At 43.2% G+C, this 144,179-nt stretch overlaps 3 protein-coding genes across 15 annotated transcripts in view; 2 read left to right on the forward strand and 1 right to left on the reverse strand.

Annotated features, from left to right (window-relative positions):
- Positions 1–13,394: 13,394 nt before the first annotated feature.
- GRAMD4 (GRAM domain containing 4) lies at positions 13,395–93,234 on the reverse strand. 4 transcript variants are annotated; one of them, XM_032105372.1, is made up of 21 exons: positions 93,131–93,234; positions 85,804–85,886; positions 63,962–64,172; positions 55,556–55,677; positions 42,519–42,639; positions 36,131–36,192; positions 34,094–34,226; positions 33,599–33,624; positions 31,645–31,736; positions 30,007–30,098; positions 29,045–29,093; positions 28,149–28,220; positions 26,789–26,832; positions 26,581–26,690; positions 25,210–25,364; positions 22,011–22,028; positions 21,316–21,463; positions 20,763–20,856; positions 19,624–19,708; positions 17,863–17,931; positions 13,395–17,300 (listed from the first exon to the last, which is right to left on the reverse strand). In XM_032105372.1, exons 4-21 carry the CDS (start codon positions 55,653–55,655, stop codon positions 17,199–17,201), a joined length of 1,572 nt encoding a protein of 523 aa, XP_031961263.1. In that variant the 5' UTR covers positions 55,656–55,677; positions 63,962–64,172; positions 85,804–85,886; positions 93,131–93,234; the 3' UTR covers positions 13,395–17,198. The 4 variants fall into 4 exon arrangements, with proteins under 4 accessions (XP_031961263.1, XP_031961265.1, XP_031961262.1 ...); XM_032105374.1 differs by lacking the exon at positions 22,011–22,028 and adding an exon at positions 57,075–57,080 and having other exon boundaries at positions 55,556–55,666; positions 63,958–64,172; XM_032105371.1 differs by lacking the exon at positions 85,804–85,886 and having other exon boundaries at positions 93,131–93,227.
- Positions 92,653–112,887, forward strand: LOC116442427 (histone H2B 5-like). 6 transcript variants are annotated; one of them, XM_032105381.1, is made up of 3 exons: positions 93,559–93,721; positions 95,488–95,647; positions 107,912–112,887. In XM_032105381.1, the coding sequence occupies exon 3, from the start codon at positions 107,944–107,946 to the stop codon at positions 108,322–108,324; it is 381 nt and encodes a 126-aa protein (XP_031961272.1). In that variant the 5' UTR covers positions 93,559–93,721; positions 95,488–95,647; positions 107,912–107,943; the 3' UTR covers positions 108,325–112,887. The 6 variants fall into 6 exon arrangements, with proteins under 6 accessions (XP_031961271.1, XP_031961268.1, XP_031961272.1 ...); XM_032105375.1 differs by lacking the exon at positions 93,559–93,721 and adding an exon at positions 93,752–94,223; XM_032105378.1 differs by lacking the exon at positions 93,559–93,721 and adding an exon at positions 93,752–94,208.
- Positions 112,888–137,390: 24,503 nt separating this feature from the next.
- Positions 137,391–144,179, forward strand: part of CELSR1 (cadherin EGF LAG seven-pass G-type receptor 1) — a 168,427-nt gene continuing 161,638 nt past the window's right edge. For 3 of the 5 annotated variants that reach the window (XM_032105930.1, XM_032105932.1, XM_032105933.1), the window contains exon 1: positions 137,494–140,267. In XM_032105930.1, the coding sequence (XP_031961821.1) occupies positions 137,585–140,267 (2,683 nt within the window). In that variant the 5' untranslated portion in view covers positions 137,494–137,584. Of the gene's footprint in view, positions 140,268–144,179 lie in introns of all 5 variants that reach the window. The other 2 variants (XM_032105934.1, XM_032105935.1) reach the window with 1 other exon arrangement.

Consider the following 144,179-nt stretch of genomic DNA (forward strand, 5'->3'; position numbering starts at 1 on the left):
GATAACAGATGAACAGAAAACATCCTTGCTGCTGCTCTGAAACACACTCCGAGGCTCATTCCATTTGTGTGAATGGTTTCTAAATAGCCCACTTATTTACAAGTCCATTTTTGCTGTGCTGAATCTCCCTCCAAGAAAGAGAGCCACAGTTGCCAGTAATAGTAGTGCTGCATCCAGAGACCTCCTGCAAGCACAGAGCTCCTTCCTGCTGCATTCTGGCTTGCCATGAAGTTCATTCCACACTGATGCATTACTAGGGAGAAGATGCAATAGCAAATCCTTTCAGTCTTGTTCATCTGTTAGTCAAATAAACAGAGAGGGAAGCTGGTTAATTTGGTCACAGGAAGTCTTTCCTCATTGAAACATCATAGGAAATAAATAACCACTCAGTGGGTTTTTGTCTTCATTGCTCTGTGACTCTGACAAAAGAGAATTCATCTGGTGTAATGTTCAAATGAAGAAAAACATATATATATATAGTCATTTATACTAAGAAGTATAGAAGTATAGAAGCATAGAAGAAACCTAAGAAGTTTGCAAAGAAAGATCATAATGGAAAACAAACCACACACAATTTACAACTGACTTTAATCCTTTTTCTTCTTTCTTGTGGACAAGCTCATTACAGAAGGAGAACTGAATTTCTGCAGTAGCTGCCTTTGCTCACAGGCCTCTGATGAGCAATCAGCACTGTGCACTGAAGCATGAACCTTATATGTGTACAGAAATTCACAGTTCAACAAATTCCCCAGATCAGCCTGGAGATGGAATAACAACAGAATTAGATGTGTTATTAGAGATAGTGACCCAACACCTTCATTTTTTGCCTTTCATTTACCTTTCCATTTGCCTGCATCCAAAATGACAAGCTGAGTCTGCCTTCGCTCAGTCCCTTCTGTGACGAATTGTTTGATGAAATTTCTGCAGGACAAAAATATTATGGTTTTCTTTTTAATTTTGATGTTGTTTTTCTTGCATTTCTATTCACATAGAAGCCACATATGGATGGAGGAAATAAAGGAAAATGTCACATTGTACAGGCTTTGAATTAAAATAAAGTTCTTGCATCACAGTTTTTCATGAAGCAAAACACGTGAAAGATCCTGCATTTCTTCCAGTTTTCTAAGAGGGATTACTCAGTGAGTTCGTCTTTGCCAGTGAAGGCACCAAAAGGTTCAGTAATTTTAGTATCTCTTGTTGTCTACAAAGCAAACTTCTCATCCATATATACCCCCTCCACATGAGCCTCCACCATGGCCCTGGTTATGGCAATTTCCAAATGGCAGCTCCAGATCCTCTGTGGTGCACGCCACAGCAATGGGCATCTCCATGACACTGACAAGTGGGAGCCAAAACACTGATGTCTCTGGTTCATCAGGGTCATCAGCAGCCTGCTGGGGTAGGCAGATACTGGTATTACATTAAAAGGATTTATTAGGTTCAGCATTTTTAGTGTATCTTGGCTTACCTTCTTCAAACCAGTCAAACCAGGTATTATATATAAATATATGTGTGTTTATATATATATTCTGAGACAGAATAAGGAAAGCATGGCTGTCTCAATTTTGGATTTACTAAAATTTTGGGTTTACTTCAAGCATCTCTCCTACAGTAGGTGGACCAAGGAGCAAGTGTTGCAGTAGCAAGGCACTGCTGGGCCATGATGACACCTGAGGGTTTTTCAGGAATGTGCTGCCCAACTCCCAGCTTTTCAGAGCCTGTTTTCTGGAGTGGGACTTGTCACTACACATCACATGCTGACACAGGCTGTCAGCACTGTATGTGCATCAACAACTAACACATTTACCCCTAGGTAAAGGGAAGAAGGTCAGGCAAAAATATCATAAAATCAATACCTCGCTTTTTCTAAATTTAATTTTTTTTCTTTTTTTACAATTTATTGTAGCTGGAACCAGTGGCAGACAGACTCTAAAGCCAGGTGCTGAGACAAGTGTATTTCCAGTTGTGCATGTTGTGCCTCCTGCCATGGAAAGGCTGCTATAAGCACCAGCCTCTTGCCTCTGAAATGAGAGTTTCCTCACTTGTTGGTGACTCAGGATACAACAAGTTCCACATTTTCAGAAGTGAAAAAGAATTTGGCCTTGAACAGCAGGTGATATTTTTGTATTTCAGCTCAAACTTTTTTTCTTAACAGGGAAAGGAGAGGCTTTTAATTTTCCAGGAGCCTTATAAAAATAGTCACAGTAACTTTACTTTGATAACTCCTCTGTGTCATATCTAGGACTTCAGACTCCTCTTGCCTTATACAAGTCTTAAACCAAAGCAGCATCAGCGACACCAGCAGCATAGAGTCTGCCACTTCACCTATTTTATTATTTTACCTGAGGCTTTCTCCTCCTCCCTCCAGCTGGTCAATATTTTCCACATTTTCAGTCACTAAACTATCTTTTATGCAATGCATATTTCAATAAACAAGAGATTTTGGAGCCATACCCTTGATGTATAACCTTAGTGAGGACAAATATTTAAGGGACCCAGTTTGCAGGAGGGTGGCACTGCAGGGTGCCCCCATCCCTGGATCAGACCTTGCCACTGGCCAAGGGGTGATGGCTGTCCTTTGCCTGTGTCAGCTGTGCCTCTCTGGTACGGCATCCAGTGTCCTTTGTCCTCGTACAAGGCCTGTCAGCTGGGTGGGAGCATCCTTCTTAATGCTTCTTAACTCCTGCTGGCACCAATAACCAAAACTGCCCTGTACAATGATACTTAAGGATAAGAAACATATTTACTTTGCTCACTAAAGGGTTAAATACATGATCATATTTTGAAACAGTCTTCAAAAGACTAAAAGAAGTGCAGGTGTGCCTGGACAGCCTCAGCTTCCCTCATCAGTGCTGCTTGAAGGTTCCTTTCCTGCTTCTTGCCCCAGCCCCTGCACTGTGGACCGTTATCCGTGCCCGCTCCGTAGCCCCCGGCCAGTGAAGCTCGCCAGGCACTTCACACACCAGCACGTGTGATGCCTTCCATTCATTTAAAGTCCTCTAGCTAAAACATGTGTCCTGACAGGCAGAGAGGTGTCCTGTGGTGAGTGCTGGGGTTTCCTCCCTGTCTGTTACCTTCAGAGCACTTGCAGCAGCTGAGGTCTCCCTCAGCCCTCTGCAGATCCCCCAGTTAACCTCCAGCTCAAAGCTACTGGCCCACAAGCAGAGCATCACTGCTGCGGTTCTTCAGCTGAAGTGCTGAAGGTGGTGGCTCATGGAATCCCACCACTCATTTCTCTGGCTCTGAGGACTTGAGGGCCCAAAAAGTTTGGGAACTGCATTAACATTGGGTTTCCCTTCCCTGGTATGGCCGCAGCAGGACCAGATTCCTCACAGAGCATAAGTCTGATGTTGCACCAGTGGTGGAGGATGTCCCTGAAGGTATTTTAATTCGTTCAGGCTGGCTTATTCTACCACAGTGGATCACAAAGGCCCCATAGCTTTATCCTCTCAGAGCTCTGAGCTGATGTCTTTGATAGCAGCTTGCATCAGATCTGTTTGCCATTAAATCATTAGCAGCCCATAAAAATTGAAAATAAATCAGGCTACTATTCCCCAGACCTTGGTCATTTCCTAATCTCATGGAACACATGAAAATGTCTGTGCTAATAACATTGTTATGAATTTGGTTTTCTTGCTCATCATTACCATTTTAAAGTGGCTTAAATGGACTAGTAATCACCACAGCAACAAAGCAGCAGTCAGGGGGACTACTATCAAGAGAATTTGATGTCTTAAAAGGGAATGTGGTTTTTTACATCTTTTCAATGAAATCTGGACTTTTTTCTGACTTTGAACCAGATAACACCCCTGAAACAACCAGGAAGAAAATATGCACATTCTGATAATAGCACTGAATATCCTCAAATCTACACTTCTTATTTATTGATGCAAAGTTTAGGGGCGATGAATAGAGAAGCAAGTAGGAATTAGTCCATCAGGAAGGATTTAAGTATGTGTTGGGGTAAAAAATATATTCCAGTTGCAAAAAGAGAGTACCTGGGAAAGCAAATAACTGAGGTCTGCAAGAAGACCACAGAGTCTTGCTGTGCCTCAGTGTTCAGGGACTTTTTTAATAATAACCTTTCCTGTTTCTACCTCCTCCTTCCGTTGCTAAGCATTCAAAGACCCTTAAAATTACTTGTCACATTATACAGCACAGTCTACCATGGTTATTTTAGTTGTTCCTTAGGTACTGACAGCCATAGCTAATTATATTAAAGAAGAGACACAATTTTTTTTTTAAATGTTTGCTACCACCTGGCTAAAAATGTTTAGATCAATAACAACATTGTCTGTTGTCTCTTTCCTATATTTGCCTGTTTTCTGGAAGATTTGATGGGTCTCAGGAAAAAGCAAATTGATTCAGAGATATTACAGAACTGTTACTTTATTTTTTTTAATATTGAATCAGATCTACATATATGGCTGACATACTCTCTGGACAAAAACCCCTTCTGTGAAAACCAAGCCACCTGCAACTGAGGCTGGAATGCTGAGATGTGCCATGAACCCTTCACCAGTGCACAGCAGTGGGACTGGGAGGCAGGAGGGAAGCCAGAGGCCAGTTTCTCCTTGGTCAGATATTTACCCTTACTTCCCTTATTTTGCTCTTCCTCCCCAAAATACCTGACATCAATAAATAAGCAATATAGACAGCAGGTACAGGCAAGACACCTGCCTAAATGCAGGTCTCATTTAGCAGCACTAGAGGACAGGGTTTCGCAGTGCACAGCTCCTTCCAGCCCTATAAAGGCAGTGTTGAGCATTTTCTGCTGCTCCTTGGCATGCCACAGTGCCACACAGCTCAGGAAACATGTCCTGACTGCCAGAGCACAAGGCAAGGGCACCCTGTGGGGTTCAGAGCCCAGGATGGAGCTGTGGGTGGAGGGTGGCTGGAGAAGCAGTAGGCAGCTACCCCCAGCCACGCTGGCCAGCCCCTGGGCTGATCAAGGTACCTATTAAAGACAACAGACATTGCACTCTTGAGGGCAAAGACTTTCTCCAAGCTATTTTCCATGTGTTTTCCTTGTTGCAGCCTAAGGCACCAGCACACATCCTGCTGGAGCTGAGGCCTCTCCAACCCTCCCTTGCCTATAGCTGCCAGACTGCTGTGTTGGGGGGGTGTGAGATGGTAGTTTTACTTCAGCCTTTAGCCTCCACCTTGGTACAAAAGCATTCCAGTATTACAGAGTACTTGGATTAACAACATTGCTTTTCTTCTTGGAATGTGCAAACAGAGCTTTCTTCTTATAAAGGACTTTATAAGCATGCCAAAAACTTGCATCTCAATGCCACTGCAATCACTAGGCGTGGGGACCTTTTCCCAGACCTGCACACTGATCCGTAGCCAGATGCTATTTTCACCTCATTGCTGATGAGCAAATAGAAACTGCCAATGAGATCTAAAGCAGCACAGTTACTCCAAGTTCCTTCCCTTCATTATTAAATACTAGCAAATGGAACCAGCCCAGGGCTCAGGGAGGACGCAGGTTGTCTTCAACTATGAGCTGAATGCAGCAGGATCCACCAGGAGAGAGCTCACAGGAAAACACATTGTTAAAAAACCCACCCCAGAGGTCTCAGAGGTGCCCAGGTGAGCAATATTCTGGGTGCTGGAGACTTCCAGCTTCAGCACAGTGCAGCAATCCTTGTACCCTGTGAGGATGAGCAGCTCTTCCCCCATCCTGTGCACAGAGCACATCACCCCCACAGCTCAGCAGGCTCCTGCATGTTACGCACCACGGCAGACAACACTGCCTCTGCTTATTAAAAACATATAAAATTAGATCACAATGTTGCTTTTCCTAAAGAGAGCATCAAAACCAACATCTGATAAATGCACTTCATTTCCCACAGGGGCTTCCCTTTAAATTGGTTAGAAGCCTCACTCAGCAGCTGTATTTCAGCAAAAATCTAACAAAGTGAAAGGGCATTTAGATTACCTCAACCACATCAATAGCAAGAGGAAATGGAGACCAAGGGTCCCCTGAGCCCAGGCTGGCTTGGCACGACACAGTTCCCCTCACTCTGATAGGCATATTTCTGATCTGCAGGCTTAGGCTCCAAAAGGAGGGTCTGGGTAGTTCCTGCACTTCAGGAACTATGCAAACCAGTATGAAACCAGACAGAAAGTTAACCTAATAGGAGAGGATGAAAGACACGGGATAGGTGAGACCCTCCTCGTAACGGTGTCCCTCTCTCTTCACCGTGGCTGCTCTCATGATCTTGACACAAGGCACAGTGCAAGCCATACAGTGCTTCCCACAGGGAGCTGGCTGGTTAAAACATAATGGACACCATAAATTGTGGAACAATGGGCGGGAATGAGGGTAACAGCCCAAAGAGGAACTCTGTTTTGCTAAGAGAAAAGCTCAGGCTTTGCCTGAATCTTTCTGGCTGTAGATGCCAGAGAGGATAGCAGGACCCCTTTCCACCTCTGCCCACCCATCAGTGCCTTGGGAATGGCACCAGCCCAACGTGTCCCCTGCCAGAGGAACAAAGCTCAGGCATTTCTGTCACTTCTCCCAGCTGGAACAGGCTCAAGCATGGGGTGTGATGACCCCCGGCCAAGAGAACAAAGCAATAACTTGTACCTAGCTGGGAGCTGCAGTGGGACAGTGCCTCGCTCCAATTGCTCACTGTGCAGGGCTATGGGAGCTGCTCTGTTCCACCTCCCCCTGCAGCTGTGTGCGAGCCGGGAGCTCAGAGCACTTCTAACCAGCTGCTGAGGCCAGCAGAGCAGCACAGACGGCTTGGAGGGGCCATCAAGCTTGTGGTCACTGTGAGGGTCCTTCAGGCCAAAAGATTTAAGCAGCTCTGTCCAGATGGACAACTGCAGGGCTGAGTGCCCACCATAAGCACTTTAAAGCACCTATATTTGGGATTTAATACCTCTTGGAGATACAGCTTTGTCAGAAATCAGAAGTCTGAGCAAGCCTGTCACCACCTTCACCCCTATCACAGTGAGAGTCTTCTCCTGCCAGGCGCTCAGGTCTTCTTTCACCCACCCTTGAGAAACCTGATGCGATCGCCAAAATAACACTGCTGAAAGCAGGGGGAAAATGTCTCTCATTGGGCTTTCTTGATAGTAACAAAGAAATCCAACCCCCTAATTCCTAAAATCAAGAACAAAGACTTAGAAGTAACTGAAACCTGGCACCTATATTTTGATAATATATTCTCCACCAAAAATGTTAGCAGCAAGGAGGATTACAATACAGTTATATATTATATATATATCATATTTTATATATTTTATATATTTATAGTTATATATTATTATATATAAGTTATAAAGTATCTCAGCCACAGAATAACATAAATAGCCTACAAAGGACTTAGTGTGATGTGTTTCCATGTGGAGCTCACAGATCAGGTTCCCAGAGCTGTCACAGGAGCTCCTCAACATCAGCAGCACTGAGAAAGAAGCCCACCCAACATTCCCCACCCTGGTCTGGTGCTGGTGGGCTCCACGACTCAGACAGCTCATGCTCTCAAGAAGCAAGGGAACAAAATCATAAAGACAGAGGTAAATACAGCAAATTCTGGGATCTCTGGCACTAGAGCAAGGACACAGATCTGGGGTGTTAAAGTGCAAGACAGTGCTCTTTGCAGGCTAAGGACATGGGTTGTAACAGGAGCAGGACATCCCCCATCTAATGCGAGTTAGTCCTATCTTGGTTTTAAAAATAGCAAGTGTTAGAAACTGTGTATTCCTGCAAAAAGTTTACACTCGGGCATTTGTTGACAGGGATCTGGGAACCCTGAGCTTTCTCCCAGCAGCTGCTGCTGCTGCTACAACCCACAGCACATCTTACAAGGATGAGACTTTTTGCAAAGATACAGGACACCAGCACTTTTTTCACATGGCTTAACAACCCAATCCTGTATCTACCTGCATTTTTACCACCTCAGCAGTGCCACCACATACCAAGCCACACAGTGGCCCTTGGCCCCTGCAGGAGCATGATGTTGCTAGAGGCAGCTTTGGAAGCTGAAGTGGGAAAGCTGCAGGAGCACCATGGCAGGGCAGGGCTAAGGGCCTGGAAGAGGAGATCCAACCTTCATATGAACTTACCTGCTGTGCACGGAGAGGTAAGGTCTTGGCCCATTTTGTCAGTGCACACAGCTACACATCCACACATGCAGAAAGAAGGTAAAACTGAAGAGTAACATGGGCTAAAACTGCAAATTAAATTAAAGCCTTTTAATTTAAATTTAACATCGTCCAAGATCCTTATTAATGATTTTTAGGATGAAAACATGCCACACATCAGATAACATGCCTTCTACTTCTTCTGCATGGAGGCTCTGAAACAGCCATCCCCACTTTGCTCCCGCTTTCAAGAGGGATGAGTCTACCCCAGCAGAGCCCTGAGACATCATGCTCAAACAAAAAGCCTGCGACCTCTCCTGGCTGTCCTTCCTGCCTTCTCTCTAACCATCCCTGCTCTGCTTGCAGTGGCCCCAAAAATGTGATGAGCAATGGCTACCCCCTCACCTTTTTTTTTCACCAGCTCTGGTTGAAATTTCAGGGAAGGAGCTGGGCACAAGTCAAGGAAGGAAGTGGATTTAGCAGATTAAACATATATCTAACAACAGCATTCCAACTCTTTAAATATTTGCACAATCAGGTTTTGTGCAGAGTTAACTTGCACACATGGACATTTTAGCTCAGTTTCTTTGCATTATTCTTTAATATTATATGCTCAGGATCAGCCTTTAACGTTTATTCAAGTTATATTCAAAAGTACCTCTGAAATCTGATGGACATTGCAAACCTGAAAAGGAGAACACAGAGGCAACTGTATGTCAGATTCCTCATGGTGACCAAAACCATACCTGGGCTGCAGATACAGGGGCAGCCAAGCCAGCCTGTAACAGCTTCCTGTGCTTTCTGGATAGGTGGATAATGCACTGCTCTTCTCACTGCTCTCGCATCCTCTGCCAGGCTCCTGTCATTTTAGGAAGGTCTGCTGAGCCCTAGCATTGGCATAACATAAGCAGGAGGTAGGGAGCTCTTAGTTTGGCATGAAACCAAGTCACCTTAAGATGTTTGCTTGAGCAGAGGCCAGAGCTCAGCCTTTTCAAGAAGGTGTTTACCCAGTTGGACCTGGAGCTTGGCACACCTGTAGAAGCAGGTGTTAACAGGCTCCTGTCATCTCCAAGTCAGGAGATGCACAATAAGTCTTCACTAAGCCATCCACCTTGTCAGGAATATAAAACAGTAAAATTACTCAAACAGTAGAAATAAATCTTAAGCATGAGTTAGTAGAGAAGCATGTTCAAGATGTTTGCTGAGGTTGTAGATGATTTTCTTTTGTATTTATTTTCCCCAGAAGTCAACAGATACAACTGGTATTTGCCACACAGTGACCTTGCATGATGACCATAGTGGTAATATTTGAAAATGGCTGTATTAGGGGAATACAATAAACCTACATTTTTCATACAGACATTCTTTATACACTTTTTGGCATATTTAAACAAAGAGTCTCAACATATTTATACAGCTTTGAAGACAGCATCTCCCATTTTTCCAAAAGCCCTCCTAAACCCTGCTCAGCCACAGATGGTGTGAGGAGCACCCACAGTCATCACAAGTCCAGTTTTGGACTAAAAAGTGCCTCTCCCTCATACCCCATCTGTCTTCCCTTCACCATTTCAGCCCTGCACCACATAGGTAAAGTTCAAGGCTTAGCTGTGCTTTGCTTTCCTTGGAAAGTGCCCAGAACCACTCATCTTGCAGAAGGATTTGAGAACAGACACAGCTGCCACCACTCCATGAGCTGTGCCATCAGGGCTGCTTATTTTGGGAAGTCGTAAGGGTCAACACACCATGAGAGCAACGTGAAGCTCCTTCTATGAGCAGGAAGATGGCTTTCCAAGGCATCTCCCCTGCCAGGCGAGTACTGAGAGTAATGATGACATCCTGTGTAGCTTTGGAAACTTCCTAGAGCCTGTCCACCAACCAATACCAATCACACACTTCCTGCAAGCATCCAAAACATAGAGTATTGCAAGAAAAAAACCACCTGCAACACAGGAAAGCCTTGTATTATGAGAGTAAAGAAAGGTGTGTATATACATATTATCTATATATATATATACACTTCACAAGAAACGTCTAATGGAGTTTAGCTCGCACTCCAGGACCCATCCAGTTTTTTCCCAAATAGCATCTAGAAGATTCAATCTATTTTCTTAACTTTTTTGGGGTTTTTTGGCAAAGGGCTTCTTTTGGCCCCAAATACTTGTACAAATCCCATTTCTACAAATACATAACTTGCATGATATTTTTAAGGATTGTTAGGTTTAGAATCAGTTCATGACTCTTATTCCTATCGTGTGGCTGGTTAGTATTTGTAACTGGCCAATGCCATTTCTGGTTAGGGGACACATTTTTTCACAAAGCAAAACCAACACGGAATATAGTTGCTTTGTTTACAGACTTTATACTAGGAGTCCTTCCCAAATACTTATCTGACATAAAAAACCTAGGGAGAGGATTTTCAGAAGTTCTTACTGACTTAGCCATGAGAGGTTAAAACCTCACGCCCTGTGCTCAAGAGACTGGCATGGAGATGTCTGAGCAAATAGCAGCTTAGGCTCAAACATGCCTTCCCAAACACCATTTTGCAGCAGGCAAAATCATCTGCATCTACATTTGCTCCTCTTCAGGTACATATTTTGCTCGACAAAGGCTTGCACCAGTAAAACTGGCTTTGTCAAGAAGAGATCGTTCACTTTAAAGAGTTCACTCAACAGGTTCAAGAAGCATCTTCTTCCCCAGTCATGCAGATGATCAGGAGCAGAGACATGACAAATTAGCTTGAGAAAATGGAAGCCACTGAGTAATCCAAACCAGAAGATACAGCAATTTAGCTCCAATTTATACAAAATGGAAGATATAACAGGTGAAGGCAGCTTCAGTGAACTTGTGACATGCTCATCAGGACATGGTCAGTCAGTATCTCTAAATAATCAGGACTGAAATTACAGGGTTATTTTTGTGAGAGGAAGAAAATGGAACAGTGCTGAAGGAGAAAAACTCAGGTAAGAGGAACCAGTGGAAAAGTTCTCAATTCAAAACTGTCAGAGACAGCAAAGGAGGAAAAAAAAGAGCAACTTCTCTTTGGACATAATTAATCTTGAACTTCCAGCTATACTGTAAGGTTAAAGCCAGCATCAAATTACTAAACAAAGTAAGGATGGAGAGAAATTTCTGCTCTAGGCATGCATATGCTAGTACATCCATTCACATGAGACCACCCTGATATGAAATAAAGGGCACAGGATAAGAAAAGGGATGAAATTAGTCAAATGGGACAAGGTTTGAGTTTGGTTTCTTGGGAAGGTTTGTATATGTACATGAGGAAAATCAAAGAAAAAAAAGCAAAACATACCATAATGGAGAGTGAAGCATAAGACAGAAGCTATAGAATACACAAATTTGGTATTTAATAGAGAAGCATAGTGAAAAAGGAAAGCTGAAGGCGATCATTATCCATATGCAACTATATTTCACAGAAATTGGCAAAGATGGAAGGAACTTCAGTAGAGAATGCAAAAGCAGAAATTTTGCCTAATGCACATTTCAGCTAGGTTGTGAAGCTCCCAAGGTATAGAAAAGTGCCAGCTATTTAAACATAGAGAAAGGTATTTATCTTCCCCTCATCTCTCTCTGCTTCCCAGTCAAATCCAACCTAACCAAGTATGACATCAGTTCAGGCTAAATCTAGTATTAAAGACATGTTCACAACTACATCCTTCAGGGACTGCATTACGCCCACCTAACTTCTAGAGCATCCACAGCCCCGTGAGGACACTGTTGCTGCAAGGGACCGATCCCTTTGCAATATCCCAACCTCTCTAAGACAGTAAATTAACTTCGCACATCTTTAGTATTTCTTACTTACCTTTGAAATAAAAATATTCAAAAGTCTAAGATGAGCCAATAACTAATGTACAAAATAACCTAAGGAGAGCAATTTAGTGAATCCAGGGATTCAACAGAAGAACTTGGACTAACTTGAAAATTACTTAAAACTAACAGCAAAAAGCCCCTCAGCTTTTCCAAGGTGAATGCTGTATCTGCCCTTTACCTTAATCCAGGACTGCACAAGGCTGCCTTGCTCACGTGCACTTAGCCAGCGTGTATGGGTGACACTGCAAACTGCCTGGAAAGCTTCCTTTATGCAGTAGGAGTTACAGGGAGAGCAGGTGAACAGCTTTTTCAACTCAATTCTACGCTTTTCATGGGCTGCTGAAGTGACCTTGAGACAGCAAGCACTGTTTTCAGGAAGATGGTGTCCCCACACACACACCATGGAGTCTACAGCCAAAACCAGACTTCCAGGCCCCACATTTCCCATCCACAAAGCTTCAAGCAGTTGGGATTGAACCCAGCCTCTGTGAGTACTGCTGCAGGTGCAACTCATCTTATACAAATATTAAACAAAAAACGCATTTAAGCAGTACAAGAGGGAAGTTTTCTCTGAACAAGTTAAGTATTGTCAGAACACAGAGAATACCAGTGTAAAACACCATAATATCACCAGCTGCATTGCTGCCACCATGAGAAAACGAAGTATTGAAATAAGGAGAGCAGCACACATTCCCATGTGGAGGATCCGTCCCAGACTGACCTATTTCAGCCAAGCCAAACACAGAAAGGAGCATTGTAGAGACAAACAAATGGGCCTGGATTAGATGACCAGGCAGCTCACTCCTGGGATGACATTCCTAAGGGCACACAAAGGCCTGAGAATGCTGCGAACGCGAGCGCAGGACAGCGGGACAGCTTCCCTGGAACACAGCGGGATGAGGGAGCGTGGCCATTCCTCCGCAGCAGGGTACAGGTTACACACAGGCACAGCACTGCAGGGTGGGCTGGTGTGACCAGAGAGCTGAGGTGACACAGAGGCTGCAGAACAGCCATTCCTGGTTATGGAATGCTGCTCCACCCACACACCCTGGGGATGGAAAAGGGCTTATCCCTACCTCCAATGCCCACCTGCAGCACAGTAGGGTGGAGCTCTGGCTCACAGGAGCTTGTATGCCAGAAAAAGTCTTGTGTTGCCCACACCCTCCAGCAGTGGCACCTTAGAAATCACTGCCTGCTTCTTCATTCCTTAAATTAACTGTGTACTACAAAGTGACTGACGTAATCACAGAAGAGACCTAACCAAAAACGTACATACACCACAATAAAGTAATGGAATTATTTAAAATATAATTCAAGTTCCTTGGGCTTCAAAAGCAATGAGACCCACCTGCCTCCCCCCAGCGATGGACCTGTGGCTATGAATCTGCCAAAATGTACTAACTCACTTCATTCCAAGAAATCAGGTGTAGTTTTGATAGATAAGTAATTGAAGTATGCAAGAAGCATTAGCACAAAGCATTTTTTGGTTTATTTAAATAAAAATTATAATTTATACAAGACTTTTTAAACAAACAAGATTTTCTTAAAAAATGTACAGGGCAAATAATTGCATTATTTCAATTATTCATACAGTATAAGTCTTTTGTCAAACAAAAGTTACACTGATAATGAATTATTTACAATTTCAAAATATAGACTCAAACTTCAGACATAAAAATTTTAACATCCATTATATTTCAATGATTAGTAGAAATTAAGCATCTGCCAAAATGTACAGAGTTCAATAAAAACTACCAATGTTTTCAAACAGGTTTAAGTAGCCAAAAAACAGGTACATCCTTTCATATCTTCACAGTTGGGGAAAATCCCTTTTCTCTTTGTCTGCAGAACGAGGGTAGAGTTTTGCTGCTGGCATCCTGTGTGATGTTGCTACTAATAAATAGCTTGTTTCATTCAATCTTGCCTAACAAAAGCTACAGTGCACAGAAAGGCATGATTTCATATTTCAGCTTGTTTTGCCTTTTGAATTTAAATGGTCACTGATAAAGAATTAGTCAGTTTTCATCTCCCTTTTTTTATCGTCTTTAAAAGGGACTCCAACTAACCAACAAACTTCTAAAGAAGTTAAATCCAATTATGCGTGAATGATCCAGACATCCACAGACATGAACAGAATTGCAAATATAAACAGCAATCAGACAGACAGAATGACAAAAACATCACTTTCGGCTATTTAGAAGCACTTTACATTAAGTGTTCCGACCCAGCCTGTTTCTGAAGTGCACCAGGCTGTACTGCAAAACTAACTAGGAAGATTGGAATTTAAGGTGAGAGCTTCAGTGTAATTACACAAGTCAAGTATGTATTTACTCATTGCCCATCCCCTCCTGCCCTCCAGACCTGGGAGGGTGCAGCAGGAGAAAAGTGTGAGTAAACACACGAAAGTTACCTTCAGTCTCGGAAGTCACGGACATCACGGGAGCAGTTGTGCAGCAGGGAAACCGGATAACCCAATGTAAAGTGAAATTTGCAAAATATGTACGCAGATGTCTGTCAATTATATTACAACTGTATTAAAAAAACCAAAATAAATCCAGTCTGTTTTCTCTGTACCAGAACCAATGTTGCATTGCAGTTTGCACTAGGTTTACTGCTTTAAGCATCACTAACTTTTAAGTTCACACTGTTAAAGTGTGGATTCATTTCAAACATCAGCACATTAGATTTTATAAGACGTTTCTCATTTCTTTGCTCAGAAAATAAATTTTAAGAACGTATTGTACACATGAGGCATTTCAGTCTGGGAAAAGGATAAAGACATCTTTTCTCCCTCTCCGAAGCCTAGGTATGGTTAATTGTCCTGGCACCATCAGTATAGATCCTATAGCTCCTCCAGGAACCAGAATCTAGGACAACCCTGTACACGAGGGTCAACCAGTGAAGGGTGGGAGGGGGAGGAGGTAATAAGTGCAAGTCAACTGATTCCCTACTGAAACTGCTGTTATGATCAGAGTGAAGGTATAAATTACACTTGAAAAATGATACAAAAATAAGAAAAAGAGCATGCTCTCTGTAAAAAATATAGTATTCTGTTTCTTCAAAAAAAAAAAAGGATAACCTTAAAACACACCCAAGGGACTTTTTTCTTAAGACAAGATGAATGAATCTGATCAAGATTTATGTAACATTAAGCCATTTTAATGCCTATTTGTTAGCCACACTTACTATTCAAGGAAGATTCTAGAAAGGAAAGCCAAATTATAATATGTAGCAGTTACAAAAAAGAAATTAACTGATTTTAAAGTAGTTTTGATGAGAAAGATTTAAGATCAAGAATTTTTACTTAAACACATAACCTGAATGTGTAAAGTTATGAAACCATACACTGTCAAGCTACATTCACTTTAAATGGTGGCAAAATTGATTTCCCACCAGCTTCACCTATATTTGAAGTTTCCAGGCCCTGAGTTACAGCATACCAAAGGTGGTGTTAGAAATGCACCCATTTTTCAGGTCATGTACAGACATGTTCAAGAGCTACTCTAAAGCGAGAACTTGAAATTGCATTTTAGCCATTACAGTGGTTTCTCCCCTGTTCTTGTTTACATTTCCACCCAGGGCACACCCTCATCAGTGTTTCACTTTACAATACTCAACCAAGTTAAGGTATTCACCAGTACTTCTTCATATCAAATTTATATAAAGTTCTCATATCCCACCTCTTTATGGCCAGACTAAAATAAGGTTTGTACAGTCTGACTGCCACCTTCTTCATTACTCCTGCATTTATTGACACACTTTAATTTAAATCTGTGCTAAGAGTTAAACACCCTTTGGTGTTTGCTACCCCTCTCCCTCCTTCATTTTACCCCTTTCCCTATAAAGAAAGGAAATTACCATTTAAAAAAAAACAGAGGAAAAAAAAATCCATGAAATTACGTCCCATTTTTACATAAGAATTTGCATCTCCATTGCTTTTTTTTAGGGCCATTCATACAACGTCTTACTACTCAACTCTAAAAGACACAGCAAAGGAAAAGACACTCTGGAAGGCTTGGCATAACTCCTACTGTGCTTTCACAAAAATGCAAGTAAAATTCTAAACCTCTCAGATGGGTGCTTTATATAGAGTATAAAAGCTTTCTAATATTAAAGACAAAGGTCAGTATGTGCTTTGCTGCTAGACAGGCCTGAGAGAGTTTAGAGGAGTGCGGCCTTCCTGTTTTACCTGGCAGTTGGGTTTAATTGTTACAAAAGTTTAATTCTGCAAGGGGGAAGACAGAAGCACACCAATGGTCCTCAAATTATGCTTTGAGAGGAATTAGTGCTTTCAGTTGCTATATTATAGCAGGTTTTTTTATTACAAGGTAACTCAAGAGAAGAGCCAAATTTAAAAAGGTCACATCTGAGTTGAGTTTAATTACTCTCACCTCCCTCAAAACAAAAAGCCTTCAAATCTTTAATGCATTAACATACAAACGCCTTGTACATGCAACATGTACAACAGCTGAGCCCTTCTAGGACAAGTACCTATAGAAATATAATTATATGATGCCTAACATTTTAGGAACAACATTTTGGTGCCCTCTTTTATAAAAAGTATCTGCCTGCCTTCCTTCCTCTTACTTTGGTTAATGAGGAAAGGAAAGTACAGTTACAAACTTTCTCCTCCAATTCACTGTACAAGTAATTTAAAACATCTCTATGCAGGAAAAATTGAAGTTAACCAAAACAGTAAAACATCCTTCCGCAATGCAAAAATTAGCAAGAAGTAGTTATTTTAAATGCAGTTGTAAATATGGAAATACTAAGATGCTAATACTTCCTTGGTGTTGCTATCGGTTTTAATAAAGGACCCAATTAAAAACTCCAGGCTGAAGAAGGAGACTTCAGGCTGCTGCTGTCATCATTCTCAGATCTCGGGGAAAAACAACTAAGATAAAGGGACAAATGTATCCCTAGTGACATCAGTGGAGATAAAGGGATCAATCTGTTATACAGTCGGGTCTCCAAGCATCTTCCCAGTTTTTAATGTCAGCAAATAAACATTAAAAGTGCTTAATGTGCAAGGCTAATAGTGATGATAGCACTTCCACTGTTTTGTTTCATTTGGTTTTTTTTGTCTTTTTTTTACAAAAACCTTAAAAACAAACATGAAGGCATATATAAAATACACTTGGTTTATGTAACAGATAGAATATAAACCACCAGACAAGAAAAATTATTGCAAAATAGATGAGGATGTTCATTTTTTCCACTACCAAGTCATACAGTAAGAAAGTTTCCTTTAGCTCTTCCAAGATAAGACACTAGCTTTCACTGCTGGATGGTGCAGATGTTATTTTCACGTATTGGTTGAAAATTGTCTCAAAAGCTTCATCTCTGTGTACCATGGCACCAAACACCAAAGGCTAAATGATAGAAAAAAACCACATCATGTCAATACACAAAGAAAAGAATTTCCTCCAGGTATATTTTTGTCAAGTCAATAGGAACAGTTTAATTGCACTAGAAATGCATTGATAAAGACAAGATAATCCTTTTCTCTACTAACGCCTTGACTATGTGGCATAGTTTCTAGTGTTTTTCACTTCCTTAAAAACTTCATCTGAGGGTCAGGCCCTCCCACCTCAAAGCCTCCTCCCCCATGGATACTCTCAAGCCAACAGCTTTTTGCTTCAGACTGCACAGCAGAGCAGCCCCCATGCTCCTGATGGAGGATGCTGGGGAAGATCTTTCTGAAGTGTTGGAGTAAAACACTCCAAATGTAGTAGAACAAGTGAATATTGAATTCATTAAAATTCTGAAGACAAACATACTGAATAATAGAGAAGTGAATTTTTTTTAAAAAAAAGAGAAAAAGCCAACCACTGGCATAAGGAGACAAAAAAGTCTTTATGCCACTGCTAACCAGAGGAGGAAAAGAAGGGTAAGAAGTCCAACACAGCAATACAGATGCCACCAGCTACTTACTTTCTGTGTAGATGGTGTCGATACAGCAATACCCATTCCTGATCCCGGGAGAACAGAGAGCACTTTATACTAAAAAAAACCACAAAGACGTAAGATATTTTCTGTACTGAACAACTGCAAGAGGTGCTGCAGAGGTTACACAATTCATCACTGGCATGTCCTGCCAGACACAACTAAGAGATCTCTACTAAAACCAGGATGAAACCAGCTGCCATTCTCAGATCCTGGACTCGGTGGCTACAGCCTCACCTGGACAGCCAGGATCCTTCTCTCCACTTCCTCCCATGGGCTGCAGCAACACTCGACCTGCTGGAACCAGCCCCAGCCCCAAAGTGAGCATCAGTCCCACTCCAGCACACAGGAGCTGACCCAGCCATGGTGCTGGGAACCGCAGGCAGCCGGATGGGGCGGGCAGGGCCCAGCCCAGCTCTGTGTGCAGGAGATGGGCCTGTGTGCGTCACCCACCGCTTCCCCTGCATCCTCTCTTCCTCTCATCCACTCTTCAGAGGAGCAGCAAGCAGACCAGAAAAAGCTTCTTTTTCAAAATTAGATAGAAAACAGGGTATCACAGAGTCATAGAACCATTAAGGTTGAAAAAGAGCTCCCACCTTTGACCGAACATCACCATGTGAACTAAACCACAGCACCCAGTGCCACGCACAGTTTGCTTGCTTTTTCTTTTAGAAAGAAAGTCCAAAAAGATAAGTAGGCTGAACTTGGGAGTATTCACAGGGAGAAAGAGACATCCAAGTCAGACCTGGGTTTCCCACCTCCAAATAAAACCAGGCACAGCACATTTTTATGCTTGACTGCATGATCCCTGTCTCATCTTCATTAAAAACACTACACAGATGCAAAAGGAGCTTTATGGCAGTAAAGACCTACTGAACAACAAACCAGCATTACTTGAAGTAAGATGTTTGAAATCCATTAATATGAATTATTAATTCCAGTAGGAATGTTCAATTTGAGCATAAGCTGTCTGCTTTATAGACATGTCACATAAATAGAAGGAATTAATTGAAAATCTGGAGATACTTATGCAGTAGTAGACACCAGGCTGAGGTGTTTCTTTGCTCAACATGATTTAATCTGCGGTACAGAATGCAGGAGAAAGCACGGGTGTCTGTGTTCAAGATAAGGACAAGTTCAGAAAGAGTAAAAGAAGTGATGTTGAAGGCCATAAAGAGGGACGCAAGGCACCAATAAAGCCTTTAGTAACCACAGGCTGATAAACTTCAACCAAAGGAAGGGTGACATTGCCCTTGCTATGCTTCCAATCTTCCACGCCTTGCCTCTGTTACTGGCTGGCTATTCTAATGACCTACCTTTCTCCACTGACAACAATCCTGCCTCCCTCTGAGGCACCTACTTTTGAGATGATGCATCTATCAATATCCACACCCAGACTGAAATTAGTAATGCACAGTTCCTGCTACCAATAAATCTTCTTAAGGCTTAGGCAGATCTGGTCAACACTGGAGTTAATAAACAACATAACTTTAATTAAAAAAAAAAAAAAAAAAAAAAAAAGCAGGAGTGTAAGGGTTTAGTAAACTAGCTTGACTTAATGCTCATAGCAAGTTTGCGTGTACTGAGTCCAAAAAAGCAGTTCTGGGAAACATTCATGACCACAGAATTACATTTCACTTATACATATTATCAATGCCATGCTTTTTCAAAATAACAAAGGCACAAATGCAAAACATGAGTAGATGAACAGAAAACCAGTCTTCTCCCCTATTTGCTGCCCAGACATACCTTCTGGATATCCGTTATATCCGACAGCTTTATAACTTTATTTCTTTTTGATGAGCCGGATTTTGAGCTTTCAAAGCACAAGTAACTGAAAAAAAGAAAAGAAAATGCTCATTTTGATACAGTGTTCTAAAATAAATCTCTCAAATATTCCTCTTGTCTTCTCTTCTGAAGTTTGAAATCTCACAGGTTAAAATAACTTCCAAGATAAAAGAAAGAGGTTCAGTTCAGCTATGGCTTCTAATTTAGCGCAAACATTTATAAATTCTAGCAACTGGCTGATGTGTCTGAAAGCCCAGAACATATGGTATGCATACACACACAAAAATTCTTGTATTTATATTACTGCACTGAATGGTTAAACCTGACAAGCATTTTAAAGACACACGAGGGACATATATCCTTAAACAGCTGAAATACCAAATCTCAAAAGGCTTATACATCTTTCACCATCCTAAACGAAGATTAATGAGAAACACTGTGTTAGTTTCATGTTATTGTGCTGCAGACAAAAGCTCAGATTTCTAAACACTGAAGAGTGGCCTCCATCACTAGCTGACATTGCATACAGATGAGCTTTACTTCCTTTCATTACACTCCAAAGGAACTTCAGTGCAAAACCCAAGCACTAATGACCACAGTTATGCAGTCCAGGGAGGCTGGAAGGTAAGGAAGGAAATTTAAAAAAACAACCACTTGCCCATAAAAATTTGAAACCAAGGCTTAATTTTCAGTTTTCTTTTTGTTGCTGTCATTTCAAGGAAGCTATACATTCAGCTTACTTAAAAAATCCCCAAACTAAGAGTATTTGTCAAATTGATCACAACTTTCAAAGTATACTTAGGTTTTAGTATATATATTTATGTACAGTTAGCATGCTATCCACATCAAGGACTGCAGCTACCAACAACTGTCTATACAGAGCATTCCTATGCAAGCCTTTCCAAGGCAAAATCTCATCTGTTAAGAGTAGCCACACACCAGGGTCACCACTCCCTCTCCTATGATCCTTTCTTGAGGTTGCACAGCACCTTGAAATGGTGTTTTTGTTTCAAAACATTGTTAAAGGATCCCTTTTAGATTCAAACTCTTCCATGTCTTGAATTTCCCCCCTAAAAAATGCGTGGAGTGCAATGACTCACTTTTCTGTGACATAAAGAACTCCATTCCTGATGTAGTCTGTAGGCATCTTCCGATCCCTGTTAATCAAGCAACAGCGCCAGCCATTTTCACACACTGAAAAAGTCATAACAAGAAATCTTAGCTTAAGAAAAAGAGACAGGCACTATCCCCAACAGTCTCCTTATACAATAGAAAACACTGAATATTATACTTTAGATACCTAAAGCTAAAAGTGCTTAGAAAGAAAAGCCTAAATCAGGTGTTTTAGACATCATAACATCTGTTTTAACACTCATTTTAAAAAAACAAAATAAAAACCACCCACACAATTATTTCCTTTAACTTGACTATTGGATTTGCATAACCACAAAAGGCACACCAGGCTGTGCACTCTTTCAAAGAGCTGCAAGGATATGGAATGAAAGAGACCATCTCCATTCATCCTAATTTAAAGCGAGACTTTGAAATCAAAAGGTTACACCTGTACAATGCACAGAAAAGGAATTCAACTTTAAACTATTCTAGGCTTTTTACAAAATATTCTACTAATGTGACCTTCCTGTGGCACCATACCTGGCAAAGGACGTTCATTCTCTGACAGGTTAAAAACTTCATGGAAATTTCCTCTCTTGGTGGTATGAAAACGACTTGTGTCTTCATCTTTGCTTATTCCAGTTGGAGCACTTGAGCCCACGTAACTCCTTGAGGCTGCTGTTTGAAGCTGCAGAAAAAGAAACACGATTCCAAAATCTGAGCAGCAACATTTAAACTACACTCTCAAAAATAATTTAGCTAACTACTCTTTCTTAAAAAAAAAAATCTATAATGCAACAATTTTCATGAACTACTTCCATATATTAACTTTGGACTACTGCACTATACTGCTGCTACAGCACAAGTCTCTAATATGGTACCTGAACATAACTTTTCAAAGTGCTGCCCTTTGACAGACACCCATTGCTGGGGTGAACCACATGGTGCTAAAGGCACCTATCTTAAAATACCACTTTTCTACAGTAAAGGCTATGCCTCATTAGATACAGCTAAGTCACTGCAAACAGCTCCAACGACGGTAACTAGTGGGACTACTAACAGACAATATAGTATCAGTACTTGGCCTGTCTTCAAGAGATAAACAAAGTATTGCTGCACAAAAGAAGTTTAGAAAGAAAAAAGAGCAATAAAAAAAAGCCACACAGAGCCGCATAAGCTCATTATGAATACAAATGCTGAAAATGAAAGGAAGTTTTCCACACTACGATCCATACCTTTTCATGCCCTGACAGCTAGCAGGAAAAGAAACAAACAACACAAATGTGACAGTGACAAAAGAAAAAGTGAAATCTACTTAACACTATAATACACAGAATAAAACATGAACTGAGTGACACTGCAAGATCTTGCTCACAAACCAAGAGACTACACACAATGAATGCAATTTAAAAAGTTATGATTGGTTAGAGCACACCAGTTCAATTTATTCAGGTTGCATTAGAACCATTGATCTTTCCTATGCTTTGAAGTTGCACTGAATTTTGACAGTGTTGACACATGAAACAGAATCTGAATGGTTGTCAGCATCCTTGGGAGGGAAAAAAGATAGTATGGAGTTCCCGAAAACAAAGTACTTGAGTAAAATCTACTTTTAAACAGAGCTCCTTAACCACTGGAGACTGCCCTGGCAACAAGCCTTGCTTGTGGAAGGATAGCAGGCAGTTTCTTTTGGAAAGCTCGCCTGCATTTTCAATTTCATCTTGGTGGCGCACCACATGATTCCAAAAGCTGGCACAAGCAGCTCTGTTCTTAGCCCTACCACACACATGCAGTTAAACAACTGGCAAACTGACAACATGGAAGCTCAGGACTAAGCTCTTCTTCTGTAAAGGCTCAATGCTGCTGAAGGCCAACCAGCCTTCAGCTGCTTTTTTAGTTACTTTGCACTAAATTGGCAGCACTCAACACTTTGCAGGATTTACACACTAAGAAAAGAAATCCAAAGCAAATGAAAAAATATGCACTGCAACTGCTAGCTAGAAACCAGACTGACAAAACAGGCACAGCAGAGGGCATTTGCCATCCACCTTTTTAGGTACCTGTAAGACAATGATACCTCAGGGGGAAAAAAATAAAGTAAGTTGACATGGAAAGCAAATGGCTGATGGTAACTAATATTGCCTCGCTTCTGCAGTGCTGAGTCCCTGGATTCAAGGAAAATAACAGCTTCTCCAACAATCTATGTGCAACTGAAGATGAAAAGAATTTTCTGAAGGCCTTCTTAGATGAGCTACTTGGCTGCACATGCACACAACCAGGTGAAGCACCATGGCCCAAAACAAAAATGGTCAGAGCCAGAGGTCTAATCCTTTTTGTGCTGGAATAAGGACTACTTCTGCTCTCTGCTACACTGCTTTCTACTTACCTGTTATATAAAGAGATTAAAAAAGTGGAGTTTAAACTTCAGTACCATGACTCATCTGGCCAAAAATGTGAGTAGCTCTGCCCTTACTTCTAGTCCTGCCTAACACACGCGAATGTTTCCTCTTACCACTCAGGCTTGAAACATCCAATGGTCAATTACTAAGAGAAAAGCATTGCATCCAATTTTGATAAGCCTTAAATCTAACTGGAAGTGATTGGATTTGTAATGCTGGAAGAGCCCTGATTGTCTAAAAACATCACCAACAACCTGAAGTATTCCTTTTCACTTTTCTGTCATCAGCTTTTGACATGCAACCTTTACCCATCAGATACTGTTGTCAGGACTGTTCTCTAAGGACACAAGGTCAGAGTGCTGGTACAGGCAATTAATATTGCTTTGTGTCTAAGTTTACTGTGTCTTGTACACTGTTTAATGAGAAGAAGTCGAAGCAAAAGCACGCATGCTGCCACTACATGTTTTTCTGCTCTGCCTTTTCTACGAATAAAATTAAAAACCCTCTTTGGCTTTAAACTTTTAGTACAAAAATCTATTTTTCACAATACGAGGTTTGCAGAAATCTCTCATGGAGTAAGAAAGTTTCTCTAAAATTTCTGAGATCAAGTTAATGTTTTCAGACACATTTGGAAGCAGGTAATGAAGTCCTGCACATCCCTTCCAGGAAGACAAGCCAAGTCCACCAAGCCAGACCTGGTAGTACAAAAACCCTGTCTCTACTTGCAAAACTGAAGCCATGAAGAAAAGCCCAAAGGAATAACTACTCTCTAAGTTTATGGACTCAAGTTCAGCAATTCAGAATCTTTCCACCTCTAAGGCAGATGAGAAAGACCTAGCAAGAGGATGTCACAACTACCACAGTATGTGAAAGATAACCTGTAAGTGTGAGAAGCACAGAAACTTCTAAGATCATCTTCTGCAAGCAAGAGAAATACAGGCCATGGATGGCTTCATCCAAGTGCTTATTTACCCATCTCATCCCTTGGAAAACAGGAACAGAAGACTCACTTTCTGTAAAAGACTGTCCTTCTTGTCCACTTCCTTCTGAAATACTCAATTATGCTGCAGTTATTTTACCACCCTCTGCTCCACCACCCTCCAAGCCCCAGATTTCCTCTTAACAACTGAGGGTTCATGTGCTTATCCCTTTTGCTCTCCAGTTGTATACCCAGGCTGAATTACTGCTCAGTACTGTGCATTTCAGACAGTACTCAGATACTCCATGAATGCAATCAGATATTGTGCTAAGAGGGATTAAGTGAATGCTAAAATGGGATTAGACTCAAGATTTACTACAACTATTTTAATTTTTAAACCAATAAACATTGACAAATTCAGGGATATGGAGAAGTCTGACTCAGTTACCATGTCAGGCCCTAGAACAATTTACCAAGATGCACAAAACACAATACTTGGTGATTTAACGATGACATTTTAACAAAAAGAAAATGTACTGATGGAGTACGAACATGGTGAAGTCATTTATCACCACTGTGCTAAAAGGTCACCTAATACAAATAACCATAAGACATAATGTCTAAACATGTAAACTACCTTATTACCTTTGTTAATGACTATCCCATCAGTAAGCTGCATATTATACTCAATTCCTTATTGATTTTTTTAACTAACTGTTCTTCAATTTACCTCAGCATGTGAATTTCCACTGAAAAGGAATGTCTAAGAATAGAGAAAGTAATCCAAAAAGACTACATTCGACAATAAAATCACACAGAATGTATGTTAAAGAAACATTGGTGCTATATTTGTGTGTTCAGCTTCATGATTCACAGTACATCCATACATATATAAACATTTTTGATAACTGATTCCTTTCATACAAGAAAGAGAATCTATAGAAGAACTGTGAATCTGGAAAATAAAAAAATTGATATTACAATCAACTAACATTGTAAGGATTTAATTAACCTTCTCTTTAATGTGCTCTAGTCACTGGAGAAAAGGAAAAAGGAGAAAGTGATTTGATTTTCAGAGGCTAAGAACGTAGGGACAAAAAGATTCATTACCCTTACCCGTCTTGACACTGTAGCATTGGATCTTTCTTTGAGCTGAGGATCTGTCAGGAGATTTATCCAGATGATATAAGGAGTATCATACTTAGCTCTTAGTCTGGGGCATCGTTTGAAGACAAAATCAATAAGGAAAAACTTGATTCCAGCATAGAGTCCTGAAAAAAAGGTCACTTCAGTTTGAGTGCTGAAGAGGCATTAAGAACATCACTGTTTTGATCATATTTTCAGAAGTTCACAAATGAAACCAAATTCTGTATATTCAGCCACAGTGTTAAACCATTCTCCTGGGTTTACTACTTTGATTCTTCTTCCAACACCAGAAAATTATTTTTCTTTCCTTCCTGTCCCCAGTTCTTTTAAACATTTACATAGCCACTATTATGCAGAAAAACAAATAATTCAAACATATGCTCCTTATTACCAGAAGCATTCTGAAAACATGATATACTACCAAAACAAAAAACACACCAGAGCATTCAACTACGCAGCTCCTGCAAGAATTTTAATGGCAACAGAGGGCTCTCATGTACTACATAAAACTCTATCTTCCAGTCCCAACTCTTATCTTACACAAGTTATTTCCTTGCATTCTGCCAGGTCAAAATGGGCTTAAAATACTCTCTCAAAACTTTACTGAGTGCAATTCAGATCTCCTAAAAGTCAGAGTAAAACAATCACTCCTCACACATCTAAATTCAATTGCCGTGTCAAGCAAACCTACATTTATCTTCAAGCTAACAAAATTTGAAGTTCAGTGTCACTACAAGTAATACTCATTTGATTATATCATTACTTTAAAGAAAAAATGAGAGTTCTTGGTTCACAGTACAGGGCTTCATACATTATTAGCAAAGAGAGTCTCATGCGGTAGTGAGAACCCTTTGCTCAGTTCCCAGTTGAGACTATTTGTAACAGACCCACAGTAGTCTGTTCATTTGTCCACCCAATCCTCCAAGTTTTACCAGGAGTCCCACTGACTCTTTTGTTTCTTTTCCTACATTGTCATTTTCATGCCTCCTGTGTCATGCCACATATTTCATTTACAAGGCTGTATGAGCAAAAAACCCTCAACATATAGGATTTTCCAGAAGCCTTATAGCTGACAGTCTGAAAAGTTCTGCTAACAGCTCATCATAGATTTCTCCTCTTCAAAAAGCAAAAACATTATCCAGTCTTTTTCTATTAAACACTGAGATGGTTTTCAAAATGGTCATGACAAATGATGCCAAGCACAATGAAAATACTCTAAAACACTGCATGATTTATTAGTGCATGTTTTCTCTCTTAAACTCTAAAATTCTCCCTCTAAAGATCATGTAAGTTTTAACCGTAAGTCTAGACTGTAACAGGTTAATCATTTATTGTGTTTACCCAATGCAAGCCCAAGAATCCTGTAGGGCAAAAAGCAGGATGCAATAAAAGCTGCCCATAGAGCAAAGTAGAGCTTCTGTGTTATTTCTGGCTGGACCCACATGAACAAGCTGAAAACAAAAAAGAAGCAAAATTTTATTACCAGTGTTACAGATATTGGTTAATTCTTGTTTTAAAAGGGAACAAAACCTTGTGTCAGATAACTTACTTTTTAAATTTTTCCAGTATGTCTGCCATCTTGCCAAAAAGGTTCTGCATAAGAAGCAAAAGAATTAAAACCAAGTATTGCATTGTTTTGGGGTTTTTTGTCCACATAATGGAAATAAACAGCTTTCTGACTTTGTTGCTAAGCAATTCCCGGAAGTGATTTTTTTTTAAATCAATTTTTAGCCATTTATATACTTCACAACTGAGTGAATACAGAACAGAATAGCAATACTTGATGACTTCCATCTCATTTAACCTTATTCCTGTGATTGTTACAAGTGAAGAAACTATTTGATCCCACTCTCAGGACTGGAAAGCATTGATATTACTGCAAATATTTTAAATTAAGCTGTCAATCTAAGAGTAAAGAGCTTCTGTTAGTAGGTAACAAAATGGAAGGTTCCTTCACACATTTTGGGTGCTGAAATTTCAGTAAGTGGTTACTGAGTTCATCAAAATTGCTGTTAGCTTCTTGGAAACACACCATTATCGGGTTTTATAATAAACCCTTGGAAACAGCAGATTTCAAGTAATTCCAACAACTGTTGATAGCAACTGACCCCTGCTCAGGACTAAGGGCCATATTCTCTGACCAATTCTTACTGTCAGAGCACCTGAAAATTTCACCTTCCCAATAAATTTCCAAAGGTGTTCATATAAACATGTGCACCACCCCCAGAAGAAGGAAGGAGCTGAGCATTCACCGTTAGCAAGAGAAGGTTAAACCCCTTTTGACAGCAGCACATCATCAGGTATGGCACAAGGCTCAGCTCAACTGGATGGTGCAGTCACTCAGTTGCTACCTCATCCAACTCATGAAGCTGGGAGAAAACCTTCCTTCAGCCTCGCCAACACCAGCAGATTTCAAGGCTTGGAGGGGGTGGAGTTTTTTAAAACATGCTATTTTAGAGATGCAGTGCAAACTGTTGAATTAACACAGCTAAACAGACAGCAGCCTTCAGCTAAATCTTAAAGGAACGGTGTCTCCTACATCAGTTTTATAACTTGCAGATTTGGGATATGGATCCACACTCCAGTACATTTAAGTAAGATTCACCACCCAATCTACATTATCAGAAGCTTATATTCATATATAAGGTAGAAAACCGTGAGATGTTGCTTCTGTTCCCCTCTGGAGCTTGCTCAGACTTGCAGTCAAAGAACCTCAACCAGTTCTCTGAAGCATCATGCCATTTCAGAAGCTCTAAGAATCTCCACTGCTCGTAGGTAAAGTTCCCTTTGCAAGAAAAATATTGCTTCTTTAAGCATTTGTTTTCATGTGCTGCATAACCACCTCCTTTGACCACTTAGACTATGAACCCCATTGTTTCTAAAGAGGCAGCTGGAGAGCAGCACAGTACCTGAGCCTTCTGAGCCACGTCTAGGACGAGCTGAAACTTTTCAGACACGGTCAGGTCCTCTTTTGGGTGCTCCTTAGGCAAGAAAGAGACAATCCATTAATTCCAGCTCAGATAAAACATATTTTACAAAACTCATCAGAACAAGGTGATCCCTCAACACTCTTGGCAATACTTCTCTCACTTTAAATAGTCTCTGTATTTACCATTTTCCTCCCTTGTTTAAGATCTACTTTTTATGTCTTTCATTGCTGGTTATTTTTAGTTTCCAATGCTTTGGGGGGCTCAGGGGAGATGGTATCACTCTCTACAACTATCTGAAAGGAGGCTGTAATGAGGTGGAGGTCAGTCTTTTCTCCCAGGTAACAAGTGAAAGGTCAAGAGGAAATGGCCTCAAACTGTGCCAGGGGAGATGTAGATCAGCTATTTAGAAAAATTTGTTAATGAAAAGGGTTGTCAAGCCTTGAAACAGGCTGTCCAGGGAAATGGAGTCACCACCCCTAGAAGTATTTAAATGACACTTAGATCTGTCACTTAGGGACATGTACCTGGACCCAGCAATGGAGCTGGCAATGCTACACTAACAGTTGGACCTGATGCTCTTAAAGAAAACAGAATGCAAGACTTCTCAAATATCCCACAGGACCTAACTTGTCCCAAGATGATAAGTTAAAATTCATTTCAGAAATGTGTTTTAAGTTTGGAATATTTTAGGGTGAAGCATCTGAACCTAAGAGTGCTGTTAGTAAAGACTTTTAAACTACAAGAGAGAAAAAAAAAAGTAGTGTCTTTACTTGAACCTTGCTCTTCCTTCCTGCCACAACTGCCCACACAGATACAGAGTTTAAAGGTGCAATTTTTTTCTGTAGGTGTACAGGTGAAGCTGATCAAAGACCTACCATCTGTTCAGAAACTTCAGGCACAATGCTCCACTGTATTCTCCAACCCCTAGAAATTATGGAAATAGTTAAAGAGAGCAAGAACTCCATCCACCAACACGGATTATTTGTAAAAGGTTGAAAAGCAGTTTTCTGCAATAAGCACTTATGGTTTAGAAGTAAGTAATATAATCCCCAAATGAATGAAGAATCCACAACATAACACAAGCACAAGTGGCCAACAACCGCTAGCTTTAAAAATATTAGTTAAGTAGATACTAAACAGAATCACTGCTTGTGTTTTACAACAGAAGTTGATGGTGTGCATGGAGTAAAGGATTAGGAATATTTTTCTCTTATTTTTTCATGTGAACAAAATTACATCAACTTATTCAGAAACCTTTTTGCTACCAGCATTTTCCAGGGAATACAATGTCAAACAGAAAGTATCAATTAAGAAGTCAGAAAATTATTTTACAATATGCACGTTAAGGCATAACGTTTTAAGGTGCATTAAACCCACCCCTCAGACTTAATTTTTAGAAGAGATTGAATCTGCAAATGGAAGATACTTTGAATAAAGTATGTGAAGAGCTATGGAAAAAGGCAAAACTGCCATTTTAGGCCTAGGTGAACATTCTCTGCCGGGAAAAACAGCAGGCTTCAATACTGATGTTCTCCAAGTACTCTAATTGCCACAGAATTTTATATGAGAATTTTAGTGTGCTGAGGGATTTGCCTGAAAGCATGCATCATTGTTTATGATAACCCAAGCCACAGGATACAAAGATAATTCCCAATAACAGTAAAAGATTATAGAAACTGAGCAATGACACTAAGGATATTTGAGTTTGAATTTCACTGTGTTAAATGTAACTCACAATATTAGAAAAGGTAACAGTTTACAACTCAGTGCAAGAATAACAAAACATCTTTCAAGCAAAGCATTACTTAAGAGAGTAAGCTAGTATTTATGCAAATACCTGGCTATGAGGTAATTTAGGGATAACCTCAAAATTGCTAAAAATAAGAACATAGGAATGGCCCAGCCATGCCATACAGCATTGATGTAAATCTGCAGATTAAGAAGAAAAAACAAACAAACAAAGAGAGATGCGGATTACAAACTGGGGTACAGTGAGTTGCATGAAATACCATTTCCCACTGTGCTGTTGGGCTCAGAATCATGCAATTCATATTAAAAAAATTAATAAATTTTAGCCACTCCACGACTAACAATGGCCCTGCACTCAGGAATGCAAAATCAAAACTAAGAATGAACCAAAACTCCAGAGATGACACTTAAATAGTTCTCAGCTGCCTCAGAGTACTGAGTATTTTCACACTACAATTACTTGAAGGGGTAGGAGGAAACAAAAAAAAAAAAAAAATAGGTAAACCCTCAAGTCTGTGAATCTGCTGCATGGTCAGCAATGACACAGAAGCCATGGTACAGAAGAGGAGTTAGAGCAATTAGCCCCATACTGGGCAACAGGATAAACTCTCACTCTATTATTTCAGGTCAATTAAATCCCAAATTTTTACCAAGACTAAAAAGATTGCAGGAAAACAGGTTTTATTTTATGTAACAAGTACAAACACAAAGAGCTTCAAAAGGCATTCTGTTCCCTTCCCAGCTTCTGAAAATGGAGACTACAGTCTCTCTGTGAGACACACTAGGGTTTTTACTGATAACCCCAAAGTGAAACATCGCTCTGGCTCCCAGGCCCCAGAGCTTTCAAAAAAACAGCTCAAGTTTCCTCTTTCAGCTTTTATCTGAAAAATGGGCTTACCAGGTGAGGCAAGAGAACATTCAGCAGATATGGAGAAGGGACAGACAGAGGGCACGGGGAGGGAAGTCTCCTCCTCAATATTCCTTCAGCTGTGCCATGCAAAATAGCATAGGGTCTATAATTTTCAGGGTGTGACATTTTCACACACAGGTTCATTCAGCTGCACCTATCAGTAATTCCTTTGACAGAAATACATTTCGTATACACTATGACCAAAAGAATTTATATCATTTAATTAACTACAGGAGGAAAGGAAACAAATCAAAACTCCACTAGATACTTATGCCTCTTTGCAGCATCGAACCTCATTAAGATAGCATAGAAATGCTTGAACGTAGCTCACAGACCTGATGTTTTCACATTGAGCTCCACTGAAATCAAGGCATTTTGCCTCTCATCAGTATGATCCTAAAGAATGGCAAAGAGCCCTGGGGACAATGAGGACAGTAACTTCTCATCAAATTTAACCACTATCAGCATTTCAGCCCCAGACAAGAGGAAACTTTGCAGAGGCTGAAGTAACCATCAAATTACCAGGACTGGGAGATGAGAAACAAGAAAGGAGAGAACAATACCCAGATAGTTGTAAATTATTTTAACAACTACAAAACTATGCTACAAGAAACCCAGGATAAACAATTTAAGTGGCTTTATATATAATTGAAGTGACAACTACTAGTATTTTGTGTTAAATGAAATTACACTATTTGATATAACTTGAACTGTAGCACAACCCCTACTCAGATATGGCAGTTTCAACAAATTTCAGCTAATAATGAATGTATTTTTTCAAGTTCTTACTACTCCCGGAGAAGTAGGATAACTTACAATAAAGGCAATAGCAGAAGTGTAGATAGAATACCAGTCTGATAAGGCAGAAAGATTCTTCACAAAATTTGTAACAGGTTTGGCACCTCTCTCTAAACAGAAGTGGAGAAAAAACACAACTGTTAGCATTAGCTGGCAGTGGTTAAATTACTTGTATATTATAAACAACCAAATTAGGAAATGATAGGAATACTCAAGACACGTAATGATAAAAAGTCTTATTCAAATGAAAAAAAAATTAAACCTACTAATGTAACTAACAATTAAAGAATGCATTTCCAAAAACTAAAGTATTATCCAAGACAAAGTTTATGTCTAAATTCTTAAGTATAGACAAAGAAAAAAAAAATCAACATCCTTTATAAGGGTATCCTGGATGCTAAAAGCAGTTTGTTCTCAAGCCATGTTCATATTACCCCAAAGACCACTGCGCAGGTCAGTTTGTCTCACTGAAAACCAATGTACATTAACCTGACTGAATTACAAGCCACCAAGGAACAACTTAGAATCACTGAATCATTTAGGTGGGAAAAGACCTTTAGGATCATCATTGGCTTCAACCATTAACGCAGCACTGCCAAATCCACCACAAAACCATGTCCCTAAATGATTGTCTCTTGCAGAGCCTTCCTACCCACCATCAGATCAATGCTCCTATTCAACTTGCTGTCATCTGCAAACTGACAGGGAGCACTCCATCCTGTTGTCCAGATCATTGATAAAGATATTAAACAGGACTGGCCCCAACACTGAGCCCTGGGGAGCACCACTTGTGACCAGGTGGATGTAGCTCCATTCCCCACAACTCTCTGGGCCTGGCCATCAGTCAGTTTTCTACCCAGCAAAGCATACACCTGTCCAAGCCATGAGCAGCCAGTTTCTTCAGGAGAATGCTGTGGAAAACAGCATCAAAGGCTTTACTATAGTGTAGGCAGACAACAGCCAGAGCCCTTCCCTCCCTTGCTGCTGTCCATCAGTTAAGCTTAAAGCCAGGCTAGATCTCTTGGCTGTATCTCTGCAGGACTCTACCCATTGGTAGCACCTTGCTGCTTACTCTCCCTAAGCCAAACAACACAGCACATGGCTCCCTGAAGAAGTCCGTCTCCCTCCTCTGTAGACCTTTGGTCTTGCTGTCACTGCATGGGAGACTGACCTGTGCTGGGAGAGGCTCACACACAGGCACACCCAGCCAGCAAGAGCAAGAGGAGCTCTTCCTCAGCTCCCTAAAACCCTCTCATCCTTTACCCTCTTCCTCCACACCCTTTTACTATTTGGGCAAACTGGCTAGGGAACACAAGGAAACAGAAGAGGGCTGCTGCAAGACCACCTCCGCTTTCTCTGTTGGATCACACCAGTTCTGCCTTTCCTGATGAGAAGAATGATCATACCTCCTGCACAGAGAGTCTCAGAAGCTCTCACTCTTTTGCAGTAGAACTCACAACTTTTCAAGTCTTTCTTCAAGAGAGCCTCTGACTTGCTGTCCTAGTTTGTTTGGCTTGAAACTCAGCTATCCTCAACACGCTTCCTATGTGAAGTAATTAAGCAACTAGGACTAGATTTCCTTAAGCATCAGCAGCACAACCAAAGCAGCAGATCAAGTAAGTGGAAGGGCACACCCAAGGCACTGGACTGGGTCATGGACTCAAGTGCTGCTTCCATCTGCTCTGCTCCAGTACCCTACACCAAGCCCATAGAGAAGAGCAAGACTTGGAAGTCACTGGGGACACCAAGGTTCTGGAGAGCTCTGAGTGACTGTCAGGCACCTCGGACAACAGGGATCTAGAATTTGTGGCTCACCTAGTGGAAGTTAGAACCACCCAAAGCTTAAGTTTAATACTGTTCTTTAAAAAGTATTCTGATGGCAATGCACATACACCACTGACAACAAGTCACAAGTATTCTCCCAGATGAAACTAAAACGAATACAACAAATAAAATACCACTAAGTACTTACTTAATCTTCTCATATTTTCAGTCAACCTGAAAAATAATGGATAAAAGCAACTTGTTAAAAAGACAATTAGTGCACACTTGTGTACATTTGATACCTGAAATACTGTTCAGAGTTATAAACTGCATGTGCATAAAGCTTCATTCTTGCCTGTTACAGAATTTGTTTCTAGTAATTAATACAGTCTACCTTGCATCAGACTGAAAACAGAAGTTTAAAAGCTCTCCAGCCTAACTACATTCATAGATTTTGGGAGACATATGACAAAACCTGGTAAGTAATATAAATCTTACTTTATTTCAGACAGCAGATAAAATTTCATGTTGTCCAAAGCATTCACAAAGCTTTTGAGGTAGCTCTGTATTTTTGGTCTTATTATTTGTTATTGAAACACTTGCTCAAACCATGTAAAAAGTTGGTTAAAAAAGAAGAAAGTGAGGTAAAAAAAGCAACTTGTAAAGGCACCAACAATTTCTCACAATGACATTGGGGATTTACCTTCTAGCACTAAGTGGCTCTTCTGTTTCCACTGTATTCTCTTCCGGCTGAAATCTGAAGTCCTCAAGATACTCCCCAAATTTGTCACAAAACCACTTTTGGAGTCTCGAGCAGACTGTGTGACTACGCTTATCTGTAAAAGAGAAGCACTAAGTATCAGGATAATGCTAAAAGACATCTTTATCCAATGGCAGCCCCTGTTCCCACACACCATGCTTTGCTGGCAAGCAGACTTTGTACAGCTTCCCTGTCCTTCACCAACAGCCTTTGTGGAAATTTGCAATTTACTTCTGCCACTGCACAGGATCCCCAACTGCATTAAGTTGGTAAAGTAAGACTAAAAGTGACTCCTGCATTGCTCTTAGGATAGTACATGGAAGCATCTTGTATTACCCAAAGTACAAAGAGTGAAACATCCTAAAAACAATCATTGTTAGCAAACACAGTAAAAACATTTTCTGGTTAAGAGACTTCTGTGAACAAAAGACTGACGTAAATCTCAGTGCTCCTGTTGTGCTGGAGGGTCACCTTGAGAAAAGCAAGTGCAAAGCAAAACACTCCAGCAGAGAGCTGGACAATCATCTCACAGCCACAGAGATTTGACAGGAAAAGGAGGCTGAAACACACGCAAGATTCTGCTAGAGGCAGTTTTACTTTCACTTTCCAATCACTGATAGTCTGTAAAAATTGTGTGTGTGTCACTATAGAATTATACAAAAAAACCTCCAGTTTCTTTTTTTCTAAAGTCAGGCCTCAGAAATTATGCTGCATGTGCCACTTTCTACATATGGAATATACAGTCATAATACTACCTGGGAAGTCTTACACCGCAAAATAATGAAGTGACACACACTTTCTGTATGTCAGTTTCAGTGGAAAAATACAATATAGGGGTAACATGGAAACAGTATCAGAGTAAAAGCCTTAAGGCACAGCACGTGAGAACAAAACAATCACCTGTAACTCAAAATTGTGGTCTAGAAGAAACAGACAGACTATTTGGAAACGTAGCTCAACACAGCAATGTCACAAAGAGGATACTGGTCATAATTATTCCAGGACCAAATTTAGTACAGAACTCCATGAAATTAATGTATGATTAAACAGAGGCATGGAAGATTAAACAGCCAATTACAACAGCCAAAATGATGCATTTAAGCTCTTGAGAAAAAGCCACTGGTGCTCAGAAAATAAATTCAACTATTTATTAATGATTTACAATCAAATCTAGAAAAAAAAAGACAGTTTACAGCTGAGACAACACTTCCATTCGAAAATAAAAATACGAGGTAGCTTCCCACATGCTAATACTTCAGAAAGTACTGAGAAAGAAGTTTTGAGTGTACAGGAGAAAAAAATGTCAGGTTGTAGTTCACATAACAGAAAGCACTGACAATATGGAAGTACAGGAGGAGAAATTTCAGGTTTAGTCCACAGATTTAAAAGCCTTAGTCTCAATCACAAGGTGTAGAGAGGAAAGTTAAAGTGTACTGAAATTTTGAGAATTAGACTGTTGCCCTTTCTTTCAGAAATCACTACATTATTGAATTCATAATAAGCATCAGCTTTAGAAATGTAGATGACTGCGTAGGTGCCCAAAAAATTAGTAACTCTTAAGCTTACTCCTTCTCCAGAATGTCTCCTCTTTTAGAGGAAGGAAGTAGTAATATGGCTAGTGGCATAACAAACTTCTGCAACTGAGAACAAAATAGAACATTTTTTCTATGTATTACACCTGGTTTTCTGGTAAGTCAAGGATCAGCAAGGCACGCAAGAATGATGAAGTGAGCCAACAGGTTTCATTACACACCTAAAGGCTTTACAATACACAATAAATTCCTAGCTCAGGTACGCAAAGTCAACTAAAAACAGTAAACGCAGAATCATGTCCAGAGAGAGAAGTTGCTTGAATGGTCACTCTTATTCAGCTTCTTCAGAAGCAAAGTTTGATCTCATAAGGATAAAAAAAAAAAAAAAAAAAAAAAAAAAATCCAGCTCAACCTTAGTTCTGCTAGAGATCCAACCAACCAAGCTCACCTGTTCCATTGGCTTGTGCCTGTGGCTTTGCAGGTTGCTGAGCTGCAGGCACCTCTTCCGCCCTACAAAGAAAACAGAAACAACGTGAAATGTTACAGAGGAAGAATTTTTTCCCTTTTAGGTAAAGCAAGCACCAGAACCTCCATGGTTTCCATAGCTGAGATTATACAATTATGACAAGAGAAAATCGAGCTTACGCTCTTTCACAAGATTTAAATTATTGACTGCACTTAGGATCCTGGGAAATGCCATCCTCTGTGAGGAGCGGTGGGGTTTAGCCATTCCTGTCACCAACAGCTCAATTTCATCTTACAACTACTCAACAATGTAGTATCAAATTTCTTGCATTATTTATGTCTTTGTGTGGTATATTCAGCCACGACTCTTCCCACAGTAATAAATTAAAAGGGATTCAGTTTCACAACTTGATAACCACTGAGTAGAGCAAAACCACTATTTAACATATGAATCTTGAATTCTGCCATTGGCTACTAGGGTCAAACACCACTCAACTTCACAAGAGGAACAGGTGTTAAGAATGATTTTAAATGTTAGTTGTAAGCTCTCAAAATCACAACCAATTTGAGAAATATCTTTAAGAACTTGAAAAATTGAAACAGCCAAAAAAACTGCAACAAAAATGTTTTTAAAATATATGTCAAAAAGCAGGCATCATTGGTCTCACCTTTCAAAATGAGTCAAGAATATTCTCATCCATTAAAGTGAACAGATTTTTTAAAATGCAAATGCTTTTGCCATTCTGTACACGTGCAAGGCTTCACAGTACATTTGTACACAGACTCCAACTGCCAACCTGTCTTGAGAATACTTCAGGCTTCAGTCCCAAAGTCTTCAGTCATCCATGTAGATGTCATACAGAAAGATTTTTCTAATGAAGCAGGAGCTTTGACAACATATCACCAGCCACAGCAAGCTTTACTTGACAGGGAGTTGTATGATTGAAAAGATTACTTCTTGAAATAAGAAAGTGTCAGTTGTGCAATTTCATGATCACCCATCAGGCAATAGAGGTACTTTCAAATGTTCCTTTCATATTTTGCTCCTCAGGAAGGGAATCAAGTGAAACATGGTCAGCAAATGAAGAGCAAGAAGAGGGATCCCACTGCACTGGGCAGATTGCAGCAATACAGACGGACATACCATCCTCTCTCCTGCTGTTCCTCTAGAAAGGACATTAGGAAAAGATCTCACCGTACTGTCTGCACATGGAAAAGGTCATTACTAATGTGTGCTGTCTCAACATCACCATACATCAATGAGTATGATGGAGAAACTACAGAACTTGTTACCTCCCTTCCTTCCTAAGCATTCCCGATTCTTAATGAGCTTTTCACACCCTTGTTCTTTTCTAAAAAGAACATTTAGAAGTAATTTACTGATTTATAAATTACACCTCGATTATTTATTGGATGAGCTGAATTCCATGTTTTTTGCTTTGAAAGACACTTGCTTTCATGACTCGTCAGGACTTTTCCCCATGGCTTCTGCATTTGCAGCAACTCTTCTTTTCAAACTCCACCTGGAATGTCACCAGTTTATTTTCTTTAGCTAAACTTTAACTTTGATTCCTGTGCCATTTTCCCCCAGTTTCTATATAAGCCACGGGTTCCTCACCTAAAAACTCCTCCTATCTTTGCTTCTTCTCCCACACCCTTGCATCTCCTCCATTTCCAGCTCTCAAAAGACAGCAATAAACATGATGAAATTTGCAGCAGCTATTAATTATACAGTGGTGTCTTGTTTTCCTCTATCAGCATATCAGATGGTTCCAACATATAGCTGGGCATTTTCATCTGAAATCTGTCACTGGAACTGTGTTTCATTGAAGCTGAAGACATATTTAGGTGGAAAGGAAGCTTGTAATTCACAAGCAGGCAGGAGCCAGTTACTCAACCCATTCCAGCTGTGTCTTCCTTTGGCATGCTGGGATGTGTTTTCAGAAACAGCACAGCACCATTACTCCCCATGTTTCTTGGGCAAAAAAATCAAGAAAACCTTATCAAGAAGTAGATCTGCACAGAAGCCTTACTGGGCTCCATGAGGAGCACATGACAGTCGGCTTTGGCCCTCCTTGCTGCTTTTGTTTCATTTTTTTGGCAATGTCATACTTGCCATCTGCCTGTTACTCCTTCCCCATGAAGAACCCGACCTTTACGAATCATCAGGTTAATGACAGCTCATTACTGCACCTGTGAACCAGGTTAAAATTAGCCACTTCAGACAGATCCCGGCCAGGAAGCTCAGAATTCATTGTTTGGGCTTGCACACCTACTGGGAAGTTCGATTCCAAAACCAGGTCATGTTGAACCGTCCAGCTCATCAGGACCACTGACAGAGGGAGAAATTATCTTTCCAACCGTTTCTGAACCACTCTTAATGCCAGAGATGATTTAAAAGGCTGAAAAACACAAATAGTCCCAGGAAACACTGTGTTCCTATGTGGGCTTCCTAACCGCAGCCTGAACCTAAGAAAACAAGCTGCTTTAATTCCTCTTGGACCATACTTTCCACCCAGAAGAAGGGTGTAACTGGTCACACCAACACATCCCCAACATGAAGCTAGGTCATCTTTATGCAACTAGAGATTGCAGCCATTTAAAGCACAGGCTATTTGAAACAGATAAGAGCAGCCTCAGACAGTGGGAGAGACAAACACAAACTGCTTTTTTTTGTTTCTCTCTCTTTTTTTTTAATATACTGAGGTCAGGGAAGCATCAATATTAATGAATATTAGAGCTGTTCATGACCAGGACACACAAACCACTCAAAAGCAACTAGCACACTCTGATGCAGTGTCCATTCAGTGCTGCCCCACAGAACAACACCAAAGTGTTATTTTTTTGATTGCAAGTATAACACAAAAGTTAAGGGAGCCTTGACACTGAAGACCACTGCATATTAGGCCCTGAATACAGCTGCAAGTTGAGATGTGTGTGAATCAACAAAGTCCCCCAAAAACTGGATGCAGACCAGAGTTGCTGCACACAACAGGTACAGTCACTGCCAGGATGTTCTCAGACATATTCAAAGCAATTTTCCCACAGGCTAACTCCAAGTTCACAAGCGACCAACCACCAGTTTTTCAACCACTGTTGTAGAAGACATTCAAGGCTGTTAACACCTTTCCTACTGCTCAAAGCAACCTAAAGGTGCATGCACTTCCATCAAAAACACATTCCAACCTCATACATGCAAAAATAAGCAGATATTTTCTTAGCCTAGTTTAAAGATGTATCTTTCAGATATGCATGGCTTCTTACTCTGAAGAGCTGATAAAAAACCAAGTTAAATAATTTTCATGTTTTCCATCTCCTTCCTGTTAAAATACATCAAAAATTTCAGAAGCCGTTTATATTCTCATCCACAATGAAGGAATAGTGACTTATGCAGAAGCATTGTCCAACTGGTCCTTGTAAAAATAGTTCACAATGATATTAATAACAAGGTTTGCTGCATAGGTCACAGGCTGCTGGTAAGTGTTGTTGCAAAACTTTTTGTTATTTTGTTTTTGTGTGACTGTAGCTCACAATTTGCAAAATACGGCAGCAACAGCTCATACAAACTATTCCAGGTTATTTATGCATCGTTCCATTAGCAAAATGTCATAAGCTTCAGCTGCCATACCAAATGCTCGGATGTTCTGAACTGTGGAAAACTTCAACTGAGGCCACTAGATTTCTGAATATTCAGATACACAAAGAATAAACACCATGACAAACAGAAACACCAATAATCCTCTTCTTCCACTCCACCCTCTTCCCTGTGCACAACTGCGACCTTAATGAAGGAAGCCCATGATCTTCACTAGAGGAAAAAAAAGTATCAATCTAGATTGTGAACTTGTTTTCTCATTGCCAAACATTTTGCACCATGTTTTATACTGCCACATGTATTGATCTGCCTCACAAATACTTTTGAATACTCAACTTTTAAAATAATTTCTTTCTTATACCACAGCATAGTTTGGTTTTCATTAGCAGTTGAATTCTGCAAGCAAAAAGAACAGTACATGCAAACCCCAGCCTTCAACTAAGTACCACAAAGCTGCTCCCTCCCCTACCATATGAATATCTATTTTTAAATTGCGCAAACAATTACCTTAGAAGCAGGGTGAATTTGACATAAGCGGATAGAACTTTCTGCAGTTACTTTGCTTAATAAAATTAAATTTCCATCAGGCATAAATTCAGCCTATTACATATTTGACTATGTAAGCCCACATTTCACCTATAGTTCTAATAAAAGTATTTTTAAATGTCCACAGTGAAGTGCAAAATGTAGTAAGCAGTGAAGAATTTCACACAACGAAGCACAAGTTAAGGAAAAATCATGGACAACCAAATTTTTCTCCTCCTGGGTAGAAACTGAAAAATTTTCAAAGTCTTATTTTGTTGTCACCTTACATATCCTGCCTGTCACAAAAGGGTTGAAATAGTAGTAAGACTAGTTAGAGAAACACTTGGGTAGAGAGGATAATTGGCTGAATGTAATCCCCAAGTGCAATACTCAAGATGACAGGACTAGTGTAATCCTTAGGATATCTAAATGGGAATACAACACCCAGGGAGCCATGTCATCCTACCTTAATTTAGCAATGTCACTCCTGCTAGAGATTTGCTGTTGTCCACAATCCAACAAGGCACAGTTGTTGACACATATATTGATAAACAAAGACATTCCATCTATTTTCTCTGTAAAACCTGTACTCATAAGCTCCAGGGGGCCAGATCAGACTCTGAGTCAGCCTTATTAGTCTGAAACAGAGAAGGACAATGAGTACCTTCCTGCAGAAGAAGATGGCTCCTCATCCTCCTCCAGGATGCCTAGCAATGAGAAGATCTCTTTCCCCCTCCTCTGTGCACAGCCTGGAGCCCAGGCACAGCTGCCCTCGGGACAAAGCCAAAGGCCTGTGCCAGCACTAAAGACAAGCATATGGAATTTGCATCCCAAGCAACTTCTTCAAGGCAGCAAGTCACAGACGTGAAAGTATCCTTTCCTTAAGCATCAGTTTCATCTACCAGCAGTAGGAAACAACGCTCGCTGCTTTGTACAGCTGCTACTGAGCTAACAGATACTCTCAGCATGCAATGGGTCCTCTTCAGCTGTCCACTCAAATAACAAGTTGCACCAGGGAGTTTTAGATTTGGTACTAGGAAAAACTCCTTCACCAAAAGGGGTCTCAAGCACTGGATGAGGCTACCAAGGGAACTGGTTGAGTCGCCACCCCTGGAGGTATTTAAGAGACATGTAGATGTGGCCCTTGACTGAATGGTTTAGTGGTGGACTTGGGAGTGCTGGCTTAATGGTTGGACTTGATGTTCTTAAAGGTCTTTTCCAAACTAAGTAGTTCTATGATTCCACAGGAGCAGGAGGTAAACAGACAACAGAAAGGAAGTAGGCTCATATGTTTCCTATAAATAGCTCCTACTTCCATCGCTACCAGTGGACATGGACTGCTGGCCTGAGCAGAAAGATATTTTTACACTTGAGTACAGAAGGAAGCAGGAGGCTGGGAAGAGTTTGCATGGCATTGGGAAGCCACATATCCAAGCAAAACCCTTTGCCTGTTTGCTCTTGCTTGTCACCTCTAAGTAACTGGCATGTGACCACCAATTCAGCCTGTGCTATCTCCTGATGACAGCACTTGGTGGTGAGCCACAGGTCCTGCAGCTCTGCTCAGTAATCTCAGCTATTGTCAGGGAAGATAACATGGGCAGCTACGTACACAAGTGGTCTAGACCAACCAGGCCACCAAGCAACTGCTGTGGCCTTAAGATCCATGTAGCTAAGCAGACTAAGGAGAGAAAACATCAAATTTGATGCTTTGCACCATCAAGATGGATGTCCTCGAGGCTGAAAGGACCTAGGGGCAGGTATTTCCATTTGTCATTTGCAGTGGCAAGGAAGGCTCAAATTCCAGTTACTCCCATGCATTTAGGGAATTGTGGCACTGAGACGTCATTGCTGCTGCTAGAACAGGAGTAACGAGGACTGGGCAGTCAGGAGAAGACACAGGTTTTGAAAAGGCAAAGCATATGCAATGGCATGGCAAAGGCTCTGGCATTCAGTAGCTCCAGGCAGGCAAGATCCCAGAGGAGGTGCATCAGAAGAGGTGTAATGAAGAGTATCTCAACTAGAAAGCGTCATGTAGCTACAGCATAGCTACAGCTATGGCCAACTAACTTACACGTACATGAATGTTAATGATGTAGTTTTACAGGAACACATAAACAGCAGCTTGCTCTGTGAACTACTAATTTATTTTAAGAGCACCTAGGCTGGAAATATATGCTTTCACCAGCACTTCCCAGAGACAGACAGAGATCTCAAGTGGCTTTCAGCTTTACAGTGAAGATATTTCTCTTACCTTGTTTTAAGTACTTCATTGACTCTTTGTTCTAGTTCTAATCTCCTCTGCCGTTCCTTTTCTAGCTCTTGCCTTAACGTTTCAGCATTTGTTTCTTCTCTCAGCTTCCTGAGCTCCTCCTCTGTTAATTAAAGAAGAAGAAGAAGATTTAGTTACCCTGAAGTATTTCTATAAGAAATTTAAAATCTAATTATGACAGATTAGGTGTGGGATATTTTTTTATCCATGCTATACCAAATACGTTCATCAGAATAAAACAAGTATTCAAGGGCTAGACAGATTTCATAAAAAGCACACAGCTGTATCAAGTACAAAATGTTTCATTACAATTGTTAAGCAAGGAGGAAAACAACTCTAAAGTTTTCTTTTCAAGATGCAAAACAAGCCCTTGGTACAAGCTATCTTTATTTAAACACAACATACTCTTCATTCCCCAAAGAAATAATCAGCAGGAAAGGCTGTCTATTACTAAATCCAGTGGTCATAACAGCAACCAAAAAAAAAAGTATCTGTTTCTTTCCCTCATGTCTATGGGCAGGCAAACACGAAACCATGAACTCACATGAAGTTGTATGATGCCATATAAACCCATGCCCATCAGTTTCTGGCACCAAGTCAGATGGTCCTTCTATGAGCCTCTTAAAATTTTAAGAAGGTGTTGTGGAACAAGAAGCTAAGTTAAAATTTTTACACTTTTCCAAGGTTATACTGTGCCCTACTAACTTCCATGTAATAATTAGATATACAAATATATTCATATATTTACTTATACAAACACATACACATTCTCACAACATAGTATCAACTATGCATAAGGCTTTTTTGTGGCTAATTAGCCTTGCTTTTTTGTCACTGGCAGTGTCCTTGCTCATGACCTTATTTCACTCTAGAGCTGAAATGGGGTCACTACCACTGAATTTTTCCCAGATAGGCATACATGACACATGACAAAAATAAGACTGGGAATCTCCTTTTTTTTTTTTTTAACCAAAATTTACTCTACACTTTGTTCTCTGAGCTGGTTTTTAAGCTCAATCATAACAATCAATAGTAGAACAGCAGGTGTATTTCAAGTTTACAACAAACCAGAACAGAAAATACTTGCTAATTCCACTATCATCACAGACACAGGGGTTCAGGCTTTTCCCATTGTTTTACAAGATTGGTATACTATGCTGTACCCTCCAGAGGGTTGTTATACAACCTCTTTTGTTTCTTTTCACATACTGCCATCTAAATCTTTGATAATCAGAGAATTTTGGTGTCTGAGCCTCTCTGACTCCAATCATTATGCTTCTTGAGAAGGTCTGAAGCTGTAGTGCAAATGTCCAGAGGAACTGATACACTCTCTGTGCCCTACAGGAGGCCCTTGTGCAATGTGTCCAATCACTTCATCTGCTGGTGGGAGATTGTCCTGCAGCAGTAAGAGCTTTAGAGCACAAAATTAGGAGAGATGGGAATAAGATACGTGAATCAAGGGGACAACACAACGGCTTCCACCGTGAGGCTGCAGACTGAACTCCACCAAAGAGGAAGGAGTGCTGTTACCCATCTCCCCACTGAGAGATGGTTAGTGACCCTGGGAAGAAAAGCTGGAGCACAGAAACCATGTTGTCCTCCAGCAACTAAAACTGAGAATCCCCAAGGGTAGGGTAGAGAAATGTCACTGTTGCAGCAGGTATTGTCTCTCCTGTAAAGAAATGCAAAGATATGGATATAAGGGCAGACTTATACATGGAGCTGTCCCTAATTATGTATCCACAAGGAATTTTAAATCCAACAAGAAAACTACATTTATAATTAGTTCACCCTACTTTCAAGGGCTTACCTTGTTCCAGAACAAGGGCCTGCACACAGCTGAGGGGAAACATCTGTTGCACTTCAAAAGCATTGGAGCTTGTGCAATATCATGAAGATATCACAGAAAGTTCCAAAGCTTGATAGAGATGTTATCTTCTCAAGACCATTAAAGGGAAAAAATTCTTCATTACGCATTTTTTGTTTTATTAAAGAGGAAGTGACTATGCATTTTGTGTACATAAGAAAACCACACACATTATAAATTAACCTCAATGTCCTTGAAAGTCAGATCTTCCAGCTTCCTTAATTCCTGTTGCTCTGACTGCACTACATTTTGTACTACTAAAACAAAACAAAAACTCCAGAAATTTGACCACTAAGAGGACAAGCAGTGCCAAATATTCTTTATGGAAAAAGGCGAGTGGAAGGGTGCACAGTGAATGAGACAGAACTCCTATAAAACAAACCAAAAAAAGGAACAACATCCAATCCTTAAGGACTGTCATAGCTTCACATTTCAGAGCATTTCCTAACTTTCCCATACATGACTGCAATTCAAATCCACCCCACTAAGTCCTTAAAGCAGTATTTGTTGCTACTTTGGCAGCAGTGTGGTCTGGCACTGTAAAACCTTCGTGTTCAGTTAGTTAAATACTCTTAGATCTGCTAAGCAACAGAAGCCACAGAGAGAGGAAGGGGGGGGAAGTTCTTCCTTGCTCTGTCCCCTGAAATAATCTACCATTTGGCCAAACTGAACTGCACTTTCAGAGCAAATTTCTCTATCCCTGAAGAGTCCTCCTGCAGAATGAGTGAAGGTGGCTACAAAGAGCAGAGGTCACGGACCCCTGAGAAGAATCCGTATGAACATTTCACCATGGTACCTATCTACTGAGTTTTACAGATGACTACCCTCCTTGATGATGAGAATGGAGTGCTCCTTGGATTTCATCTTCAGACAGTCAAAATTCAAACATCCTCCCCACTCCGCACGCACACAAAAGGGTAAAACATAAAAGGCCAAGCTTAGCTTCCAGATTAATCAGCTTCCATAATTTCCTTCCCAGGCATATTCATCACAGCCCACTATCTTCTCCGGGGCAAGAAACATTAAAGTATCACTAGAGGCTCAGGGCATGTCTTAGCTGGACATTCAGGTGAAGTGAGCAGCCATAAAGGTGACCTGGTTAGAGGGGGGAAATTACTAAAAGAAGAAAGTGTCTGCTGAAATACTGACAGAGAAAATGCTGGCAAGCCTGGGAACTAGGCCTGGGAACCAGAAGCATTGTTGAGAAGTGGAGCTGGCCTCTCTGAAATGCATAGCCAGGTACCTGGAAACCTGAGACACCCTGAGATAACGTTGACAAGCACAAAAACAAGGAACCACAACAGCCGCTTATCACCTGAAAAGGTGAAAAATAGTCTGAAAACAGGGAAAACATCCTGAGAAAGTAAGACTTGGTAACTGCCATTGGCTGTTATATCCGCGAGAAAAAGAAAACAGTCTAGAAAAATAATAATTGGCCTGAGAGAACAGAAAACAACATTTTTTTCTGGGTACAAAATAGAAATTAGCAGTATCTATTGGCTGCTGAAGTGGCAGTGTACTACATCTCTTTATTTCTCTATGATATGACTTAATTTTTATCCAAAATAAGACTTCTCCCTCCAAGAACTTCCCATGCTGCAGATGCTTTTCCTTTCCTGAACAGGTTGAACTCTTCACACAAACTTTCTAAGAGATCTTGGACCCTCACCCAGGACAGTTTGGTTTGTCCTTCCACATCTGGGATGGTTTGGCCCATTCTGACATCTGTCCAATAAGCGTGATACTGGTATTAATGTAAACATTTGCATAGCTGCATATAAATAAGCCACCATAATTACATTTTCTGTGGTTTTACTGGAAAGTTTGCTTCATTAGTGAGAAGTTTGTCGTAGCCTGTAACAGTATACACCTACTTGGTTGCTGCCATACTGTTGATTGCTCCAAAGAATCTTTAACAGCTCAATACATATATTTTTTTAATATCTATATATTTGAGCTATAAATCATAGGTATAGTTGCTAGCAGTGATTTTTGTGGCCATCTGTAATAAAGTTGAGAACTTAGAGCAAAAAGCCTCCATGCCCTTGAGTCCTACAGAAGCCTATGAACTCAGTCACAACCTCTAAATACCTACACACTGGGTAACCCTTTAAGTTGTGACAGCAGGTGTGACCCTGAAAAAATGCTTTAAAAGCTCTCTTGCAAAGTCGTGTAGAAAAGCAGGACAATATCTGGATGCTATTGCTCTTTTAAAATGAGCTATAATAGTCTGCAAGACAATGCAACAATGGTGTTTCAATGACAATAATAATTACATTTATTATTGCACTGTAAACCCTAGGAGAACTGACCCCATAGTAAAGACCATCATCAGTGATGCATCTCACAGGTTACCAAAAAAACCTTATCCATTTCAGTTTTTCTACGGCATTTTATCCTCTATGAGGTGTAATGGAACTGTGGCACCTGAACTCCAAGGATTTGACAATTCAAATTTAAAGATTTAACATTTCAAAAAGCTTAGCTGACACCATGTAACTGCTAAAAGACAAGCACTCAGTGTTGTGTTGCATCATTTTACAACATCAGCCACTAGAGCAAATGAAAAATTTCACTTTTCCTCAGAAGACTTGCCTGTAAGAAATGTTCTGATAAAAACCACTTAAATACCAAAGTATTTAGCTCTGGTGAGACTGAACAGAATGTGAGTAGTGTTTAGAAAAGGAGGATGATACATCAGGCTAGGAAGGCATGGCAGAAGGTTGGATTTCTAATTCAACACTGCATGTGCAGTAAAGCGGATGTTTCCCTTAATCCCAGGATTGGAGGTAGATTAGGGAGCAAATCGTAACTGTTTTATGTAACACCATTTCTTCCCTAGACCCACAGGTATGTTGCAAAATCCCCCTCTGGGACAAAGTGACCAAAAACTTCTTTCAGAGCAGAGCCAGAGACTGCCAATCACTGTTTCTAGCTACCAATTCAGTTTAGTGTTAAATCTAAGGAAACTGAGTTAAAAACTAGAAATAGCAAAAAAGCATGCATGCACCCTTTCATATTTACATGGGGAAACACCAGTACTCAACAGGACAAAAATAACCCTTCTACATGTATGTCAATCATGGTAAATCTCCCTACAACCCTTTGAACATTACTGGAGTTCAAGTCTGTTATTTAATTGTTACTAAACATACTAAATCCAATCACACACTTTCAATCTGGATCTCAACAGCGGTGCTGATACAGCCAGACACTGGGAGTTGTCTCCAGTGCAGGCAACTTCCACCCTTACCAGACTCCCAATTCCCATGGAAAGCTAGTACGTCAACTTTGTCCCAAGTAAACCGACTGTATGACGCTGCTAGCAAAATGTCAGGAGTCTGAGAACAGATCAGCTTTTATCATCATAGACACTGAGGAGCTTTTAATCTTCACCTTAAAAACCAGCAGCAAATGGCAGTGCTGTGAAAGACATGGAACGGCTCCATCACTTGTGATAAAGCAAAGACAAACAAAGAACATTGTCCGACCAACACGCAGTGATGGAGGAAGGAAGCAATGGAATTCCCTAACCTGTTTTTTTCCTGCTTACACTTACTCTGCAATTTACATACTCCTCTGAAGACATGTACACAATTCATAGCTATAACTACATACAGCTTAATTGTGCACTATTTGTTACCTGTTCTTCTTCTAATCCGTGATTCTCCTCCTCCAGGGCATATGTTTTTTCCATCAGTGACTTGAGAACCATGGAGATTGCCAAAGAACTTATCATAAATCTACCCGAAAGATTTCAGATAAAACATTATCCTTCGATCCCAGACATTGTGAGATATTCTACTTCTTTGCATGCCTGATACTTGGCAAAGTGCTTATTTAAGCCATCACTCTTGCAGCTCCACTTTATTAACTGTCCTTTCTTCTTTAAGTCACCCCTTAATTCATGTCGTCTTTCACGCTTGGGACTTCCACACTTCACTTGGGAATCCCAAAGCTCCCTGCTTAGGAGGATTACTCTTGGGATTTTATGAAGGAAGAACCTAGAAATGTTCTTTGTCAAAATGGATACCAGCATTCTTGTTCTCCACAGCTCTTCTAGAGCTGGACAACCAGCGGTCTGGAAGAATTCTGCCTTTTTTTTTTTTTTCCCCCCTCTTTTGCATTTGTGAACACCTTGATTTGTCAATTTAATAGCTTTCCCTTGTGGTCAGGCTTCTTGCTTGTTTGCATTAATTGTTCATACAGAAAACATAGCAAAAAAGATTTTCTAATAGGGATATTGGTGTCATAAAAAGCCAAAAGGCAGACAGAATCATTAAAGATTAGTATCTTTACTGAGTGCACAACCTTTCCTCTCTCTGCCCTGTTTTATATAGGCATTTTGGTAGAGTACAGGGGTGAAACAGATAAATATAAACCCCACATTTTCAATAGCATCCTCCTCCAGCTAAGTCTGCACACATCAAAACAAAGAAGTGACCTGTCCTATTCAGAACCAGTCATGACAATTTCCTTTTAAAAACTTTAACACAGGTTTGGCAGTTAAACAATTGCTTTTTACTTTGTTTTGCTTCCATCATTGTTTTGTGCCTCTCTTTACTCTTTCAAAGATAGAGCTCCTGCTCCAGTACTCACACTAAGCAGAGCTTTAGAGGACCAGCTTTTGAGTCTCTTTGCATACGCCTACATGGCAGGGAGCAGAATGGGCTCCTGCTCTGCTGACAGGAAATAAGCCAACTCTGATCCAGAGACAGTGGAGGGAAGGCAGAGTCTGAACCATCATTCTCTCTCAGTCAGTTAACACTCCCTGGTACTATTCTCCTCACCTTAACAGCAAGAGTTTAATATCAAGTGTTCTCTTCCATGTGATGAGGAAGACCGATTTACAAAACACATCATATTTGACAAAGTCTTCTTCCTCTGTGCAAACTGTTCCAGTCTCCTCTCTCACCATTCCTGCTATGTCCTACTTGGAGTGGATGAGGTTACAAAGAACTAAGATGCCATTGCTAAGGCTTGTACAAAATAGTTATGCTAACTACCAATTAGTAGCTTTACATTTACCTTTAGTGCTTTCAGTGGAGCATTATCATGTTGTAATAGACACAGAGTTGGATCATTTCCTCTTCATTATGGAAAGATTTTAAATTACACTTCCTGAAAATATAGCTTACTGAGACAGATCCCCTTCTCAAAACATCAAGTGGAAAGTTTGCTATTGCTACATACACTTAAAAGGTCAGCTTAAAAAGTCACGAAAAATAGTGCTGCTCTATGAATTTACAGAAATTTCAGAGAATAAAAATGCCAGAAGTGTTGCAAAACCCACCTAAAATACACAGAGCTGCAAAAATGTTGTCTTTATTGCAGGAATGGTTTTCACTCTCTGGTTTTGGCAGAAGTGAAACTGTCTATAAATGTTGAAATAACGTCTGGCTTAGGAATAGCAGCAGGCTCTTCCAAGGCTTTTGTGTTACTAAGCTGAGCAAGGAAATGCAGGTTCCACGTGGGGCTCCCAAAATCTCCATCCCAATTACACAAAAGGAGAGGCACAACAGTGCTGACCATTGCTCTGCCTGGGTTTTCACACCCTCTCTGCAATTCATGAAGCCAAGCTGGGCACACAAAAAAGGCAGAAACAAGCACAGCCCATGTACATAACACACTGTGTAGGTGGTATCTGTTCAAGGCTCCAGAGGAGCTCAAACAGTACATCCCTCTGAGCACTGTGCTGCATTTTGGTTCATCAGTCCCATGACAAGGCGGTGTGACAATAAGAGATCCTCCAGCACTCAGGCATCATCACCTACATCATCAAGTACATGCTTCATGCAATGACAAGGGCAGACTGCACAAGCCAGGCTCAGACCAAGGATCAGCCCAGGACTCCAGCCTCCTGCTGTACTGAGATGGAGTCACATCCTTTCCCTCTCCCCTGGTCTCAGGAACCTCATGCTCTTGGAAGCCAAGTTGAGAGCGAGCAAAAGCCCAACCTATCTCCTCCACCAGTCAGAACAGAGTCCTTGAAGATAAGAAATGGAGATCCGAAGGCTCATTAGTCTGTATTGAGGCCTCTTAAATCCCAAACAAGTGCTCTACACTGCTCATGAGTGTCTCCTCCAATGTTTCCAGGAAAATGAAGCCTGAGTTTTGGAGGGTTTTTTTTCTTTGTCCAGGAAGGCTAGAAATTAAGTCAATATACATGGTATATAATGTAAGTATCTCTGGGTATAAGCAAAACCTTTCCATACCTCTTAAGAAACTTTCTGTAGTTTTTGAAAAGTCTCTCAGTCATAAGTCAGACCCAGAAAAACTTTGAAATTTGTTAATAAACAAATGAGAGCAGCTCTGGTGAAGAGACAGCTCTACAGCAAAGCCTGGACTCACATATATTTACTGCAGCATCTGTGGATGCCCAGGATAAACACTCAGGATCTCCCACCAGTCACCACAGGCAAACCAGTCCTCATCAGAGGAACTCTACAATCTCAAAAGAGACAGGTAAATCTCCCAGGGACACCTTTTTAGTGCTAGGGAGTCCAGGATTTTAAACTGAAAGAAAGGAAGATTAGATGAAGGAGTAAAGGATGTGAGAAACTCCAGGTAAGCTCCAGTGCCACAGCACCCTCAGGGCTCACCAGCATCAGCACACCTTATTTTAGAGCCCACAGTGCAGCATCAGGATCCCTTGGCCAAGGGCTGACCATGTGGCAAGGAATGGCTATTACGGCCCACAGCTGGTATATGGGTCTCTCAAAAAAACACAACAGCTGGTACTCTCTTGCCAGGGTCTTCATCTGCTATGTAAATCAGCTCAAATCAGCTCTAAACTCTGCTTCAAGGTTTCTTAACATAAGGTTCAGATTACAGGCTACTAGATCAGTAAGAAAATAGCAAAACCAATGCAGTGAATCTATTCTTCTGCTCTTCTCTAGCTCTGCTACTGCAGCTGGTGTGACCCTCACATCAGAAGAAATTACACCAAAGGTATTTTGACACAGCTGGTAACTGGACAATTACTGGGACTGTTTGAGGAGGTACTAACATTTCTGTACAGAGCTGGACTTTTCAGCATAGGTCTTTTGCTGGTCACAATCACCAGCACACACTTGGTCTCCGACATTTAACACTTTCTAACATTCCAGTTCTGCCTGAGAATCATGTATGGTTTTCTAGAGCTCTACTTCCACGAGGTCAGTATTCTGCTAGGTTGTTCTTACAAAAAATCATCAGATCATTTACACCAGAAAGTGGGAGCCAGAGAAAATATTGCAGAGTTAGTCACATAAATGGTTCAAAAAGGCACATGAGGATGAACAGTGTACCAGAGCAGAAATTTCAGTGGGAAAGCAGCATAATCCCAACTTCTTTTGTCATGTGGTATAAACATAATGACTGAAACCACCGGTTTGGTAAGACCTTAAAGACTCCTGCTGTATGGAGTGTAATGTGAAAACCCTTGTGGGTAAGGATTTTGTTTCCTTCCAGTATTCCTCATCCTCATGTGAGTTTCCTTTGATTTACCAGTTCATGACTAACCCTCTTCTCTAACAGTCACCTGGTTTGCTCACTCTCATCTGCTGCTACCGACTCGTCTTCCCTGAGCTGCTGAATTCCGCATTGCAAAAGGCTTGAACACCCTTGAATGAGAATTAGCTAATACTTCATGTAAACCACAGGATGCACGTGTGCTTACAAAGCACCTTGTGGCACCAGGACCAGAGTGTTGATATCTCCAAAACTGCCCTCTATAAGCAGGCACAGGAAGTAACAGGACGCAAGGTGTTTACCTCAAACAGAAGAGATGTAAAAGCGGAAAGACTGTTTTGTGGGTTGTTTCGTCTTTCAAATGCAAGAGCAGCAAGCACAAGTTTATTTTTTGTTAAGATACAACTAGGTTTTGAAATGGAAACACTAAAACCACTACTAAACTTAACATATCAATCTAACTGCCCTGGGTCAGTAGCTGCCTTCCCAAACTGAGCCCTCAATTAGTCCAAAGAGGTGTTCACTTGTATTGAAAACCAGGCTATAATAACAGAAAGTCCCTGTCACAGCTCCAAGACAAAGCTTTTTCCGTCCACGTGCACTGGAAACTCCGGCAGACCAAGCTCTCTGCACTTATCATTCAGCTGTTTTTCCAAGACTTTTTCTGCAGGAACCCACACCAATACCACAAGCCCAACAGGCACATTTTCAGCATTCCTATAATAAGGCTCAGAATGAGCCACTAGATCAAAGAGGTTAAGACCATTTCCACACAGACAAGAAAAGCAAATTCAGCCCCTTTGGCTGCGAGAATCAGATGATCCCTCCCCCTTGCTTAAGACATTATCCAAGATCCCTTTGTCCACATGCTTCATCCTCCTGTCAGCCCACAGCTTAAACCCCTTGCATTTCCAGACATGCTTTATTCGCATTTACAGCTCTGCACACACTAAGCGACTCCGCTCCATCTTCCCATCCGCGGGTATTTAGATTACCTCTTTGCTAAAGAGGAGATTCATCTGGCATCTCAGATGAAGATATCTTCCCCTTACAGACAACAGTTTGTCTCCATACCTACTTGCTTTGGATTTCCTCTGCAGCTTGTAGAGGCTACAGTTAGGTTTGGGATGTGTTTCACTGCATTAACTACTCAGCCAAACTGCACCTATTGCTTGCGCCTACTAATGGCTGAATGGAATTTAGAGAAAAACTTTAGCTGGGCACCTGCAATTACAGACCCACATGGACTTGCAGCTGTGTAATGCATGTATACATTACACATGATGGACAGCTGAGAGGAAATCTCTCCTCCTTAAACCTCCTGGCTAATGACACACCAATACAAATAAAAGCATAGAAGAGGCCAAAAAAAGAAACCAGTCAGAATCAAGCTGATAACAAGTGGAACTTCAGCACATTAAAAAGCAAATGCATGAAACCTTAGATATTTCCCTCACTAACTAGCAATTGCTTTGATTTTTGCATGCCCAGCTGGAGGAAACGGAGTAAGTGAACGTGGCAAACAGTTTATGCAAAAACACAATCATAGCAAGGTGTCCTTAAGGAATTCCATAGTTAAAAATAGTATGGAAATATTGCAGAGCAACTAGCCTTCCTAAAAAACACCTACTGCAGCAATAGAATTTTAAGAAAGTAATGACCAGGCTTTCTTCCAAGGGCAAACTGAAGTAAACAAACTGCACATTTCAGAATGTTTTTCTGCACACCATTAGTTCACTTTTGGGAAGAAAACAATAATGAAGCATTTCTAGTATCAAAAAAGCCCAAAATAATAACTCAAAGAGAAGGAAAAAGAAAAGATAAGAATGCAGGAGCCATACGCAAAAGCTGAACTCCTACTTCACTCCAGCTGCCAAACATGGTGACCTATTTAATCCCAAAATTTTGAATGGAATGTGGCCGAATAAGGGATAAGCTTTATCTCACTTATTTCTCATCCAGTTTATGATTCTTATTCTTGTTCTTATGGACAGAGTTACAACCAATTTGTCAGGACAACCCTGTAATTTCAGCTACAGCAATCGTCAGGCTTTGGTGAAGAGGTGATGCCTGGAGACACCCCCAGCTGACTCAAGCCACCCAGCTGGCCGGAACCCCCAACCATCTGCTCAAAGTTTACACAGATGGGTGAATTTCTTTATCCTTCACCTTGGGAGTTTACTACAAAGCTCGGTGCAAAGGAAAAATGATTCAGCTACAAGGGGTAACAGTTGATCAGAAGGTTTTCAAATTACAGCAGAAACTTGAAGACTACCAATACTCACAAACCTTTGCGCCCCATTTAGTTACTGTAAGAACATACTAAGAAGGAGAAGGAATTCAGCAGCCCTGGAAGTGCCTCGGAGCCCTATCATGTTTTTATATCAAAAAGCACATCCTACTTCAAATCAGAAATCAGTTCTGGTAAGTCCTACTGTTTCTGCTGCACATTAGATTGCAGCAAGAAATTGCATGTGCCCCATCTAGTTTAAAAAACAGCTGGATAACAGGAGCTTAAGCAATGTATCCTTGGGGATGGAAGGAGCACATGGTAACTCTGTTCTGAACAGTTAAATAAAAATCAAGTAAATCACTGAAACTAACAAGGCAAGTCAAACAGATCTTTCAATTTTTGCTTGACATTCCAAGCATGATACCTCTTCCAGGTATCAGTGGAAGTTGATAGCAGCTTGTTATAAATCCCTGCCCAGTCTCCTTTATCAGGCCTCCCTCTTATTCACATGGGGGGCAAAACATATCAAAGAAATATTGCTAAGTGAAAAACAAGTCACAGAAAATTAATGACAAATCCTTGAGAACATGCTGAAGATAAAAATGTAAATCTTGTCATTGGATTATAGTCCAGAAATTGAATAGAATCTATAGTCTTGTTATTTCTACCCCTCAGAAAATATGTGACAAGCTTTGAACAAATAAAAACAACCCTCATATTCTGAAGTTCAAAACCAAAATATTAAAATGGCCATTTTGGGAAGCAACTGAGCAAGAATTCTCATTGGATTGTTACAAAGATCTCTACTTCTATCAACTTATTTTGTTTTCCATTTTTCTGTTTTTAACTATCCTGTCTTAAAAATCAACAGTTCAGACCTGCTGAGATAAAATCCCCAAAATCTTGCAGCTGCTTCTAGCCATGAATGACAACTTTTTCTCATTATACACACATACATACATATATATAAACATAAACCCAAACAACTAACACTTGAAATCTACACTCTTCTCTGTATTTCTCACACCACTTACAAATAATTCATATAATGTTAAGAGACGTGTTTTAAGATGCATTATTTGTTGAAACAGCTGCCAAGAAAATGAACTGGTCTCCCCCTTCAGAAATCTCTTCTTAGCAATTACTACTAGAAAGAAAAACATCTATTGCAGGCAAATTAAAGGTTGACTGAGTTCTAAGATAACCTGCAGATGTCAAACATCAAGACTTCAACTAAGCAGCTTTTGTCTCACAGAAATTATGTTGTGAGGAATGCAATGAAGAAAAAAATACTCAAGTGACCCAGAAACCCTGGGAATGCTTTTTAGTTCTTATTAGGGAAGAATAAGCCCACGTGTTATCTGCACATCAGCACACCTCAAAATTCTGATGCCAACTTCTACAGTTAGAGATACATTGTTTAAGAAGGCTTAAGCCCTTCTTCTCCACAGAGCATTTTATACTTACGTAAAAAGTGTTTTTCCAGTAAGGCTATTTCCAGGTGACCTTTGATCTCATTCAGTCTGTCAGATTCTGTTCTGTTAAAATCCTGGACTCCTGAAGCCATGATGATGGTCCCTGGACGCAGCCTGTAAGAAAAGCCAGAACATACCTGAAAGTTCAGAAACACTTTTTTTTCTGTCATTTAAATACATCAACTCATTTCTGGGGCAGTAAAGAAACAAGCACATGAGAAACATGCAAGTATCAACAACTCTACACGCCTCTTTCAGCACCAATTACCAAAACAAGTGAATGAAAGCTAATCAAATGTGAGTTTACAGAACACACTTCTGCAAACCTTGGGAAGTTACAGAAAACAAGTATTTCCCACCACCACCCTTACCAGTTCTACTGCATCATCATTTAAGCCTTTCTTCTGCTGACTGAAAAGCCATACTTGTACTATCCCTCTCCTCTTCCCATAAAATGAATGGTCAAGCAACAACACTTTACATATAAAATTGTGAAGCTAGCAAAAGTAATACCTTTCTAGATAATTACTGAGCTATTGGAAAACACATATTGTATATTTTAATATCCGTTTATGGAATGTGTAATTCTCAAGACCACAGTTTCTCAGCAAGGAAGGGGTTCCTCACTCCCCCACAACTCAAGTTACTGCAGAAGGATGCTGTTGGAGCTCAGGAGCTCATCCTGGCAGGCTAGGAGAGGGGGAAATCAGAAGACTGCATGCCTCAACAGATTTACCAGCATCCCTTGAATGAACTCAGCAGCATACTGAAAATACTGCAGAAAGCAGGAATTAAAAAGCAGTTGCATTAGTTAGTGAGACCAGTGACAACCACCACGTTCATGAAGTAAACACAGAAAAACCCCAAGCCCACACCACAGTAGGAAGGTGATGCCTTCTTTCTCTCATGAAGTGGGCATTTTCAGACAGCAGGGAAAAGGGTGGGTGAGGGCATCTCCCAGGTAATGGTTGTTCAGCACTTGTGTACAGTCCCCACCAGGCACAAAAAACCTGTCAGTGAGAATTACAGGAGCTTCTCTAGAATCTTATACTCAAAACCAAAGTGATAGATTGCAGAAGCCTACAACTCAGAAATTATCTCAAAACAAAAAAGAATTTATTTACATATTCTGACTATTCCCCATTCCTTGTTTGAACCCTAAAAACATACAGGAACTGTATTCCTTTCAAACACCAGCTTGCATACATTTAACCATGACAGCTTAATTACATACATACAGAAACTCAAGTAATCTACAGGAGACATTAAATTAAGACATTTTCTATGTTTTAGGGAAGATGTGCAGAAAGCTTACTGAGAGCAAAGTACTTTGACAGTTGGGATTGATTTGCACTTTCAAGATAAAACAGTGTGGAAATACCTATTAAACATCTGTTTTCTTGCTTGAACTGAACAGATGCTGAGTTTAAGTCTCAGAATTTGTCTATACGGGCAGATTAGCACTCTGTAGGCAGTTACTGCCCAGCATTTACTTAGCATCAACTCCCCACCTGGGCCTGCTCAATACAGTGCCAAGCTGGGATGCTATTTCCAGTCCCCTAAGCAGCACCCACCCACACAGCACTCTGTCAACGCTGCTGGCCCTGACGAGGAGCAGAAGCTGTTAGCTCAGCAGCAGCCTTGGGCTACTTCCCATTTTGGAGCTGGCACGAATCATGCCATGGCAGAGAGGGACAGACCCCAGGGCAGTCCTCACACAGAGAGCTGCAGCACAGCATCCTCCTCGCCATGCTCCACACTCCCAATCACTCCTGCCTTTAGCCAGGGAGGTGCAGTGAGAGATGCCATTTGCAACTGCTTCAGCACTGCAGAAGCATATCAGGGACTGTTTTCAGATGAGCACAGGATGCCAATTAACCTCTGTGCTGATCTCTTATCTACAGAGCTTGGTTGTATTTATTTACACTGCAAGATTTAGTGCTATCACTTGCCAGACATTTGAAGAGCCCCAAGGAGGACGGTGTGGCTGAAGCCAAACAGCAGCACCCTTACAACACATTCCACAGGCAGTCACAAGGGAAGTGTTATTAAAATACAGAGTGCTGCCCAGGTGTTAATACACAGCTTTCTGTATTGTATTTCCACATCTAGTATACAGTATACAGGGACAATCTCTGCTCCCAGAATGCAGGAGTTCACAGGGAGCTACCTGAAGAAACAGTGCCACTGCTTAAATACTTTATTGATAAATAAATAAAACCACGTACAGGTCAAAGAGCAAGGTGCTGTACTCAAAAGGAATGTGCCTCGACTCTGGGCATCAGCCCTGTGCTTAGACAGCAGCTGGTTCCCACCCCAACCCCATGTGGCAGGGAAAGGAGCACAGAAACTGATATGAGGGAGGAGAGGAAAAAGAAGGAGCTAGCAAGTATCCAAGCATATTTAAGTTTTCATCCTCATTAAAGATACTCAAGATATTTCACCAAAAGATGTGCTACATTCCAGAAATCCATCTAGAGAACCAGCTCTGCTTTTGCGTCTTCAGAGACGCTGAGTCAATAATTAAAGCGCAGGATACCTTAACTGTGCCTCTAAGGAAGAAGGAAAGAGCAAGAGGTGCATAGCACTGGGGAGAGTGACACCGGTTAATATGACTCATTCTTAGAGTTTCCAAATTTGTTTATCTGCTAAAGCATTGGATCCAAGCAGCTTGACACCCACTGATGGTTAAAAATCAGATGGTACACAAAAAGCTACAAAAGGTTACAATGACCTTCTAACTTACAGAAAAAAAGAGGAAAAAAATCCACTGAATTAAAACATAAGAATACTAGAATACTAGGAGCAAGATCATGTAACTATCATGTAATAATAAAAAGGTTTATTAAGATACACAGTGACACAAGTTTGGTGATGCACCCTATTTCCAAAATTAGCATCACCACAATGTTTTATGACTACCATTTAGAAGCATTCAGAAGAACTGGCAACATCCAGGACAGTGATATGGGAGACATTTAAGCAGATGTCTCCCTTCTGTCACAGAAGTTTTCCCCCACACCAACACACCTAAGAAAACAAGAAATAAGGTCTCTACATTTGCTGAAGGTCAACTAACTGCCTGCCTCTGAATTCAAAAAAGTCCCTCTGTCAGAAGCTAGCATATCTGACTCAATTCACAAGTTAACAAAATCCTTGTATTAATTCCACTTTTATCTGGGTAAAGGTTTCTCCTCTCTGCTGCCTCTGTAGGACAGGACTGGGACTCGGGCTGGGTTAACTACACTGCACTGTACAGATGTCCTTTCTAGTTTCTGACTCACCGTAAAAGCCTTGAAGGCTTCCATAGATTTCTGCTTTTCCTTCTGCCTCTCTAGCTTCCACAGTATTTGACACAGGAGCCCTCTGAAAATGTTGGCAATCGTTATTACTTAGCCAAGATCGTGTGCAAGGCCTGGCAGTGCCTAGGAAGACAGAAATGCCCAATGTAAGCGTAGAGACAGAGGGGTTAAAGCAACATTTTTGATGACGGCAGACTGCCTGTAATCAGAGTTCAGGGTTGCTTCTCCAAGCCACATCCAGCTCCAGATCTAAAATCCACATCTCCCCACAGAAGTGTTTTTCAAGCCATCAGCAGTTCAGGCTTTCCATAACAGCACTTCCCAGCCCGAGACTTCTCTGCCCTCCCTCTCCAAAACCCCTTCATTCTGTGAGCCCTGGGGCTTGCTCTGTGTGCTGGCACTGCTGTCACTGTACAGTCACAGAAAGGGTCCAAGTCACTTCCTGACTCAGCAGATGTGGATCTGTCCTCTCCATCTGCAGCACAGCACATCTTCAGTATCACACAAACACAACTGCCCAACTCTCTGCTTCTATTTTCCTTCCACAGCATCAAATGCACGTGGATGATTTTTCTCTAGGAATATCTAACAAAATGGTGGTCTGATTTCCAAGTTTGTAATTAACGTGGAGAGGAGCAGTTCTCAAACACAAAGGATGGGGAGCAGTGAGGACACCACATGCCAACCCCGGGGGAAAACCATCCACTCAAGTCATCCCACAGAGTCCAGAAAGTGGCTGGGACACAACACAGGGAAGAGGTAGTTTAAAATAGAAGATTTTAACTTGTGTTCATTTGAGGAAAAAAGAGGAGGGGGGAGGTCTTCAGCCATACAACAAACTACACAGCTTGTCCTGCAAAGTTCTACCCTCCTGAGCTTTTCATCTGACACTTCATGTGCACTTTCTTACTTCAAACTATGAAAGGGTTCCCCGTGAATGCTGCACTTACCTGCTGCAAGAAAAACTCAACAACATTGCTTAAGAATGAAAGCATCTGCATGAATAGTTAATCCTCAGTAGCTATTCTTGGAAGCATACCCATACTTGCATGCTCCTAAAACACAGCTATATTCTATATAAATTTTTAAAAATCTAGTGCTAGCCAGGTTGAGAGACTTTAACTTCTTAACTGTAATGTTTGCACCACACTTTAAATCTTCCAATTACTGTAAATAAGATGATCGATAGAGCAGCATTTAAAGTTTTAACTGACATGTGTCAGGAAAAACCATGCTGTACTGCAACAGCAATTAAATTAATGTTTTCTGTACCACAATAACTCAGATTTAATCCTAGCACACTGGCAGGGAACTTACATAAGTAGATTAGACTGCTTTCAGTATAATATGCCAGATACAAGAGAGCTTTACAGAGCTCACTGCCAGGTTAGTACCAGCCTCTACAGGTTTAAACACAGTTTGTTCTTTCCCCACTCTGTGAAGAGGATGTGATCTCTGCACCACGTTCATTCATATACCTGCAGGTAGACTGAATCTTGTCTCCCCTTCTGTAAAAAACAGGAGTGGTGGTGCTGAATAAAGGGCACTTTAATTACTGAGCAGGCAACATTACCTCAATTTCTAATGTCCCAACAAATCAAATGCTAATTGATTTGGAATGGACCAGGTTACTGCCTCTACTTATTTTGCAGTTATGGTGTTTTTACAAAACAATGCAGAAATAACAGTGCTGCATGCAGTGTCCTTGCCTTAAAAAAACTAAACAACCACCCATGGCAAAGAGGGAACAAAGGAAGAAATCTGGCAAGGCATTCAGGAATTGAAAGAGATGTTTAGCAGAGAGTTAAATTTGTTAACCAGCACTGCTGTCTTGGCAATGATCTGATCACAGTGCCCAAACACCCACAGGGACCTAAGAAAATATGTGCTATTCAAGGCATATCTGGTAGCTGGGGCACTTAAATGAGAGGGGGAAACCCACACAAGCAATCAGCCAGCCCGTAAGCTGAGTCCAAACTAGTTCAAATTAAAACACCTTTTGAACAAAAACTCTCAGAAACCACTGAGAATTCAAAGGAAAATATAACTCCTTCCATCTCCAGAGTCCTTCAACCAAGAGCTAGCTGTGTGCTTTACCCAAACACAGATTAGGATGTTTATTATTGAACTAAATAGGTAAAGCTCAGTTTTAAGATAAAAAATACAAAATTACCTCATCTGACCATCCTTTCTGTCTTTTCACAGGGTGTGAATTTTACATGTGTAGTAAGGCATGTGAAGTGTTGGGACCAAGTGCCACTGCACAATCTGTGGCCTGGGACTGAACACTCACTTCATCTGCTGGAAGTGCAACAGAGGATGATGCTCTTCCTGGCAGATGGTCAGGGCTCTGCAATCACAAGCTTTTATGACAAGGCTTTTTACTCTGCAACCTCCATTTGCATCAAGTGTTTGCACACGCTTGTCAGGTTCAGATACATCCCTAAAGAAGAGGCACCTCATACACACATTTTTAAGTGCACTGCAAACCCGTGAAGCACAGAAGGGTCCTTCATTCATATGACGGCACTGTGCTGTTCTAATAGACAGATCTTTCCCTAATGCCTCCATAATGACTAATACACCAGACAGGGGCAGGGGGAGGGAAGTAGAGAGGGGCAGAGATGAAATCTTTGTCTAGGGAATGGCTGACAATGAAGATGCAGGTAAGTGGACTAGGACTCTAATTCTTCATCGTCTATGTTCAGTTCCAAGCCACCAATCTTGCTCTTTCAAGACCATGAGTTCTGTACCCAGATTTCAATAGAAACAGTGAAGGAACAGAAGTGGAAACACAGTACAGCTTACATCTATCTGAAAAGACAAGCAACCTAACCTTCATTTACACAGAAGACTTGCATTGGTTTTTGTGTGCTTTCAACAGTTTCCTAAAGGTATTGAACAGGAAGAAACCAGTAAGACTTGGTCTTCTCATGATCAGTGTAATGCAAGTATAATACTAAGTTGCTTACAAAGCCTAAAAAAGAAAAACACCCTGTACAAGCAATTCAAAGCTATGAGTTTTAGACACTGAATTAAAACCAATTCAGGCACAATTCAACTATATAATCTCAATAAGAAACAGACAAGTAATTCAGAATTGCACTGTTCACACAACCTCAGCCACCACTACTTTAATATTGATTTAAATATATAAGCATTACTTTCTGCACTCTTGGTATCTCTGCAGCACAGGGGATTATTTGTCCCTTCATTTTACAGATGGGCAGCAGTGCTTAGTGGGCAGATGCCTATGAGGGCCAACTGCTAATCCCTCAAACTTTCCATCTGAAATTTATCCCTCATACATCAGAACTCTTTCCTCCTACCAATTTGCTTATTTTGCTCATATCTGTAACAAAGATATGAGCAGATATGCTCTTAGGCTGTTCCAGCATCACACTGGGTTTGGAGCACCCAAACATGAGGAGTGGGGCAAAACAAGTTTGATGCCATTGCTGCTTTCCTCTCTCCCTTTCTCCCTGATTTTAAAGAACTGCACTCAATTGTGTCCCAAGGACTTAGATCACAACAGCCTACTGCAGTATGTAACCAGCCAGAAACAGTGTTTCTCCAAGTTCCCTTCGCAGCAGACAGAGCTCAACATTTTGAGAAAACAGAAACCATCACTGCAGATGCTAAGGCTTCGTAAGTATTCAAAACTACAGGTTTACCTTGCTGTTCCCCCAGCTACCCTCCATACCACCCAGGAGCTGCTATTCCCCTGCAGAAATACATAAAATAGTATCTGGAGTTTCAGGCAGATCTTTCTGTAGCCTCTAGCTCTGCCATCCAGACACTTCTGATTAAATACAAAAGGCATCTAATATATACCCACACAAAACATAAAGCCTTAGGTTTAATGAAAATAAGCCAGTATCTACCTATAAAAAACTCACAAAATACCATGTTGGAAGGGCAGCAGCAGAGATTAGTCCCAGTATACACAATACTTACATCTTAACAAATGACAGATGTCTTCAGTAGAATAAGAGAAAAGGAATAGCTTTTAACAGACTTCCTTGTCTGAGAAGCTTGAGGATTTACATATAACAGACTTTTTGTGACCAAAACATGCTCTGTTATTACCACCTGTTTGTTCCATGATCATAGGAAAAACATTCTGGCAAAAAGCTCTCCATAAGCAGGACTGTATGTGGCACCATGCAAGCCCATTTAAATTTTAAAAAGCTAACAGCTACAGAACCGGATACAAGCTGCCAACCCCAAAGGAGGTGCAGAAGCATAAACAGTTTGAAATCTTTTAGTTTACAACTTACTGTGAGCAAGCCCCCTGCTCCTAGAAATGAGCCTTCAGACAACAGTCTGATCATATCTTGGGGATAAAAACTGCACAGTAAGTTTTCATAGCGTGATATAAACTCTGAATTCCAAGTCACTTCTACAATACAATTATATAGACAAATCTAAATTTATACTGTAGCGCTCCAAGTTTATGGATCCACAGCCACAACAGTTAAAGAAGGATTTTATTTTACTTTTTTAACCAACATTTAACTTTTCCTGAAGCAGTGTCTTTGAAAAAGGTAGGTCTGCTTTGGTGCTTCTGCTGACAAACACCAAAACGTTTTAGCACTGCCTTCATAGGTTTAAACCAGCTCTAATAGCATGGAAGCACTACTGCATACAACACGGGAGCGGAGGAGGAGGTGGTGTGACCCTCTAACGCTAATGAAGCAACCAGAAATCTTATCCTTAAAGTCCTGGACAGTGTAATTTGACAGATCTGAGTAGATCTGAGCTCCTCAGACTGAAAAGTTGCCTTTTCTTTTTCACGTGTTCATTAGTAATTCAACAAAACAAAAACGAAAAAGCACTCGGAAGCACATCAAAAGTTAACAAACCTGTCAACTCACAAGACCTAGAATTAAAAGTAGTGACAGGGAACCCTAATATTAAGAAATTAATTGATATTTCCACAAAATGAAGACCTATTACTGGAAAGTTACTTCCTAGTCCACAAATCTTCAAGTGTTGCAACCATAATATAAGGATAAAGAATCAGTAATTTCTTTTATTTTTTTTTCCTGAAAACTACAAAACATAATATAATGGTACTTAGATCAAGTACTTACAGGGTCTCTCAGCTCTTCATTGTCTCGAGCTGACGTTCGAGGTATCTTCACTGGGATTTCATCTCCACATTCAGTGTCTGAAGCATTTGGAGACTCTGCTAAATCAAGGAACTCATCTCTCTTGTGACCTCTGAACCTTATTTTGTCCAACTTCTTTAGCATGTTCAGCACTGCACTTTTCTGCTTTACCTTAACATGACGGTTGGAGTCTCTGCAAGATCAAGAAATCAGGAGTATTTTAGAAAGCTTACAATAAATCTAAATGCACACATTCTTACCACTAACTACTCCCGACCACCTTTCAGGTGCCTTCCTGCCACTGGAGGAAAAACATGCTTAGCTTTTTAACAGGCATTTTTTCCACCATGTAACAGATGCATGGTTCGTTTTACAGTAGTTGATCATTTGCCTTCTTCCCAGATTCTCATGGCCTCTCCCTCCTGGCAGTTTTTAAAGCAAGTCAGAATAGGTACAAAGTAACAACCAGCGCTCCAAAGACAGATTAGGAAGTCAGTTGCTAACAGGTTACTTGAAACAAAAGAAGTTTAGCTGGTAAGTCAACATTCTTCAATTTGTGATGCTTCTAAATCAAACACAGGAAAAATCCACTAAGCTTCACAACCAACTTTTAAATTCCCAGACAAACTAGAGCAAAAGAGTAAGGATGCTATCTCTACTACCTCAGGCTAAGAAAACAGAAAGTAGCAAGGGGTTACTGAAGAAAGCCACAGAAAGATCCATACAGAAGATCTCACCAAAAATGAGACTGCTGACACAGACCATACATCACATTCAAATGCACTGCCAAAATCCTTAAAATTACCACAACTGACAACCTTGTATGCCCCTGAAATTGTACTGGGAGAAGCATTTTGCTCTTTAAAAGACAACAGAAGAAAGCTTAATTCATGTGCATAAACTCATTGTAATGGTAGCTTTCCAAGACACTGCACTGTATAATTTCTGATTTAAACCAGACTTGCCAAACTGCTCCCATTCAATGAATCACACTCTGTATCAAAGGTCCCAAACTCCATCTTTAAAGAAGAAAAAGCAAATCCAACAGTTAGTTCCTTGATCCTGTCACTCCAGCAAGTTCCTGCTCTGGCAGTTTATAACAAAACAGCCACAATTATCTCAGCACACAGAGATCCATTTGGAGGATGATGCTATGCCCTAGCAAACGGATTTTTAAAAATTTATTTTGAGGCACTTGTTTCTGGTACTACTCTTTTGTCCTCTATGATCAGCACTACCATCTTCTTCATTAGAAGTCATGCTTAGTTTCATGGCACATCATCCCAGACACTGGTGTTAGATGAAAATGCAAAAGGTAAACTCAGACAAATGTCACTTCAGGAATAAAAATAAGGAGCAAAATAGAAAAACCTTTTGCTACCACAGCCTTTGCACCTAAGGCAATTCTCATCTCCTAGTACAAACCTCTTTTCAACAGAGCTCCTCAACTTTCCCAATGGATTCTCTGCTTACCCTAACACTTTGGCAGTGACTACCCACACCAAGCACAAACCGGATTATTCCCTTCAAATATGTCTTAGTTTTCACCTCTGCCAAGTTTTATTAGCACCTTTCAATTAAACACAGAAGTTTTAAACTAATACAAATCCCTTACAGTACAGCTGGCAAAAAAACCCCACAAAATTCTTTATCAGAGATGCTTAAAGTTGCAACCCTGTGTTTAATCTATCACATATAGAGAAACACTTGTGGGAACTCACGCCAAGGTTATTTTCTAAGAACAGCTTTTCTTTGAAGTTCTTTTACTTGTCAAAGCTAAGTTTAAAATAGAAACACTTCTTGCTCATTCATTGACTATTTGATGAAGAAACTTGTCAGCTATCACATCCAAAAATATCTCTAGGCCTTACTATTAATAGCAACTAGGGAACAAACGGTACAAGGGAAGTTTAAACCTCTGATAAGCACCAGCACAATGGTATCACTCTCCCTCCCATCACAATGATCTCCATCTATGTTCAACCAGATTTACATAGCATGTGAGAGACCTACAGCAAAGCAGCTGTAAACCAAATCCTGTCTGTTCATCATCCACGCTGTCACTGCTAATGATACAGCAAGGCATGGAAATAATAAAGCATGGTAGAGTGTTATTCCTTTTCTGGAGCGGCTGGCAGCCATGAGCCCACAACGATGGAGGACAAACACGCATCCCACACATTCCCTATCCCTCTTAGGGATGGAGCAGTTACTGCAGATGAGCATTGCTGTCCTGGACAGAAACAGGAGTCCTCAGCATTCTTCTGTTAAAACCACATTTATCCACTGTTCCTCAAAGGCCAGGGCTGGATCTGGACATCTTTCATAGCCTGGCATATCCAGCACTTCCACAGATGGTTCAAGGTTAGAATTCAGTTGTCCTTCCCCTTAGCATAAAATCACATTCGCTTACCACACAAGAGAAATGAGAAGCATCAAAAACATCTTGAGACAAAGCAATCTCCAAACCTTACCATCAAGCTTTGAATGAAGACTGAAAAAGCCGTGAGGACAGTGAAAAGGCCCATTGACATAACTGCCAGGGATGGCCATCATTTGGGAAACTGAAATCCTAAACTCCATTCTCATCCATGGATGGCTCATGCATTTCAGGTCACAGAACAACCTGGCCAACAGATTACCCATGAACACACTCATGGTATTTTTTTACTCACAAAACTGATGACTTACCCCACACATATTATTACCTAGCCTTTTAAAAATGCAAACCTTTCTTTAAATCGCTCCACTGAATGGAGTCAGCTTAAATTCTGAGGCTAGGAAAACACACGTCATGAGGTTCAATATTTTTGCAGGATTATTCAGTAGGTTAACCATTAAAAGAGGACATGGTAAAGAACCACATTCCTAGGCATTTCTAAAGTGCCTGAAGTAGAAGAAGCGGTTCTACAAAAATATCTTCTCAGTTAAAATTTAAAGATAATAAGATCATTTTGTCTAAAAATTGTTTTGCATGTACCAGGTTCCCAAATTACTTACAGTTACATTACATTAACCTAAGCAAAAATGTAAGCTTGCCAACAAGCTCCTATAAAAACTCATTATCTGGCCTCCAGCCAAATGCTGGATCTAAGACAGGCTTTTTATGTCAGCAGCCTGTTCCTGCAACCAGCAACTTTTTTTATGGTGACATTTCAGCAGTTTCAGGCTCACTAGGAAAAAAGATTCTTGGAGATTCTGTATTCCAAATGACTTGAGTCAAATTTAGATAAGCTTGAGGAAGCTTTTGCAAAATGAAAGACCTGAATCTGATCTAGAATTAGATTTATTGTAAAATATAGTAACTAAATAACTAAATATCAAAACACTTGCTTCACCATCATAGCTATTCATCCCTCACCTTCTCCCAGCTACCTGTCCTGGACCCATCCTTACCCAAACATCCACTCTGAGCTCAGCTGGTTCAGCTGTGAATTTCAGGCTGTTTATAGTAACTCCCCATACCCACAACATCAAAACCACCATGCAACTCTACACATGTGGAGCTCAGAGTGCGAAGGCAGACCCACATCTCACTCTACTTTCAAACTAACCATTAACAAATACTATAACACTCTAATAAAAATACAAGTATTTTAACTCCATGCATTTTAAACACTGCCACTTCCCAACACTGTCATACATGTGGCAATAATCAAGTGAAAAAGTTCTAATTTTCTGTGCTTAAAAAAACCCTAGCTAAAATAATCTTTCAAGATTTTCTTTTTAATTGCCATTAGCATCTACTGGCTAACACAAATCCTTCAAGCCTGAAGCTTTATTCCTTTTACAGAGGGCCAGGGAAGAGATGCCTTTATTTTGACCTAATATGTAAACCCCTCAAACAACTGTCAGACCTTCATTTTAAATGAATATACCAAGACCCAAAAACCAAAACCAACATACATTCCAAATTTATACTAAGCTTTCCCAAACTTTCACTTAAAAATCATAAGGAGATCTACAAGAAATTTTTCAGCCTACATTTATAGAGAGGCTTCAGTAAGCAGACAACCAGCTTCCAGGGAATATTGAGAGCCACCCCTGCCATCTGGAGGGACTTGTTTATGAGATGTGTTCCTATGGACAACCCTCCCACCCCTTCATGCCACTCCTACCCCACTTCTTCTCCTGCATGAACGTGGAAGAGGTTGGGATGCAGAGGGAACTCAGGGAAGCACAGCACCCAATGTTAACGCTGCTGTCTGAAATCTGCCTTAACTCACCTCAGCTTCCTACAAGTGGTTTATAGGTTTTGGTTTTCTGTTGTTGCGTTCAGTTTTTACACGAATACAGTCTGTGGCCTGGTAGACCCGGCAGGGATTGAACAGCTAAATCTTCCTGCCCACTTTTCAGAGAAAGGGCTCTGCTTTGCAACACAGGGCTCAGTTTTCCTTAGCTGTTAACAAAACACAAACCTGCTACACAAAGTCAAACAGCATTGCCTCAGCAAGTGTTAGTCTGGAGCCTGAGGGAAAACACACAAAGAAACCACTTAAAACATGGATGAATTTTATCCCAGGTCAAAAAGGCCCTACAAGACTATGACACAGTACAGTAACCTTCAATGCACCCATGTTCCTTTTGCTAGAGAAAACAGCTTTTCAGAAAGCTGAAGATGACCTGCAAACCTAGTATACCCCTAGTTCTCATCTCTACATTCCATCTCCTTCATATTCTCCTTTCATTCTCAAAATACATTTCTGCAGAAGTCCAAGGTGAGAGCCCTGGTATTCAAGAAAAGCCAGGCTGCATGTGGATGAACAAATAGAGACATTGTTGTCAACACCAGGACATTTTGGTCTTATCATGAGGAAGGGATGTGCAAATTGAGGGAGTGGAAAGTATCAGGATTACGTTTGGTATTCATTACTTCTACACTGAAATGCTCCTGAATAATATCCTGAGAGTTGACAGGAGAGCAGTAACACAAGACAAACTCAATCCATTCACATACACTGAAAATTAAGCTTAGTGTATTCTTTTCTAGACATGTCTAACTAAAACTGGAAGGAACAGTGAGTATATCTAAGCCTAACACAGATTCAGAGTCCTCTGTATAATGTTCCGTGCAAAAATTTCCCTCTTGCTACATGATTTTCCCCCCCAATTTCTCATTTTAATGAATGGAATCCCATTTCAAGTCACCTTCTGAACATTTTGTACTTATTAATATTTAAGGAGATAACCAGAGAAAGATCAACTGCACTCAAGAGCTCCTTGTCTGCTCAGCTTTTCACAGAATCACAGAATGCGAGGGTGGAAGGGACCACAGTGGGTCATCTGGTCCAACCTCCCTACTCAAGCAGGGTCATCCTAGAGCACAGGATTAAAGAAAAGGACACTTTTCTTCCCCCTGTGCACAGACTTCTCCCAAACTACTCTGCAGAAGGCTCACATCTGTGAGGAAAGCCAAACTTTATCCACAGCACCTCTTCTTGAACAAGAGGGAGTGATTTTGTAAAAGTGAAGTTGGCACCTTTCAAGAAAACTTTACATTAAGCTCAACTCAACAAAGATGTTTAGCACACAGAAGGGGCACAACCCACACTCAATGTGGCCCTTTCATGAACAGCCCTGACACGACATTGAGCTCATCCAGGACAATACGTTTTAGGTCCTCAGTATAGAATGATGTCATCACTTGTCATTGGAAACAAAGACTGCAATACTTTGAGCCAAACATTCAGTTGGATTGGCCAAGAGTAGCTTACAAACATTCTCTGAAAGTTACAAGCACTGCACAAGTGCCCTCAATTTCTGACATCAGCACGCAAACAAATCTTCAAACTGAGCTCTCTCCACACCCATCACAACAGGTTCATCCTGAAATAATACCGCCTCAGCGCCACAGTCTGGTCAAATCTTCTTCCAATTACATCACCCTTGGCTTCAGGGTCATAACATACCCAGAACAAACTCCTTTCTGGTTTTGAGTAACACCTACTAAAAGCTCCTTTCAGGGTCAGGATTCTTTAAAACTCCAGGAACAGACTAGACTAGACAGGGACAGACTAGGGGGATGGACTCTGGTGGGCTGTTTTCTTCATGACAGATTAAGTTATCAGGCCACCTTTGGAGAAACACTATGCTCAGTAACTCAGGATTATTTTGCCTTTAAGGGAGTTGAACAAAAAAATCCCACCAGAATCACCTCCTCTGTTACACACTGCCAGCAGAAGCAACACTCGGTTAACACAAGTTGGAAACCAACAGGGAGTTGTGCTTTGGTGTTGCGGACTTAAGTAGATGCAGTCATTAATTAAGCATCAACTCAAACAATTTCAATTGTCCACTGACTGAGAGGAGGAAGGGAGGAAGAAAAAAGTGGAAAGCTGTGTAATATGTTCTGTGGTTCAATACAGGGACTGGAGACAGAACTTCAACATACAGATCTTGACTGCTACTGGTGAGGTTGTCACAGCAACCATAATGCAGCTTCATGAATATGTATTACGCTAAAATCTATTTTTTTCCCCAAAAGAGAGTAACATGTCATTCAGCTCACAACATGAAGCTGCCTGGGAGACAAATCAGGACTGCACAATAAAAGTGACTTGTCTTCAAAACCTTCAGCTTGGCTGCTGCAAACAAAAGGGTTGGGGGAAGAGGGGAAACACAGAACATGCTGGCTCGGGGCTCTAGGGATCTCTTCTGTACCTTCCTCAGACAGTACTTCAGACATATTTGGCAAAAATTTTAAGGCAGACATTCCCAAAATCAGCTGCTCAGTTCCTGCAGAGCTGCAGACCTGTGCAAAGCATCAGCCTTAATCCCTCAAGCACCAGGGGACCGGCCTGTCGGTCAGCCAGAGGCAGCAGCACCAGTGACCCTCCCCACAAGGATGGAGACGGGGAGCTGCTGTTTAGTGTCCAAGACAGCTGAAACTGGGGGCCTTGACTTGGCCATCACTGGAAAATTGTGGGTGGAGTGATTCACAAAACAAAAAATCCCAAACCACACACATGTACCTATCCAGGTCACGCCCTATCGTGTCAAGGAACAAAAGGCAGTAACTGTTTCCGCTGAGTTGGTGTGGGAGTTGTACTTTGTCCTTAACTCCCCATTTACCCTAACACCTCTTCCACTAACACAGAGCCACCCTACTGTGGCTACACACTTCTGTCCCTCATCGTGAAACCTAAAATTAGCAAGCTTTGTTAAATTAATTTGTCTGTAAATTGAGAATTTTAAGTCCCAAATTTGCAAGATAAAATTCATTTTTCCTCAAGACACCTGTGTGGGAGAAAACAAAAGTTAGACACTGATTATGCCACCAGAAAAGCTGCACAAAAAGCCTTGCATGAAAATTTTGCCTGCGGAGAGGATCTCCAGCAGCATTCATGGACTGGAGGAGCTACCAGTTCAAGCCATGGCAGATATCCTATGAAAGAGTTAGCACATCATGATAGTAATAAAAGCCTATTGCTGACATGAACTCCTCCCTTCCTGGTCACCCACCTGGTCCTTCTTTCTCCCCTGCTGTGTTCCCATCCCAATCCCAGAGGAGCCCAGCCAAGCCTGAAGCCCACTAGATCACAGGCTGACACCAAAGGGAGCAACCCCGCTCACTTCTGCCACAGCCTTTACGTCACTTGATCATTCATGCAGTTCATCAGCTCATTGCTGATGCAACTAATTTTTGTTTGTTTTCTGGCAAGGTCGGTCTAATCAGAGCAGACAGGGATGCAGTCTCACTCGGGGCAGCACAAGCTATTGGAGCTTTTGCTATTCCCACACAGAAAATGTGGCTGTTTGTGGTGGTGGGCGGAGGGAGAAAGCATCCTTTTACAGCAGCCACCTGCACTTAAACAAGGTGAAACGACTGCAAAGCTTCACCTTAAAGACAGCATTTATGAAGCTGCCACAATTTCAAAAATTGGACGCCAGAGCTTCAGTCTCTACTCTGAAGGACAGGGAAGAGTTTGTCACAGCTTGGCATTGACAAAAGGCTTTTTTCTGCTTCCTTGCTCTGAATTTTGTCTACTAGTCAGAGTAGAGCTGAGGGTAAAAACAGGAAAATGAGTATCACCAGCTCAGCAAGAGCCTTTGCTTATGAGAAGGTTCAGGCAGTTCAGAACTGGATGAGCTCCCAACAGGTAAGAAGCTGGGGCACACAGGAACTGCTGCCCTAAGCAAGCACCACAACTTCTGCCTATAAAAACAGAGACATGGGGGTGACAAATGCAGGAGGACAATTAACACAGGGTAAGATTAGACTGTCACTGCATTTATCTCGTCTTCCACTGTTCAAATGGAAACTGTAAGAAGTCTAGATTGACACAGTACTGAGAATAAAGCTGGCCTTTTACAATCTACTTTAAAATAAATATTTAAATTCAGAAGTACATATACTGGCAGGAGCATCTTATACAGACTATTAAGTTTATTAAGAAGGTAATCACTGACTGTTTAGAAAAACTGTGAGCCCTGCCAGCCGTGAAGAATTTTGATTGTCCCTTCAAGTAAAAAAAGAGCAAGTTATTGAGACCTGTTTGATGCTGAGTTTTCCATTATCTCAACTGCATGTTCGCTATCTTCAGAGGGTAACTAGAGATAAATCAGAGAATGAAGGTACTGCTAAGGAAAAAGGACACTGTAGAAATGAGATGTAATCCAAGCTTAAAAAAAGATTCTTTGAGACCACAGAATAGCTACACAGAATAACTTGGACCTAGCAGGTATTTCTTTGAGAGGACTTTCAGAAGCAAGTACCTCATCAGCTCAGGGTGTCTGATCATAGCTCACCCAGCAACCTATGAAAGCAGAGCAAAGGTACATAGCATTGTGTAGTTTCGAAGAATGTCTGTGCATTCCTTTTTGTTCGTTGTATCTATAAATAAAGACGTACCATGTGAAGCAGGACACAGCTCACAGCTGACGACCACAGCCTGACCAATCTCGGCTGTGCATGTACACCCACGAGCACAGCTGAGAGCACACAACCCCGTGCTGAAGAGAAGCCTGCCCCAGCCCTCACCAACCTCTGCACCTCGCACCTCTGAGTAACACTTTCCCCGAGCCACAGGGCCAAGGCTCCTGTGCATTACAATTTCACTTCTGGCAAGGCCATACAGAAGGAATTACTCAAGCTAACAGGCAAAAGACCACAGACCTACAACTGCTGTGTTACATGTGCAGCGATAAAATGAACCCCCTACTTTTGTGACACTAAACAACCACAGGGCCAGGTTCATACTTCCCAAATCATTCACCTATCAGGGTACCTCACTGAGAACAAGACTAAGGGCCAGAGTACAGCAAGAGGGCCTATTTTGAGAGGTCTTCCCTCAATTTAGGAAGACAATTCAGTAGAAGCCGACATTAGAACTGTGTGAGTATCCAGTTAACAAGAAACCATTCGGATGCAAGTGTTCTGTGAAAGATTCCCAAGATGCAGTAATTTTGTGTACAGCACTCTGTAACTTGTTTCTGCAAGCTTTAACTATCCGACTGCTGATCTGAGAATTCATTAACCTTCTGAAATGTGCATGTTGCAAAAAAATCAGGTTATGCTGACTAAAAAACCCAAGACAGACATGGCCGAGGAAAAGAACTGAGCATTTTACCAAACACCACTAGCTCTCCAACTGCCATGCAGTCATAAAAATAATGTTAATGCATTAAAGATTTTTAACTTCTCCCCTTGTGGTTAAGTACACCATTTCTGTTCCATGAAGAACTAGAAAGACATAGCTAGCACATGCCAATTGCAACCACCACTATAATTAAGAATCTTTCATTTCCTTCCTATATACTGGCCCTGATCTTACAAAGAATGTGTATAATCCCCAAATCATAGATATTTCCATGCAAGAAGCAGAGCTGCTGTTCATTCTATTCCTTCTCCCTTTCTCCCAACAAAAACCTGAAAATGCTTCTGAAGCTGGTGCTACAAGTACACAAGAGAGGAAGGCGGAAGAAAGGCAAAAACACTCCATGGATTATGCAAGTTTGCAGTGTTATAATTACTCATCATATCAACCTCTAAATTAAGGGGTATAAAATATTGTGTAAAAACTGGCACGAATAATGTGTAAAAGGACACGCACAACACACAGAGACGGGATTTATCAGAGTAAGTTAAATGAAACAGTAAAAAAGAAACAGCAAGTTTTATACAGAGAAACAGTAAGTCTGGCTTCAGGCATCAGCTTAATTTCTGGCACTGTCTGTACTACACAGCCATTTGTAAAAGCCATGTAAACTATTCCTGAAATCTTACCACAGAATAAAAAAGTCAAGGTCAAGTTCCCACCAGACTGACAGCAGCTCTGCTGGAAAGCAGCACTCTGGAAAAGAGCCTCCTTCATTCCACCCACACAGCTTGTCAAAAGATGACAGAGATATTTTACTCCACGTAGAAGAGTTAGGAAATAGCAGAGGAAGTTGTGTGACACACGAAAGCACCAAACTTGGTCTCTAGTTATCACAGACCTCTCCTGCATTTCTTCTGGGGGCAACTCATCTTTTTAGTCCCATTGCACTGCTGTTACATTTGCTGTAAAAAGAAAGAAATCACTGTACCCAAAATAGGGTTTTGATATCTGAGTTGCAATTACTTTTTAAATAATTAACACAGTGGAATGGCAGGCTCCAGACTGAATGGCCCTGCTGTTCAAGGTAATCTTCCTTATAGGAGCAAACCCCCATTCTCTCACATTTCAAACTGCATCATTCCCACCATAAGCACAATATCTGCTCTTTGTCCCCATGCTTACAATAGAAATTCTAAAAAAAAAAAAAAAAAAAAAAACAACAACAAAAAAAACCAGCTAGTATAGCCATACCAGGGAGCAGAGGGCACAGTCCTGTGAGAAACTAGATCCCTAAGGATCCTGCAAGTTAGCTCTTTTGTTCAGTAAACTGCTTGGGTCTTTTGCTATAACTGCAGATCTTTCATTTCACGTGTTGATTTTAACATGCTTTGGACAGCAAAACTAAGTAGAAATCTTTGCTATTAAATCTGATTCTTCCAAGAAGCAGCTGTTGTCTGGGTATCTCCTCTGTGCTCTTTCACAACAACCTCTGCCCGTAGTATCAACTGCTGTTAAAAAAGCCACTGTGGGTGATACCCCTAACTGCTCTAAGTAGAGGATTGAAGATGGACACCAGTCTAACCCAGGAAAAGGCTGCCATGCATACTTACTTAGCAGTAGTGAGAGTTAAATAGGCAGCTGATGGAGAAGTATGAAGGTGAGGCTGAGCAAAGTACATCCCCTCACCCCACCAACACTTACAGATAGGGACCACAGCCTATGAGGAAGTAAAATAACCTCAGAAAGAATGATGGAGAAGGGAGGGAGGGAAAAGGATAAAAAAAAAGAAAGACATTACTCAAATTTCCCACGCATTCTTGTATTTTCTCCCTAATTTTATTAGTTGACAAAACCTATTTCATTTTGCAAACAAAAACAAAATAACTCCTCACTCAAGACATTCATCACTGATGGAAACGAGCTCTGGCCAGCAATCATAACCCACTCATTTTCACACACACACACAGAGAGCAGCTCGGCTCCCCATCTTCAGCAGCCTGGCACACACAGATGGCTACATGAAGAGCGGACACGGGATGGAGATAAGGGACAAAAGATGGAGATAAGAGGCCACATTCTATGAGCAATTTTGAGGCTTCCTTAAAGCACGCATAGAGTCAAAAAAAAAACAAAGAAAAAATTCCATAATTTCAAGGAAACACAGAGATTATGCTTTATGTAAGTCTGTAAAGAAGATGCAAAGCCTCTTCCTAATAATAAACCAAACAGCTAAGGTTATTACCATAAGCTTGCCCAGTTCTTACTAATTCGGTCATATTTGTAAAAAAATTAATATTTTAATGGTGCTTCTTATATTCTATTGCCTCATAACTGCAGATGACAAAAAGTTATGCACAGGAGTTAACAACTACACTTCAGAAGCTGCTTCAAACAACTGGAACAAGATTATATTAGAGCAAATCTTTAAATAAAGCAGGGTATATCAACAAACCCAGCTCTCCTTCTCCCTGCAAAGGGAGAGTCTGCTGCTGGCATCACCACCAAAGTATACACATATGCTAAGGGGCATTTCTCCCAAGAGAAGCCAGCTCTTCTCTTGAAACAGTTGTATTAGCAAGTTTTCCAGCAGGTTTCAACATGAGATGTACTGGACACATGGAAAAGGCAAACAAAATATCTCTGCCAGATCGGTCCTTTTGATCCCAAAGATGGGGTAATAATACCGTCCCTGCCCGGCTCCGTAGGGTCCCACACGCCCCCACAGACGCACGGGTGGGTTCAGTGTTACAGTCGGCAGCAAAGAGTCGAGAAGGGCATTTGCGTGCGTTCTGCCAGGAGCACTTATTGCTGCTACACTGTCAAAGGGTGCAGAGGCAAATATGGACATGATCCCGAAACTCACAGTTTTATCTGGGGGCGGGGAAAAGGCAGGATTAGGGAACAGGGACCAGTGGGGCAGCTCTGGGGGAGTGACGAGGGGTAGAGGCTGACAGCCAACCAAGGAATCCAAACTGGGATAGATTAACATAACAGAACAAGTATCCTGGGAGAAGCCCCCTTGGCCACCTGTAGCAGGTTGGGTTTGTAACCGGGCAGAAACACCAATTTAATGTAGTGGTTTGGCCCAAAATACTCATTACTGTTTACCTTCTGTGAGATAAGAATTAGGAGAAACGCAAAGCAGGCACCAAACTTGAAAGAATATAAAGAAGCTTATTAACAGACATAAAAGAGGGAAAAAAAAAATTATACCACACCTTCAGAACTCTCCTCCTCCCCCCACCTTCCTCCCTTCTCCCACTGACAATGAAAAAAGACAACCCATAAGATGTTCAGTCTGTTTACCACTTCCATAATAACCTTGTTCAGTCCATTTAGAAAGAGAAATCTCTTCTGGCTCGTGCTATGAAAACATTATCACAACAAGACAGCCACCCACTTCCAAATATTGTTCAGTCCATTTAGGAAGAGGAGTCTCTCTGCTCACATGCGAGTCCCCTCCCCTGACTTGCAGCTTTTCCCACAACTGCTTTCGAGGGTCCACTCTTGGAAGTTTTTTGGGGTACAATTTTAAGGTTGAGCCGTTCAGAAACAAGAACAGAGGTCCTTCTCCTTCCCTGGGAGCAAAGGGTCTTCCTCATCTTCATTGTTAGGACTATCTCTGGGAGCATCTCTAGGGACTGAGGTTTTCTCCTTTCCCATTTGGAGCAAAAGTCCTCATCACTTCCATCTCTCCCTGTTCAAACTTCTCACGAGATTACAGCTACGTGAGCATCTGCCTATCTCAGCGCAGGTGCTTTTGCTTACGAGTTGAACACTCCACCCCCCATACCTTCATGAAATTACAACGGGTACTCTGATATATCATAGCTTCACAACAGAATTTCAGCTTTAAGCATCTCCTCTTTCTCCTCCCTCAGGTTTTCAGCTCTTCACAGCAATAAAAGGGTTAATCTCACCTTGGCCTTGCGGCTGGAATGTCGCTTATCGAAGTGGAGGTGGGGGGAACTGACCGCTCCGGCTGCCCACAGCAGGCAGTGGGGGGAACAGACCCGTCGGCTCCAGGATGGCCGTGGCCCAGCCCAGCCTGGCCCAAGCAGGGCCTGGGCTGGGCCCACTGGCCCCCACACGGGGCCCGCAGCCACCTGTGCCAGCGCCGGAAACGAGACAGAGAGCTGGGGGGAGTTTGCCTATTCTTAAGTGTCGATCACAGAGGCAGTCACAATTTTAAGTGGCTTAAAGAATTGTCCATATTCAAACTGGCCAGCTGATAGGTTCTGTCAAGTCATAGAGGAAGCTGTAAGAAGAACATCACTTCAGAGACTCAGCGTGCTAACCTACTGACACCACCACAGGGTAACATATGAATCCAATGGTGTTTGCATTTCATGTATCAGCTTTTTGGTTTATTAACCAAGCCTGTAAAAGCATTCTAAATTACCATACTTTTTGCATGCTCTATTACAAAAAAAAAAAGTACTTTCTTGTCTCAAAATGTCACAGATACACCAGCAGCCTGTCAGGCTGCTAAGATAATCCAAACCAAATGACAGCAAATAGCAACCTGGCACATGGCTGATGAGCCCTCAGACTCAAAATAGATTTAAATTAACACAAAGATAGCAGGAGAAAGTTTAGTAACAAAGTGAAGAAAGTAAGGGAGAAGAAATAAGATTACATCAGTCATCATTTCAGTTAGACGAAACAAGTTAAAAGCCAGCTAGAGGATGGCATTTACATCTGCCTCTAAGGCTGGGATGAGGGCCAGAATTACACTACTTGATCTGACTTATTTATGCCATGCTGACACTTCAGCTGGCAATGATAAAGGTCCAAAGGTCAAAGTACTGAGACAAAGAGCCATGTACACACAGTGTATCTTTCCAAGCAGTCATGTCTGGGCTGGGGAAGCAAGGAGCAGGGAGCCATAGTCCTTGCACCCACCCACGTGCCACCATAAAGCCACTTCAGCTGTGCCCATTTCAAAGCTTCCTCAGTCCACAAAGGAGACTTCTGAAGAGATCCTGCCTTTCTTCACCCAACCACTCCGAAGAAATGGTGGGTTGTCGCTATGACCGCCACTGACCACTGCCCAGGCTAGCTCCTGCTGTGTGCAACAGGAGTGGGGAGCAGCTGGAGGCTCTCAGCTTTAAAGCTGCTCCTCGGGAGTTCAGCTCTGCCCGGGGGAGCTGAAGCTCCAGGCACAGTGGCTGTCAGCAGTCCCGACGAGGGAGAGGATAAAAAGTAGCAAGGAGGCTTGCCACACGGGATAATCCAAGTTTACTGGAGGCAACCCACAGGAGACAAGCCTCGAGTAGCTCCAGGGAACCTCTTTTAAAGGGAGGTGGTACAATGGGGATGGCTTAAGTGGGGACCAATAGAAATCTCTAAGGGAGGGATATGGACGAGGATAGACATTTCCTTGGGCCAATAGCCCCAAGGGGAGGAGGGAAAGGGATCACATGCCCCAATGGGACATCGAGGTTTAGGGGATTTCCAAAGGGGGAGGTATCTAGAGGGGTAGGGTCTCGGGGGATTGATGGGGACCATATAAGGGTAAATTGGGAGGTTTCAGATGATGGACACCGAACCTTCGGGAACAACAGGAGGGGTTTGGGTGATTGATAGGGAAAGAGCCAGAACAAGGGGAGGAGAACAACCATGTGGGAGCACCAGGGGAGCGGCTTGGGTCTGGGGCAAACCAACTGGGAATAGGAGTGGGGAAGGTAGGGATGAACCATTGGGGTACAGAAAACTTATATAAAAATACAATAAAGGTATCGCATCACCACAGTGGGTTTTTCCCAATCAAAGCCAGAGAGAAGCCAGTGGTGCCTCATGTTAAAACTGAGAGGCCACGTCACCAGCTGAAGCCCAGAGACCACCCACAGACCTCCAAAAGACCTCATGAAAACTCCCTAAAGAATGTGGGGGATGGAGCATAAATGAAGGCAGAGTACGACATCTTCGGCACTTCTGTCAGTTTCTTAACTGGGATTTCTTCCAGCTCTAACTTATTCCCCATTACTTAAATAATATCCACATATTTAAATCTTGGAATTTTAAAACCTAAACCATAGATTTCACTTTTCAAAAAGAATCCCAAAAATTGAATTACAAGTCAGGTTCAAAATTTCAGTTTAGGAATATCTAGACTTTTGTTTACACTACACAAATGTTTTAACAGATACAGTCTCTCAAAGTCGCGGAAACTTGGAATTCTGAGACTTTCTGCATTAATGCTGGAAGTATACTCAAGACTGCAGAATATGATGGAACCATCAGCTAGCACTGAAGTCCCACTAACCTCTGATTTGCTTACCTAATTGGCACAGAAGTTTAAAAAAAAAAAAAAAGGAAAAGAAAAAAAATGTACATCACATTATTCTTCAATATTTTAGGGATCTCCAGGGAAAAAGATGCCCAAAAGCAAATTACAAAACATCAAGTTTGGTGAAGGAAAAAAAAGGAAAAGAAAGATGGTATCTTTTGCTTTCTTTGTTGTAGACATCTGGAGCCTCCATCCAGCTGCAGGATCAAGGCAGACAAACTAAACTCGAGCAGGGACTTGGATGGCTGTAAAGGGAGTCTGCTCTAAACACCACCTAAGTCTTGGAAGATGAGTTGACAAGCAACAGGGAGCACCTGTCTTTAGGGTGAAAAGAAAAGCTGTAAAAACACAATGAAAGAATAGTTCATCTCCTACTGATACTCCTGCCAAATCATTCTATTTATTGGATAGTACAAAAGCTTCAGAAACTAAACAGCAGTTTTAACCAGGGACTGTTCTAGCTTTCAACTGCTGCACTCAACTTTGATGCCCCACAGCATAGCAAGGGCATCAGGCTTTTCAACAGATGTATAGCAACAGGCAAAATAAAAACCACTCCCTACTAAAACCCCTCCTTCAGAAAAGGCAGGCACACCATCCAGAGACTTGAAAGCAAGTTTTTCTGAATTAGAAGACTGTTTTCTAGTAAGTGTGAAGGTTTCTGAGTCCCCAGGAATCAGTGACATTAGGATCAGAAAGCTGGGTCTGATTTGTGTATAACCAACACTAATAACTTTGACCAAGAGCTCACATAGGTACAGAAAAAAAACTCTTTGGATCTGGTATGTAGTTAACGAGGCTACAGAAGAGGTCAGACCACTTCATGCTGGCATTCTTACACAAGGGCACACACTGCACTATAATCACATTGCTAGTTATCCAAAACAACTCTTACTTTAAAAGTTGAATCTTCTAGTTAGTCCTTATTTAAAAAGAAAAAGAAGCTATTCCAATTGTCAACTTGTAAGAAAGAAAACCTGCATGCTTTTAGCTAATCTACCTCAAGAGCTGCTGTCTGGTTCTTCCTCCGTGGTTCAGAAACATCAGCAGTGCATCTGTTTCCTAAACACAGTTTCCCATCTCCCATTTCAGATTATGAGCAATCTGTGGTCATTCAGTCATCGTCAAGGTCAAACCCCTTCCTAGTATTCCCAGTAAGTGTATGTGTCTTTAACCGACTTCTCTCCTGACTTTTACAACAATGCAGTATTAACTCATAGCAACTAAACCACTGATTAAAAAGGTTCTAGAAGACATCACTCTGTGTAACTACCAATACTTGGTTCTGCTGGAGCTTTTGAAATGAGAAGTAAAAAAAGCAAGGAAACAGACATTGGTTTTTGTGTCAGTCTATGCAGTGTTTTCAAAACTCATCTAACACAACTGTTCAACAGTTAAATACACGCACAAAATTTTTTGTTCAATGAATGAGGTCTGCTGTATTTTTATATTAGCTCTCAGATGTTATTCTGAACTTTTAGTCAGCTGAGAAGAAAGCCTCCTTCAGGGTAAAACAAACAGCTGTAGTTTCCTTCAGACAATAAGGAATACAAACTGCATGGAAGGATTTTCCGTGATTTAACAAAGACAATAAACTGTCACCAACAACAGACTAATGAGTCACAGACAACAGCTTAATACTTAAAGCTTATTGCTAAAGAAAAAAATAGTTATGCAATTTCAAAGTATTAACAACAAAACACAAAATGAGCTTTGAATAGAACCCATAGTGTCTCAAACCAGGTTAGCTGTATGAAACTCAAAGCAGACACTGGACAAAGCTAGGCTTGCACTGCACCAGGAAAACCAGACTGAAAATGTCGGTCATTGTTTCATACTCAAAAAGCAGATACTGTCCCTGCTCTCTTTTAACAGAGGACTGCAAAGGCCAGAGAGCTTCATTCACCAGGCAAATTCAAAATGCTAAACAAAGTAAGATCCACATTCCTCCTGTAAAACATTCCAAGAAATGGTATTTGTGCTTCATTTATTTTCAATGTGTTGTCATAGAGGGGTAAGTGATCCAGCATTAGAGGAAATCTTTGTTGGCAGAGCCCTCAAACGGGAAAGATTGCTACTGGAAGAAATACGAAAGAAGCAGAAGTAGCTTTACAAAAAGTGTATTTGCTGTAAAAATATTCCCTAATATAGTTTTCTGGAGAAGTCAGAACTTATCCCACTTTGGCTGAAAAAGAGCTGTTGAATGCATGTACAGTCATCAGTCCCATAAGCAACTCCGCCAGGGAGAGAAGGCAAAGTTTTGCAAGATAGGCCAAGACCCTTCTTAAGTATCAAAAGCTTTTGTATTCAGAACATTTCTTCCAAATAAAAAAGGGCTTGCTCCAGATAATCTGGAAGAGAACAGAATTCTCATTTCTGCAGTATTTTGAAAACTCTTAACATTAGTTTTAATTACTGCAGGTTTCCTGGAAGCTCTTACATCTGAAGAAAATCTTGCAAGCACAGCACCTTGTAGCAGCTGGCAGTTCTCTTAAAGGACCAAGGTGTTCAATCACACTCTCCATGGCTTGTTGGGAAGGGCATTCCTACTGCACAACCACGAGTGATCCCACAGAGCTGCTGAGACCATACAGGGTTTTACACAAAACCAAGGTGCACTATAATTTTGTACAAAAAGTGATCTCGGACACTTGGAGGTATCTTTTGGGTTACTTTGTAGGTTAGCTTTTAAAAGGAGTGTGAGATCTTGGATAAAAGCAATGCAGAAGTTCAAAGAATTATAAACTTAACCTAACCGTAGTAACACCTGCAACTGGTTTAATGCTTTGAAAAGTCAGATTACATAAAGAATATATTCAGACAGATTGTCCTTTTTCCTACTCCTTCCAATGAAATGATCCTTGCAGGGTGATGCAAGACTTAGTAGTCTACAGAGCTGGTTTTCACTACTATCTGATGATCACATCAGTCCAAAGACACCCTAGTGTAAGTCCCATGAGGATGCTTTGGATGTTTTGCTGCTCCCAAGTTTCACACTTCACAGTTGTCTTTGCCCCACACAAACAGGATGGCAGCTGCTGGGAACCCAACATCACAGCTAGAGACAGCAAGGTACACGCAGGCAACTCCTTCGACATCACTCCCTCTCTCACAAGGCAAAAGGTGAGCAAGAGAAAAGATGAAAAAAGGCCCTAACACAAAAATGAGTTCAGAGATAGGACCGTGCATTACAGATGATCTTGCAGCTTGATTTGAATCAGGTAAAAGTCGTGGTCCTCAGGGGTCAGGCAACTGCAAGGAATATCACATCCAAGGTACACAGCATTTCATCTTTGGGTGCTTAAAACGCTATTTTTTCTCCTGTTCCAACACAGTATCTTGTTGCAATAGTTGTGCATTTTCCAAAATGCTCAGGAGCCCAGGCTACTGTTTCCTTCACTCCCAATATGGGGTTATAGATATTTTCAGACTGCTCTCTGATGCTAAGATCTCTAAGGTTCAAACTGGACATCCTGTTCTCTCCAGACAACCCAGAAAGCATAAACTCACCAATTTTCTGGGTTAGCCCTGGAACAAAATCTGATACTGGTAGTGGTCCCACTACTACAGAAGTCTCTAGGGAAGCAGCTTTACCCAAAGCACACAACCCTACAGTTCCCTGGATTCTGATCTGGAGTAAATTACAGGGCTTAGACACCATCGGTCCTAACATAACTAGGTGGGTCCCTGAAGCTGTACAGCTACAGACATCACCTGGCTCTAAAAAACAACATGGAAAAAACCCATATCCTCGTCATACTTGTAATGCAGCAGCATGGTGAAGTCCAAAAAACCTCTACATTTTAAGAGATCCTTCTCCAGACACCCCATGTTTCCCCACCCCTATGGCTGTGACACTGCTGAAAAACTGCTGACAGTTAGAAATCCACACGCTTCTCTGAAGCCCTGCCACATCTCTCCAGGAATTACAATACACTTCTATACCTTGAGAAGTGCAGCAAGGTATTTTAAACCACAGTTATTGTGCACACCTGGGAATGCAGAGAAGAGATGCAGAGGGAAGGAAAGAAAAACATGCAAACCATTTTCCAAACATAGAAGGAATGTGGAGCCTCAGATAGCAAAATACATAATGAGAGGCTGGAGGACTTTTTTCTGAAGGTACCTCTAAAGCTGAAATTCTCTTAAGAAGTCCTCTTTTTCATACACGTTTCTAACTTGAAGAAGTCACTTTTCAAAATTTAAGCTAATGATAAATTTTAGTTTATGAATTAGACCCTGCCTTGAGAGCATCTAAAGATGCTTGTGTATCCTTCACTGAAAAACCTGGTACTAATTTTCAGTCTCTGAAAATTGGTTCGTTTCCAAACCAGTGAATTTGGTGTGTTCTGTATGTAAGTAACCCTGATACCTGAAATGAATATTGAAGGAACAAGTGGCTTTTACAACATGGTAAAATGCCAAGCATTAGTAATGCTAGATACTAATACAAACTGCTGATAGTCCTGTCAAGAGGCCTCATAAGACAGTTTTAGCTGCACTCAGTCACTAATTGCATACATCAGGCCAGCATGAAGTGTATGGTTTTGATCTTTCCAATTAAGGTAAGTACAGACCTCTCATGTTGTGCAGTTACTTTTTGGAGGATACTAAGAAAAACTGAAAGGTGCCTATTAACCATTGTATTTGGACATAGTGAAAGCAAGCAACTGCCAACCGCTTTTACCACGTGATTTTGCTATACTCTTTAAGAACCTTCAAAAAAATCCTACCTTAACCAACTATACATACCTACATCAATAGGAGGGGACATTTAATGGTAAAGAAATTAGTGTCCCCCCTCAAGGAATTTGATGCAAAACCCAAGGATAAAGTGATACTTTTTGCTTTATGCCTTTTTCTTGCTCTCCTCTCTCCCTCCTGTCCATGACCAGTGTTAGCAGCATTACACTAACATCTTTATTCTGCACCTAGAAGTGTTCACCTAAAAATAGAAACCCTGTTGACCTAAAAATAAAACCCCTGTTTACAAATTCTGTATTTAACATCAACTACAGAATTACCCATATACGCACAAAGCATCCAAACTTCCCTGTTTAGTCTACAGACAGCTGCTCACCTCCAGGATCTTCTCCAGGGAAATGCAGGAATGCAGAAGGTGCCACAGGCCAGGCAGGTCAACCCCAAAAGAGTACAAGGGTGGCTGCTGGAGAACCAAACCAGCCCACAGCAGGAATGTGCCCTCACAAATGTAAGCACACATTCACTATAAGCTGCAATGAGCTCTGCTTCAGACAGGAGTCTGTGTCAACACACCCCAAAAACACACGTCCCCACGTGACTCAGCATCCAATGGTTACGCTTATTAGGCATGTGTAGCCAGCAAACCTAGTCATAAATCCTTTAATCACAGGTCAAAAGAGTTGCCAAAGCCTGCACTGACGGGATCAGGAAAATGCTGAAGTGTTTTAAACAAGGGACATTAGCTCCTGTGGAAGAGCAAAACTACTTAGAAGTTGCATCAGTGATTTACAGCACCAAAGTGACCTCTTGGACGTGCATGCTAAAAAAAGTATGCCCAATTTATTTTAGAAGTTTCTTATGTTTAAGGCATACTGGGAAATACGAGGCCCCATCTGGAGTATTATGCCCAGTTGTGAGGGCCCCAGTACAAGAGATATATGGACATACTGCAGATAGTCCAGCAGAGGGATTGGAGCATCTCTCCTGTGAGAGGAGGCTGGGAGAGCTGTGACTGTTCAGCCTGGAGAAGAGAAGGCTCAAGGGGAGGATTTTATACACGTACATAAACAACTGAAGGGAGGGTGCAGAGAGGACAGAGCCAGGCTCTGCTCAGCGGTGCCCAGTGACAGCAGCAGAGGTAACTGAAACACAGAAGTTCTCTCTGAACATCAGGAAACACTTTTTTTACTGTGGTGGTGACTGACAACTTGCACAGGCTGCCCAGAAAGGTTGTGAAGTCTCCATCCTCGGAGATACTCAAAAGCCATCTGGAGTCATCACTGACCAACCTGCTTTTAGGTGGCTCTGCTTGAACTAGGGGTTGGATCAGGTACCTCCAGAGGTCCGTTTTAACCTCAATCATTCCATGATTCTGTGAAATAAAAAGATGAGTTCTCTTCAGTTACTGATGAGATACCTAAAACAAGTTTTAAAAGAATACATCAAACTTCATGTAAAGTGTATCTACAGGTAAAGTGTTCTTCACATGTCAGCGATTGAATGATGAACCCAGACCGGCAGGGAACCTGAATCGTTCATTCAAAGGAGTGAGGTGGTTTTATGCACTTTTCCAAGGCACAGTATTTCCTTATATGGCGTGACCTATCCCGTGTTGCCACATCAGCAACACACTTTGTTGGGGTCTGCCGTGTGACACCTCCTCTCCCCAGGGCCCAGTGGAGACAAGCCTCTCTGTGCTGCCATGTGCTCCTTTGTTCTGCCATGTGCCTTTGCAGGCAGGTTTTACAGCTCACAACCTAATTCTCTCTTATAATTCCCCATAGTTCCCCCTTTTCTGTTTTATACAAATAAGAATTATGACAGTTTTTGAACAGATAGAACTTTGAGAAACAGTGTAAAGTTGTCTACAACTTTTACCATCACTCAGAGTCTGCAACTGCTGGAAGGTCCTGTTTCACAGTGAAGACTTAGAAAGTCTTTTCTAGGGAAGACTTTTAAGTTTACTTTGAAAGAGGGTCCAGCTTTTGTAAGATCAAATTAGTAAGTCAAAATGACTTGATTACACTTTTAGAGCAGAAACATTTGGATCTGATGGTATAAATCCCTAGTCAGCCAGGGCTAGGGTTTGGCCAGAGCCTTAAGCTTTGACTGAGAGGGTTTCTCTAAAATACTTATAAAATTGCTTAAAAACTTTATTATTATCATTCTGAATGCAACTGAAAAATTAAGAACATGTAAACTTTTTACAGTCTTTCATGGGGGGCACACCCCATCTCTGCATTCCCCCTCTTCTGTGCTAACAATACGTAACACGAACATCTTTCAACTTACCAAATTCAGGAAATATGTAACATAACATGCAGTCTTCTTACTATGAACGGTAAAATAATACATCTAATACAACAACAAGTGTGCATCAAGTGAAAATAAGCAAGATAATATCATCAACTGCTTAAATACTTCATTGTTTCACAGAATATATAAATCTAGGTCTTGGAAAATTACAATTATAATAACATTAACTCTCTAAGTGGTTTCAAAAGGTAACAAGCCTAATTCTTGCATAAAAAAATAGCTTATAAATTATAATTATTATCCATCACAAAAAGCAATCTTTGAGATAGGGTCAACATTTTGAATAATGAAAACAGAAGAGTTCTGTGGACTAGATGCAGGAAGGGTACGCTTAGCCTGCAGCCATTCCCGCACATGCTGGTGCAAAATGCTGTATGCTGCAGCCTCCCCACCCCTGGGGAAGGGACTATTGGTACACTTAGTCCTTTTTTCTAGTACAGTACCAGCTCCCAAGAGTCCGCAGGGAATGGGAGCCTTGGCTGTAGTGGGTCAGGCGGCCACGCAGGCCCTGCTGGCTCACCTCTTCACCTCTCACATGCAGACAGCCGCTGGCAGCCTTCGCCATGAGCTAAATGGAGCCGCGGCCCTGCCAGCTCTCAGTGCCGCTGATCCCACCCGTCTGCGGCATGGGGGTGGCCGCCAGGTGTGGCTGCAGCATGGCTTTGCCATGTGCTCGCTGCCATAGGCTCGTCGGCGCCGCGCAGCACTGCCATGTGCTCGCTGCCATAGACTCACCGCCATGTGCTCACCGGCGCCACGCGGCTCTGCCATGTACTCACTGCCATAGGCTCACCGCCATGTGCTCACCAGTGCCGCGTGGCTCCGCCACGTGCTCGCTGCCATAGGCTCGCCGGCGCCGCGTGGCTCTGCCATGGGCTCGCCAGCGCAGCACCACACATTCTCCCCTCGCTATGTCTGCCACCACCACTGCACTCTCACAGAAGGCAAACGGAGAGGGAACACGCTCCCCGCCAGCTCCAGCCACTCGCTGCGACCCGGCTCCAGCTGATGCCGCATGGCGCGGGGCAGCGCGAGCTTTATGGTACCGTCTGGCTTCCCTCCAGGGTCAAATGGGTCGGGCGACGAGGGGCCATCTTCTAGTTCTCCTCTTACAGCCCTGAGAGACTTACGGTCACTTGCTGGTGGCGCAGAAGGGCTCGGCACGGCTGCTGGGGTGGCACAAGCGGCTTTCTTTGTCCGGTCTCTCAGTGCCACATGCACTATGAGCGCCTTGCACACTGTCCTCCACGGACACAAAAGCTCTGTCAGCACCGTGTCGCCACACATAGTTCGGTTCCACAGTGCGTCCTCTAAAGCATCCCATGTCTGAGGATAAAAATACTATCTGAAGTTGAATCCCAGTTCTTCACCCAGAACAAGAGTCTGTTCAAATCTGTAGACTCAACTTTCCTGCCACGTTTCTTTAAAATCTGTTTTAACATCTCTAGGATGTAATGTTCCTGGGATGCTCCATCCCCTACGTCCCCCATGGCTCACCTACAACTTGTAGGGATTATCGCTGGCCAGCGTTCCTGCTTCTTGCAGCAGCACGTCAAGTCCCATGGGGCTCACCAACAGACTCACAGATAGGCATATAATAAATTCCTCACACGGGGCACCATTTGTCACCGACTGAATCTTGGACACAGACCAGCAGGGAATCTGAATCATTCATTCAAAGGAGTGAGTTGGTTTTATTCACTTTTCTAAGGCACAGCATTTCCTTATATGGCGTGACCTATCCCATGTTGCCACATCAGCAACATGCTTCCTAAATGTCTTTCTATGGGGTGGTCACTCGCTGTTCACTCATCTGTCAGCTCCTGGAAGGCTCCTCTCTGTAGGGGTCTGCCGCGTGACACCTCCTCCCCCCAGGGTCTGGTGGAGACAAGCCTCTCTGTGCTGCCATGCGCTCCTTTGTTCTGACATGTGCTTCTGCAGGCAGGTTTTACAGCTCACAACTCAATTCTCTCTTATCATTTCCCATATTTACAGACCATCACAAAAAACTTTCTGCATTAACCTGGGATTTGTAAGAAGCTGCAACTAAATGGAATTTCAGTTTCTATTAAAATGCAAATTGGTTTTTAAACTTAGAGACAATTTAAAGTATTCTCAAGGCATGTTTAGAGAACACTACCAGTGAGGTTTTTTTCCTCATTAACACAGACAAATATTAAACATATATAGTGACCCAAGATGCAAATAGAAAGGATTTTTCAATGCAAGTGAATAAGTTGTGAATCTTTACCTTCCCTTATTTTCAGAAGCAAAAAACCCTGCATTTTCAATCACTTAAACACCTCAGAAGATCTGGTCTTGTAAGCCATGGAATTAAATTTACTGCTCCCAGAGCATGCACCAGGAGAAGGGATTGGGTGTTTAAGAGAGTAGAGGAAACACAGCAAGAGTGCTCCCACCCACAAATACAATATTTCTGATTTGCATCTGGTAACTGCTCTTTCAGTTTAGTCAAGACAAGAAGATTTACTGTGCAAATGAAACCGTACTATTAAGGTGAAGAAAAACATCCAGAACTTACTCTCTCTGAAGACTGCAGAGTCTGTTAATATTTATGAAGTCTGAAGTAGCTTCAAAGACTCCTTACTTCATTTTCTTATGTCATAACAAAAAGCAGCACTAAGTCATTAAATTTTAAGGGGAATTCACAACTAAACTGTAACTGTTTTAGTAAATTCTGACCTCTAGGAAAAGGCCTAATTTCTTTGGTTTGTGAACGTGTGTCCTATAGCAATGGCAATGAACACAAGGTACAAAGAGGAAACTTGCATGTTCAGAAACTTCAAAGACCAAAACACATAAAAACCTCAAAGCACCCAAGATTATGACTGAAGCACTACATTTGTTGTCTGAATTTCTGTGCATGGATTATTTCATGGATTAACCTGCGAGGTTAAGGGCAGTGGGCAGAGAGAAAATCTGTTTTGAAAAACCCTGATTAAGCACTTACTGTCAAAAGCTTTCCCTCTGATCAAACTCTGTGTCATAAAAATAACACATTAGAGAAAGTGATCTCTCCTCCTAGCATGGATGCTGCCACGCAGATATTATTTAGCTGAGAAAAATCTACGTAGGAAAGAAATAGAACCAGTGTTACAGGATAAAGGTAGAAAATTGTGTACTTTATTTGGGCCTGACACAGTCAGGTTTGGACAAGAGAGCCTCCAACTCAAGATGACAGAGTTTTCTGCACATAATACTGGAGTATTTTGGTTATAGCCAGAGTTTTGAGGACTTTGAAATTAGAGAGTATCGCTGCTAAGCCTGATAAATACTGGGGGTAATGAGAGGGAGGAAGGGACCATGACAAGCCATTGAATAGCTAAACAGCTTTAACCCAGAAAAGTCAGCGAGGTATATATTGCCCTTGACTCAACCCTTCCTGAACAGTATTTATTACCCAGACCTATAAAAACATCAGGAAATGTGATCTATTACTCCTTAAATAAAAAATTATTCACTGTAAAATTGTTAATGGGACCATATGTTACACAAAACACAGATTTGATGGTGATTCAGTCAAAAAATAAAATACGAATTTTCAGCAGACAAAATAAAGAGAAATGGGATCTTTGTTATTCTTCCAACAGATCTGTCATCGCTTTGAGGGTAAAACAGTTAATGCTTCTCCCTAGCTTTGAAGTCTCTGTATTAAGGATTGAATACTCAAGTATCAGAATGATGCTGAAGACACACCACATATATGTAGTATCACATGTATGTACTCTGTATGTATCCACAGTCAATGCCTCACACCCAGGATCTATACTTGACCTTTAACAACAGCACTAATCACTTCTCAGACACTGCAAAGGTTCCCTTACCAAAATAAAGTATTCCAGCTGGTTTGGTTTTTTTCCCAGGTCTCAAACAACACTGAATCTCTCTGGCATGCAATACTGCCCCAGACATTCATTCTTACAATGAACTTCTATTCCTATAAGCTTTCAATATCACTCACAGGAAGAGAAGGGGTAGGGCCAGGAAACAGTTTCTGCTGTAAATCACTAGGAATTAGTTTCCAGCCGAGAAGACAGCAGGGCTGCCAGTCAGCCCCCTGATTCTGCCTCCTCAGTTGCCATCTCCCTTCTATCAGTCTCTTTGAAACTGGGTCCCACAAAAGAGCAGAGCCAGGACAGGCTTTTCCCAGCTGCTGCCCTTAATTCCTCCCACCCTCACAGGTACTGATGTCAGGTCACCAGGATACAGCGATGCTGGCAACAGATCAGGCAGGAGGTCAAAGCCTGTGTGATGCCTTCACCCAGAGCAGAAGCTGTACCATGCCAAGGAGTGGCACACATACATCCAAACAGCAGCAGCCAACCCCAGGCCACTTGAGAGCCACCCCCTGACCAAGGACATGCTGAGCAGATCAGGTCTCAATAGTGCCGTGGTTAAGCGAAAAAAAAAGCAAAACCAAACCCATCAGTCTGATACTTGAACTGAGGTTAGTCCCACCTACCACTGCCCAAAACCAGCTCCAAGAGCTTACCTGCAGAGCTGGATGCACGACATGGCTCATTTCAGTTCAGTCTGGCATCTCAGCCCAAAACCACCTTTATTATGGCAGAGGGATGAGCCAAACATTCTTGTGGCCACCATATGAAAAATCGTGAAACATAACTCAGGCTTTCATGGAATTTTGCACAATGTGGAGTCATAACAACACCAATTTTGTATTTTATCTGTTTCAGAGCTGGTAGCTTAACTGTCAGCTTCAGAAGAACATGGACTAGGACTAAAAAAAAGCCCTCCATTTCTGAATAACTAGATGTGGTATTTGATAACTGAACATGGTATTAAAAAAAGTAGTTAAGCTCACACTTCTAATTCTGTGGAATGAAACTATTTATCACATGTTAAAAGCAAAGGCAGGATACTGCCAGATAGTGCAAAGCACAGGGACCTGGGAGCCCTGCTTTATTAAATATTTCCTCTCCCCACCCACATCTCAACCACCACTGGAAATGTGATACCCGAGAACTTGTCCATCCTTCATTCCATAATCACACAAGCTTAACAGTACCGCATCTACTCATCTGAAACTTCCGAGCTGCAGCAACAAAGCATGACACAAAAACATGACAAAAAGCTGTCATTTCCCATTTGCCCCATTTGTGCACACAAGCCCATCGATGACCCACAGAAGCACGGAGAAGGCCACAAAATGTATGCATACCTATTGACCTGTATGAAGGAGTCCAGGCTGGCAGCCTGGGTTGCAAAACAGCCATTTACCATGCCATCCTCTCTGTGTCCTTGCAAGTAAGCTCTCCAGCAGCATTCCTCTACTCCTACTGCTCCAACACTCCCGTGCCTCACTGCTCCCCACCAAGATGCACCCAGACACTGCATGCTCTGAGGAATCAGTACATTGCTGGCTGCTATTTAATATGAACATGTGGCTAGCCCTGAACTCAGCTAGGCTCAGCTACCGCTCAGGAATCAAACCTCACAGCAGAACCCGCATTCCTAGCTCTTATTGCTAAATCGGATGCCACCCAGCTGCCACCCCGGCCGGGGGCGGGAGGAGGTAAAGGAGGGTGTGACGCAGCTCGCACTGCTGCTCCCTCGCCAAGGGAGATCCCTGCTCGCAGCCGGGAAACACCGCCGAGCAGAGCCAACGGCCGGGAGCGCGGCTCTGCCAGCGACAGGCACCGGCAGCCACCACACCGTCCCCAAGACAGCAACTGGGGAGCCCAGATTGGTCGGGCTGCGTGTGCATACGAGGATGTGACCTTTACCGGGTTCACCGCCGCCCCATGCGCTGTGTTTACTACAGCCGGTGCCTTCTTGCTGGTGGCGGCGATGCCACCGCCTGTCCCCGCAGCCCAGGGCGGCTCCTCCGTGCCGGAGGGGCGCGGGGAGGAGAGGAGGGCCACTACTCCGCCCGGGAAGCAGGGAGGGGGCAGCCGGACACCCCCTGCGGCCACGGGGACGGTGTCCCGTCTGCCTCAACCGCCTGAACAGCTGGGCCACCGGCCGAGACCTCCGTTGGCTTCCCCACAACCCCCCGGTCCGCCCCTTCCCCCAAGCCCCGAGAGAGCCGAACAAAAGGGAACGGAGGGACCAAGAGACAACAACCCCCTCTCAAGGGTCGTCGTCCGGGGGTGGCGAGAGGCACCGCGCCCCGCACGCAACCCTGCCCCGGGGAGGTGGCGCCGGGCTAGCGTGTAAAGGTACGGACACCCCCCCCCAAAAAAAACATTATTATTATTATTATTATTATTATTATTATTATTATTATTAATCCCCCGAGACGGCCGGCGCGACACTCACCCTGCTCGGAAATCGGAGCAAACTCTCATTCACGCTCCCCCGCCGTGCCCAGGCCGCCGGAGCCAGGCGACGCCCCGAGAGCCGCCCGCCGCTGTGCTGAGCGGGGCCGGGCGCCGCCGTGGCCGGGCGCGCCCGCTCAGCCCGGACAAAGCGCGGCGCCGCTGCGGGCGAGGCGGCAGCAGGTGCCCGTCCGCCGCCGCGGCCGTGCCGAGCGCCCCGCGCAGCCGCCGCCGCCGCAGCGCCCGAGCCGCTCGCCGGGGCCGCGCTGCGCGCCCGCCCCGCCCCCGGCGGCCCCGTGGCGGGAGCCCGCAGAGGCGGGGGCGGGCGGAGCCGGCGGGCGGGCTATGGGCGGTGCGGCACGGCCCGGCCCAGCCCGGCCCGCAGCGGCGGCGGCGCACAGGGAGGCGGCCCGCCGGTCGCAGCCTGGTCGGGACCGGAGGCGGGTCCCGGTCTCGCGGCCCACCCGGCGCGGCGCCCGCCGGATCTGCGCGGAGCGGCAGCGAGCAGCCCCCCAGCCCCGCCGGCTCGCACCTGCCCCACGCCCCACCGGTGCCTGGAGCTCGCCTGCGGAGGAGTCCAGACGCCCAGCAGGCAAGACCTTCCCCTGCGCTGGCTGCCTGCGGTGCGGCGGCGGTGGGCACCGCACGCCGCAGTGTCCGCAGCGGGGCTGCGCTGCCCGAGCATGCGAGCTGCCGCACCTCTGTACCGCGATGCGGTGTGCGGGCAGCCCTGCCCTGCCTCGTGCCGGACCCTGAGCCCCGCAGGGTCGGGGCTTCGTCTTTCTCCGGGCTTGGCGAATGCACCGAAACGGTGTCAGCCTTGCCAGTGCTTTGCTGCGATCGTAGGAATCGTATTGCCGGAGTTCAGTGCGCTCCTGTTAACTGGGGGCTGAAGGCCAAGCCTGGGCAGGGGCAGGGCTGGGGGCCGCAGTCTGGCACTGCCTGCAGTGGGGCAGCGGTGCCCACGGGCTGGGCTGGCCGTCTGCAGCCTGACAGCACACATGCTGAGGAGCCCAGGCCCTCAGGGAAGGAAGGGATTATCCTGTATACAGACCCCCACTGTGTCAACACTCTGTGAGGTTGTTAATTATTTAGTAAGTGTATAGGGTTGTAAACCGTCTTCATGCACTGTTTATTGTGTTTTGTGTTGCTTGTCATTAACCCTGATCTTTTTTTCATAGCTTAAGAAATACAGGGAGTATATGCCATAAGAAACCCTTTTATTTCTCATTCCTCTCACCTCCAGTCTCACGGGTTTGGTGATGCAGGGGCTGCCTAAACAAGTGGCTGCTGTGCAGCGTAAGCAATATTATACGATTTTGTAATAGATTTGTCCACCTCAGCGTACGCCTCTAGCGCAATGGAGATGAGCTGTGGTTTGCTGGGCGGCGTCCTCCAGCGAGCCCCTGGAGAGGGTGGCCCTGTCTCCACTGCTTATCTCCAGCAGATTTGTCCATTTGCAGGGTGGTGATTGATGGCACGTTGTGTCCTCACCAGCATCCTTGTATTTCACGTCATCTCATGCCCTTTGCATGATGGCTTTGTAACTCTTTATTTTTTGATGTCAAGAATTTATGAATCAAAAGATGGGGGAGTGTGGAGGCTGAGTCAGATTGTGAAAAAGGAAAGCCAAGAGAGAGTGTGCAATTGCATATCACATTTACAAACATGGTTTCATTCATCTCCATATGTTGCTCCTGTTACTACTAATGAAGCTCTGGTTTCTCAGATTGGAGCTACACTGGGAGCACTGATCTTCCTGGGGTTTTTGCTCTATAGCCTCCATAGTATTTGTGTTACAATATGTTATTTTCCTGATTTTGTTTTCATTACATTAACATGTTAATATCAGAAAGAATTTGATAATATGAATGTACTTCCCACACACTCCCTCTTGTTCCTATTATTTGATGTGCAAAGGAGTGACAGATTATTTGCAGGCAGCAATTTCTTTCCCTCTATACTGGTTAAATTTCCAAATTATAATAACAAAAAAAAGCTTTTTTCCTGAGCGCTTACTCCTGTTTCCTTCCTCTTTCTTTCCTCATTTTACTAATGATGGCCAAATCCATCATGGTGATTTTGGAGCTGCAGGAAGTTTACCTTTGTCTACTGAAAGATTTCTACAGAAGCCTTTTATAGGCAAAGGGAGCCAGAGAGGAAGGTCTGCTTTAAGCAGAATGGTGTCTGGGGTTTTATTCCCCAGCAGGGAGGTACAACTGTGGAGTGTACAGTAATTAATTTAGTCCAATGTTGAGACAGAAGGAAGAATGATTGTATTGGCAAAGAGGTTTTTTTCAAGTATCAGATATAAGATTTAAGCAGCAATTTTAATGACCTTTGTGATTTCTGTTTCAGACAAAAGGCAGCAACCTAGTACAAGGCTATCGTTATCTTCTCCCAGCGTCATCCTTTGTTCTCCTTGGAATTAGCCTGTCACTTCCTAGGGTTTGGCTCTGTCCCTTGTTGGGACAGCAGCACCTCTCATCCGTGACTTTGAAAAGTGCTGTACTGGCAGGTGATTTTTTTTTTTCCACTGCTTATTTCACATATTCTCTGCTGTGCACTGTCTTTTTTTCTTCTTATGACCTTCTTATGAGTCTCTCTTTTCTGTGTCTTATTTATGCTTCAGTATTTCTGCCATACCAAACATTGTGCTCATTACTTTACCTGCCTTCTTTGTTTTTTGTCCACTCATGTCTTTTCTCTCATTTTTGTTCCCTTTCGTATATCTTCTTCTTACATCTCTTTTTTTCCCCCCTCTGTGTCATTCTTTTTATACCTGCTCCTGCTCTCTCCTTTCTGACATCTTACTTCTGTCCACTGCCTTACTCTACCTTCCTCTTGACATTTTTTCTCCAAGCTGTTTGTTTGGTCACTGTCCTTTTCCTCCTTTATGTTTACATATATTTTATTTAAATATTACATATATATGTGTATACATCTATCTCCACGTCTTCAGCTCTCCAGCTGAAACAAAGAAATTACTCATGTTGATAGTCTGATCCTATTCCATCCCTTTCTCAGCACCTGAAATACACTGCTCCTGCTCTTCCTCAAACATATGTATTGGGTAGACTGAAGGATTAAATATGGGGGAAATGTTCCTAAATTCAGAAGTGTATTTAAGAAAGCATCCTTCTCAGGCTGCACTGTGAACAGAGCAGATGTTGTGTTCCCACTGACAGTACCAGAGGAGGCCTTTAAGCCCCTTGAACTCAAGGACATAATGACATTCTTTTTACGTTTCTCAATTTCAGGAGTTTTGTAATGAAAATACTATAATTCTAAATGAGGGACACTGCCATATCTTTGAGTTATCTCTTGGATGCTGAACTGACCCAAAATAAGACCTCACAAAACATTTTTCTTCCCCCAATTGTTTTGTTTTATGCACTTGTTAAGCCACTTTTGTGCAGCTATTGGGAGAGAAATGCTTTCTGCTCGTCAGAGCTAAGCTCTTCCTCTGAAAAGGGTTCTGTGTGGGGTGAGACTGGGATCTCAGCTTGTCAGCTTCCCTTTTTTCTGGAGCCAGAGGGAGAGGAGAGAGCTGTGACTGCAGGATCATATGCATTGGGTGGGAGATGGAAGAATAGATGCATAATCCACCCTCAAGGCTGGGGGGAAGAGTTGTTTAGTAGTTTTTCCCCTTGGCTATCACTGACTACAAACACCGTCATTGGGGATCAAGGGAAATTGTTAGATTTTGCTATTTAGAGTCTTAGTTTTGAAAAATATCATTTATTATTTAACTACTTTTTTTCTTGTTCAAAGAGCATACTACTAACTGGCTGGAATGAAAACAGCTCCATCCCACGGATTTCACCTCCGCTTTCTGGCAGCTTACCTGACTCATAAAGAGAGTGGGGGGTTTTATATGCCACCTACATCAACTCAACATTTTCCTTTGTGGTGAGACTTAATCACTACCCTTGTCATATTATTTCATCGACCCTCTTGGAGTAGGAATTCTTTACCTTTCAAACCAGACTTAAAATTTCTTATAAAACAGGGTCAGGGTTTTTTCCTGAATTTGGTGAAAGTACATAGGTGGTCCAATGCAGTAAGCTTTTGTGTGTTATTTTATAAAAAATAGCCTTTACCCAAGGATCATGGAAGAGACAGTTTTCATTTGCAGAGAACACATCTCTGACACCAGATGTGTCACCTCAAGAGTTGAAATCCATCAGCTGGAGGTAGAGGACCATCCCCCAGGTAATCACTGCAGGTGGTGTGTGCTGAGGGAGAAACTGTGGGCTTTTAGCCACAATGATCAAGGATGGGCAAAGTTTGTCAGAGGCAGTGCCTGTATTAGACAGAGTCAGGAAAGATGGACATGCTTTTGGGTACATCAGATCTTTCCTTATAACCTGTTTGTATAACCTGTGTGACTCTCTCTCTTGTGGGGAGAGAGATTGTATGAAGTAGACTCATATTTGTCAAGCAGAAAATACTGCACGGAAGAAGACTGAAAGGAAGGAATGAAAAAAACCACAGAAGTGGCAACACAATAGGTAGTGTGTGCAGGAGGCAATGGAAGAAAGGGTAGGAGAACAGAGCCACTCCAGGAGGGTTACTGGGAGTTACAAAGAGGACATGAGTTACCCTAGAAAGCTTGCACAGAAAAGCCTGTGACATTTTTTCTGAAGAAATTCCTCAAATGAGGTAGGGGAAGGGCAGAACGGAAGGTACCGCTCTGGAGCTCAGCACTTAAAGATAAAACCTAGTGTGAAGGGAGGCCAGGGTAAGCATTTGGTAAGAGTCTCCTCACTTCTCTGTCACAAAGGCAGGTAAAATCAAGGAACGAGAAGGAAAGGGAAAAATCAAAAGGACTGAAGTGAACCATTGGGCAAATATCAGTGAAGGAAGGGTAGGGTAGGGAAGGGAAGCTGCTTCCATGTTGACAGAAAGGGAGAAGTCCTCTTTGGGTCCTCTGGCGTAACTGGAAATTGACTGAGTAACAAGTGGGGTGCTACAAGACGGGAGATAGGGAGCATCCTGTCAGGAAGGAGCTGTCTGACCATACCTAATATAAATATAGGCTGTTTTCATTCTTGATGGGTTTAAGTCTCAAAATGCACTGCAGGTGCAGCAGCTCTGCCCTGAAGATACGGACACTGCAGCTGACTTGACCTTCCTGTACCACCCTCCTCTTTCTCACATGCCAGAATTAACCCCGTATTATCTCCTCTGCTGCACTGTGGGTCCTCAGCCCAGCTCCAGTCATCCTCCTTATCAATTGCACCTGCCTGATAACCAGGACACAACTCAAGATAAGGACTTAGCAGTCACCTGCAAAGATGTGTTTCTGGAAGCAGAGGCACTAATGAGCTCTGTGGAGAGAGTGTGCTGGGAGAGGCACCAGCAGGAGGGAGAAGAGCAAAGGGTGAGCACTTCATCTGAGGAAGGAACAGCTTGGGAGACTATTGGGCTAAAGCAGTGAGGAAACTAAGGACACAGAAAGCTCAGGAGGAAAGTGAATGTGGGAGGATGGAGCCAAGGATGGTTAAAAATAACAGTATTGTGCAGTTAATATGGCACTCCACTGGCATTTTAAACCTGCTGCCTTTGAAAACCCTTCTGAGTTCTGAAAAATGAGCTTTGCATTTAATTGTTCTAGTTGCTACTGACCATCCAGGACCACTGTTATTTTGTCCAGCAACTCCCAGTTTCTTCACTGCTGGTCTACTGGTTGCAACTAAGTCTTCAGCATATTGCTCTTTGCAGTCTTGCCTGATGTAAATATTGGTGTATCCCCAGTTATGCCTTGATTTCTCTGGAAGGGAGATGGTTTTTTAGCTTGCATCAGCGTAGTGACTAGCACACTAAATCCATGTGATAATGACGCTATCACAAATCAGAGGTAAATTAAAACACTATTCACAAGCAAATTGTACAGTGTGGAATTTGGGCATGGACTAACTTGACAGCCATTTCTTTTAAAGTTTCTGGAGAGCTGCCAGTTTTTCAATCCTGTGGCTGTTCAGAGTACTGTATTAGTCTATGTACAAATGCCACATGTGAGACAGGACCAAATGGCAGCAAACCTGCTGGGGCTTTGAACCTCCTGGCACTTGTAATGGATGTGAGAAAAAGAAGGAAGGAGCAATAAATAAAAGAATAAAGGAAAGACAAGTACAAAGTGAAGGACATCTGTGCATTTTGATAACAATTCTTCAGTAGCACAGCACCATAGAAGAATGTTGCCTGGTTAATGTAGAGCAGTTACTTGCTGTGCTGGAGCCATTTCCTAGATTTTTTTTTTTTTTAATACCAAGTTTTGTCTTTGAAGTATGGAAGGAACGGATTTTTTCGTCTTTCTCCCCTCCTCCCTCGCCTTTATCCTCCCACTTCCAAGTAAGGATGTAAGTGAGGTTCCCTCTCATTTCCAGTGTAAATTTATTCATGAACATTTTAAAATGGCTTATCGTCAGTTCTTGTTTCAGAGTTTACTTTTACCTTCAATAACTCTTGTGTCCTTAGTGCTCATCCCTATCTGTTTCTGGAGAAAAGCCAGCTTGCCTTTTCAGGGGAGCTTTGCCGGAGCTGGCTGTCCCAGCCCTGCTTCTCTTCTCTCTTTCCATCTAACAGACTCTCCATTTTCCTGCTTCCTACAGAAGATGACCTCTAATGCTCAGAGGACTCTCTGCCTGTGGTAATGTGATCTGGTGGCAGCAGCAGAAAAAGGTGTCAGCAGTCTTGGATTGTGTTCCCGAGCCAGTTATTGAATGATGCGAGATCTGGGGAAGGACGTTTATCTTTGTTTCCCTGCAGGCTCCAGTAATAGTCGCACATCTGTTTTACAGTAAAATTGCTTTTACTGTGCCAAATTAATTATTAATACACACATTACAATATTTTCAGTATCCTGTAGCAATGAAATCAGATGCTGTGCCACTTGCTGCCCTTTAGCCTGTGGCATGGCATGCAGTCCTTTTGGATATACCTGCCTGGTACCCCCACCTCCCATGTTTACCCTCTGTGTTCCCAGGCACCCAGGTGTTACCACCACGATAAAGCAGTTTTCACATATCCCTGACTTTTTTGATTGCATGCTTTCTGCTATTTTTTCTGAAACCATTTTCAGGACTTGCTGAAATGTGAGTAATGTAACTGGAAAGTGATGATTGAAGTGAGAGACTCTCATTTAGAAGTAATGTCGGTCATGACTGATCACAGCTGAACATGTCATGCCCTTACGTGACACTTTCTCCCCATGTAGGGGGAGAGCTGATGGTGGTAATGCCCAGGTCTGTTGAGCATACATGCCTTAGACCCATATACATACCTTGAAGGTTGTTAAAAGATTTTTCTGAATTTATGTCATCCATGGCATTGAGAATATGTGGTAACACCTGCATTGTGATGTACCTATCACATCAGTCATAAAAGCCTTAATGACCTTGGTCTGTCTTCAGCCTAATATGGGTACATAGCTTTCCACTTCAGCATGGGTTTATGTCCAAGTTATTATTCCCCGTCGGTGTGGTTTGGCCAAACTACGCGTTTTGGGGTACAATCTCAGCTTTTGTTTCCTTTTGCTACATAAATTATCTGTGGCACTGGAAAAGGGTTACAGGAACCTGCTAAAACCTGGGTATGGGGTGTGTAGGAGGAAGAAGTGCCACATGTGTCTGCACTGGTTCCCACATAACTCCTACCTTAACTTGGAGCAGCTCTCATCTCTAGGGGAGGCTGCTTCTCCCTCTCCCACCCACTCTCTCCTTACGGCCTGCAGGTGCTGGGCTGTAGCTTCTCTCCTATTTTTGGCTGAATGGCTGAATTAGCACATTTTTAATGGATGCCTTTTTCAGCACTTATGAAAATAGTTTAGAATTTTGATAATTCTCCATTACTCCATAAAATGCATAAAAATAGTTTGCTTAAATGTGATAGCAGTTCTTTAGGCTTATTATCATTACTAGTTTAGAGACCATGGCTCCACTGTAGAAGGAGTTATTTAGATATAGCAGCCTGAGTAAGTTTTTGCTTACTAAGTTTTCTGCTTTTCCAGAGAAATTGAAATGATGTAGATAAAAATCAAGGGATTCTCATTTTTGATACGGCACAGAGCAATTCATTTCAGATCTGCACTTCTTATTTTCAATAGCATAGGGTGTCATGGAGTAAGTAAAGCACCTTTCTTCCATTGGTATTACAGACCCCAGTCATCTATGATTTTTGTTCTCACACCCATCTCCAGTGGTCTGTACTTTGCAAACCACCAAAAAGATGTGTAGAGCTTGTGATGCTTCTGAGCAGCGGAGCTGCTGTGATGTCTTGCTCCTTCTGCCCAGCAGGATTGTTCCAGGTCAGTTGGAGATCAGCTGCCCTTACATGGGTAGCAGGCTCTGACCTCTCCCTACCTCCAGAGCAATTTTGTTGTGTCAGTCTAAGGACAGGAGCTAAACCCTGCAACTGGACACAGGGTTCCTGCTGACAGGTTAACTCCCCGTGGGTCCAGTTGAGTGGAAGTGGGATATGAAGGGAAAAGAAGGCTGTTGCTTGAGGAAAGGATTCATGGCAGAAGCAGAAAATTCTGATGATTCTAAAACACGGAGAGGAAGCTAATGCTGAATTTTATGTTGTGTGAGGTTTTGAGTTATTGATAAAACCCCGGGAAAGAAGTGAGCCTGGTTGTGTTCTCTGTTGGACTGCGTTGGACTGAGGGCTTCCTGAGGATGGTTGTGATAATACAGAACCACAGAATGTTCTGAGCTGGAGGGGACCCACAAGGATCATCTCCTACAGGTTTCTCTGAAACCCCGGCACTCTGTGGGAGAGCTGACTGGAGTGTAATTGTAGCAAATGCTGGTACTGTATACTGCTGGTACTGTATACTGTATACTGCTGGTACTGTATACTGTACCCCATATACATTTAACAGGTATTGATCCATAGAAAACATCATTTCTCCTTTTTGTATTTATTGGATACTGTTGCTCAAGCTTGTAGATCAGAGATATCCCAAAGCAAGTAGACAACGAGTACTCTTACAAAGAGCAGATAATAAAGCTTTTTAAAGTACTCGTTTATTAAGAGTAACAAAACCTTGATAAAATATGAAGTCTGATTTTTATAAAGTACTAAGCCTTTTGGATTCTAGTGAAAATCAATGTCAGCTGTTGGTCCTAAGCATCTCTAAACATTGTACTTGTGGTTTCAGACCTGTGTTTAATCCCCGTTGACTTCAGACACTCTTTTAATCAGCATGAGGACTGCAGTGTTTAGTCTCCTGACAGTCATTCTTCTTGCAACATTGTCTCTCTGTTGCTCTATTTGACTTGTGGGTAAGATTTTATTTTCTTTAAAATTTCAATGTATCTTCTCTGCCGAGAGCTCTGATCTAGGGTCCTGCTCCTTACTTTGTAGGTAATAATACATAATCTCTGATTGATACCCCTACAGCCCTGAGAAGTACTTGCAACTTGGGCAGAAGTAGCACAAGAAATTACAGCCGTTATTGGTGATTAAAAATGTGCTTTCTAAAAATCATAAATTGAAATTATAGAAAAGAACAGAAAAGATTCACATAGGGAATATTCTGTACTGAACTGCCAAGCAATGGGTTAACACAAGCAAGGTAAATATCAGTCAAAGAGGTCAGACACAGTGCTCTGTTCTGCTTATATTTGTTCTAAAGAAATCTAAAGATCTGTGTGAACATTGTGTGTCTGTGTCAGGGACTGAGTTTGTAGCATTTCTGTCTTTGTAAGGAAGTAGGGGTCATCTTTAGTTTTAACCTATAGTCACAGTCCTCTGTTCACTAGAAAACTGGATGTGTATATCCAAGTTGGAAAGGTAGCCATTTAAATGTAAACTTTACAGGAACAGTGATACAAAGTGCAGCAGAGCATGTGGAAGTGGGGATGGACTCTTACTATCAGTGCTGGATTACTTGGGAGGAAACCTAGGATCCCAGAACTGTTTTCTGCACCCCTCCACCATTGGAAGAAATCAGGCATTTCAGATTAGTTTACCTTATTCTAGGAAATTCTCCTCCTCTTTACTTCAAAGCAAATATTACCTCATCATCACATGCTAGACAACATACCAAGGGAAAAATTCTTTCCAGACCAAAATATGACTGTCAGTTTTTGCACGAGGCAACATCACCAATATCTCACAGTGACTCATCACGCTTCTGATCTGCTTTATACCTGAAGCAGAGCTTGCTACCAAATAATCACAAATATTGTTTGTTTTCTCAACTGTTACTATATAATGAGACCTGACAGATGAACAAATTCTTGTGTAATAGTAGATGGCTATACATAATAAAAGGAAGGGGATTTGCAATTTGCAGAAATTCTCTTTTCCAATAACAGTCATTTGTTAACACCTGGTAATTTGTAAGCTATATTTACCAGATCTTACAAGCATTTCAAAGCAGGTGAATCCATTAGAAAGCCTTTTCCTTTTGGTGGAAACATTCCCTAATTTGTGTCCTTTGTGTTTCAAAGAAATAAAACAAAAAGCAGCAGCAAATTTCACTTTATATTTCTTGGTATGTAGGCATAAAGGCAAGTATTATTTCTTTTATACAGTAGGAGAAAATGAGGAAAGGGGCAGTAATTGGACGGAACTAACAAGACATTCCTATTTAAGGGGTAGAACTATCAGCAGGTGCCCATTGGCTCTCGTTTCCTTGAGCAAGGATTAAAGCAGAACATCAGAAGATTAACAAATATCAGAATTTCAGATATCCAAAGGATGAGAGCTTGAGGTTTTCCTGCAAATGTTTAATTTGTCACCAAAACCTCCTAAGAACAAAATGCTGATTCTAGATATGTAACCTTTATGGTTGACTAGGAAATTACAGAAGGGGCATGGGGATTTACAGTGGATGCCCCAGAGCTCATCATAGCAAGGACAGCTTTCAAATGGAAAAAGAAGGTAAAAAAAATACAAGTGCTGTTTCCAGCCCTGCATGAGGAGAGGTCTAAAAGGCCAGCTCATAATCCTCCCATGGTCACCCATGCACAGTGCTGGCACCAGCTTGGCACTGGTCCTACAGACTCAGCAGCAAGGCCAAAAATGAACAAAAATCCTGCAGGAGCTTCCCTGCCTGTCTCTCTCCATTGATATATCAAGCCTCAGGAAAAGAGACAGCATCAGGTTCCACGTGGGATTTCTCAGCAGGGCTCCTCTCCCATTTTGGATCTGAGAGACTGGTGATTTGTATCTTTGAATATGTTTTTCCGTTCACTTTCCTTTTAATGATGCTGAAGAAAGGAGTGTCAACACAAAGGAAGATGTATCTGTCACTCTGCACCACTCTGGTTTCTGGCAGCAGTCAGGCTGCTGCTTGCAACTGGCTGGAAAAATTACTGTGGTTGGTTTTGTTGCTGGTTTTCTGAGGAAGGAAAAAACTGCCAGCAATAACTGATTTAACTCAGAGCATACAGAGCCATAAAGAAAAAAAATGTTCCCAGAGATTTTCCTCAAAAACCTGAAACCTTCCAAGTGTGCTGCTTGAAAGTGCCTTCTCCTGCATGGCCATACCCTGTGTCCCAGGGACTTCAGTGGCTTGGAACTGGAAATAAACACCATCTCTTCTTAGGGGTCTCTGTGGGAATCTCAGGCTGCAGTATCCCATGGGAACACAGCTCGATCAAGGGAACACAGCTCATAAAGCGTGTTCTACCCAGTTTTCTTCTCCAAAAGTCACAGAATGGATGAGGTTGGAGGTGCCTCTGGCAAACATCTCATTCAGTCCATGCTCAGAGCAGGGTCAGCCATGCCCAGTTAGATTTTGAGTATCTCCAAGGATGGAGACCCCACAACCTCTCTGAACAACCTATACCCAGTGCTTGGGCTGCCTCACAGCAGGGAAGTCAATCACGCTGGAAACACTTCCAAAACAAAAACTAATAATTGTTAATCTCTTCAGGTTCTCCCTCCAACTCTCTCTTTTTTTTTTTTTTTTCCTTAAGGAAACAAAGATATGCAACTATTTTTATAAAAAGAAGCCATTCGTTTAAAGGTTGTATAGTGTTTCCCTCAACGAACTCTCCACATGGACACTTTGGGAATAATCCCACTACTTCTGTCTTTATTCCAGAGCGGCACCTGCTGTGGTTGCGTTGCACTGTTGACAGAAGGGTTGGTGATACTGTTGACCATTATTAACATTATTTATTTAGCACCTGGCAAATGCACTCAGGCTCTGTGTGCTAGGCACTGCCCAAATAAACCACAAAGAACACAACCTGTTTTCAAAGAAGGTGTTAAACAGTCAACTGCAAAGAAATGGGTGGAGAGAAGCATAAGCTTTTGTGCTAATCTCTGAACTTCAGCATCATTGCTTCCCACACTGCAGCCGTACATGGGAGAAGAGTGAGGTCCACGCTGTGCTACCCAAGGATATTAGCTGATGAAATGGATGGAGATGTCCTGTAGATGTGACCTGTTCTGGAGCCATATGAAATCACTCTAGTGCCTGTTGGGCTCTCCATTCATTTTTTAAAAGCTGCAGTAGAAGTGCTCTTAAGAATTAATACATATTTTAGAAGGATATACTTTTCAAAAAGCTTAAGAAATACTCATTTGCATTTTTCAGTTGTGGTGTTTTTCAGTCAGGAAATGAGCTCAAAAGAAAAAGAAGCAAGTGCACAGTTATTTCTTCTCATAGAAAAATCATTTTCCATTGAAAAAACATGGTTTTGAGTCTACAAACAGAGCAGTAGAGGATTTCTTTTCCCAGCACTGCTTCCCAGTAGAGAAAAATAGGAATAAAATTTGTGATTTCACCAGAGGAAGAAAGTGTGGTGTTTAAGGGGGTAGGTGTCAGTTTTGAAGGGTGTCCAGAACTTTTGCAGCAGTCTAGCACTTGCCCTTCCAAATGCCTCCTCTGGGAAGAATGCCAGGAAAAATTAAGAAAGGACATGGGGTGGCAGAGTCAAAAACTTAGCACATGAAAACCATGTCTTTGGAGAAGAAAGTGCTTTTCTGGAGTAGAAACTCAGCTCTAGGGACACTGGTGCCAACTTTGGCTTCTAGCCAGGAGGGTGTTTCGGAGGGCTGTGGTGGAAACCCTGCCCCCCTGCTCCATAGCATCCTGAGCGATGCCGACCTGCCCTTGCAGCTTGAAATGCCCAGTGTTGCGCCTTGCCCAGTGGCTGCCAGACCATGTGGCTCCCAGAGCCCAGCCCTGGTGCCTCATCGGGCAGAGCAGCCAGCAGTGGCCCAGGTGCTCGCTGCAGGCAGGAGGCAGCATCACATAGGCTGATTTGGAGCCTCAGAGGTTTCTTGCGTGATTTGGAAGCAGGTGCTGGTATCCACTGAGCTGTGGGTGTGCACGTAAATCCAGCCTCAGGATCAAAGATGTCTCCTTCCACAGGGAGCAACCGGGAACTTTGTATGCGCTTGGTTGCAACTGTGCTGCTGCATCTGGCTCTGATTGCAGATGGAGAAACCAGACATCTCACTCTTTCCCAAGGAGGAGAGACAGGGCTGAGCATGCAGCCGTTGCTTTGGCACAGGCACCATTTAGGTCCTTCCCTGAGACTCTCAGTGTGCAGACCATATGTTACATCCCAGCTTTCTCTCTCCTGCTTACTTCTATCCATTTTCCCATGTGCCATCAGCCCTGAAGCTCTTTTTTCTCTACTAGTCTCTCTTGGCCAGCAGACTGTAATTCCTAGGTCATCTTCAAAGGAGACGCAGAGCAGTAAAACCCAAGCCCTGGGGTGATGCTGGAAGCTTATCCTCCAGCAAAGCCTGGAGGAGCCTTGTCTTTCAAGATAGCATTTGAAGTGTTTTCTAAAACACAAAACCATTTACCAAGTTGCAACACAGTTTTTCCCCTTGGCCCATGTAGTAAAGCACATGTAAATTTGTGGTGTAGGGGAGGCACACAGTTTTTTGATGGGTTTACATACTGTTTTTTGTTACTGCACTTCTGGATGAGAGCAGTCAGCTGCAGGTCATGGCTCTGCAGGTTGTGACCTAGTGAAGAAAATCTCAGAGGGAGGATTAGCCATCTTTGGTGTAAACTGAGCAGCAAAGCTTGCTCTCTCAAAAGCAAAAAGCATCACATAGCAGGAAACAATTTTTTCCATCAACATGTAGCCCAAAAGCACTTTGCTTTTTGACTCCTGTCCACATTTCTGTTTCTCTGCCAGGTGATTCCTGCCACTTCCTCTAAGCTTTTCTACTCTCTGATATTTTTTGATAGCAAATGTGAATACTGAGACATTCCTGTAGCTCAGCTAGCAAGCTTAAAACTATATTATTTTTTATATTTCACTGTAAAACATGGTGCCAAACAATAGCCACAGAAATGCAAGTGCCCTCAAAAGAAACTTTTACCTACATGCAAATAAAAAAGGTTTTATTAGAGATTGTAATAACCACATAAAATCATTTTAACCAGTGTCATATAAAGGTGGCTTTAGTGATACCTTGCAACAGTCTTGGGCCCACTCCAGCAAGATTTGATTTAATCCATGCTGCAGTTAGTGTTTTCTTTAGAACTTCAATGTTCTTCTCAGAAAGATGTTCAGGCTCCATCTCATATTTACTAAGTAGATGCCAACTAGGTCTGTGTTCAGAGATGTTGACAAGGCTGGGGTCATAGGAATTTAAACAGAAAACAACAAAAAGCCATACACCAACCAGAGAAGTTCTTGCTGGCAGTTCAAAAATACACAGGGTTATGGGGTATTTGTCTCAGATTCAGGGCTGTTGCTTGCCTCCAACTCAGACTCTCTCATCTTGCAGTACAATTATTCTGTAGAAGGTCAAAAAAGAATTAGATTTTTTTGATGTTCTCTCCAAGCAGCTCCAAGACCGAGCAAAAGAGCTCTCAGGATGCCAGAGCCAGCAAAGTCAACCTCAGCCCCCAAAAAGGGCTCCAAGAAAGCTGTGACAAAGACGCAGAAGAAGGGTGATAAGAAACGTCACAAAAGCAGGAAAGAGAGCTACTCCATCTATGTCTACAAGGTGCTGAAGCAGGTCCATCCTGACACCGGCATCTCCTCCAAGGCCATGGGCATCATGAACTCCTTCGTCAATGACATCTTTGAGCGCATTGCTGGAGAAGCCTCCCGCCTGGCCCATTACAACAAGCGTTCTACCATCACGTCCCGGGAGATTCAGACGGCCGTGCGCCTGCTGCTCCCAGGAGAGCTGGCCAAGCACGCGGTCTCGGAGGGCACCAAGGCTGTCACCAAGTACACCAGCTCCAAATAGCCACACATCCCCTCTGCAATGGGACCATCGAGCACCGGGCCCTCCACGCAAGCACAGGTAGGCAGCCATGGTCTGGATGAATGTCACAGCTATTATCCACAGCAATTTGCAGCCTTGGGATGGGCATGAGAAGCTGCCCAGAGGATGAGGAGACAGTGATCTGGAGGTCAACTGGTTTTCATAGTCTGTTCAGGATGTGGAAAGGATTTACTGAAGCTGGTAGTGGAGGCCCCAGCTTTCACATCTCATTCAAAGAACTGACCAACCATAGTATATCCAGCCTCCTCTGTGCTTGGCAAACATTCATGTTTGGCACTGGGAGGGGGGACTGGCAGCAGCAACACAGAGACACCATCCCTGAAGTCTTCCTGTTTGACTGCTTCCTCACAGTCATCTGATAAGGGTACTGAAGAGTCAGCGCTGCATCCTCTCTCTCATAGCCTGAATCCCTCCTGGTGTGCAGTGGCTCAGCCCACCATGTGCTGGCAGAAGTGGCATCAACAGCTACCAGGCACATACTGATTCAACAGCTATCTGTGCTTGACAGCCTGTTTTGAAGAGCAAGCCTGGCAGGCAGGCAGATGCCCACGTTAATACCAAGCGCTAATCCTCCTCCTTGCTCCTGATGGATGAGCCATGGAGCAGGATGAGGGTGCTGGCGCTGGAGCTGCCCTCTGCCTCCCACCTTGTGCTAAGGTGGGGGGATGGACAAGGCTGGATGTTGGGAATGGGTCTCTACCTTTCCTGGCTGCTGCTTTGCCTGCCTTAGGACTTGCTTTGGCATGGAAGACATTGCTAATTCTGCTGCTTTTCAGAGACTTTTCCTGCCTCAATGCTGCCTGGGTGCTCCCACCATAAGCGTGGGCAAGACGGGGTGGTGCCCATGGGGGTCCCTTCTCCTGTGAGCACTAAGGTGGTGCAGGACAAACAGCGCAGAGGTTTTGGGCAGGGACTGAGGGTTTGGGAAGGCAGCTGGTGTGGGAGCAGAGCTGATTAGTGCATTTTGAGGGGTGGGAGGAAGCTGGCTCCCCACAGAGATCACTGCAGGCAGCTCACCTGGCCCTGCCCTTCCTAATTCATTCAGCAATTAGAAAGCAAAAGCAAAAACGGGGGTTGGGTGGATATATAGGGACACTTGCCTGCATCTCAGATATTTTAAAGATTAAATAATTTTAAACTACTTCAGATACTCCCCATATCTTTTCAAAGTCCACAGTGAGGTGAGCAATAATAAAACTGTGATAAAGCCATAGAGATTAGTGGAGGAATGTCTCGGTTACAGGTTTATCTTGCCCAGACTGCTGGATAGCAGAAGAGCCTGTGTAGAACTGCTGTGAAGTTGAAGCTTCCTACTCAAAACACAAAATTAGCCAACATGAAAAAAAAACCCCAAAAAAAAAAAACCCCCAAAGTCTCTGGTAGGCAGTAACACTCAAATAAAAAATACTCATACCTAAAATAACAACAGCTTTCTGCAACTTACTCTGTAAATAAAGGGATCAACAAAGAAATAGGATCCAGAAGTAAGTGCAGATTCTCCCTAAGCTTCAATACCTTGTTTTTAATTAAAAGGTGAATTCATATCCCAGAATAGAAGCTGTACAGTACATTTCTGTCTTTCCCCTGCATTTATCTCTGCCCTGTTTCTTTACACTTTGAGAGTGATTGGGACCTTTGACAAGTTTATGTTGGTTTTGGAGCCGTAGGACTCTGCAGTTCCAGAAGATTCACATTGCAGTCATTTTTCCAGTTATCTGAGGAAAGGAGTGCATAGCCCTGCTCAGAAACCTGAGAGCAGCCTGGGGTCTCATGTGGTCTCTGTGCATGAGTAAAGGTCAACTTTGTTTATGGGCTGTTCCCACACCCCTGCTTTGGGCGTGAACACCCAACACTTGAAAAGGGGCTTTCCTCCCATGCTCTGCTCAGTGATAGCACACAGCTGTGTTTCATAGCCTAATGTAGCGGGAATCTCTGGTGATAGCTCTCAGAAAGAACAAAACCCAGCTCCCTGGGTGCCAGCACCCACAAGGAGCAGCTCCCAGCAGCAGCACCTGGATTCAGTAGCATTGGTAGCCTGGGCCTTTTGGCAAGGACACTTTGCAGGTGACAGCTTAGTACTTCCTTTTATTTTCCAATCAAATAGTCAAAATCAGATACCAAAGATTAACATGTACCTGCAATGGGCCTAGAGCCACCACCCTGGACCCCTCTGCCAAAAGAAATCCAGGCAGTGGATGATGCATCAGGGGAATGTTGAGAGTGAAGGGCTGGATGGCATTGCTGGAACTTTCTTCTTCTGTCCCTATGAGCTGCAGGTCAGAATTCATCCCCTTGGGGAGTCCTCTTGAAGGCAGGAATTCAGAGTGGAATGAACCCCCTCCAGTCCAAGCAGTGTGTTTGAACCAGGACAGACATCTCCCGGCATCACCTGGCACAGCCTCTACACTCTTGCTCTTTTGAGCAGAGCAGAGTCCCCCTTCTATCACCACAGGCTGCAAGAAATCAGGAAAATAAAATTAGCTATTGGCCCTCCAGGGTCTCCTGGGCAGCCTGGGGAGCCAGGAGTGAGGCTGAGCACTTGGCGAGAGCTGCTTGCTCCATACTCGTACTCAGAGTACTGGTCCCATTTTCTTCTGCCACTGTTGCCATTCTCCATTTTTGGAGATTGTTTCAGAGAGAGGAGAACCAATGATTTAAGGCTACAAAAATACTTGAAGGCTTCAAGAAGATTTTTATATTGTCTAAAGCCAAGTGACTGAGACTGATCATGTCCATGCATTTATAGTTTAGGTTGTCCTTTCACACATCATTTGCTCTTCACTGTCCCTTTGGGGTTTTTTTCACTCGCTCTTGACGATACGAAGCACAGGACTGAGGAACTGATCCATGTTAAAACTTTTTTTCCCCCCTTTTTTTCAAGCTTTGTTTTAACCCTGTGCTGGTGGCTGCTCTGTTCTGTCACTATTATACAGACACTTGCGCCAGCAAAGGGAAGGGATGATCCAGGAAAGACGAGGCTGGTATAAGCTAGGACTGACATAGAAACCATTTGGGAAGTTAATGGCCCTAGTGTCAAGAAAAAATGAAGAAAGGAAATTGAGTCCTGCAGTGGTCCCACTAGCAGCGAAGATGTGGCTTTTAAATAGTGCACTATGGATGTTGCCCTTGCAGTGTCCCACAAGCAGTTTCTCTAACAGTCCTGACGCTGGAAATCAAATACGGCCTATTTCTGCAGATCCCACAGGGCTCAAGTGTTTCTCAAGGGAAAGGCAGCAGGTTGGGAAGGGGACTCTGTTCCCATGCAGCCACCCAGCTGTAGCAACTGGAGGTTCCTTGTTCAGCAGGCAAACCTACAAGACCCTTCCCGCAGCTGCCTGCTGCTGGACAGGACACATCCACAGCAGTTTAGTGGGAATTAGTTTGAATGTGATGAGCTTGGGCTGAGCCTTAATATTAGAGGCAATAGAAAGTAGTCTAAAAGTTCAAGGATCAATTGTCCACTAAGTAATCTGAGGTGTGACATACTTCACAGTTTCCTGGTAAGGAGGTTTGCTGCAGAAGATGGGTTCTGCACTGCAGGATCCGTGCTTCTAAAAAATACATATTTCCAGCTCTGGAATTGAGAAAATGTTTTAAAACTGAAGATAATATACCAAGCCCTACTGTCCCTGCCTGATTCCCACTGCAGTCCCAGAAGCATCTCTGGGCCATGCCCGTGTTTTGCCAATTTAAAAAGTAAATCAACTACATATTGTAAGTTGGAAAGAAAGATGAAAAAGATGATACAGCCTTGATATTAACCTCTTACTAACCCCAAGGACATCACTGCACTGAGTTATTTGTTTTCATGTACAATTCAAGAGAGAAAACAAGCTGCTATAGATCTTCTGATTTTCCACCCTGCTTCCCTAGAAGGGCTTAAAGTCCATCTGCCTTTCACAGCAGAGTTCAACCTCTGAAGGAACTGAGTGACCACCTGCATGGAGTCTTGCTCCTGCTCAGGAGAGACAGGTTTTTAGTCAAGCATGCGGAAAATGAGGAAAAACAAGCGTGGAGGACAAGTGCCTGTCCTGGACACAGCTGTGTGTCCCACGGAGGGACACTAAAGAGCCCTGCCCAGCAGAGCTGTGTGCCCTGTACACCCTTCGCACAGGTGACAGGCAGCCAAGTGGGTAGCCCCAAGTCCTGCCACCCCTGGAGCAGAGTTTGGCATGGCCTCTCCAGAGCCCTGAGCATTTGTCCCATCATAGCATTTCCTGATGGTTTACATCCAGATCAAATTGTTTACAGGGAAAGGAAGAATGGAAACTAAAAAACAAAAATCACTATCTGACAGAATTTGGAGAGTTTCCTGGGACCACCACCTGGGGAGCAATCTTTCATGCTTACTCCATGCACAGTATCTCGTGGGCTTATGTACACAGAGTTTTTCTGACAGTAAGTGTTACATCAAGTATGATCCATGCTATATTGCTGCTGGTTTATGACCTTAGTGCTAATTACCTGCTTTCTGTTAAATGTCTAAATAAAATGTAATTTCCAACCTGTTGGAAGTCAATGGGACCGAGTTGTCGGGGTGTCTTTGCTTCTGCCTTATCACTGGTGTTCACAAAAGTCCTGCATTTCTCCTTCTCTGTGATATTTCCTCAGACCTGGGGTGACAGCAACCACCCTTCCAGCAGAAGGGGAGCACAGCTGGTCCTGACAAGAGGGTCAGTCAAAAACCAGAGGAGCCTCACACTGAAGGGATGTCACAGGCTGCCACTGTGAGACTTCACGGGGTGTCCTTCACCCCAAAGATTAGTGCAACATAAACATCTTTTTTTTCTCAAGCCCTTCCAGTGATCTTGTCCCAGGCAGAGCTGAGCCTGCAACCTGTCCTGCTGATCTGAATTAACAATTGCTAACACTAGAAACGTCTTTTCTTGGGTCTGTGAGGAGTTTACAGGCAACAAACATGGAATGAGATGTAGCATCTGAAAACCCCAGAAAGAAAAAGATCTTCCCTTTAAAGAATAATTGGTAAATACACTCCAGTGAATGTATTACCTGCTGGACATCAGCATCATAATGCACTCACTGGAGTGGGAAATGCGTGTGCCATGCTGGATACTGTCTGCTGGAGAAACAAGCTAAGACTTCAGATATGGCATGTAACAGAAGTCAGAGCTAAACATGTTCCTAGTGTCTTTAAAGAAATACGCACAAGCTGAACATAAGTGGGAAAATCAGTATTCGGAGAAAAAAACATATCTAACTGATCTGAAGTATTTATTTCCAAAGAAATAAATGTTGCTGCTTGTACTGATTTCCATTTTGATACCCCTTTCCAGAGACACACTCACAGTGCACTTTCAGAACAGAGCTGACACCAAAGTTTCAGGAAGACCCAAACCAGGTTATAAAAGGTAGAGCATAACCCTATGGTCATGCTTCTCCAGCATGCTGGGAGATAACTCTTTTTTTTTTATTTAGTTACTATCTAATTATTACTGACTGATTATTCAAAGACCATTAATTGGACTCAGGTGCCACATGACTATGGCTGTTGGCAGAACCAGATAGAAGAACTCAGGAACATCAAAAGGAATCATGAGAGGATGAGGTTTGAATTAAGAGGAGCAGCCTTCATGCAGTGAGTAGTCCGCCTATAGAGGCTTTGCCACTGGATGTTTGAGGTGCTAGAATTGGTTCAAGGACAAACTGCTGGGAGAGAAATCCTTCAAGACTTGCTAAACAGTTTTAAACTATGCTAAAAAATATTATAGGCTGAGAGAATACAAAGAAGAATACAAAGGGGAAGTGACTGTATATCCTATTCCTGCAGTCTTTGTTGCCTGTCATAGCCACTACTGGAAACAAGATTTCGGGCTGGATGCACCAAAGGGCTGGTCCAGGTTGTCTCCATACACTCATGTAAAGTCTGATTTGGACTACACATGAACTGTAAAGAGTTTCAGGCAGTTTTCTTAGGCCTATGGAGCTTAGAACTAAGCATAAAAGCAAGTTTTTTACCTTCATTTTCTGTGTGGGTCCTGCACTTGCTTTGATGGTTATGTGGATTCTGTTCCCCTGGCTTACATGAAAGATGTGAGAGATGTTTTGTTTCTAGAATAGTTAGGGTTAATAAACACACATGGTGTGAGAATGAGGAAGCTTCTGCCTTCTCGTATAATGGAAATCTGTTTTCAAAAACATTTCACATTTTCTCCCTTGAAGCAGTTGATTTAAAAAAAAATACAAATTTCCTGCCTTTTAATGTCCATAATGCTAATTCCACCCCCTGACAAAAAAATCTTTTACAGAAATTCATTCAGAAAAAAAATTCTTACAGATTTAACTGCCTTCTAATTAAAGAAGAATATTCTAATAGTAATAGAAATGGGAAGATTGGTACAAATGAGAAAGGAATGGCAGTGGGTGGGTGTGAGGCACCAGAAGGGACCAAAGGCAGGAGACTCTTAAGTGAATGCTGCAAGAGGGACAGATGCTGGTGGGAACTCACTGAGGAGCTCACCAAGATGCCAGCACACACAGTGTGCTGCTGTTTGGTGTGGTGTCCTGTTAACCCCATGATTCTGTGTGTTCCCCTGTTCCCTCCCTGGCTTTGGCCACTCCCTCGGTTTCTCCCTATTTGTTCTGTACCCCAGCCCTGCCCAGGGACCGCCCCTGGGCCCCTGACAAAACCACCCCGCGCCCAGACCACACTGTCTCTCTACCTCTGAGCATTGCTGGGACAAGATGTGGTTAAAGCCATCTCACACCCTCATGAGAGACCCTTCTCTGCCTCCTTTACCCCCACTGCGTTGTGACGCTGCTGCTGCCGGAGCCAGATCGCGGGGCTGTCCCAAATGGACTCCGGGATGCGACTGATGGCATGGCCCTGGGAAACCCTCACTGAGCTCTCAGGGAGCAGCAGCCTGCTAGGCAGAGTGCAGCGGTTACAACAGTTTGGGACATGGGAAATGAAGGGCGGGGACTGAATCCTGGTTACTGCCAGGGGTGGAACAGGATGGACAGTGTGGTTGCTACCAGAAAAGGTACAAAAGGCACATCTAGAGCCAGCACGTCACCAATTCAAGAGCAACACAGGAAATATGATGCAGACATGAGGGCATCGTCCTTCATGCTCCAAGTAATTGCAAATGGACAACACATATCCACAGCTTGGATACAGCCATCTCGTGAGGGTGCTGCTTTAAAATAGTTTCACCTGCCAATAAGGAGACAAGGCACTCTCCTGTAGGGATTTGTGTTGAGTTTACTACACTGCGGCTGCTCATCAATCATTTAGGTGCATCCAGCTTTGGGGCAGGAAAACCATCTCTTCTTCCGGGCTCCGCTCCCATTAATGGGCCATTAAGCCTCCTCCTAATCAGGTGTGGAGAGCATTCTTTATACAAAGTACATCCGTATCTGCCAAGGCTCAGAAAAATGTCCAGCACAACTTTTCAAATAAACCAGGAGATGTTTCTGACCTAATCTGCCCCACAGGCTCAACACATTCTGGTGAATACCACGCCTGCCTCTGAAAAACGTAGCTCTGGATGGGAGAGCTATGAGTGCAGTTGATACAAGCACCCTGTCTCCAATCTTTGCCTGAGACTGTCTGGAAGAAAAAAACAAAAAAGGAGGGAACATAAGTGCACTACACTTATTCACTAAATTTCACTGAAGTGTAATTTCACTAAAGTGTAAGAAATGTGAGGGTAGGCTTTTGGTTTGTTTGGATTGCTGTAGTATTCAAGGGGTTCAAGGAAGCCTGGTCTTGCAGGCACTGATGGAAACAGGCTACTGAACTGCTCCATCCCAATAAAACCTGCCCTTGCACAAAGCTTTCTGAGGCATGACTAAGTTATAGCAAATTGGGAAGCCTACGACAGCAAGGGCTGCCTGAGCATGTTGAGAGGAAGATGGTTGCTTTGTTGGGAGGTTACTTTATTTGGGATGAACATGTATCTCACAGCTAATTTTTCCTGTCATCAAGGTAATAAAAAGTCACATCTGTGTATTGACTTCAGAGATGCAGGATCCTCCCGTCTCTTCCACAAACACCCTGCAAATGCTACACCCACATGAACTCACACTAAGTCCGTGCTGCTCCCTTACTGACTTGCACTCTGGCCCTGGGTTAGAGCCAAACAACTGCAGCTTTAGGTGGAAAACTCCATGGTAGAAAAAAGAAGAAAATCCGAATTCATCCCTCAGTGCCTTTTGCAGCTTGTTTCGTAGTGAAAGGACCGAGGCACCTCACTCTGCAGCTGGTCTTGGCTAACAAAAGCTGTCTCAGTGGGGTCCACCAGCAGTCACTGGCCACTTAGCAGGAGAGAGCCTGAGCTCTTTTTAGCCCAGATGATTCAGCACAAAGAAGCCTTTATAGCTCAGCAGCAGGCATCTCGCGCCTCTTCGCATCACGCCTCTTCTCAGGTTTTAAATACAAGGGGACAAAAGTTCTTACAAACCCCTAATTCTGTCAGTTCCCTGAACATATGCCTGAAATGCTCTTTCTGGCATTTAAGTGTCTTTAAATGGAAAAGATAGAGCTCAGGAATCACAGGACGTTGCACGAACCCTCTCTCTTTCAGAGCCAGCATCTTCCCCAGTATCTTCCCCAGCAGAGCTGATCGATGACCTCTTGTGATACCTTGAGATGGTAGGGCAGGACAGTGCACACCCCTGAACTGCAGCAGCAGAGAGCTCAGTGCAAGCAGCTGCGTGCCGTGAAGGGTGAGCAGGAGGTCCTCCATGCCAAAGAGGGTACCACAGCAACCAAAATTTCAGCCATATTTTAAAGGGATTAAAAATGCATAGACAGCAAAAAGAATTTTCATAACAAAAGACTAAATAGATGCAAGTTTGCAAGCAACAGTAGCTCTCTGCTTTATGGGAAAGTTACACTAGATGCAAAGAAACCACAAGAAGAAGTCTTATCCCACCCTGCCAGCTGCTGGGGGGCTTGCAGCATCCTCAGAAACAGCCCATACCTGCCGGTCCAGACAAGGAGCCTTCCCTAGGTAAAGGTAGGATGGAATTCTGTCCTATTCCTGTGGCTGAATAGTCAGTTCAGACTGTTCAGAAAGAAATACTCAGACTTTGGAGGTTTTTCATCTTTTTTTTTGGTTTGGTTTTGATTTTTCTTTTGCTGTTGCTTTTGCTTTTGTTTTTGTTTGTTTGTTTTGTTTTGTTTATAATTTACCATTTTGATAAAATTCTTCCTTTTTCTTCAGGGTTTAACCTGGCTGTGGGTAACTTTGACACCCAGCTACACACCTGTCAAGGCCTAAGCAGGCAACAGCTCTGAAAGTGTGAAAAATGTGAAGTGAACCTCAATATCAGCAGTTTTGCTTCTGGGAACAAAGATGCCAAAGCATCTGTGTCTGTACAGGGCTGAACAACTTTCTACTGATGTTCTTCCAGTTTGTCTCTATCAAGCTGTCTTAGGAAATGCATGAGCAGGGACCCACTGTTTGCTCGCTTAATGCTATAGCACAGGAAACAAAGAAAAGGAAAAGCACCCTGCTTTCTTCCATCTGGTTGGCTGTGTGGGAAACAAGACTCTTACCTGCTAGCAGCAGAGGAAATGCTGGCTGCAGCCAACTGCTTCCCAGCACATGGCCCCTAGCCCTGCCATTACTCCTATTCCTAACCTGGGGCACGCCCTTCTACCCCACTGCTGAGGCTGGGCTGATATTTGGAGAAAAGAAAGGAGGGAAAATGCATGTAGGAAGAAGCAAGCATTTCTGAAGCAAAGGATAACAGATCAATACCCTAGAAACTGTTTCTATAACGTAAATGATTAATGAGAAAGTGTGTGTGACTTGGAGCAGAAATCCATTCCCCAGTGAGTGCCATCTCTTCCAGGCTCCCCACCAAGTGCACTTTTGCTTTCTAATATTTTTGGACAAGAGATTAGTTTAGGAGGCAGCCAAGGGTGAGAACTCCTTGGAAATTAGATACAGCACTACTGTTATCTAAATCTCCCACACATCTCTTTACCACAGCTAAGTGCCTGCAATGGGTGAAAATCCAACCTCTGTCTCTTGTTCTAGTTTCAAAACAGGTACATTAGCTGGGTCTGATGATCCAAGCACTAGTAGTAGTACTAGCATCTGTTGTTGCTATTATCAACCTTCATAAAAGGTCTTTTGCCTATCCTTGAAGGCAGTTTAACAGTGAAACTCCTTCCAGCACTGAAAATGGTGTCCTCTCCATTTTGTGGTTATGTCACGTTCCTGCACTTGTCAGATGATGACCCAGAAGAGGTAGCAGCCATATCAGTCAGTCTTCTCCATCCCCGGGAGTCAGCCAGGGATAAAGTTTGACTGGGTACTATAAAAGATTTATTGGAAGATGTAGTTGAGCTGACATCTCTGCTCACTTGGGGGATTTCATGGCACAGCACGGCAGGTTGTGTTTCACTGTGCAGGGCTGCTCTTCTCCTGTGCTGGTATCTCTCTGGCTTTGTCAGTGAGCCCTCACAATCGAGATTTCAGCTGTGGATGTGCACAGTCTAAACCATACCACGTGTTATATCCTGTGTGTCTTCCTAGAGGCCCAGTTGCTGTGCTCAGTAAGCTCCAGTGAAAGATCCTGCTTGGATTCTCAGGCAATAATTGAGATTTCATTAAGAACTTACATTATTTTTAGCAAGGTGGAAAAAGTCCTTTTTCATCATCTGAGATTTAGTTCTCTCCTTCAAGTCATCCAGCCAAGACACTTCCACCAGGGTGCTGAGTCACACAGCTGAAGATGGTGCCACCTTGTCCTTGCAGGAATGAGTGTGATATCATCTGGGTTTTGAACCCTGAGCTGAAATGGTGCCCGTGGCATGCTGACAAGCTGAGTCACTGAGACAGCCAGAGGGAAAGAGGCCTTGGACACAGCAAACACACTCTTCAGCAATCCAGTCCAAAGCCCTGACCCTGAAAGGCAGCCCACACAGAGGTCCTTCCAGCAGCTCCTGTATAAGCTGGCTTAAACCTGCTGCTGACAGTTATTTTCATTCTCATATTTAAATGTAAGCTGTGGGTATGGCAGAGCAGGATTTGGTATAAATCAGTTAATTGAAACTCAGCCAACTTGTGTCAGGGCTGAAATAAACCTGAAAGGTTTCCTCGCAATTATTTTATTTTTATATCAGCAATTATAAAATAATTCAAAGGAGGGCAAGTCTCAACACCAAACAGCTTCTCTTCCAGAGAGACTGCTCCCAGGCACAGGACAGGCTGGCAGGATGGCAAGGCATGGCGAGGAGGAGTGCCAAGGGACCCTGCCGGGTGCCAGGGGAGCTGCAGGTGAGGGCTTCTTCCTGGCTCTGCTACCCTCCCCTCACCAACACTTTCTCAAGTGTCCCCCTCTTTCTTCTCCTCGCTGCAGGTGGCTTTATCTAGCTCTTCCCTAACAGGCAAGGAGGTACCACCTCCTCTGCCTCTGAGCTCCTGTCTCCAGAAGTAGATTAAACTTGAATAAAGGAAGCGTTTATACATCTCAAAGCCTCTCAACCACAATGGTGAAAAGGCCTCAAAGGATTGCACATTATGCCACCACAATGGAGGAGGTAAGTTTTTACAGTGCTGTTGAAGGAAGAGTTGTAGTCCCCACACATGCTGTCAGCTGCAAAACCCCAGCATGAATAAAGGAGCACTGTTTTTCTTTGCTCCTCTCTGCCTGGATGATGGGTATCTGATGTGCTGGGATCTCTCATCACTGGAGTTAAGAGCAATTTCCATTCTGTGAGCCGGCTGACATGCATTAGGAGGAAGTGACCTATACCCCAGGAGTGCACACTTCTCTCATTTTACTGAAGGAGCCTGAAAACCTTCCTTGAAGAACAATATCTGAAATTAGGCAAGGCTATAGAAGGTAAGACATGGCAGAACACAGATCCATGAAGGGCCCATCCAGCAGTGTCTGGTGGCTGTGCATCCCGCAGGATTTCACATTCCTGACCCTCCCACCAGCAGTTGTATGTAAGCTATTAAATGTTTGCTATGGTAAGCTGCTGGGCTGAGAGATGCTGTACAACATCCGATTCAGCTCCGTGTGAAGCCCATTCAGCTCAGGCTGGCATAGACCTGTCCTCTCCACAGACCTGATGCTCACAGGGACAGCCAAAAGCCCTTCCAGAGCTACAGCCCTTCCAGGCTTCCATTTAACCATCTTTGTGTATTTTAGGGTAGAAACTCTGCCTGAGTCACCTCTCAGCAGGGTTTATCTGAAAGCAGGATGTCAGGGACTTGGGTCATGCCCTCTTGGACAAGTGGAGAGCCCCTTGAGAAGATTATGCTGTGGCTCTGTTCTCACTCGCTCGCTCAACTGGCACAGCTGCCTTGCCTTCCCCACAGGAAGCCTTTCCACTGAAAGAGAAAGCTCAGTGCTTCTTTCTGAATCCCACAGAGCGCAACATAAATCCATCTGCAGGGGAAAAAAGAAGAAATAGAGTGTGCAAGTTTTGCAGACAGTTTTCACAGGCACCTGACATCAGTTGCACACCTCTGTTCTGCCTGCAGCTGCTGCCAGAAGTTATTTGCCATTCCCATATCTGTCCTGGAAGAAGTTGTGTCTCTGCTGTTTGGAAATTGTGGGCACAGGCAGCAGCTTGAGAACAGTCTTGGACTCCAAGAGCTTCAGCTTTACCTGCTTACTGCATAGGGCTGGCACCATAAGGAAGTCACTGAGCCACCTGGCTGGGTTTCTCTTGCACTGAGCCACAGGAGCAGCACGAAGCTGGGCAAGATCAGCCAGCATCTTCTCGGGGACTCAGGTCATATCTAGTGCCAGGGGTCATGGAATGGCCCACACATGCCCTTTGGTCTTCCGGGTAGAAACAAAACAGGGAAATAATCCTTCCTCTCACCCTGCCTCCCATAAGAAGAGGAGTAAGGAGAGCACTGATTCTTATAGAGAGGAATTAAATATTGTCACAGACTGACCAAGCATTGTATGCAGCCATCCCTGCTCTCCCTCCAGTGTTTCTGCTGCCTAACAGTGCTGGTCAAATCCATGGTGCTCATATCTCCCATGGGCATATTCTGCAGCAGAGTTTTGATCCCATGAAGTGTGTGTTCACTTCATCTAGTGCCATAATTATGAAGGTGGGACTGCAGGTTCTCTCCTCTACCCTGATTTGGAGATGCTCTGTGGCAGACAAATCTATACACTCACACAGAGGCAGCAGGGGGATTAGGGACAGGTTTTTGAAACCTGTGTCTGTTCTCCTGGTGCTGAAGGAGCTAGGATCTAGCTAGCAGAGCATGGGGCTTTCCTCATGCAGCAGACCAGGCTGTGTTTAGATCCCAGAGATCTGGGTTCCTTTGATTGTCTTACAAGTCATGTCAAATGCTTTACAACTTATTTCATGAGGTACCTGTGGGAACAGTCAGATGTGCTGCATCTCTCCCTAAAACTAACATGATTCTACTGCAGTGGGAGTTTGGGGGATTAGTAGCACTTAATTACACAGTTCTTTGAGCAGCATAAGTCTTCCTCATGTGCAGGCTGGAAGAGTCACAAGTTAATGACAAATATTTGTTCTCTTTAATTGTGTGTACCAAGGGAGGATAGCCCAGCTCCTTCCAGTTTTCCTCCTCCATCCCTCTGACAGCTTCAACACCACCTGCTCTTAGAGCGAAGTGGGCACAGAAATAAAATCCGTGCTGATTTTTGGACCGGGCAAGCAACATAGGCTTGTAATGTGAGAACATGCACTTTATTTTTAAGTACAGTGAAGAATTTGGGCATACCTTGTTGCAAATGGAGTGATGCACTTCACTTGAAATAAAGAAGTATCAATATGTTTATTGGTATGAAAAGCAATTTTTAAAATCTGTTAGTAAATGTGACAGCAGTTTAACAAACTCAGCAGCAAGGTACACTTGTTTATTTGCTGCATAGAGGACAGAGTAAGACAAAACTGTCAGGGAAACTCTCCAATTGAGTCCTGAGGTTCAGAGAGGACCCTCTTACATTCTAAACTCCTATTTTGAGGGAAGTTTAGGGGTGGCTGGATCCAAACTGGTTCTCAAAATTAGTCAATGATTTATGTCTAAAGGATTTTACATGTACAATCAATCCTTTTTATCACTTGGCTACGATTTCAAAGTTTCAGGAAAAAAAAAAAAAAAGTAGTTCTTTCCTCCAGGCTGCTTCTCCTGTACATTGCTGTTATTCTACCATCATACCTCTGGGACTGCATCCCTCACAAGCATCACTCCTCAAATTCCCTGGGAGCCAGGACCAGCCTCACAGGCTCCCACTGCTTCACCTCACTCCTTGGCTGCAAGGACCTCGAGCACTCTCCTCTTCCTCCCAGGCTGTCCCAAAAATGGCTCCTACTCCCCAGCAGCTCTTCTCCTCCTTGTCCTCCTCCTCATCATCATGTGTTCACCCCTCTCCTTCATCCATAAAGACAGATATAGCCTGTATCTTCTTTTGCCAAAGCCTAGAAGTGCTGGATCATCCTGTCCTTCTCTGGTTTGTTCTCACTAAGGAATCAGACAAAAAAAGAAGTTTCTGCTTTTCTCCTGTAGCTTTCAGATTACGAAAAATATTTTTGACACAGTACATCACTGGTGCAAACACATCACAGTGAGAGCACTGGAAGGACTGACTGGCTGGCTGGTCTCACCCTGCAAGGCGTGGTCAGAGCGATCACCAGCTGATGGAACAAGATGCGTTTGAAGCCATGGGGCTTCAGACCGAAGCACCATGGTCCAGGGAGGTGACCAGATCCCAGGCTCTCGTGGATCTACATTTCAATAGCAGTGTCACCCTGCTGAGTGCCACTGGCATGCTGCTGAGCCATCTGCACCTCCCAGTGCTGCCTGCTGCACCGGGATAGCAGAGATGGTCTTGTGTGGCCATGCTGGGACCCCCTGCAGCAGCACGTGGCTGCTGTAGTCACATCCCACATCCCCATCCTGGGGTGTCCACAGCATCCTTCAGATGTGGGACTGGGCTCATCATTTACACCCTTTGAGTTTCGGGGGAGGGTGTGGGGGGGTGTGGTTTGAGTTTTTGGGTTGCTTTGCACTTTTTTTTTTTTTTTAACTGGTGAATGAGCAGTTCTTTATTCTGTAATTATGGGGGAGAGCTGAATATCTACAGCCTTGCTCTGCCAAAACAGGCATGTATTATGAGTGCTCTCATTCGAGCTTATATGTGCATGGTCTGTGGTGTAATGGGGTCCTGATCCACATGAAGGACTCCAGTGGGCTGCTGCAATGTGAATGGTAATAGGTACAGCTGATACATAAGGCTCAGAAAAGATTTATGCCTTTGAAAGATCAGGATTTTTGCTGCTCCTGTACAGAGGATAAGTGATCCATGTAAACTTTGTCCTCAGTTTCCCATTAACTTACGTTTGCTTATGTTTCTGCTCTATGTAAGTAAAACTGACAAAAAATCATGAAAAGATCATTAATAAAATATATATTCTGTTGTGGATATATAAGGTTTAATACCTTTGAATATTGGTGCCAAGATTTGGCCCCTTTTTAAATGACTCTTTTTGTAAGGCCAGATTTGAAAAATCTGTGATTTAGAAAACTCTTCACAGGCAAATTATTAAATTTTCCTGAAAAAAAAAAAAAGAAAGAAAAAAACCCTACTACTAAAGAGCATCATTGGATGCTCTTTGAAAGACCAAACAGTTACTCAAATGTTGTTTTCATTGTATTAAAAGGTAGAGCTGCTCTACTATGATTAATTTTTCGTGTACTGAGTAGAAAGGGATAATCAGAGTGTGCTTCATACAGATTGACTGCAATGGCTTTCTAATTAAGTAGATGACTACAGAGCTAATGAGATTCAAAATTAATTTTCATATATGAATTTGGCCAAACCTATTTTAAGAACCATGAAAACAGATTGGTCAGAAGCTTTCTTTTGATGTCAATCAACTGCTATTTTGGAAATAAGCATTTTATCACCAGGGTGGCTGTTTTGCAATGGCTTTTGCCTCTACCTGGTGGCTGGAAGATGAATTGCATGATACCCAGTTTTTCCTTGGTTGCAGGCAGGCAGTGTTTTTGGATAAGGATATATATAAACATGAAAAGCACTCTAAGCTTTTACTATGTGGGGACTCACCTTTTTTTCCCCATTCCACGGTCTGGTCAAGAAACTAATGGAAAGGATTGGTGGTGTGGATATGTGAATAAATAAGATACATTCATCACAGTTAGCATCAGCAGCCATGACTCACATATCTGTAAGATTCCTTTGAAACCATCAACAGACTGGTGTTAACAGACAAGCAAAACCCAAAAGATAGTCAATTCGATTTTCAAAAGGTATTGGGGAAATCCTTCAACAGCAGTTTGTAAAATAGCTGCCATAGATTAAGAGAGAGTAAGAGAGAGTGTTTTCATGTGAGCAAGCAATTGGCAAAACCCAGGAACACACCAGCATTTGTCACAGAGAAGGGGAGTCCCAGCTGGAGTCCTACACTGACATATGCTGCAGCTCCTCTGAGCAACCAGTTTCTATAAAATCTGCAAACAAAGGTGAATACTAGACCTTCTGGGATATTGGGTAAAGTCAGTCAACAATATGCAGCTGTCCAAAATAATACGGACAAAAGTTACTTCAGCAGTTGCAGAAGAGTTTCAGAGAACGCAGAAACTGGACAATAAAGTGGCAGGTGAAATTGCAGATAAAAGATAGAGAAGTTTAAGTCAAACCCATTAGCAAACCCAATTGTAGCTCCCAAGAGGCAGAGATAGAACCTGAACAAGCAAATAAAAACAAGATGCACAGTTCTGGGCCCCCATTTCAAGGCAAATATAAATGTGAAAATCAGTTACAGAAAAAACCTGTAGCCATTAGCCTTGAAAATAAATAACTGAGCAGGGAGACAATAAATAACTGTGCATGAAGTCTTGAGAAGGATGAAGGAAGGGAGCAGAGAGCATTGTCTGAGGGTGTTTGCAGCCCTGAGCAGGTGGCAGATGCTACAGGGAAGGAAGGGGAGGGTTTCTCATACAATGCGTGCTGAAGTTTCACAGCAGTTTGTGGGAGGATGACAAAGTTTGTACAGTTCAGAAAGCAATCAGCTAAATTCCTGGAAGAAAAATTCATTTGGCACTATTAAAAATGAAGGTGTTACTTCTGGTAAGGAAGTCTTTGAACCACACACAGTTGCAGTCTGCAAGCACTTCCATGAAGCACCAGCACCTTCTTCTTGTCTCCTTTTGCTCTGCCTGCAGGACCTGTCACTGCCAGAGACAGGGTAACAAACCAGCAAGCTCTTTGGTCTGCTTATTCTTGATTTTTTTGGTATCATTTACATCCAGTACATTCCACATTTGAGGAAAAGCACCAAAGGCTCTCTTACTAATCATTTGCTGGAACACATCTCATCTCCCACTAGATGACATTTCAAACCTCAGCAGGAGTTATCTACAGCGTCTATAGCAGGACTGGAGACAGCTAGTCAGAAAAGCCTCAACTAAATGTGAAAGAGGGCTAAAATCCTTTCTATTACTAAGTCCACAGTGTACAACAAGTGCAACACTGCAACTACAACAAATTCCCATATTACATGTACTTAAGAAGTCTGTATAGCATGTATAGCTCACCTTAAATCTGACATACTCTTGAGAGCTTGACTTTGCAAAGGCAGTAAAGTTCATTTAATTTGGTCTCTGTGTGTTTTGTGTGAATAATTAGTAGGAATAATTTTTAAATCAGCAAGACTTTACATTTGTACTGTACATTTTACATTTTGGGATGATTTTCCTTTATCAGACCCAGTGTGGCTCAAGCTGCTCTCTTCCTGTGAGTGTAGGCAAAGCCCACCCCAGACATACAAAAGACCCGTTGGAAGGTCCTATCTGCCTGCATCTTTCAGTCAGATTGTGTCTCAGGGCAGCCAGTGCTCCCACAGCACTGAAACCCTGATCATGGTCCACAGTGAGCACCTGTGCTTGGCAGGCTCAGCCCAAGAGGTGCTGAGTACCCCCTGCCATGGCCACCCTACCTGTGGGCATGGTCTTCACTGCACAGCCAGCCTCAGGCAACCCCAAGAGGAAGAAGACAGGTGTGTATGGCTTTCAGATAAGCCAATGGCACCAGATAAACCCTTGCAATGACACTGCTAGTTGTAGTAATACAGAGGCAATCCAACCCGAGCAAAGCAACTGCGCTCGGACCTGCCAGCAGACATCATGTCAGCTGTGACTATCACATCTCAGCATATCTCAGTTAGCAAAACTGTCAGTGGACAATAGGACAATCTAAATGCACACCACCAGTGAGGGCTGCCAGGAAGGTCCGCCCAGCACTCCACGTGTTTGATGTGTCATCTGCTTCTGATCGACCAGGGCAGTACTGCAAGCTCGTGCCCCAAAGCAGTTCCAGTTGCTGGGATTCAGACTCCAAGGCAGAGGGAAAACCACAGAAAAATGCTTGATTAGGAGCCATGTCTCTTGGAACACCCTGCCATCACCTCTGCACATCCAAAGGAAGCCTCTGCACCTGGGTGATGAAGTGCAGTGGCAGGGCTGATACTGGGCAGCTCTTCCAGCACTTCCAGGTTTCACTAGCTCAGAGTTACAGGAGGATGGGATGGCTTGACACAGGTTGACTACACCCCATGACAACCATCCTGAGAAGTTCAGCACCAGGTAGGAAGCCTGCCAAATTGTGAGATTATTGTGATTTTCCACTTTACGACCACTTTCTACTGCAGCATTATATCTCAGTAAGCCCTAAGAGAGATTGGTTTCAGATGGGGCCAGAAGAAAGAGAACACTAACTGGTGCTCCCTCCTGGCAGTCTCATCCCTCTCTTCTGTCCTGCCTCAGTAATTTACCTTGCTCTATCTTCCTTGCCCTGTTTTATCCTGCTCTTTTCCCACTGTTTGCTGTCCTGTTTTGAAGTTGGAAAGGACCTCTGGAAGTATGTGGTCCAAGCCTGTGCCCAAAAACGGTCACCTACAGCTGTTTGTCCAGGCCCATGGTCAGATGGCCTTTGAGTATCTCCAAGGACAGAGACTCCCCAAGATGGAGACTCCTGGGCAGCCTGTGCCAGTACTCAGTCACCCTCTCAGTGAGAAGGTGCTTCCTTGATGTACAGAGGGAACCTCCTGTGTTTCAGTTTGCGCCCCTCACCTCTGGTCTTGTCACTGGGCACCACTGAGAAGAGCCCAGCTCTGTCCTCTGTGCACCCTCCCTTCAGGTATCTGTATACTCTGATGAGATCCCCCTGAGCCTTCTCTTCCCCGGGCTGAACAGTCCTAACTCACTCAGCCTTTCCTCACAGGAGAGGTGCTCCAGCCCTTTCATCGTCTCCATGGCTCCTCACTGGGCTGTCTCCAGTGTGTCCATGTCTCTTCTGTATGGGGGAGAGCAGAACTGGACCCCACACTCCAGTGTAGGCTCTCCAGTGCTGAGCAGAGGAGCAGGATCCCCCCCATCCTCCTGGCAATACTTTGCCTAGTGCAGCCTGGGAGGACACCAATAGTTCTCTTTGCGCTCCACTGCACAGGACCAGGAGAACCACTGTGCAGAGCTCACCTGAGATGTCATTGAATGAACTCTAACAGCCACCAAGTTCCTACCAATGGATTAGCAAGGCCAACCACTTCTGTATTTTAGAAACATGCTGCCTTGAGGCTGAGCAAACCATCTGATCAAAAACTACAGTATATAAAAAAGGCAAGGCCTTTCCAAGAGAGCCTTGCCTCAATCCATACAATAGATTGAGGTCACGGATTAGGACAGCAAGCAATCTTGGTTGTAGAACAGTAAAACACAAATACAGGGCAATATGCCTTCAGCAACCCAAATATTCACGTCTCTGGCACCTGCAGGGTTTATACAGCATGCAGCTGGGTGAGAAAGCAAAGAAAGAGTATGAGAATACCCTCTTCCAAACAAGGCCAAAGGCTTCCCTTCATCCCCTTTCCCAAGGAGCAAACCATTGGCACCCAGTGATACCCACCCATGAGAAGTCCAGCATCCCAGCACTCCAGCACTATGCCCCATGACTATCCCAGGACTCTTCCCTGTCCCAGTCTGTGCTGACAGTATGCTCTGTTGGTTGAAATTTTCAGAATAAGACAACTTTGACAACTTTTTTCATCTGTGAGAGTGGCAGCTGCGGGAATACTTTTACTTCCAAGTCTCTCAGCCTCCTCATAGTTCAGAAAATACTTGGTTTTTTTGCACTGTGGGTGGAAAAGAAGATCAGCACTTTCTAGTGCTAGAGCAATGCTCTCTGGACAAGTAGCAAAGAGTCCCAGTGTTTCACCCACAGTCTGCAAAACCCAAGGGCATCAAGGCATTTCTCTAACATGACATGGCAGAAGGCGCAACTAACTGTAGAGGCAGCACCTAGGGATGATGCTGCACACTCCAGTAGGAATGGTTAGAGATATTCCCAGAGGATTTTTTTCACCTGAAAATGTGTTTTGGGCCCCTGAGGATGAGGAAATCATCAAAATGGCATTTCCAGCTGAAGGTCAGGTCAGGAACCATAGAATCATCAAGGTTGGAAGAGACCTTTTAAACCATCATGTCCAACCGTCAGCCCAGTACTACCACTGTAACCCCTAAACTACTAAACTGCTACGGGGAAGCAGGCAGGGTGGGCATGGTGCTGCTTTGGCTCTGCAGAGCCCTGTGAAACCACTGCTGCAGCATGAATGATGGTGGGATTTGAAACCAAAGCTGCTCTGTGGAAACCATCTTGTGTGTCTCTGGTTTCTTTGACGGCTGAGACATGTCTGTTGGTACAGGGAAAATCAGCCTGGCAGCACTGGTGGAGTTGGAGAACATGCCTGACAGCCAAATGAGCTTCCCATTCCCCCAGCCTGTGTAACCAGGGATTATTTTTGTCCTTTTTCTTGACTACAGTGTTCAGGCTAGATTATCTGAAGATAAGGGTGTTTTGGGGCATGCCAGATAGAACAGGAAATGACCTCTGGCTGTAACTGAGCAGGAAAGAGTGTCTCTTGTATCCACATGGCACATTCTCCCACAGCCACTGCAGTGCTGCCAGTGAGGCTGCTGTGTGCTGAGGGGCTCCAGTCGCTGCAAATAGGCTTCACCAATTTTACTTAAAAAGCAGAATTTGGACTGCTTCCCAGATTATAATTACCTATGTATAAATATAATGATAATTACGCTACCTAAGAGAGACCTCAGAGCACAAAGCTGACAAGTGATGACAACTAAATTCATTAAGAGTGCAAAGGCTCTTCCTGTCCTTTATGAAACAACACTGAGTGATTTCCGAAGAAATACAGCAACCAGACATGTAGTCTGTTAATAAGTGGTGAGCCTGGTGAAAGCTTCTGGAGAGGCAGGACAATGAACTGTGGTGCTCAGTAGCTGGCAGAACAGCAGAAAATAGAACAGCTAAGATACTGGATTTTGAAAATGCAATGTGTTTCGTACATTTGGAGTGAAACTTGTTTAGGCTGGGAAATAAATCAGGGCAGGGGCTGTTTTCATCACAGAGGCCAACAGACATGACTTTCTTCCCAGAGAACAACTCTTTTACCTTTCCCAACACACTCAGGGTAACTCTGTCCAAATTTCTCATGGGGCATAGTCCCAAGGGCTGTGCTAAGCCCAGCCTGGCATGGGCTGACCAAGGAGGTGAGCTGGCACAGGCAAAGCTCAGTCTGGGAGTTCAGCAGCAGTGCAATGCACACCATCCAGGCCTGATCCCTCTGGATGTCTGCAGCAGGACGTGGTGTCTCCGTGAACCCCTCCCAGAGCCAGAGAGAGCCTAAACTGAGGCCCAGCACAGTCTCAGTTAGTCTTTTTCAAGTGATACGGTATACTGGTGTTTCAAACACTTTCTATTTTTCCACATTCAGAGTTGCCAAGCCTCAGGGATGCTGACAAACACCCAGAATGTTAAAAAATGGATCTATGAGAAAAAAATTACAGTTCCTAGGACTCTTGGGAAAAGATGAAAAGAGGTTATGGCACAAGGTGTGCTTCCAGTCCAGGACTAGAAACCAAGACTATGTCTTTCCATTGAATTCTAGGTATGAAATAAAACCAGGAAAGGGGGGGAAATAAAAATAGTCGTAATATCTCACATGCAAAACCTACAGCAATTAAGAGAGGTGCTGAATACCTACTTCACCTTCTCTTGCTGAAACAGCCACAAAGCCATGAACCCCACCATTATTGGAGCAACCTGTTACGCTGACTTCATATTCCCACATTAAGCATTTCAGTTAATATTTTTATTTTTCCAACAGGGCAACTAATTCCCTGCCTGCAAGTGTTTCATTAGAGCTGTGTGTTTCCTCCCCTAAGAGTCTGAAACACCTTGTCTTTGAATGTAATTGAACTGGAAAAGGAACAGGTTAGACCAAAGTCACACTGTCCTTGCTTTCACTCTACCTTCGTGCCCATCCACCAGAAGCTCTTTGAATAGTCTCTGATAAGTAGTTGAAAGAATTTTCCTCTGTACTTTTCTTCTGCAAATGTAGCTGTGTCCAAGGAGCCCATGGCAAGCTCATGAAAAACAGGCTATGAGGTCCTACTGCCAGGAAGGAGCTGAGCAGAAAAGTGGCTGGGTGTGTAGATATTACATAAATAGCCAGGACTGTTTAATCTAATGACATGAAAACTAACCAGCTTCTGGAGAAGAATCTCCTGGTGCTGAGCAAGTGGGCAATATAATGGCAGATGATACTTCATGCTGATAAAGACAAAATAATAGAAATTGGAGAAAAAAGCCTAATCCTATCTCTATGCGAATCACAGAAAGTTTAGAAAATGTTAGTTTGCGCCAGCAAAAAAAAATACTTTGGAGGGATTAAAATGCCTAGGAAACAATATTTCAATATGAAATGGGTGTCTAAATCTTACAGAGAGCTGAAGGAAATACTAGGGGAGAAATTGGAGCAATCTGGATTCTAACACCATGTTGCAAACACCCATGTGTAGTTACTAAGGAGCAGCTACTGATGGTGGTACAAGAACAATATCCCATATTCCCATGTAAATGCAGAGCATGCCTACCCCATGAGCAGGCAGAGCAGTCCTGCAGACTCCTCCACAGCCACAAGCCTCTCTATCAGTACTTGAACTCTACTACTTAATCTGCCCATCTTCTGTGCCACCTCCTTGCTCCTCGTGGTTCTTGTAGCACTGTCAATAACTGCTCCCTGGTGACCACATCAGGGTGTTTGTAATGTGTTGATAAACTCAGCCTGCTCCAGTCCCAAACCCATTGCTCAGTCAAACTAGAGTGTCTACCAAGATAGTGTTTCCCTTTTGTACTCAGTTCTTATTTATTAGTCCCCTAATCCCCTGATTAAACAACAGGAGCTGGCAAAGCAAGGAAACTTGTCCTACTGCACCTTTATTTTGGTGAGCTGACAGCAAACTTTCAGCAAACTCTTGGGCAAAGCCACAAGAGCTGATTTTTTAATCTGTTTGTACATCATAGGGTGAGACCCTGTGAGAGGGAAAGCTCAAATCCTGCAAAACAAACAACAAAAGGTAATTCTCCAGGGTTTGTTTTTCACTCAGTACCTCTGTTAACATATAGGAGAGATATGGTAAGTACAGAAAAACATATCAATCTGTAGAGCTGCTCTCCTCTGCTTACTTGAACTGGATGATTAGTCTCACATTTTATTTACTCATTTGTTACAGTATGTGTTACAGAGCTTGTTATTATGTAGAAGTACATTTCTGATGCATTAATCTCTATATCACTTCCTTCATAAGTAACAATCAAGCCTTATTCAGCTTTTATTTGCTCTTGGCCACTGTGCAATTTTTGAACATGAAGTTTGCTCTTCTATTGGTTTATTTGTCTTATTTGCATGTTGTAACTAGTGGAGCCTTTAGCTAAAGTGAGGAGGGAGAAAAATACCCAAACCAATTTAGAGTGAGGAAATCCACAGGCAGTGTTTGAGTAGGGTGGAGCTGAGCTCCTTAGGGTAAATTATAAATGGATGGTATGAAGTCTAAAGAAATAAACAAGTTCCAACACTGAACTGTGGCTATATCCATGGAGGATTTTAAAAGAAGCAACAGTATGATTTGCTATAACAGACTCCAAGAGAGCTCTAAATTGTCTCTACTCTTTCTGAAAAGAAAAGCTACATACAGCCAAGAAGACTTAAACATAATTCCTGCAATAAGGATCCCAGAATTTTGAAATCCATTCTTGGCTTTAAGAATAATGAATGCTAGCAATAAAAGTATTTTCTGGAATGCTTCCAAACCTGTGTGGTTCCTGCAATAGGTGAAGGATCAAATTTCACCTTATGGAGCTTGAGCTAATTCTTCTATCCCTAAAATGAACTCAGATCCGATGTGGAAACATAAATTACTTTTGCTCATTTGACCATTCTTGGGCTGGACATGGAACAGATTTGCAAGGGGACTGGAAGTCCAAATGTCTGTTCACAGAGCAATTTCTCATGCTTTCTGTAGTGATTGGAGAAATCGCCTAAAATCCTGGGTTCATCCAACTTAAATTCACTATAATGATCATCTCCTCAGACCAGTTTGCACACTGTATCAGGATGAGGTCTTCTGGAGGAAATTTGAGCAGACAGAGATCCTCTCTGTGCTGCCCTGACCCAGAAAGCCAGGGATGACTCAGCCAGTGACAGACCAGAGCTCTCACCTGCCTCCTGCCATGGGCAGGGGAAACCTCCAAAATTGAGGAATTCCTCTTAGTTTTCCCCTTTCATTTTTTATTAGGCTTTGTCTGGGGTCACAGAAGATGGCTTTCTGCTGATGTGCAGTCCCAGACAATGAAGACACCCAACACTGAGGGTAGGATTTAACAGCAACCAGCACAGGTAGTCTGAAAACTAGGAAGTTATTTGTTATTTGGTTTTGGTTGTTTTGGTTTTTTTCATATCTAATATGTTGTCAGTTTATTTAAAATAATAGGTAATAAATACTGTTCCCCTCCAAAACCTAGTATTATTCACTTCTAATGTGTGGCACAAAACATCCAGTTTCTTTCCAGGTGCTGGAAAATTGTACAGTTGTGGAATAAATTGTGGTTAAAGGCTGCTTTATTACTACCTGTTGTGGTTTCTCAGATTATTTTCTCAAAGTGTTACTTTAGCAGGAATAGATCACTGGGAGCATTTGTGAAGTAAATAAATGCAGTTATGAAAATGTGATACATGTACCAATTTATGTTAACACTATGTATATAGAGATCTTGTACAAGATATAGATTGTGTTGCATGGATGCCTAAAATTGAGGATAACTTTCTTCTTCTTCTTCCCCGAAGCAAGAGTTTAGAAGCTAAAACCTGTGGTTTGGAGGGGTGGGGGACACACTGCATATGACTTTTTTGCAATATACTTCATAAATCCAATGACAAAAATCTTTTCAGCACTCTTGTTCTTAAAAAAAAAAAAAAAAGTGAACTATTTTAACACAGCATTACTGAATGTGAATTTTAAGTCCTTCCTCATAGCACTGGTGGGCCAAGGTAAGAAAAACTCCATCTCCTTCTATAGAACCACCTCTTCCACAGGGATGGATGTTACACTGAATCACTTTATTCCCAACCTTAAAAATGCTACTGGATCTAGGTGCAGGCAACCCCAGGTCTGCACGAGCCTTCCTCTGGGCTACAGATCTGACAGCAGAGTCCCAGCTAAGGAATGATTCTTGATCTCTCCCCTGGTCTTGTAAACTTCCTGTTTTAGGAAAATCTCTTACAGTGTAACTGCTTTTTTTTTTTTTTTTTTTAAACTGAGCACTGAATGAAGCTGGGTAACAATTCCATTTTTTTTTTTTTTTTTTTAATCTTCTCAGTTTTGTTTTAAATTCACTTTGGAAAGAAACTTGGAATATTTCACTCCTAGACAAGTTGAAACAGAGAGGTTTTTAGCTGTGAAATGAATATGTCATCAATTAGTACTAAGGAAACAAACAGTCAAGGAAAACCACACCCACCTGCCTTTTTTATGGACGTCGCTCATCATGGTGATGTCAGTGTGATTTCTTCTGTAAGAAAAGCACAGCTTCTGTAAGAAAATCTGCAGAATCAGACGCAAAGAAAGTATCTGGTTTTCTTTGAAGGATCAGCCTTCATTGAAAGCTTGCCAGCTAAAACAAGAGAGACATGTAATTCTGTTTTTGTTCCTCACCTTGAGTTGCCTTTACCAAACGTTCTGTTTCACTGTTGCCTTCTCTGGCTCTTCTGGACCCATTGAAGCAGCAGCAGAAAGAGATCCCCTCAATTCTGACCTCTGATCTAACAGCGACCCCTGTCTCCATACAGAGCGATCTGGGAACAGGCATGATGACTCGTTTCACCCCTGGAAAGTCGTTTGAGTTGCCAGCGTGTTAAACAAGCAATTCTTTTTGCTAGAGCAGCGAGTCAGTCTTCAAAACTTTATTCACCATTTTGCATTTGAAATCTATTTTAATGGCAAAATAGTATGACAAATGGTGTAATGCATGCAAGAAACAATAAGGATAATACATTTAATTAGAAAACAGTGAAACACCACACCGAGACAAAATTAACTGGAAATAGAAGGTAGGTCATACAAACAGGGAAAAGATGGAGGATTTTGTGTAATCATACACAAAATATTTGCATAATCATACACAAAATTGGTTTCTACAGAAGATATTACAGTATCTTCCCAACTTACAGTTGCCTCTTATTGCAATAAAAAGCAAAGAAAGAAGTTTAAACTGTCTCTTCTTACAAATCTATTTTATCCTGAAACATGTACTTGGATCTCATTTTTCAAAAAGCCAAAAAAAGAGATTATTTTATAAAAAGAGGTTATTTTTCAAATTGTGGACATTAAGCACAGCAGAAAGAAAACGTAGAGTGAAGCAAGAAAAGTATGGACTTAAACTAAAGTTTCCTTATGCAAATCCAGAGTTAATACTGATTAGCCCAGCTACCAAGTGAGTTGCTTTGTTTCTGGAGTATAAAGCAGCTCACTACATCCACTCGAACTTGATAAATGAATGGAATGTAATGTTCAATTTTTTAAACTTTCTTTTCATGAGCCATCATTTTCATCAGAGGATATGCAAAGCCAGGTAAGCTTCTAAATTCCATTTAAAAAAATCTCTAGTTGAGTAAAGCTGAATCAGCAAAACATCTTCCAAAACCCCAATTTATAAAGCTCTTTTTCCTCCTGACAGGCATACTGGCAATTACCCAGGTGGTTGGTTCGTTCTTTCTTTCTTTCTTTCTTTCTTTCTTTCTTTCTTTCTTTCTCTTGCAATAATGCATTTCAGGGGATGAAAGCCACTGAAAGAATCTGGTTTGTTCATAGTCCTCTTCTAAGTGCTGAAGAGCCCGAACTGACAGTGACAGATCACTCTAAAAGTTGCCTCCCACCTCCTACAAGGAACAAAGTTTTGCAAAATCTCAGTCGGCAACCTTGGGCTGCTGATCGTTCACCACCCTGGTCTTCTTCCTACGTCAAGCTCTTGCACGCGGGATCTCTGTAGGTTGGCACCGGTGTTTGCCGCCGAGGGTGGGTAGCGTGAGCACCGCAGGTGGCTGTCCCGCCCCACGTCCCGCGGCCCTGTGCCGCCCGCGCCTTCCCGCCGCACCCACCAGGGGCCACTGCAGCCGCGGGGATGCGGCCGCAGCTCGGGCGCGTCGCTCAGGCGTCTACATCGCTAAGGGAAAAGTAGCGCGACAAAAAGTGTTTAGCATAAAATTCGTAGAATTGACATTATAATCACCAGTGCAACATTTCCATGCGGGATTGGGCTTTGCTTCTTCCCACAGAAGTTTGCGTCCTGTTTATCACTATTTGCGATTGCCCCAAAGAAATCTTTAACTCAAGGCTCCACATCCTGCCGGCTGCTTTGCGTGGTTCAGAGCAAGGCGTGAGCACTGGGATACCGGCAGCCCCCCCTTGGGCCCCCACACGATGCTCATTTTGCCCTGGAAAGTACTTTCACTTTATTTTTCCCCCCGACATAGCGATAACTTAATAAACTGAATTTAAATGAATTTCGGTTTAACTTTGTTCTGGATGACGGATCTGAGACGACAGGTGGCTGCGGCGTGGGGAAGCGGCCGAGCGTCGCCGCCCGCGGAGCGCCGTCCGCGCGGGGCAGTGGAGCAGCCGCAGCGGGACCTGCTCCGGGCCCGCACGGCCCCGCCGGGGCGGGCGGCTCCCCCGGCCGCCGAGAGGCGCCGGGCGGCGGAGCGGGAGCCCCGCGGGGCCGAAGTCGGCCCGGCCCCCGCCGCCGCCGCCCGGGAGGGGCCGGGCGGGGCCGGCAGGAAACCCCGCCCCGGGCAGCGCCCGCCGCGCTCCGCGCAGCCTGCGCTGCTCAGCGGAGCCGAGTCGAGCCGGGAGGCTGGAGCGGGGACAGGACGGGACGGGAAGGGACGGGACGGACGAGGCGCGGCGGCTCTGCCGTGTCGCGCAGCCACGCGGGACCGCGCCGCCCGTGGGCCGGCCCCGCCGCGGGGGCGACCTCGGTATTTGATTTTCTTTTCTTCTTTTTGGCGAAGGAGAGGAGCAGCAGGTTTATGCTAATCGCCCTCTGGGGAGCGGCGGCGGGAGGAGGAGGAGAGGAGCCATTTTGAACTCACTTCAAAGTTTAAGGTGGAAAAGTTGGAGCTCTCCAGCTCGCTGCCCGCGGACCGGGACGGGGCGCGGGGCTCGGGGCCGGCGGTGCCCAGGAGGCGAGGGCGGTTGGGAGGGCGGGCCGGCGGCTGATGGATGCGGGCGGGCGGGCAGCCCGGCGGGTGGATGGATTGTGCAGCAGCCCGCTGCCCGGCCCCGCTGCCCGCTGAGCTCCGGAGATGCCGCGGCTGCTGTCCGCCGCCGCCTGCGTGTCCTGGGCCGCGCTGCTCTGTGCCCTGGCGTCGGCCGGCGGCAGGGACCCGCGGCCGCACCGCGCCGCCCCTCTCCTCCACCTGCCCGCGGGGCGCCCCGCCGCTGCCGCCGCCGCCGAGCCGCCGGCGCTGCCGCCCGCCGGGCGCCTGAGGGCTGCGGAGACCGCACCGCGCCGCGCTCCGCCCGCCGAGCCCCGCGGGCCCCGTGGCGGCGGCCCCTGCCCGCGGCGCGCCCGGCACCGGGCGGCCGCCGAGCCCCGCGGAGCCGCCGCCGGCTGCGCCCCGCTGCCGGGCAAGGAGGGCGGCGGGCGGCGGGGAGCGCGGCGGGCGCGGAGCCTCAACAGCCCCCCGCAGTTCCAGCTGCCTAGCTACCAGGTCTCCATCCCCGAGAACGAACCGGCCGGCACCGCGGTCATCGTGCTGCGGGCCCAGGACCCCGACGAGGGTGAAGCCGGCCGGCTGGCGTACTCCATGGAGGCGCTCTTTGACGAGCGCTCCAACGACTACTTCACCATCGACGCCGAGACGGGCAGCGTGGTCACTGCCCGCAGCCTTGACCGGGAGACGAAGGACACCCACGTGCTGAAGGTTACCGCCTCCGACCATGGCTCCCCACGCCGCCGCTCAGCCACCACCTATCTGACAGTGACTGTGAGTGACACCAACGACCACGAGCCAGTGTTTGAGCAGCCCGAGTACCGGGAGAGCATCCGGGAGAACTTGGAGGTGGGTTACGAGGTGCTGACCATCCGTGCCACCGATGGTGATGCCCCAGCCAATGCCAACATGCTTTACCGCCTGCTGGAGCCAGGAGCTGGTGACGGAGTCTTTGAGATTGACCCACGTTCTGGGGTTGTGAGGACCCAAGCCTCAGTGGACCGCGAGGAGGTCTCTGAATACCACCTGGTGGTGGAAGCCAATGACCAGGGCAAGGATCCGGGACCACGCAGTGCCACAGCTATGGTGCACATCACTGTAGAGGATGAGAATGACAACTACCCTCAGTTCAGTGAGAAGCGCTACCTGGTCCAGGTGCCAGAGGATGCCCCAGTGAACAGCCAGATACTGCAGGTACAGGCCACAGATCGGGACCGGGGCAGCAATGCCCAGGTGCACTACAGCATTGTGAGTGGCAACCTGAAAGGCCAGTTCTACATTCACTCTTTCTCTGGTGCCATTGACCTGATCAACCCTCTGGATTACGAGACTATTCGGGAGTACACGCTCCGGATCAAAGCCCAGGATGGGGGCAGACCTCCTTTGATCAACTCTAGTGGTATGGTGTCAGTGCAGGTTGTGGACGTGAATGACAATGCCCCCATCTTTGTCAGCACTCCCTTCCAGGCCACAGTGCTGGAGAATGTTCCTCTGGGCTACTCAGTGCTGCACATCCAGGCTGTGGATGCTGACTCTGGAGAGAATGCCCGCCTGGAGTACAAACTCATAGAGATGGCACCGTCCACTGGAGGTGCCCCTGCAGCAGGTGACTCTGGGTTCCCTTTTCAAATCAACAACAGCACAGGGTGGATCACTGTGGCTGCAGAGCTGGACCGAGAGACTGTGGAAAACTATCACTTTGGGGTGGAGGCCAGGGACCACGGTGTGCCAGTCATGACCTCCTCAGCCAGCGTGTCCATCACTGTCCTGGACGTGAATGACAACAACCCCACCTTCACAGAGAAGGTGTATCACCTCAGACTGAATGAGGATGCAGCTGTGGGCAGCAGTGTCCTGACCCTGACAGCAGTGGACAGGGACGTTAACAGTGTTGTGACTTACCAGATTACCAGTGGCAACACCAGGAACCGTTTTGCCATCACCAGCCAGAGTGGAGGAGGGCTGATCACACTGGCCTTGCCCCTGGATTACAAGCAAGAAAGGCAGTATGTGCTCACAGTCACTGCCTCTGATGGCACTCGCTTTGACACCGTCCAGGTCTTCATCAATGTCACAGATGCCAACACACACCGCCCAGTCTTCCAGAGCTCCCACTACACAGTGAGTGTTAGCGAGGACAAGCCTATTGGCACCTCTATTGTCACCATCAGTGCCACTGATGAAGACACGGGGGAGAATGCAAGAATCACTTACATTTTGGATGATAATATCCCCCAGTTCCGCATTGACCCTGACACAGGCACCATCACCACCCTGATGGAGCTGGACTATGAGGACCAGGCCTCCTACACGTTGGCCATTACAGCCCATGACAATGGTATCCCCCAGAAATCGGACACCACATACGTTGAGATCCTCATCCTGGATGCCAATGACAACGCACCCCGCTTCCTGCGCGACCGCTACCAGGGCTCGGTTTTTGAGGATGTGCCACTCTCCACCAGTGTCCTGCAGCTGTCTGCCACTGATCGTGACTCAGGCCTCAATGGCCGTCTCCTCTACACATTCCAAGGTGGTGACGATGGAGATGGAGACTTCTACATCGAACCCACTTCTGGAGTGATACGCACACTGCGCAAGCTGGACCGCGAGAACGTGGCTGTCTACAGCCTGCGGGCCTTTGCTGTGGACAGGGGCAGCCCACCACTGAAAGCCTCTGTGGACATCCAGGTGACTGTGCTGGACATTAACGACAACCCCCCTGTCTTTGAGAAGGATGAATTTGATATCTTTGTGGAGGAGAACAGCCCTGTGGGCTCTATTGTGGCACGGATCAGTGCAGCTGATCCTGACGAGGGGACCAACGCACAGATCATGTACCAGATTGTAGAGGGGAACATCCCCGAGGTCTTCCAACTAGACTTGCTCAATGGAGACCTCACAGCCCTAATGGACCTGGATTATGAGAGCCGGACGGAGTATGTTATTGTGGTGCAGGCCACTTCAGCCCCTCTCGTGAGCCGAGCAACTGTGCACATCCGCCTCCTGGACCAGAACGATAACCCACCCGTGCTGCAGGACTTCCAGATCCTCTTCAATAACTATGTGACCAACAAGTCCAACAGCTTTCCCTCTGGTGTGATTGGCAAGATCCCAGCTCATGATCCCGATGTGTCTGACAGCCTGGCCTACACTTTCGTCCAAGGCAATGAATTAAACTTGCTACTTTTGGACTCTGCCACTGGGGAACTCAAACTCAGTCGTGATCTGGACAACAACAGACCCCTGGAAGCCCTTATGAAAGTGTCAGTCTCAGGTAAGCAAGCGTTTGAATGTGTGATTCTGCTTGTCAGACCAGTACAGGGGCATGGACAGAAATAACACACTTGCAGTTTAGAGTGTAGCTTTTGGTTTCCTGAAGCAGCAATTTATCTGTGAAATTTTTGGAGAGGAACCACAAAAATGTATCAAGCCTATGTGCTGTAGATTGAAGTGGTGCTTTGAAGTTATTTAGTAAACGTGGATCACAAGGATAAATAAACATGAGTGTGCATGGAAGGGTGCTTACTCCCTCAGCTGAGGTGGTACCATGGCTGGAGCTTTTTCTGATGTGGTTCCATAAAGGTAGTAAATGATGTAACTTGCAAAGATGTAGGGAATGCGTGTGTATCTGTAATGCTCCCTCCTTCTTTTTTTCTGTCTCCCCTCCCTCTTTTTTTCTCTAAAAAACAAAGTTCAGATTTGGTGTCTGCTTTTTGAGCAACAAAACATGTTTACTCCCTTCTGTGTACCTAGAGCTTTGGCTGGCAGTTCCTCAGACCTCAGGCCAGAGCTGGTGTAGCCCAGGGGGAAGTGCTGCTGGTGGAGCTGTGCTGGTTTGCATTGCTGGCCTGCACTTCTGTGGGAAACGGCAGCTCTGAAAGCAATGAGTTATGGCCGTGTGATAGCTGTGTAACGTGGCCAATGGCACTGGAGTTGCTTTAGTGGCACTAGGGGCAGATACTGGCCAAATGCAGCCCCCAAATCAGGGCTGTTGCCGGGAGGGAGAGAAAGGGAGAGGGAGAGATACTGTGCCATTAACTTCATTGAGAACTTGTGTGTGTGTGTGTGAAGACTGTTTGATATTGTCCAATATGTACTTTTATTTGAGCACATACACGCTCTTAGGATATTATTCTTTTTCTGCTCAGTTGCTTGTTTATCATGGAATTACTTTTTATGCCTCTAATTGTGGCATCAATCATGCACTGAGTAATTTCCTCTGCAGGTGCCACTCTATAAAGTTTACTGTGGACCTGATCCCATATTTCTGTTGACTTTCAAAGGGTTAGCCAGATGCTTTCCTTGCTGCCTCTCTCTGCAAACTAAAACTAAGATTTGTGTTATCTTTGTAAAAAAGAAAAAAGTTCAAAGTAGTAGGTATGTAAAATCACACTTGGGGAGATTATTAGAAAAATAATAATCAAACTGCAGCATAATCCCAGCAGTGATTGTTTTGCTGTAGAAGCATCCACAGTGTGCAGCAAGGTGTCGGAAGAACGAGCCACACTCTCCCTTGTGTTTGCAGGCTTGAGTTTCTTTTTGCTTCAGAAAAATGAAAGTGATATTAACTGAGCTGACTGATTTTGCTGCAGTGTGTCTCCTGAAAAGCCACTCCTGGTTCTTCCAAAATGCTGGGGGGCAGCTTATATGGTAAGGTAAATGCTGTTTCCATGTCCTGTGAGGACTTGCAGGAAAAACAGACAGTAGGCTTGTGGCCTTAAAGAAAAACATTTGGATTAAGGTGCAGTTGATTGCATGGCCACTGTCTGTTTGAACCAGTAGCTCTTTATCTGGTAGCAGAAGATAAGAACTCATCTTGAAGCACAAAGCTTGGAAAAGTTGTTAGACTAGGTGAAGAATGTGTTTCAGAAAAATAGCTGACATGAACGATTCCTTTCTCAGTATAACGATTTACACAGTTTAAGTGGGTGAAGTCCAGGTAGGAGTGAAGACCTGTTTTCTTATGCGGGAGATTGATTATTCCAGCATCATTTTCATGTTTTGTGAAAGTGTGAACTTTGAAACTGTGCTGTGATGTTCATCAAAATGGACTGTCTGCTGCATGTCTTGAGATACTTGAAAGGTTAAAGTTTTTTATGGCTAGGATTTTAAGATAATTTTAACAAGCACTGAACTACATTTGACATTTATTTGGAGAAGTTCCTCTGTGTGGAAATTGGAAGGGCAGTTTGTCATTGGGTGATTAGTCCATGCAAGTCTCACCTGCTTGATTTCTCTGATTTATCAGATGCAATTCAGAAAAGAAAAGAGACAGAGAAGAAGCTCAGACAGAAGTACTCCACAGGATTATCTCTACGTGTTGCAAACCACCTGCAAATCATCTGCTAAAATGATCTGCCAGTTAGCTGAAAAAAAACGTGTCTATGGAGTAGCCATTAACCTTTCAACCCAGACAAACACAAAGTCCTCAGCTACTCACAGCTGCTCTTAGGTCAGGGAAGGACTAGAACTCTTTATGAACTTGGGGAATTTGATCTCTATATGAGTCGGAAATAGCAGTGGTGCTATAAAAATCTTATTTCTGTCTAGCGATGTGTTGTGCTGCAGAGGCATGTGAGTGTGTGCAGTGTTAACGAGGAGCCTTGCTACTCCACTGAGTTACTTTGAGACACTGATACGTGGCTAAACCCAGCACTCTTTCCTTTGACTTGGGGATTATTCAAATAAGCACGGTAATTTTGGCCTTCTTCTTATAAACAAAATTTAAGAATCATGAAGACCAAGCAAATGGAGCTAATAGGCTTCATAAAGCTGTCAGAAGTTTCATGTCAGCATTGTCAGAAGCTCTGTGGGGTGGTGAGCAGCTGGGGCAGGCTCGGGGCGTGCGTGGCTCTGCCCTTGCCTGCGTGCTGTGGTACCCGTGGGGTACCTGTGGGCTGTGCCCCCACAGCCAGTCAGGAACCAACCGAGGCGGAGGAGGGAGCAGTGTGGGTGGTGTGGATATTAGCATTTTGCTTTGGATTGGGAAGGAGCTTTTGAAGTCTGTGTCTTTTGAAGTGAATCTCTCTTCAGGGGTGCCCCTCTGCCTGTGCCTGTTGTACAGAGCCGTCTGAGTGAACAAACCGGACCCCTTTTTCATGCAACTGTTCCAGAAGTGCTCCAGGGTTCCCTTAAAAAGGCACATTCTCCTCTTTCTAGTGTACCTTCAAGGCTTTCCTACAGAAAGGCACAGCTTTGGCTTTATATTCCCATGTCTGCACATTGTGTCGTTGTTTTAGCAAATGGGGTGAAATCTGGACTCTGCTGAAATCCTGCCCCTGCTTTCCAGGAGGGGCAGGATTTTACTCTGGCCTTCTAAAACAGGTGGTCAAGAGTCGATTAGTCTGTAATTTCTTATTGTTACTAATAAATATGTGGCTTAAATTGACAGGATGGTTAAATATGATTACTTTTTGTCCACAGTGATGTTCATGCTAATGTTAAATTGGGATTTGTTTGGTCAAAAAATGGGTTAAACATTGCTGAAGTCACATTGCATTTGCTTGTGTTAGACATTTTATCACCGTTCCTGCTGGGGTGGCAGGGGGAAGGCTGGTATGAGCATTAGCTTTGCACAAATGTTCCACAAGTTTGCCTGGGTATCACATTGCAAACACTGCTGGCACCTGCTTGGCTGTGTTGCCACAAGTAGTCCCACTTATCATCAACGACAGCTCGGTGGGGTACAATAGATGTGTGTGCAAACTCTTCTGGGAACTCAGCCTAAATCAGCAGTGCAGACAAAACCCAGAGTGGCTGGACGCTACAGCTTTTGAGTGGTCCAGATAAATGTAAAATATCATTGTGCAACCTACAATATACAATTCTGGGAAGGTGTTGCACCTCGGGCACTAAGGGATAGACACCCAAGCATTTTTGAGGACTGTGCAAGCTCAAGTATTGTCTTTTACATTTCTTTAGCTTTAAATATCCAGTGGCATTCAGTGAGGTTATTGACTATCTGCAAATAGAAATTAACATAGAGCTTGTTTGTGTCACAATCAACTTTGGGAATTTTTACTCAGAGCTTTGTAAAGGATCTTCATTATTATTGTAATTTAAAAGTCATTATGCTAATGATCCTGAATCTCCAGGTCTGTGCCTTCTCCATACAAATACAGATGATGCAAAACTTTGGTGCAGCCCTTCTGAGAAAGGTGAGGCTGCAGCTGTGCCTGAGATACAA

The sequence above is a fragment of the Corvus moneduloides genome, chromosome 4, assembly GCF_009650955.1.
Source record: "Corvus moneduloides isolate bCorMon1 chromosome 4, bCorMon1.pri, whole genome shotgun sequence".
NCBI lineage: Eukaryota > Metazoa > Chordata > Aves > Passeriformes > Corvidae > Corvus > Corvus moneduloides.

Excerpts from the sequence above, each read along its gene's own strand:
- GRAMD4 (XM_032105374.1), bottom strand. The coding sequence starts at position 85,877 with ATGATTGAGGTTAAAACGGACCTCTGGAGGTACCTGATCCAACCCCTA. Across the intron at positions 42,640-55,555 it reads ACTGGAAAAACACTTTTTAC|AGGAGGAGCTCAGGAAGCTG; the intron begins GTAAGTATAAAA and ends TTTAATTAACAG. Across the intron at positions 26,833-28,148 it reads ACGTGGCTCAGAAGGCTCAG|AACCTTTTTGGCAAGATGGC; the intron begins GTACTGTGCTGC and ends CTTCTTATGCAG.
- LOC116442427 (XM_032105375.1), top strand. The coding sequence starts at position 94,131 with ATGCTGAGGAGCCCAGGCCCTCAGGGAAGGAAGGGATTATCCTGTATA. Across the intron at positions 94,224-95,487 it reads GTGAGGTTGTTAATTATTTA|ACAAAAGGCAGCAACCTAGT; the intron begins GTAAGTGTATAG and ends TTTCTGTTTCAG. Across the intron at positions 95,648-107,911 it reads GAAAAGTGCTGTACTGGCAG|CAGCTCCAAGACCGAGCAAA; the intron begins GTGATTTTTTTT and ends GTTCTCTCCAAG.